We start from the raw sequence: 144,179 nt of genomic DNA, 5'->3' as shown, positions 1-144,179 counted from the left end.
TGGACGTTGGCTGTGGGGTGGGCCCTGGCTGGGACACTGTACGAGCAGGACACTGAGGAGGCAGAATTAGGTTTCCTGCTCTGTTCTCCAGGTTTTGTAGGTCTGAATAGCAGGCGACAGATGCTCTGCCGTGGTCCAACCATCTCCTTGCTTCCTTTCCTACTTGTCTGTGAGCTGCTCGAGCACAAGGGCCCTGTCCCTCTCTCAGGATCCCCTGCATATAGAACAGTGGTACCCAGATGGGCCATAAGTGTTTGGGGGCTTGCTGGTTGCTGACTAGGAGGGTGGTCCTAGAAGTACTTCTAAGGAAAACTTTCCACTTCACATTTCTTTTTTTTTTTTTGGCTGTGTTGGGTCGTCGTTGCTGCGTGCGGGCTTTCTCTAGTTGCGGTGAGCAGGGGCTACTCTTCGTTGTGGTGCGTGGGCTTCTCATTGTAGTGGCTTCTCTTGTTTTGGAGCACAGGCTCTAGGCATACGGGCTTCAATAGTAGCAGCACATGGGCTCAGTAGCTGCGGCATGCAGGCCCTAGAGTGCACGGGCTTCAGTAGTTGTGGCATGTGGGTTCAGTAGTTGCGGCATGCGGGCTCTAGGGTATGCGGGCTTCAGTAGTTGTGGTGCACGGGCTCAGTAGTTATGGCGCATGGGCTTAGTTGCTCCACGGCACACGGGATCTTGCCGGACCAGGGATCAAACCTGTGTCCCCTGCATTGGCAGGAGGATTCTTAACCACTGTGCCACCAGGGAAGTCCCACATTTCTTTTATTGTGTTAGAATACTCGTAAAATTTACCATCTTACCCATTTTAACATGTAAAGTTTAATGGTCTTAAATACATTCACATTGCTGTGCAGCCATCACTACCATTCCATCCCCATAAATCTTTTCGTCTTGCGGATCTGAAACTTTATGCCCATTAACCAACATCTGCCCATTCTCTGCTCGTCCCAACCCCTGGTAACCACCATACAATTTGTATCTTTATGATTTTGACTACTCTAGATATGTCACATAAGTGGAATCAAACAGTATTTGTCTTTTTGTGACTGGCTTAGTTCATTTAGCATAATGTCCTCAAGGTTCAACCACGTAGTCATATGTGTCAGAATTTCTTTCCTTTTTAAGGCTGAATAATATTCTATTATATGGGGAATTCTCTGGTGGTCCAGTGGTTAGGACTCTGCACTTGCACTGCTGGGGGCCCAGGTTCAATCCCTAGTTTGGGAACTAAGATCCCGCCAGCTGCGCAGCACAGCCAAAAAAAAAAATTCCTTTATATGCATATACTGCGTTTTGCCTGTCCTTTCATTTAGTGATGGACACTTGGGTGACTTCCATGTTTTAGCTATTGTGAGTAATGCTGCTGTGAACATGGGTGTAAAAATATCTCCTAAAAACCTGCTTTCAGTTCTTTTGGGTATATATGCAGTAGTGGGATTGCTAGATCATATGGTAATCCTACTTTTAATTTTTTGAGGCACTGCCACACGGTTTTCCACAGTGGCTGTAGCTTTTACATTCCCACCAGTAGTGCACAAGGTTTCCAATTTCTCCATGTCCTTTCTGACACTTGTTTTCTGTTTATTTGATAGTAGCCATCACAGTGGATGTAAGGTGATATCTCATTGTAGTTTTGATTTACATTTAATTCTGATTAGCGATGTTGAGCATATTTTCATGTGTTTCTTGGCCATTTGTGTATCATCTATGTAGAAATGTTTATTCAAGTCCTTTGTCCATTTTTGAATCAATTATTTTCTTGCTGTTGAGTTTAGGAGTTCTCCATATATTGTGGATATTAATTCCTTATCAGATATATGATTTACAAATACTTTCTCCCATTCTGTGGGTTGCCTTTTTACTCTGTGGATAGTGTCTTTTTCTCAATTTTTCTTGAAATTTTACTTCAAGAAATAAAATTATTTATTTCTTTTATTGAAATAAATACTTTTTATTGAAAATATAATTGACAGTTTTATTGAAATGTAATCGACATACAGTTTTATTGAAATATAATCGACATAGAGCACTATGTAAGTTTAAAGTGTACAGCACTGACTGTCACATCTTGTGAAATGATTACCATAATAAGTTTAATGTCCATCATCCATACAGATTTAAAGAAAAGGAAAAAATGGTTTTTCCTTGTGATGATCTACTCTTTTAAAAATTTCCACACATACTATAAAGCAGTGTTAACTGTAGTCATCAAGTTGTACATTACATCCCCAGTACTGATTTATCTTATAACTGGGAGTTTGTACCTCTTGACCACTTTCATCCAATTCCCCCATACCCAACCTCTGGTAACCACAAATCTGATCTTTTCTCTATGAGGTTTTTTTTTTTTTTAAAGATTCCACATATAAGTGAGATTATACAGTATTTGTTTTTCTCTGACTGACTTATTTCACTTAGCATAATGCCCTCAAGGTCCATCCATGTTGTTGCAGATCTCAAGATTTGCTTCCTTTTTTTTTTTTTTTTTTTTTGTGCAGTACGCGGGCCTCTCACTGTTGTGGCCTCTCCCGTTGCGGAGCACAGGCTCCGGACGCACAGGCTCAGCGGCCATGGCTCACGGGCCCAGCCGCTCCGCGGCATGTGGGATCTTCCCAGACCGGGGCACGAACCCGTGTCCCTTGCATCGGCAGGTGGACTCTCAACCACTGCACCACCAGGGAAGCCCAAGATTTCCTTCCTTTTTATGGCTGAATAATATTCCACTGTGTATATACCACTACTTCTTTATCCATTCATCTGTTGATGGACACTTAGGTTGTATACATGTCTTGGCTATTGTAAATAATGCTGCAGTGAACATGGGGGTGCAGATATCTCTGTGACATAGTATTTCATTTCCTTTGGATATATTCCCAGAAATAGTATAGCTGAATCATATAGTATTTCTATTTTTAATTTTTTGGGCAACCCCCATATTTTTTTCCATAATGGCTGTACCAATTTATCATGCCACCGGCAGTGCACAAGGGTTCCCTTTTCTCCATATCCTTGCCAGCATTTGTTGTCTTTTTGATGATAGCCATTCTACCAGGTATAAAGTGGTATCTTGTTGTTTTGATTTGCATTTCCCTGATGGTTAGTGATGTTGAGTACCTTTTCCTATACCTGTTGGCCATTTTTATATCTTCTCTGGAAAAATGTTAATTCATGTCCTTTGTCCATTTTTTAATTGGATTATAATGACCTTGAACAACACGGGTTTGAACTATAAATGTCCACTTACGCGTGGGTTTTTGTCAATGGTAAATACAGTGCTGCATAGTCTGTGGTTGGTTGAATCCTTGGATGTGGAAGTGAGGAGAAGGAGGGCCAACTATAAAGTTAAACTCGGATTTTTGACTGCTCGGAGAGTTGAGGCCCCTAACACCCATGTTGCTCAAGGGTCAACTGTATTTGTTTTATTTTGGTTTTGCTATTGAGTTGTGTGAGTTATTTGTATATTTCAGATTTAGTCCCTTATCAGATATATGAATTGCAGATATTTTTTTCCGATTCTGTAGTGTCATTTTATTTTGTTGATCATTTCTTTTGTTGTGCAGAAGCCTTTCAGTTTGTAGTTTCACTTGTTTGTTTTGATGTATTTCACTTGCTTTAGGTGTCACATCCAAACAATCATTGCCAAGACCTATGTCAAGGAGGTTTCTCCTATTTTCTTCTAAGAGTTTTATGGTTTTCAGTCTTACAATTTAAATCTTTTTTTTAAGTTTTAAATTCCTTTTCTTTTTTTAATTGAAGTATAGTTGATATACAATATTCTGTTAATTTCTGCTGTACAGCAAAGTGATTCAGTTACACATATATATACATTCCTTTTATTTTTTAAAATTAATTTTTAAAAATATTTAATTAATTATTATTTTAGCTGTATCAAGTCTTAGTTGCGGCACGCGGGATCTCTGTTGAGACATGTGGGATCTTTTTCATTGTGGTGCGTGGGCTCTTCATTGCACTGCTCGGGCTTCTTTCTAGTTGTAGCATGTGGGTTTTCTCTCTAGTTGTGACGTGTGGGCTTAGTTGCCCCACAGCATGTGGGATCTTAGTTCCCCAACCAGAGATCGAACCCTCGTCCCCTGCATTGGAAGGTGAATTCTTTACCACTGGACCACAGGGGAAGTCCCTACATTCTTTTTAATATTCTTTTCCATTATGATTTATCACAGGATATTAAATATAGTCCCCTGTGCAATACAGTAGGACCTTGTTGTTTATCCATTTTATGTATAATAGTTTGCATCTGCTAACCCCAAACTCCCACTCCATCCCTCCCTTACCCCCTTTCCCCTTGGCAAGTACAGGTCTGTTCTCTATGTCTGTGAGTCTGTTTCTGTTTCCTAGATAGGTTCATTTGTGTCATATTTTAGATTCCGCATATGAGTGATATTATATGGTATTTGTCTTTCTCTTTCTGACTTACTTCACTTAGTATGATAATCTCTAGTTACATTCATGTTGCTGCAAATGGCATTATTTCATTCTTCTTTTATGGCTGAGTAGTATTCCATTGTTCATAGGTACCTCATCTTCTTTATCCATCCCTCTGTCAATGGACATTTAGGTTATTTCCATGTCTTGGCTATCGTGAATAGTGCTGCTGTGAACATAGGGGTGTATGTATCTTTTTGAATTATAGTTTTGTCCAGATATATGCCCAGGAGTGGGATTGCTGGATCATATGGCAACTCTATTTTTATTTTTTTTTGAGGAACCTCCATCCTGTTCTCCATAATGGCTGCACCAACTTACATTCTCACCAACAGGGTACAAGGGTTCCCTTTTCTCCGCACCCTTTCCAGCATTTGTCATTTGGTCTTAAAATTTTAAGTCTCTAATCCACTTTGAGTTAATTTTTGTGAGTGGTATGAGATAGGGGTCTACTTTTATTCTTTTACGCGTGAATGTTCAATTTTCCCACCATTGTTGTATTGAAGAGACTGTCTTCTCCACTGAGTATTCTTGGCTCCCTTAATAAATCCTAGTTGACTGTGTATGAATGGGTTTATTTTCTAATAAATAGGCTCTCAATTCTATTCCATTGGTATATGTGGCTGTTTTTATGCCAGCACCAAACTGTTTTGATGACTATAGCTTTATAATATAGCTTGAAATCAGGAATGATGCCTCCTGCTTTGTTCTTCTTGGTCAGGATTGTTTTGGCTCTTTGGGGTCTTTTGGGTTCCATATAAAATTTAGAATTATTATTTCTACTTCTGTTAAAAAATGCCATTGGAATCTTGATAGAGATTGCACTGAACAGTTGGCTTGGGTAGTATGGATGTTTTAACAGTATTAATTCTTCCAATCCAGAGGCATGGCATGCCTTTCCATTTATTTGTGTCTTCTTTAGTTTCTTTTATCAACGTCTTATAGTTTTCAGCATAGAGATTTTTCATTTCCTTGCTTAAATTTATTCCCAAGTATTTATTGTTTTTGATGCTATTGTAAATGGGATTATTTTCTTGATTTCTTTTTCAGATAATTCGTTGTTAGGATACTGAAACACCACTGATTTTTATTTATTTATTTTTGGCTGTGTTGGGTCTTTGTTGCGGTGAGTGGGCTTTCTCTAGTTGCAGCGAGCAGGGGCTACTCTTCGCTGTGGTGTGCAGGCTTTGCACTGCGGTGGCTTCTCTTATTGTGGAACATGGGCTCTAGGAGTGCAGGCTTCAGTAGTTGTGGCACGTGGGTTCAGTAGTTGTGGTTCGCAGGCTCTAGAGCACAGTCTCAGTAGTTGTAGCACATAGGCTTAGCTGCTTTGAGGCATGTGGAATCTTCCCGGACCAGCTCGAACCCCTGTCCCCTGCACTGGCAGGTGGATTCTTAACCCCTGCACCACCAGCGAAGTCCCCACCACTGATTTCTTAATGTTAATCTTGTGTCCTGCAACTTTACTGACATTATTTCTTAGTTCTAACAGTTTTCTGGTGGAGTCTTCAGTGTTTTCTGTATATAAAATCATGTCATCTACAAATAGAGCCAATTTTATTTCTTCCTTTTCTTTTTTAAATAAATTGGGCATATTTTTTAAAATATTAAAAAAAAATTTTTACTTAATTTATTTTTGGCTGTGTTGGGTCTTCGCTGCTGTGCGTGGGCTTTCTCTAGTTGTGGTGAGCGGGGGCTACTCTTCATTGTGATGCACAGGCTTCTCATTGCGGTGGCTTCTCTTGTTGTGCAGCTCGCAGGCTCTAGAGTGCAGGCTCAGTAGTTGTGGCACACAGGCTTAGTTGTTCTGTGGCATGTGGGATCTTCCTGGAGCAGGGCTTGAACCCATGTCCCCTGCATTGACAGGCAGCTCCTTAACCACTGTGCCACGAGGGAAGCCCCCCCGCTTTTTTTGTTGGTCAGCACCTACCTTTATTTTGAACAGACACACGAGTCAGACGATACTCCCAACAATCAGGCCATTAGGGCTTGTAAGCGAAACAGGCAAAAATGGGGAACTAATAACCAGAACCAGCGTCTACCATTTTCCATGTGTTCACAAGTCTTTTTTTTTTTTTTGAGTTGGGCTTGAGTATGAATTTAGAGAAAGCTAGCAGAATATCAAATACTAACGTGAAGAGACCCTATATGCACACACTGGACCTGTCATGCCCAGCTCCCCTCACCCGCTACCTTTGACTGAACAAGACAGGAAGGAATTATTAAACTATTAGGTAGGATGAAGTTATCCAGTAGGAGGCACACCTCCAGCTCAGGTCTGAGACACCAGATCTCAGAGTAAAGGAACTTAGGTTAGGTGGTGTGTAAAAGGTAATAGAAGACTAAGGCTTGGAAAGAGGATAAACAAGGAGGCTTTAAAAAATCTCTTCTCCTGGATGACCTGTTTAAGACAGAAACAATACCCCTTCCAATTTGACCCATTTCTGACTGAAAGTCATGCCAAGGTTGAACCTTAAGGAAAACTAAGTTTAAACCTCTTACAGAATAGCTCACCCCCACCTAGGGGTGGGGACAAGAAAACAATTTTTAATGAATATTACAGAGGCATAACTTCAAACTTAAAAATGGCCTGAGACATCCCAGTGATATGCTGTAGAGAATCATGAGTCTAGGGTTAGTCACATGTATACTGTGGGTCACATGACTCATGAACATGCCAAGTAGGCCATGTTGCTTGGAAGTTTATCTAGTTTCTGGTCTGGTCCTGCCTTTAGTAATTCTGCAGTGGCACTTGGGCACACAGTAAGGCCTTTGGCACCATTTCCCTATAACCTAGCCCACACCCCTCTGCTCATCCTCAGGTGATTGGTCTGTTTGTGCCAGTACCCTTGGAAGGTGAGGGTTTGATGGGCCTCCTGCCAGTGTCTTGATCGTGTGTGTTGCTGCTGGTGTGTTTCAAATACTACTGAAAATATGGGTTCTGAGCATTTTCCTGGTACTGGGTCCAACAGGAAACTGCCCCATGGTCACGTCTCCACTGGACCTGGGTTTATTTTTCCTCATTTTTTCTTTCTTTTATCCTCAGACTTGTGGTAGGGGTTCCACAACAAGAAAAGAGGAAGTATGAGAGGGATGAGAAAGTAGGGGGTGTAGACAGATATAAGGAATAGTCGTTCGTGGAAAGTCTTAGGTCCTTGTCCTCTGAAACAACTGGCTTTGGAGAAATCCTCGAGTAGAAATGTGGAGAGGGTTAGAATCAGAGTTGTCATGGTGTGAACCGAGTAGATGATTGCAGGGGTGTGGATCCACCTGCAGCCATCTTTGAAGAAGGCATATGTTGCAATGGGAAAGAAGAGCAGCTGAAACACAAGCTCTCAAAACAGGAAGGATTTGAACCACACCGACGGGTTCTGTAGCAGGGGTCTTTGAACTCCTCAGTCTACCACAGCCGCAGGTTTCTCAGTTCCACGGGGATCTCAGAGATCACGCGGCAGCACTGCCTGCAGGTCCACGAGCAGGGTGAAGGGGATGTAGGAGAGGAATTAGAGACCCAGCAGCCACTCCAGGCCACGCCAGGCACCCAGAGGCCCCATCATCCATCAGTTGGGCAGAGCGGGAGCAGACTCTTTTTTTTTTTTATAGTTTCCAACCTCTTTCTTCCTTCCTTCCTTCCTTTCTTCCTATTCATTCATTCTGCTGTGCTGGGCCTTAGTTGCAGCACGCGGGATCTTTATTGCCGCACACAGGATCTTTAGTTGCACATGCAGGATCTTTTAGTTGCGGCATGTGGGATCTTTTAGTTGTGGCATGCGAAGTCTTAGTTGCGGCATGTGGGATCTAGTTCCCTGACCAGGGATCGAACCCAGGCCCCCGGCATTGAGAGTGTGGAGTTTTAGCCACTGGGCCACCAGGGAAGTCCCCCTTTTTGATTCTGATGCCTTTTACTTATTTTTCTTGCCTAATTGCTCTGGATGGGACTTTCAATACTGTGTTGAGTAGGAGTGCTGAGGGTGGGCACCATTGTCTTGTTTGACAATGAGTTTGGGAATGTTCCCAGTTCTTTGATTTTTTAGAAGAGTTTGAGAAGAATTGATGTTAATTTTTCTTTAAATGTTTGATAGAATTCACCGGTGAAGCCATCTGGTCCTGGGCCTTTCTTCATTGGGAGATTTTTGCTCACTGATTCAATCTCCTTGCTAGTAATTGATCTCCAATTTCTTCCTGATTCAGTCTTGGTAGCTTGTGTGTTTCTAGAAATTTATCCATTTATTCTAGGTTGTCCAGTCTGCTGGCATATAATAGTTCACTGTGGTCTCTTATTTCTATAGAATTGGTAGTAATCTCCCCACTTTAATTTCTGATTTTACTAACTTGAGTCTTCTCTCTTTTTTAGTCTATCTAGCTAAAGTTTTGCAAATTTCTTGATATTTTCAAAGAACGAACTTATCATAACATTGATTTTCTGTATTACTTTTCTATTCTCCATTTCATCCATATCTACTCATATCTTTATTATTTCCTTTCTTCTGCTACTTTTGGGTTTAGTTTGGTTTTTTTCTAGTTACTTAAATTATAAAGTTAGGTTGTTGATTTGAGATCTTTCTTGGCTTTTAGTGTAAGTGTTTATAGCTAAAAAATTTCCCCTTAGGGAATTCCCTTGTGGTCCAGTGGTTAGGACTCAGCGCTTTCACTGCTGAGGGCCTGGTTCAATCCCTGGCTGGGGAACTAAGATCCCACAAGCTGTGTGGCATGACCAAAAAAAAAAAATAATTCCCCTTAGTACCACTTTTGCTGTGTCTCGTAAGTTTTGGTATGCTGTGTTTTATTTTCATTTATCTTTAGTTTTTTTTTAAATATCGCTTGTGATTTATTTTTTGACTCCTGTTTTTTAAAGTATATTAATTTCCACAATTTTGTGTACTTTCCAGTTTTCTTTGTACTTGATTTCTAACTTCATCTTATTGTGGTCAGAGAAGATACTTTGTAAGACATTTATCTTTTCAAAATCTATTGAGACTTAATTTGTGGCCAAACATATGCTTTCTCTTGGAAAATGCCCCAGGTGTACTTGAGAAGTATGTATATCATGTTATTGTTGGGTTGTGTTCTGTATATGTCTGTTAGGTCTAGTCCTCTGTTTCCTTAATTATCTTCTGTCTGGTTGTTCTATCCATTCTTGCAAGTGGGGTATTGATGTCTCCAACTGTTATTGTAGAAATGTCTCTTTCTCCCTTCAATTCTGTCCATTTTTGCTTCCTATATTTTAATGGTTGGTCATTAGGTACTTAAACATTGTAATTGTTAAAGTTTCTTGCTGTACTGAAACTTTTATTAATATATAATGTCCTTCTTTGTTTTGTAAGCTTTTCTGATTTAAAGTCTATTATGTCTGATGTTAGTATATCCATTCCTGCCCTATTTTTGTTACAATTTGTATGGAATATTTTTTTTATTCTTTCATTTTCAACATGTTTGTGTTTTTGGATCTCAAGTGAGTTTCTTGTAGGCAGCATATACTTGGATCATGTGTATTCATCCATTCTGCCCATCTCTGTCTTTTGAATGGAGAGTTGAATCCACTTACATTTAAAGTAATTACTGGGCCTCCCTTGTGGCACAGTGGTTTAGAGTCCGCCTGCCAATGCAGGGGACAGGGGTTCGTGCCCCGGTCTGGTAAGATCCCACATGCCACGGAGCGGCTGGGCCCGTGAGTGATGGCCGCTGAGTCTGCACGTCTGGATCCTTTGCTCCGCAACAGGAGAGACCACAGCAGTGAGAGGCCCGTGTACCGCAATAAATAAATAAATAAAGCAATTACCAATAGGGAGAGACTTCTGTTATTGTGATATTTGTTTTTTTGTTTCCTATATGTCACATAGCTTTTTTGTCCTTCATTTGCTTCATGCCTGTCTTCTTTCGTGTTTAGTTGTTTTTTTTTTAGTGAAACGTTTAAATTTCTTCTTTGTATATTCTATAGCTATTTTTTCCAGTTACCATAGAGATTACATTTAACATAAAGTTATAGTATTCTAATTTGAATTTATAGCAGGTTCATAACATACAAAAACTGGTCCTTTACAGCTCCATGCCCAACCATTTCACTTGTTGATGTCATAAAATTGCATCTTCATACATTGTGTACCCAATGCATAAGTAATCATTCTTTTAAATGTATGTTTCCTAAATTATGTAGAAAACCAAGATTTGGAGTTACAAACCAAAGTTACAGTAATATACTTTTACATTAATAATTTTTTTCTCAGGTGTATTAGTCTCTTAAATCATGTAGAAAACAAAGTACAGTTACAAATCATTTTTATAATAATACTAGCTTTTATTATTACCCATGTATTTAGCATTATTGAAATATTCATTTCTCCATATGGCTTTGAGGTACTGTCTAGGGTCCTTTCATTTCACCTTGGAGGTCTCCCTTGAGCAGCTCTTAGTGGTCACAAATTTCCTCAGCTTTTGTATATCTAGGAATATCTTAATTTCTCCCTCACTTTTGAAAGACAGTTTTGCTGGATAGAGGACTTTTGGTTGACTTTTTAATTTGAGCACTTTGAATATACCGGCCTTCTGACTTCTTGCCTCCAGTTTTTTTTTTTCTATGAGTTTATTTGTTTTTTGAAGTATACTTGACCTACAACACTACAACACAGTGATTTGATATTTCTGTGAATTACAAAATGATAAGTCTGGTTACCATCTATCACCATACAAAGACATTACATTATTATTGACTATATTCCCCACACTGTACATTTCATCCCCATGACTCATTTATTTTGAAACTGGAAGTTTGTACCTCTTAATTTCTCTCGCCTATTTCACTCATCCCCCACCCTCTCCCCTCTGGCAAGCACCTTTTTGTTTCTGTATCTATGATTCTGTTTCTGTTGTATTATATTTGTTCATCTGTTTTGTTTTCTAGATTCCACATGTAAATGAAACCGTACAATATTTGCCTTTCTCTGTCTGACTTATTTCACTTGGCATAATATATCTAGGCCCATCCATGTTGTTGTAGATGGCAAGATTTCAGTCTTTTTTATGGCTGATAAAATATTCCATACACACACACAGACCCCACATCTTCTTTATCCAGTCATCCATTGATAGACACTTAGGTTGCTCCATATCTTGGCAGTTGTAAACAATGCTGCAATGAACATAGGGGTGCACATGTATCTTTTTGAATTATTGTTTTTATTTTCTTTGGAAAAATACCCAGAAGTGTAATTGCTGGATTGTATGTTAGTTCTACTTTTAATTTTTTGAGGAACCTCCATACTGTTTTCCATAGTGGCTGCACTAATTTACATTCCCGCCAACAGTGCACAAGCGTTCCCTTATCTCCACATCCTCCAGTTTGATTCTGATTATTTTGCATGTAGCTGTCCAGTTTCCCAGCACCATTTATTGAAGAAGCTCTCTTTTCCCCATTGTATATTCTTGATTCTTTTGTCATAGATTAATTGCCCTTGTAAGTGTGGGTTCATCTGGGCTCTCTATTCTGTTCCACTGATCTATGTTTTTGTGCCATTACCATACTGTTTTGATTACTGTAGTAGCTCTTTGTAGTATAGTTTAAAATCAGGGAGCATAATACCTCCAGCTCTGTTATTCTTTCTCAAGATTGTTTAGGCCACTCAGGATCTTTTGTGTTTCCATACAAATTTTAGAATTATTTATTATAGTTCTATGAAAATGCCATTGATATTTTGATAGGGATTGCATTGAATTTGTAGATTGCCTTAAGGAGTATCATCACTTTAACAATATTAATCCTTCCAGTCCATGAGCACAATATATCTTTTCCTTTAAAAAATTTTTTTAAACTTTTTATTTTATATTGGAGTATAGGTGATTAACAGGGTTGTGGTAGTTTCAGGTGTACAGCAAAGTGTTTCAGTTATACATGTATCTATTCTTTTTCAAATTCTTTTCCCATTTAAGTTGTTACATAATATTGAGCAGAGTTCCCTGTGCAATACAGTAGGTACTTGTTGGTTATCCATTTTAAATAAAGCAGTGTGTACATGTCAATCCCAAACTCCCTAACTCTCCCTTCTCCCCATTCTTCCCCCCAGTAACCATAAGCTCCTTCTCTAAGTTTGTGAGTCTGTTTCTGTTTTGTATCATTTCTTTTTAGATTCTGCATATAAGTGATATCATGTGGTATTTGTCTTTCTCTGTCTGACTTACTTCACTCAATATGACAGTCTCTAGGTCCATCATGTTGCTGCAAATGGCATTATTTCATTCTTTTAATGGCTGAGTAACATTCCATTTTATATATGTACCACATCTTCTTTATCCGTTCCTCTGTCAATGGACATTTAGGTTGCTTCCGTGTCTTGGCTATTGTAAACAGTGCTGCAGTGAACATTGGGGTGCATATATCCTTTTGTACCATGTTTTCCTCCAGATATATGCCTAGGAGTGGGATTGCAGGATCATATGGTAGCTCTGTTTTTAGTTTTTTAAGGAACCTCCATACTGTTCTCCATAGTGGCTGTACCAATTTACATTCCCACCAACAGTGTAGGAGGGCTCCCTTCTCTCCACACCCTCTCCAGCATTTATGGTTTATGTATTTTTTGATGATAGCTTTTTAAAAAAATTTATTTATATATGTATTTATTTATATATTTATTTTTGTCTGCGTTGGGTCTTTGTTGCTGCATGCGGGCTTTTCTCTAGTTGGGGCGAGTGGGGGCTACTCTTCGTTGCGGTGCACAGACTTCTCATTGCGGTGGCTTCTCTTGTTGCAGAGCACGGGCTCTAGGTGCGCGGGCTTCAGTAGTTGCAGGATGCAGGCTCAGTAGTTGTGGCTCATGGGCTCTAGAGTGCAGGCTCAGTAGTTGTGGTGCATGGGCCTAGTTTCTCCGTGGCATGTGGGATCTTCCCTTACCAGGGCTAATACCTGTGTCCCCTGCATTGGCAGGCAGATTCTTAACCACTGTACCACCAGGGAAGTCCTGATGATAGCCATTGTGACTGGTGTGAAGTGATATCTCATTGTAGTTTTGATTTGCATTTCTCTAATAATTAGTGATGTTGAACATCTTTTCACGTGTCTCTTGGCCATCTGTATGTCTTCTTTGAAGAAATGTCTATATAGGTCTTCTGTTCATTTTTTGATTGGGTTGTTTGTTTTGATGATATTAAGCCACACGTGCTGTTTGTAAATTTTGGAGACTAATCCCTTGTTGGTCACATCATTTGCAAATATTTTCTCCCATTCTCTTGGTTGCCTTTTCATTTTGTTTGTGGTTTCCTTTGCTGTGCAAAGCTAGGTCCTATTTGTTTATTTTTGTTTTTATTTCCATTACCCTGGGAGACAGATCGAAAAAGATATTGTTGCAATTTATGTCAGAGAGTGTTCTGCCTATGGTTTTCTCTAAGAGTTTTATAGTATCCAGTCTCACATTTAGGTTTTTAATCCACTTTGAGCTTATTTTTGTGTATGGTGTTAAAGAATGTTCTAATTTCATTTTTTTTTTTACATGTAGCTGTCCAGTTTTCCCAGCACCATTTATTGAAGAGACTGTCTTTCCACCATTGTATAGTATTGACTCCTTTGTTGTAGATTAATTGATCATAGGTGCATGGAGTTATTTCTGGGCTTTCTATCCTGTTCTGTTGATCTATATTTCTGTTTTTGTGTCAGTACCATACTGTTTTGATGACTATAGCTTTGTAGTGTAGTCTGAAGCTAGGGAGCCTGATTCCTCCAGCTTTGTTTTTTGTTCTCAAGATTGCTTTGGCTATTCAGGGTCTTTTGTGTCTCCATACAAATTTTAAGATGTTTTTGTTCTAATTCTGTGAAAAATGCCATTGGTAATTTGATAGGGATTGCATTGAATCTGTAGATTGCCATGGGGTAGTATAGTCATTTCCACAATATTGATTCTTCCAATCCAAGATCATGGTATATCTTTCCATCTGTTTGTGTTGTCTTCAATTTCTTTCACCAGCATCTTATACTTTTCAGAGTATAGGTCTTTTGTCTCCTTAGGTAGGTTTATTCCTTGGTATTTTATTATTTGTAATGCTATGGTAAATGGGATTGTTTCTTGAATTTCTCTTTCTGATCTTTTGTTGTTAGTGTATAGAAATGCAACAGATTTCTGCATATTAATTTTGTAACCTGCAACTTTACCAAGTTCATTGTTGAGCTCTAGTAGTTTTCTGGTAGTGTCTTTAGGATTTCCTATGTGTTGTATCATGTCATCTGCAAACAGTCAGTTTAACTTCTTCTTTTCCAATTTGAATTCCTTTTATTTCTTTTTCTTCTCTGATTGCCATAGCTAGGACTTCCAAAACTATGTTGAATAAAAGTGGCGAGAGTGGACATCCTTGTCTTGTTCCTGATCTTAGGAGAAATGCTTTCAGCTTTTCACCATTGAGTATGATGTTAGCTGTCGGTTTGTCGTATATGGACTTTATTATGTTGAGGTAGGTTCCCTCTTTGCCCACTTTCTGGAGAGTTTTTATCATAAATGAGTATTGAATTTTGTCAAAAGCTTTTTCTGCATCTATTGAGATGATCATATGGTTTTTATTCTTCAATTTGTTGATGTGGTGTATCACACTGATTGACTTGCGGATATTGGAAAATCCTTGCATCCCTGGGATAAATCCCATTTGATCATGGTGTATGATCCTTTAAATGTATTGTTGAATTTGGCTTGCTAATATATATGTATTTTTATAAATTTTATTTATTTATTTATTTTGGCTGCGTTGGGTCTTCGTTGCTGCGTGTGGGCTTTCTCTAGTTGTGAGCGGGAGCTACTGTTCATTGCAGTGTGCGGGCTTCTCATTGCAGTGGCTTCTCTTGTTGCAGAGCATGGGCTCTAGGCACATGGGCTTCAGTAGCTGTGGCACGTGGGCTCAGTAGTTGTGGCACACGGGCCCTAGAGCACAGGCTTAGTAGTTGTGGCACATGGGCTTAGTTGCTCCGCGGCATGTGGGATCTTCCTGGACCAACACTCGAACCCACGTCCCCTGCATTGGCAGGCGGATTCTTAACCACTGTGCCACCAGGGAAGCCCTGGTTTGCTAATATTTTATTGAGGATTATTGCATTTATGTTCATCAGGGATATTGGTCTGTAATTTTCTTTCCTTGTGGTGTTTTATCTGGTTTTGGCATCAGGGAAATGTTGGCCTCATAGAATGAGTTCAGAAGCATTCCTTTCTCTGCCACTTTTGCAATAGCTTAAGAAAGATAGGTATTTGTATGCTAACACATGTATATGGAATCTAAAAAAAAAATGTTCTTCAGAACTTAGGGCAGGACAGGAATAAAGACGCAGGCATAGACAATGGACTTGAGGACATGGGGAGGGGGAAGGGTAAGCTGGGATGAAGTGGGAGAGTGGAATGGACATATATACACTACCAAATGTAAAATAGATAGCTAGTGGGAAGCAGCCGCATAGCACAGGGAGATCAGCTCCGTGCTTTGTGTCCACCTAGAGGGGTGGGATAGGGAGGGTGGGAGGGAGATGCAAGAGAGAGGAGATATGGTGATGTAGGTATATGTATAGCTGATTCACTTTGTTATAAAGCAGAAACTAACACAACATTGTAAAGCAATTATACTCCAATAAAGATGTTAAAATATATATGTATAAATAAAACAAATAAATAAATAAAGGAAAGAAAGGTATTAATTCTTCTTCAGATGTTTGATAGACTTGACCTCTGAAGTTGTCTGGTCCTGGACTTTTGTTCGTTGGGAATTTTTTATTACTGATGCAGTTTTTTACTGGTAATTGATCTGTTCATACTTTGTATTTCTTTGTCATTCAGTCTTGGGAGATTGTACGTTTCTAGGAATTTATCCACTTCTATGTTGTCCATCTTACTGGTGTATATTGTTAGTAGTAATTGCTTATGATCCTTTGTATTTCTGTGGTGTCAGTTTTAACTTCTTTTTCATTGCTGATTTTATTTCTTTGGGCCTTCTTTCTTTTTTTCTGCATGAGTCTGGCTAAAAGTTTATCAATTTTGTTTATCTTTTCGAATAACCAGCTCTAAGTTTCATTGATCTTTTCTTTCTCTCTCTCTTTCTTTCCCTTTCTTTCTTTCTTTTTGTTTCTATTTCATTCATTTCTGCTCTGATCTTTATGGTTACTTTCCTTCTACTAACATTGGGATTTTTTTTGTTTTTCTTTTTCTAGTTCCTTTAGGTGTAAAAAAGTTAGGTTGTTTATTTGAGATTTTTCTTGTTTCCTGAACTGGGCTTGTATTGTTATAAACTTCCCTCTTAGCACTGCTTTTGCTGTATCCCATAGATTTTGGATCATTGTGTTTCCATCTTATGTTTTTTTTTTTTTGCGGTACGTGGGCCTCTCACTGTTGTGGCCTCTCCCATTGCGGAGCACAGGCTCCAGACCCACAGGCTCTGGATGCACAGGCTCAGCGGCCATGGCTCATGGGCCCAGCCGCTCCGCGGCATGTGGGATCCTCCTGGACCAGGGCACGAACCCGTGTCCCCTGAATCGGCAGGCGGACTCTCAACCACTGCGCCACCAGGGAAGCCCCTCCATCTTATGCTTGTGTTCAGATATATTTTGATTTTCTCTTTGATTATTCCAATGACCAATTGGTTGTTTAGTGGCATATTGTTTAGCCTCCACATGTTTGTGTTTTTTTGCAGTTTTTTCTTGTAGTTGACTCCTAGTCTCAGCATTGTGGTCAGAAAAGATGCTTGATATGATTCTAGTCTTTGTAAATGTATTGAGACTTGTTTTATTGGCCTAGCATGTGATCTATCCTGGAGAATGTTTCATGTGCACTTGAAAAGAATGTGTATTCTGCTGCTTTTGGATGGAATGTTCTATATATATATATATATATATACACACTCACACACACACACACATATATATATATACTTTACATATATGTAAATTTCATCTGATCTAATGTGTTAAGGCCAGTGTTTTCTTTTTTTTTGTTTTAACATCTTTATTGGAGTATGATTGCTTTACAGTGGTGTGTTAGTTTCTGCTTTATAACAAAGTGAATCAGTTATACATATACATATGTTCCCATATCTCTTCCCTCTTTTGTCTCCCTCCCTCCCACCCTTCCTATCCCACCCCTCCAGGTGGTCACAAAGCACCGAGCTGATCTCCCTATGCTATGGCGGCTGCTTCCCACTAGCTATCTGTTTTACGTTTGGTAGTGTATATATGTCCATGCCACTCTCTCACTTTGTCACAGCTTACCCTTCCCCCTCCCCATATCCTCAAGTCCATTCTCTAGTAGGTCTGTGTCTTTATTCCCACCTTGCCCCTAGGTTCTTCATGACCATTTTTTTTTTCTTAGATTCCATATATATGTGTTAGCATACGGTATTTGTTTTTCTCTTTCTGACTTACTTCACTCTGTATGACAGGCTCTAGGTCCATCCACCTCACTGCAAATAACTCAATTTCGTTTCTTTTTATGGCTGAGTAATATTCCATTGTATATATGAAGGCCAGTGTTTTCTATTGATTTTCTGTCTGGATGATCTGTCCTTTGATGTAAGTGGAGTGTTAGAGTCCCGTACTATTATTGTGTTACTGTCAATTTCTCTCTGTACATCTGTTGATATTTATGTATGTAGGTGCTCCTATGCTGGGTGCATATATATTTACAATTGTTATATCTTCTTGTTGGATTGATCTTTTTATCGTTATGTAATGTCCTTCTCTGTCTCCTGTTACAATCTTTGTTTTAAAGTCTATCTTGTCTGTTATAAGTATTGTTATTCCAGCTCTGTTTTCATTTCCATTTGCATGGAATACCTTTTTCCATCCTCTAACCTTCAGTCTGTGTGTCTTTAGACCTGAAGTAAGTCTCTTGTAGGCATCATATATATGGGTCTTGTTTTTTTTTTTTTTAATCTATTCACCCATTCTATATCTTTTGATTGGAGCATTTAGTCCATTTACATAAAGTAATTATTGATAGGCATGTATTTATTGCCATTTTATTAATTGTATTTGGGTTGTTTTTGTAGTTCCCTTTTGTTCTTTTCTTCTTCTTCTGCTCTCTTCCCTTGTAATTTGATGACTATCTTTAGTGTTCTGCTTAGATTCCTCTTTTTTGGGGGGTTTGTGTATCTATTATAGGTCAAACACATTCTAACAGCCCTGCATTTTTACTGTTCCCCCCACCTTAATGTTTTTGCTTTTGTTTTTGCGGTACACGGGCCTCTCACCATTGTGGCCCCTCCTGCTGCGGAGCACAGGCTCCAGACGCGCAGGCTCAGCGGCCATGGCTCACGGGCCCAGCCGCTCCGCGGCACGCGGGATCCTCCCAGACCGGGGCACGAACCTGCGTCCCCTGCATCGGCAGGCGGACTCTCAACCACTGCGCCACCAGGGAAGCCCCCCACCTTAATGTTTTTGACAGCATATTTTACATCTTTTAATTTTGTGTATCCCTTAACTACTTATTGTGGATATAAATGATTTTACTACTTTTGTCTTTTAAGTTTCCTACTAGCTTTATAAGTGTTTGATCTACTACCTTTACTATACATTTTCTTTTACCAATGAGATTTTTTTTTCCTCTTATAATTTTCATTTTTCTAGCTGTGGTCTTTTCTTTTCCGTTTAGAGAAGTCCCTTTAACATTTCTTGTAAAGCCACATTTGTGGTGGTGAACTCTTTTAGCTTTCATTTGTCTGTAAAACTCTTTATCTCTCCTTCAAATCTGAATGATAGCCTTGCTGGGTAGAGTATTCTTGGTTGTAGGTTTTTTTTTCTTTCATCACTTTGAATGTATTATGCCACTCCTGGCCTGCAAAGTTTCTGCTGAAAAGTCAGCTGACAGTTTTATGGGAGTTCCATTGTATGTAACTATTTGCTTTTCCCTTGCTTCTTTTAACATTCTCTCTTTATCTTTAATTTTTGCCATTTTAATTACAATATGTCTTGGTATGAACTTCTTGGGTTGATCTCATTTGGGACTCTCTCTGCTTCCTGAATCTGAATGTCTGTTTCTGTCCCCAAGTTAGGGAATTTTTTTCAGCTATTATTGCTTCAAATAAGTTTTCTGCCCCTTTCTCTTTTCTCCTTCTGGGACCCTTGTAATGCAAATGTTAGTATGCTTGATATTGTCCCAGAGGTCTCTTAAACTGTACTCATTTTTTAAATATTTATTTTATTTATTTTCCTTATTTTTTGGCTGCATTGGGTCTTAGTTGTGGCACACAGGATCTTTGTTGAGGCATGTGGGGTCTTTCGTTATGGCATGTGGTCTCTTTGTTGTGGTGCTCGGGCTTCTCTCTAGTTGCAGCTCATGGGCTTCTCTCTAGTTGTGGTGTGTGGGTTTTCTCTCTCTAGTTGTGCGTGGGTTCCAGGGCACATGGGCTCTGTAGTTGTGGCACGCAGGCTCTCTCATTGAGGCACACAAGCTCAATAGTTGTGGCATGTGGGCTTAGTTGCCCCGCAGCATGTGGGATCTTAGTTCCCCGACCAGGGATCGAACCCACATTGCCTGCATTGTAAGGAGGACCACCAGGGAAGTCCCTAAACTGTATTCATATTTTAAAACTTCTTTTTTCTTTTCAGCTTAGATTTCCACTACTGTTTTCCTGTTCACTGATCCATTCCTCTGTATCATGCAATCTACTCTTGATTCCTTCTAGTGTATTTTTTATTTGTTATTCTATTCTTCAACTCTTTGGTTCTTCTTTATATTTTCTAACTCCTTGTTGAACTTCTCACTCTGTTCATCCTTTCTTCTCCTAGGTTCACCGAGCACCTTTATGAGCATTACTTTGAACTCTTTATTGGGTAGATTGCTTATCTCCACTTTACTTAGTTGTACTTCTGGGGTTTTGTCTTGTTTCTTCATTTGAAATATATTCCTTTGTTGTCTCATTTTGCCTAATTCTCTGTGGTCATTTGTATGTATTAGGTAGGTTGGTTACAGTTCCCAATCTTGGAGAAGTGGCCATTTGTAGGAGATGTCCTTACGGGGGTCTGGTAGTACACTACCCTCTGGATGCAAACCTGTACGATCTAGGGCTGTCCTTTATATGTGCTCCATTGGCCCTTCTGTTGTGGTGAGGCTGACTACTGTGGCTGGGCTGGTAGGTGGGGCTGGTCCCTGGCCCGGTTGGCTGCCAGGCCCTGCCTTGTGCGAAGGCTGCTGGTGGGTGAGGCCAGGTCCTGCCTGGCTGGCTGTGGGCCCCAGGGCTGGAGCCTGTGCACTGGTGGGCCTCCAAATTATCTGATGATGATCTTGTTGACACTCCCTTGTATGTGACAACTTGCTTCCCTCTTGCTGCTTTCAAGATTCAATCTTTGTCTTTTTTTTTTTTTAATTTATTTTTGGCTGTGTTGGGTCTTTTGTTGCTGCACGTGGGCTTTCTCTAGTTTCAGCGAGCGGGGGCTACTCTTTGTTGCCTGCACAGGCTTCTCATTGTGGTGGCTTCTCTTGTTGCAGACCACAGCTCTAGGTGCATGGGCTTCAGTAGTTGTGGCACACGGGCTCAGTAGTTGTGGCGTGCGGACTCTAGAGCGCAGGCTCAGTAGTTGTGGCACACAGGCTTAGTTGCTCCATGGCATGTGGGATCTTCCTGGACCAGGGCTTGAACTCGTGTCCCCTGCATTGGCAGGCGGATTCTTAACCACTGAACCACCAGGGAAACCCCATCTTTGTCTTTTTGAAAGTATGATTATAGTGTGTCTTGGTTTGGGTCTCTTTGAATTAATCTTACTTGAAATTTGTTGAGCTTCTTGGATGTTTACATTTGTGTGTTTCACTAAACTTAGGAACTTTTCAGCCATTATGTCTTCTAATATTTTCTCTGCCCCTTTCTCTCCTTCTTCTGGAGTCTCATGATGTCCACTTGATGGTGTCCCACAGGTCCATTAGGCTCTGTTCACTTTTTTCAATCATTTTCTTTTTTGTTCTTCAGTCTCAATAATTTCACTGTCATATCCTAATGTTCATTAGTTTTTTCTTTTGCCTGCTCATATCTGCCTTTGAATATGCCTAGTGAATTTTTCATTGCAGTTATTGTGCTTTTCAGCTCCAGAGTTTTTTTGGTTTTTCTTTAGGTTTTTTAAATCTCTGATAGTTCCAGTTTGTTTACACATTGTTTATTTGACTTTCTTCATATCTACCTTTAGTTCTTTGAGTACCTTTAAGACAGTCGTTTAAAAATTTTGGTAGTATATCTGTCATGAGGTCTTTTTCAGGGAAAGATTCTACTGAATTATTTTTTCCTTTGAGTGGGCCATACTTTCCTGTTTCTTTGTATGTCTTGTGATATTTTTGTTGAACACTGGCATGTGAATCTAATAATGTGGTATTAACTCTGGAAATCAGATTCTCCCTCATCCCCAGGGTTTTCTGGGTTTTTAAAATTTGTTATTTTTCTTTTTTGATTGTTGCAGGCTGTCTCTGTGCTGAATATTGGTCTGAGGTGTAAAGTTAACATCTTCTCAGGTCTTTTCTGAGCCTTTCCCTGAACATATATTGTCACTTTCTAATTTTCCCCATATAGGCAGTTGTTTTTGAATGTCCTAGTCTTTAATGTCTGGCTCCTGAGAGAGGAAAATGCAAAAAGTGAAGGTGGGGGGAGGGTAAAAGGCCACTGGTCCTTTATATTCCCCTGGAAGTCACTTGAGCCAGAGATGGAGGGCCTTAAAATGATGGGGGAGCGGGGAAGATGAGACAGTGGCTTCCTGCCTCTTTGCACTTCAGTAATCAAGCAGCAATCCTACTCAGAGGACAGGTGCTGAATATTCAGGGGACAGGGTCCTTTTTGGCCACCCTAGCTCCCACAAGCTGTGCCAGAAAACTTGCAGAGCTGCCTGCCACGTGGCTGGTGGTGGTGGATGGGTAGCTGCTATTGTACTAGCCGAAATTGACTAAAATTGCCTACAATATACCATCCATGCCTGGAAGTTGCAAGGTTTCAACACACTCCAGAATTCCAAAATAGTTACATCAGACAGATTCTGCCAGTGTAATTGTTGTCTAGGTGGGAGAGATTCCTGGTGCTTCCTATTCTTCCATCTCCCCAGAGTCCTCCTCCACTTCACATATGATCTGTTGGGCTGATGAACTCTGAGTTAATAGTGGAAATAGATTTAAGATCAGTGTGGCCTGAAGACCACAGATCCATTTTGCAGTTATGTCCCCTGCCCCAAGTCAAGTTGTTGCTGGTTCCCAATACATCAAGGGCCAAAATCAGGTTGCCGGCATTGCTAGAAAAACCATGTGGTTCTGGCCTCCACATCTCAAGGCAAGTAACAGGAATGAAGGGCCACTGAAATAGAGATGTGAGGCTGCCTTATGAGAAAGGGAGGAAGCCAATTTATTGAGCATCTACTAAGTACTGGTTTGGGCATAGTGTACGAAATGCTGAGATGGTGATGAGTAAAGGAATGCATGAGTTCCTTGATCCCTCAGTGGGGGGTCATATGAGTTTATTGTTTCGGCTGGTGTCAACTTTAGGAAGACTTTGGTATCTGTAAAGGGCAAGGGTATATATGTGCGTTCACGTTTTTACACTGAAAAGATCAGAAGTTCTGTGTGGAAATGTGGTTGTAAGCAGACATCAAATCAGTTAGAGTAACTAGAATTAGCCATTGCCTCCCCCAATACTAGTCATTAGCTACTTATTCTGCCCACCTTATCTCCTCAGTCAGAAGCTTTTAAGGAGATAATTTCTTGCTGTAGGCAGTATGATTTGGCTTTAAAGTTATTTTATGAAAGCATATTATCCAAAGTAGACCCAGGCCAGGAATATATTTAATGCCTCAAGAGAGGCTGAGACACTTGGGGGTATTTATAATGTGTCAACTAAGCCAGGTTTGAAATACATCTCCCAGAATTCCTTCCTTGCATAGTTTTAGGTTGGTAAGGACCACATGATCTTTTGTGAGATCCCAAAGGTAGAAACAGTGTAGAAGCCACATTCTTCTTCTATCTGGAAATTCAGTGTAAAGAGGGTTTAAGTGTCTGGCACATAGTAAGAATTCAAATAGTAATGACCAGTAAGCCTGTGGCTGCAGGACAGCTTTTTCTATGCACTGTTCTTAGCAACTGGTACCTACCCTACCCTTGTCAATGCCCGGCAGATTACTGAAGATTTCATTAGTTGCCCTTGATTATGTTGAAAAGGTCTGGTCCCTCCAAACATGGGTACTGAAGTGTTTGCTGAAAACGAGCAGAGGAAAACCTTTTGCCTTTTCTTGCTCCAACCAGATTCCACGGTGGTGGGTGGTGAGGATCTAATATCTGGTTTGTTTTTTCTTTCCTCTAAACATTGAAATTCTTTAACTCAACCCACAGCATGCTTTAAAAAGCAAAACATCCCTACCCTTTACATACTGGTTAATTCCCTGCACTTACTCCAAAGTAGACTATGAGGCCTATGGCTCTGTTGCCATTTCAGTTCCACCAAATGCTTGGGGATTTTAAGGAGCTATCAACATCTTATGCCATATGCCAAAAGAATCATGCTTTAGACTAGAAAAAGACCTATTTTGAAATTATAGAAGGGCATCAGGTGACCTGGATAACCACTTCACCCTTCTGGGTCCTCCTCATATCCTTGATTCTCCAGGGTCCTCAGGGAATCCCTGCTATATGGACTATGTTCCAGTCATCCCATCTGTAGGTAGCAGTTAGCTCCAACAGGTGCTGTCAGAGGTCTTCTTGGGAGCTACATTCAGTGATGTCCCCTTTCTTGCAATGTATCATTAAGGTCACACATGTAGATTATGTATGTTGAGATGAATTATATAAATAGCAGGGTCAAAATTATTGTGCCTTGTCTGTATAGTTTCCCTATCTCCCAAAGAAATGTCAGACAAGTAGGAGAGAAAAATCTGAAAGGAAGCACTGAGTTCCTTTTATGTACACTTTTGTCAGTCGTTGCTATTCAAACACGTAAGTAGCCAGTTGATGGAAATATACAGCTAGTTTGGGGAACTGTTTTTGGATTTTGATGAATCAGCTCAAATTAATGCTCTTTGTCACTAATGTTGGTGACAGTCCCTTGGAATACATTCTGATGCACCATGCTAAAAGAGGAGTCGAAGTGATGCCTTAAAGGCCAAATAACTATGGAGAAAACTCTTCACTGATATTCCTCATGCTTTGGAGCAGGTGCAGGCTGCCTCGAATTACCCAGATCACAAATTTATAGTTAGGAAACTCTCTTCTTATCTTCAAGATCCCTAGCTAATCATTATTTGTTTAGAAAAAACGTGCAAATAAAGGGAATTATTCCATTACCACATAATTTAGCAGCAAAGGGGGAAGAGTATAATTCAAATCCCAAGATGAAGCAAGGAATTCAAAGGGAATAGAAGGTGGCTGGAGCCTGTGTTAACCTGCCTGTAGGCCTTGGTGGTGCTATTGGGGTCGTAGTGCCCCCAGCCGCACAGCCCCCGTCTTTTGCACTGTGAATCAGAATTAACAAGCTACTTAAGAGGAAATACATGCTTAACGCAGAACACTGCCTGACGTATGCTTACTTATATTTTACATATTTATTAAAGGGCACAATTAAACCTTTTCATTTCCCCAAATGAACCTACCTTATACTCAGTTAAAATGGCAGAATATCCACTGGTTAATGAAAAACAAAGTCTTCTTGTTTTTACAAAGATGCATAATCCCACTGCCTTTAGCCCAATGTTGATCAGTTGTGCATTAGAGCAAGGGGCAGGAGAATATTGTCTCTTGCCAAGTTTCTGAGGTCTCATTTCTTCAACTTGTCCCCCACCACAGTTTTTCAACCAAAACAACCTTTCTTGAAGACTATTTGAGCAAAACCAAGAATAATGAGAAATCACATCTGTTTTTCTTAATTTATTTAAGGAACACCATAAAAGTGCACCTGAATACTTTTTTTAAAAAACCAATTTGTTTTTAATTCACCGGATGCTGCCTCACCACTCCAAATGCAGTCTAAGAGATGGTTCAAAGACATCTGCTGACTTCTAGACAAATTGTTTAAAATTATTGAATTTGATACAAGAATATGTGAAGTTTCTTTCTCTTGAGTGGTGATGGGCACCTCATAATCATTTGCTCCAAACCGCTTGCCCAGCCTTCCCCTCTCTCTCCTCGCCTGTTCACATGACTCATAACAGACGAGACAGTGGGCTAAGATAATAATCTAATTTTTGGAACAGTTTTTTGCTTGTTACCTGCAAAAATCTAACTGGACTTTTTAGGATCTAATTTTAACCTTAGCCTCACTGGAGTCATGCTCCAGTCAACAGAGCTACAAATACTAAATAGTTAAGTGGATAAGCAAAATCAACTTTTGCTTTTATATTCCCTAGGTGAGATTTCTTTAAAAAAAGAAATAACTCATGAAAAAAAGACTAATGTGTAAATGAGAAATTAAAAGGATTTTAGTTATCGTTAAGGGAGAAACAATTCCATTTGTTCCATGGAGACAAAAACTGATATAAAAGGAAATGACTTTATTTTTAGGTTTTAACATGGGACCTAACCTAACAATAAGTGTTTTGTTAAAACCACTATAAAAATAAAAATCTAAAATACAATTGCCAGTGTTCTTTAGGATTTAAAAAAGTGAGATGTTCCAGGTTGAAGCGAATGTTTTCTTGGGTTGCCAAATGCATTCCCATGAGTGTTTCTTATTTCTTAGGCTGTGGGACCAGAAAGCCATGCTTAATCTCGCTTACCCGTAAGGACTAAAATTCAACTACATGTACATATTTAAGACTTGCCCTAATTCAATGCCCAAGTACTGGAGATTTTAGGCTAGATGTACCTGCATGGGAAGCTGTTTGTTTTCAACTCTTTTTCACAACTCACACCAGAACAAAGCAGCTATCAGTGCAGGAAAAGAAAGCTACTGTATGTCAAACCTGAAAGGAAAATGCTTAACGTAGAAGAGCGATGACTTTTTTCAACCCCACAGATTTTGTTTTTAAAAATTAAGCTACTTAGCAGTAAAAAGTCAAAAAAATTTTTTTAACATGATAGAGGAGAGTAAATAAACTTCCATAAATCAGTATACATGTGTTTATGAGACAGCAATTTTAAAAAGACAACGAAAAGGCTGCATGGATCCTAGACAGATATGTAAATAAACTCACTCACTCACTCCAGATATTATAAGAACAAGCCTGAAATTCTTGCTAGCAAGGGTTAGAATGGAAATAAGAAACTGAATGGTAGCAATGCGAGCAGGCAGTACTGGATTCAACATTCTTTCCTAAAAGGATAGAGGAGGGAAGAAAAAGCACAATTCTGATAGTTCTATTCACATTTCAGCATCTCAGAACTTCATCCAAAACAGGGAAAGCTAATCCAGAAATTCCCTCTGCTCATTAGCGTTGAGTATTTCAGGAATGACAGGGTTCCTCCTCTGGGGGGACAGGCTGGCGGGGCAGAAGCCTGCTCTCACAAGGAGGCTGCTTTACTAAGGAGGGGGTCTGGGAGGCAGCCAAGTCAGCAAGCGAGAGGCCTCTGAGATTCTGGCTTCCAGGTCGGTGATGCTGCTGGGGAATCTGAGGGGGGACCCGGCCCCTCTCCTTTGGGTTCTGTTGGTTAAAAATGCAACAGCATGCATTCACAGCACTTCAGTCATTTGAAAAACAAAACCTCCCCCAACTCTCCCCTGCCCAACTGTAGGAAAGAAGAAACTCATTAAGCATTTATTTCTGGGTTTCTGCAGTGCTATTAAAGTTCAGTCAAATGGAAAACCTAACAGCCAGCCCCCAATTGTTAGGATGATCTCAAGAGACCCTGAACTGGATACTGCAAGTTGACATAAACTGAAATGAGCTGGACTTAAGCTGTTGGCTCAATCTCTCCACACCAACAGTCACTGCTTTGTTCCACCTGGAGTGGTCCCATGCCACCCCCTCGATGAGAGCTCCGGGCAGCAGCAGGGTGGTGGTTTTTTGGGAAGCTACTGGTTTTGCCATTTGCTTCCAGAATCACATAGACTATAACAAACTTTACATTAAACACTGTTTAGTCCTGAGTTGGGTGAAAGCCCGTGGAGGAGGGGCCGAGTTCCTTAGGACTCTTCCCTCCTTGGCGTGGTGTCATACATGGCCTTCGGCTTTCTCCTCTTCCATCGACTGACTTGCCGTTTCTTTTTCATTGGTGACCCCTTCTAAAGTCTTCTTGCCCATTGCTTTACTGGCCTCTTCCTGAGGAAGAAGTAAATCAAGAGGATTAGAGGAAAAAAGAAATGAAATGTCCAATTACTTCCTGGCTCCTCCAGACTGTCAGGTCGAACACAAGAGGGCATTACCGTGACTTTATTTAGATTGTGCAGCTGTGTGTCATGGCTCTGCTGCCATAGTTAGAGTGAGGGCTTTCACTTTTCTTTTGTTAAAGTGACCAGCTTGCCACAGGGACAGCTGTTTAACAGTCAAGTCCACATGACAAGGGGGTTTGAGCGGACGGTCAGCGCAGGACCAGAATACAACTTTGCTGCAGGGGAGGCTGACTGCTCCTATCCCATTCGCTAGGTTGGCTCCTGAGCCTTAAAGTAAAGGGCATGACGGCGGGGCTTCCCCATCAGAGCCCATTTCCCAGGAAAATCGAAGTCTCAACAAGCAAGTGTTTTTTTTAAAAAAATAGTAAAAGCCTTAGTACATTTCTAGGGAATTAATTTCCCTCTTCTCTTGCATGCACATGCCAGGGCCTCACAACTATGTGCCTTTGGGGAACTGAATAGTGGAACAGCTCTACTCTATTTCTGGATGCAAACCAGCCTCAATCAGATCTGAAATCATGTTCCCTATTCTTGTGCCTCTTAGGTTGTCTTCCTGTGCTCGTGTCCTATGCTGAACCTTCTTAGAACAAAAGTCAAAGGGGCAAGGTCAGTCAGTTCATGATCTACCTGAAGGCAAGTGGGTTCTGCGCATACCTTTGCATCCTGCTCTGCAAACTTCTTGAACATGTTGGCGTATATCCTGCGGTCCCGCTCATTGTGCTCCTTAGCCTTTTTCTGGCACATGGAGATCTGCAGTCTTGCGGCCTTATTCTGGGGGTTTACTTCCAGCACTTTCTCAAAGTCGCCCTTGGCTGACTCAAACTCATTCATGAGCAGCTGGGCTTCACCCCTCCTGTACAAGCCCTTCTCATTGGCACTGTCCAGTCCAAGGGCCTAGGGACAGATGGTCTATGTTTTAGAAAGGATGCATGTACCTTGTGGGATTTGGAGAGAAAGGTCTCTGGACAAGGGAACTGGAAAAGGCATATTGAAAAGATCAGGCTCAAGGTAGTTATATACTACTGATCAAAATATCCAAATTAATTTCTATATTTAATGCAATTTCTATAAAGGTTCCCAGGGGACTTGGGAGGAGGACTTTCGAAAAGTTCATATAAAGTCCAGTGGAAGAAGTAAATGACTAAGAATGGCAGAGAAAATTCTGGAAAAACAAAAATAATGAGGGGACTTGACCCACCAGAGAAAAAGATATACTATTCAACTACTGAAACTATTAAAACAGTGGTAAGTACTCCACAGACAAAGAGGTCAGTGGAAGAGAACAAGGCATTCAGAAACAGACTCATGTGTATGTATACAAAAAGATTTAATAATCACAAAGATGGTAATGTAAATCGTGTAGGGAAAGGATTAACTTTGCAATAAATGGGGCCAAGACAGTCACTATCCATGTAGAAAATAAGTTAGATTCTTACCTCGTATCATAAACACACAAATAAATTCTAGACCAACTAGATGCAAAAGACCCCCTCATAAAATATAATACGGTTATTTATTATTTTTTTTTTAAGTAAACCTAGTTGGAGTAGGTTTTTTTTTTTTTTTTTTTTTTGGTGATACGCGGGCCTCTCACTGTTGTGGCCTCTCCCGTTGCGGAGCACAGGCTCCAGACGCGCAGGCTCAGCGGCCATGGCTCATGGGCCCAGCCGCTCCGCGGCATGTGGGATCTTCCCAGACTGGGGCACGAACCCGTGTCCCCTGCATCGGCAAGCGGACTCTCAACCACTGCACCACCAGGGAAGCCCTGGAGTACGTTTTTAAAGTACTGAACCGGGTTATTTTTATTATTGTAGGATGGGGAAGACTTTTCTAAAAAGACAGATTTTACTATGAAATATTAAAACTTTCTTTTAAGAAGAAGATACCATCATCAAAGACAAACAAGTGAGAACAAGGTCCCTACTGTCAGACAAAGGGTTAACAGTGATAATGTGAGGCTACCTCAATCAATAAAAAACAAATAATCTGGTGGAAAGATGTGAACAAGTAATTCACAGAAGAAACACAAATGGCTAACAAGTCATGAAAAGATGTGCAACTTCACTGGTATCCAAGAAATAAAAATAAGAATTTTTTGTTACCAATACTACTGAGAAAAGAAACCACTGATAATATTCAATAATATATGAAGTATTAAAATTTAAATATATTAAAATAACACCTTTTGACCCAGTATTTCCACTCCTAGGAATTTTATCCTAGAGAAATAATTCCACACATATGCAGAGAAACACTACATAATTTATAATATCAAAAACCTGGAAATCTACCAAAACGGATTGGTTAAATAAATTATGATAGATGCATACAATTGATACTACATAGACTTTAAAAAGAATGAAGAAGAGTTATATGATGAACTGATAGATGCAGAAAGATATCCTTGTTTTATACATCTATACATTCTCATTAAAAAATATACATGTTACTATGTATGGAAAAACAAAAGGAAGGTGTGTGGGAAATGAATGATTGTGGTCTTGGGAGAGGGTCAATGGGAATTTTATGAATGGACTCAGTTTCTTGTATGTTTCTGTAATGTCTGAATTTTGAATGACTTTATACTGCTTCTATAATAAAGAAACACAAAGTTTAAAAATGTAATTAATAATAACATTCTTTTCTCAGGCAAAAATTTAGTATAACATGATAGGGAACACGCCCACAAAACTCAAAATCTTAAATCTCAAAAATAATCTTACAAAGAAGGTATGAAATAGTTGCGTGTTATTCCTCTTTCCTTTGTCTATCTTTAAGATATAGCCAGTTACTAGCTTTTTCCCATAGTATAATATACACTGCTCACTCTGAGACCAAATACCTAACACAATAGCAACAGCTAGTGTAGAAAAGAACAGAATCGTACACATGATACTGTTACTGGTCTTTTAGTACTTAGGTGCTGCCTATTAACATGTTAACGATAGCGACGTAATAAGGGATGCTGATGCTTTGTGGGTCTTGCAAATTATTTATGTATATTCCTAGTCAGTGAATAAATATGATTATAATAAAAAGTGACTTGTATATATCCCTGCATGAGCAGCCACAGTCTGTTCTTAAAATCCTAAAAGGCTTCATTTAAATGTTCTTATTAAATTGTGTAATCTGGTACCAAATACCATCGACTTAAGGTCATGGATAAAAATTGCTTAATTTTATCAAAACTTTTACTCATAATGTATTATTATAAATAGTCTAGGCATTAGGAAAGTATGACTGTAGTAAAAAAAAAAAAATCTTTCTGAATTTCCCAATTCTTACTGAGAAACAAATAATCCCAAACAAAACAAAGCAAAATGAAAAATCCAAAGCTTGGCTGAGAGGAAGCAGAAGACGACTGAGTACGAGGATGGAGAAAAAAGATCCGGACTATCTAACATTCATCCCACACGAAGACACTTTACCTTGTCACAGCATTCCACGGCTTTGGTGTATTCTCTAAGCTTCAGGTAGCACATGGCCAGGTTCAGGAAGGCAGCGAGCAGAAATGATTCAGAAGCTTTCGATTCCTTTTCTGATAAGCCATATTCCATCTCTAACCAGGACACTATCTTCCCATACTGAATCACCGCCTGCATGTACTTGCCTCCCTAACAGAGAAAAGCCAGCAGTTACTTGCTGTACAGGCTCTGGAGCGGGTACAAAGGATGTGTAAGCTCAGCCCTCCCTGAGAAAAGCAAATCTGCAAAAGGAGACAACCACCTCGTACCAACCAAGGTATCTGATCATTTCCTTCTGTTCTCAGGAGGTGGCTCTGCAGGCAGCTTTCCCCCTTCCTTCTCAAGTTCCAGTGACCTCTGAGCTGGTGCAGGGCCCGGCACCGTAATGCTCTTGTCCAGCACTTACCATCTCACCCTTTTCAGAGGGAGCAGTTCTTTCAGCAGGTGGGCATCAAGGCTTTTGGGTTACATTCTTTGGTGCTAAAATTTACCAGACTTTCAAAGGGCTGGTGAGTAGCTGTAGACTATCTCACTAGTTTACCTGAAGGGAAGTTACTTTTCCCTTTTCTCCTCCTGACGATCAGCACTGCACAGCACACACTATATTTTGGCAAGTGCTAGTCCCAAACCCAGCAAATCTTATTTAAACCAGGGGTTGGCAAACGTTTCCTGTAAAGGGGCAGATAATATTTTAGGCTTTGCAGACCAAACAGTCTCTGTTGCAACTCTGTCCTTGGTAGTACAAAAGCAGCTACAGACAATATATAAATAAAGGGGCGTGGCTGCGTCCCAGTAGACCCTTACCTACAAAAACAGGCTGTGGTCTGCTAACCTCTGATCTATAGACAATGGGAATATACATAGTGGAAGAGCAGCCATCCAACATAAATAACTATAAAACATAAATCACACAGGTGTTAGTCACCTAACTACATAAGAAAGCTCTCTTAACCATATTTTTGCTCTCTTACCCGATTAGAATTCTAAAAATTGTGAATAAAAATTGTGTAATTAATTCACATGAATTATATCTGCTCTATACAAGAAATAATGGGCTGAAACAATGTGTTTACTGCCATTTTAGGATGAATGAGAGGAGTGATAGCTGGTAAGTACACAAATAAGATGGGGGTACAGGTGAGGGGTCTCCTCTGCAGGAGGTGACCATAAGCTCGAAAACATGACACATCCCGCCAGATGGCAGAATTGCAGCCAGATCTCTTAGGACATTCAATTCAATGTCTGACCAATGAACAGTGTTGAGATCATGTCACTAGAATTTACCACAGTCAAAGCAGGGCATACACATCAGTGTAGAGTTATGTCTCCCCATGCACTCCAAACGTCACCCAATGACTAAGAAGAGAAAAATCACAGACCAAGTCTACAAGAATGTTCCCGTTATAAAGGAGTTCAGGTGGCTGGCATAAAAATGAGCTGCATCTGTAGAAAGGAAGCCCCGATGTCGATTTTTGGTGATAAGGATGGGGTAGACCAGTTCCAAGGAGAGGGCCTGGGTCTGAAAGTACAGATCTTCCTCAGCTTACAATGGGGTTACCTCCCAACACACCCCGGGTGAGCTGAAATGCATTTACTACCCCTCACCTACTAAACAGTATAACTTAGCCTGGCCTACCTTAAGTGTGACCAGAACACTGGCATTAGCCTACAGTCGGGCAAAATCATCTAACACAAAGCCTGTTTTATAATAAAGTGTTGAATATCTCATGTAATTTACTGAATACTGTCCTGAAAGTGAGAAACAGAATGGTGGTGTGGGTCCGGAATGGCTGTGTCGGTTATTTGCCTCCGTGGCTGCAGGGCCGGGAGCTGTGCTCACTGCTGCTGATTATATCGCCAGCCCAGGAAAAGTCAAACCCCAAATTCAAAGTGTGGTTTCTACTGAATGTGTATTGCTTTCACACCACTGTAAGTCGGGGGTTGTCTGTACTTATAGTTTGTCTTAGCCTTAGGCCCACTACTCAAGATTAAAGTCCTCACCAGTTTCAGGGTTGGGCATTTTCTGTCATTGTCTTTTCTCTTGCTGGACTGTGAGCTCTTTGGGACAGGAAGCATGTCCTATCCCTTTTGGAATATCCAGGGTTTAACATAAGGAGGCCCTTAATGAAGGTGTGCTAAGTAAACATTAAGGTCAAAGGAATGTAACTATGGAATCAAAAGTTTTTCAATCATTGGGAGCAAAATGGAGGCGTAGGTGAAAATAAAAGGTGTCACTTCATTTAGATTAGGTAAGGACAGGCATTTTCCCTGTTATGCCTAGTTTCTTCTTCCTCTCTCTCCTCCTCCATCTTTAGTGTTCCAATTACCTTTCTGACTAATATATTGTCATAGAGAAAGAAGAGTCAGGGAGGACAAAGATCCAGACCCTATCACTTCAGTAGGTTCTGACTATCAGAATGGTAGAGGCTATGGTTTCTAAAAAAAAAAAAACAAACCCAAAGTATTAGACTTCATAATACATAAATGTTCCTTACCTTTATAGAGCACTCTAATTTTTTGATAGCCTTTTCTTATATAGTATATATAATTTTACTTATATCTCAACTTCTAATGAACAAAGACCTCTGTGTTGTTTCTGCTTCTGATGTACTAAAACAGGAGTTCTCAACTAGGGTGATTCTGCCCCCAGGGGACATCTGGCAATGTTTAGAGACGTTTTTTGTTGTCACAACTGGAGAATATGTGTGTACTACCGGCATCTAGTGGGTAGGGGCCAGGGATGCTGCTAAATGCACAGAACAGCCTCCTGCCAAACAGAATTTATACAGCCCCAAATGTCGACTGTGCTGAGGTTGAGAAATCTTGCTCTAAAAGAGTGAAGGAACAAGAAAGAGGGGCAGGTTTTTAGTTTTTTAAACCTAAAATCCTAGAGTCATAGACGACTTGTTTCTAAATCATAGCACTGGTTTCCTGGTTCAGTAATGGTGGTCAAAACATAGCAAAGCCTGGTTTGTCTGCAAAGGGTTCCATGGTTGAAGGACGATCCTTAACTAGCTTGCTTTAGAAATGCTTTTTTCCCCAAGGAGCACAAGGGGGCGCAAGAACCTCTTGGTTAGAAAGTGTCCTCGGCCTTACCACTCTGCCTCCAAGTCAGAAAAGAGAAACACGTGTGATAGTTAATGCTCTTGTCCCGCAGAATGCTGTCAGCTATGAGGGCAAAAATCATGTCTGTTTAACTGACTTGCACAATGCCTGGCATAACGTCACATTGTTAAATGTGCTTAATAATTATTTTCAGAGCCAAATGAAGAGAGTCCTCTCCTACCTTTCTTCTCTTTAGCGTTCAGAGGTTGATAGGAGTTTACACTCTAAACGCCAAAATCACTCCCATTTAAAGGCTTATTACAATTCTACCCTACTACGGGGAGAGACCTACCCACTTACGTGTAAACCAAACCGAGAGGTCAATGAAAATGGAGCTCCAATGTGCGGGTGGCATGCAATGTACCCCACCTCTGCTCTGGCCCACACACCCGGGCTCTGCGCTGTGCACAAGGCGCCAAGTCAAACACCCTGGAAACTCTATGGGCCGGGAAGGCAGCATGGCAGATTGAAACCTGCCCTGACATTTGAAAAGGGAATGTGTGTAGGAACGCACCTACCAACCATTTCTGAAGTCTTACAGGTAAAACTAGGATCACTGCTGGGATCTTTTACCTATAATGATGAAGGTGCCTCCAGGGAAGTTCTGAGTAGTACAAAATGTTCAGAGACATTCTGGGGGAAAGGTCTTAGGTCAGTGGTTTTGAACCTTTCATTAATTTTCCCCCAATAAACTAATGTTTTGAAAGATTTTGTCTATCAAATTGCATGTTAAAAATAATATGTTCCATATGTGTGACTGCTGATCCAGATTTTATCCAAAGATCAGTAATTTTAAGAGGGTTCATAGTATTATGAAATACACAAATCACCGTTGCAGTTATGATGCTAAGAAGCAACAAAGTTTAGTAACTGTACAGACAATTTAACACTGCTTTCTGTTGCTGATCGTAAATTCTGGCCATCTCTCTGTATATATTCAGGACACAGCTATATGACACGTGGCTTCACAACATTATTTAAGTCATCAGCAACCAATTGGAGCTTCTGAATAGCCAAGCTGTTTTATTACATCGAGTTAATTCTAGTCAAATGCCAAAAGTTGCAACCCCTCTACCAAATGTTAATATTCTTTTCAGAGGTTTTGGGAAATATAAAAAATACACTTAAAGACTTTTATGGGCTCCAAGTAGATAGGAAAACATAGTTCAGGACCTATGGTCTTAAGTAATTTTACAGAAAATTTTCTTTTTGTTCTAGTGTATTAGGTGTTTGGGTCTACAAATAACTCATCTGGAATCTACCTATTCATAGTTACAGAGGTATCCAATACCTCAATTAGAATTTAAAAAAATCAAAGTTGTTCTTGAGAGTTCAGAAACGCACCGAATTTTAGGGCTGGGAGGAAACTCAGGAGTCTTCTAATTTAACTCCCTCACTTTTCACATGAAAAATTAATCTCTTTGGACCTTAAATGACTTTAAATCATTTGGAGCCATAAAGCCCAGTTTTCCCAATTCAGAGGTCATTCTGCCATATCCTAATGCTTTCTGGTGATCCATACATTATTTTAATATATGTAATAGTTATAAATAAATAGAAATAATTATATATTATCTACACTCACAGTAAGAAATGTTTTAAATTATGACCTAGTACCCACTCACACACAACTGAACAAAGTTTTGTGAAACAGAGTGTATCCTTACTACATAAGGCACTTCCACTAAACTGATTTCATGACTCAATAATGGGGCTCCTCTCAAAGTTTAGAAAATAATAACCATACCTGTTGCCCTCTGGCTGCGTGATTCTATGTTGGTTATACAGTCTTACATAATTCTCTAGTTGTTTCATGTGGGTTAATATTGCCTCCCCTCCCTCCAGACAAGGCTGTCAATGCAAGGACACGTCTTACAGCAGGTTCTCCATGAAGACTTGTTGAAGTACACTGATGTATCATTGCTTTATAGACTGTTGAAAACATCACCTAATTGTTTTTTTTGCTCCTGGATCACAGCAGCAAGGAAAAAAAAGAAACCTTGACAAAACTCCCATTCTTTCTCTCATTCTCTTCTGCACTAAGCCCTTTCTGCTTGATGTGGAGAAGGTATAATATTTGGCAAGGGGAAGCAATGGATAGTACATTCTGATTAGAACTGAACAAAGCGCTGTTTCTTTTTTTTTTTTTTTACTGTATCTGGGGTTTAAAATCTAAGTGAGGAAACAACACATTCCTAGATTATAAGAAAGTGTTTTCAAGAATCAATAAATGACAAATATCATTCAGGAATTTCTGCTTTTTTCTCACAAAAGCAAGTGTGGCAGGGATCATCTTGGCCATTAGAAGAAATTTATACCCTCCTCCTGCCAGTTCATTTTGAAATCTGTGCATAATCTTTCCTTTTATCATGTACCTAAGTGACTTCCCCAAGACAGTGGAAAGGAAAATGATATGAAACTTAGCCCTTTGAATTCTACTACTTGCTAACAATTATTCTATTCATTCTTTGTTTCGTCCCACAAACACTTGTTGAGTGACCACTATGTACCAAGCAAGATACTTTAGGTCTTGAGTGATACACAGTGGGTGGGCAAGCCGGACCTGGTCTGACTTTGCGGAGGCTTACAATCTAGAGTAGAATGTGTACAAGAGGCTTTTGTATTCTTTTTGTCACATAATTCATTCTGTCTCACCATTTCTTGTACTGAAAATGACAGACTTGTAAAAATTTAGGCTTATTCTTATCCAGAAGGGTATAGAATTCAGAATAGGGAATATCAGCACAATTAATTGATACTTGAATAAATTCTTTGAGATGAAAAGGATTGTACAAAGACTCACATACCTTGAAGTACACAGTTCCCTTCTCTTTGACAATGGCAGCCTGCTCCAATTTTTCTTTGGTATCCATCTCCCAGGATTCTTTGGCCTGTTGTGTAAATGTGTGACAATGGTTAGATGAACAGAGAAGGAAGAAGCATCAGCTGATGTCCGTAAGAAGAAACAAAAGCTACTCCTAGAGGATACCCACACCCCAAAACACACTGGCTTTTAAAACTGTGTGCCCTTGCCAATGCACTGCTAGGCTAGAACTCACTTTCCATGAGGACAAAGCTGTAGCTTGATCCATGCTGCTCAAGAGGGAGGTGCAGGCAATAATACCGTAAGGAAGATGAACTGTTGAGCATCGTTAAAGAATGCGCCTTTAGAATTACGAGGTGAGGCCACACGATGGAAGCTGGGGCCCCTATCTCCCTCCTGCAAACTCTGCCGCTAAACTGCTATTATAATTTAGGCAAGTTTCTCTCAAGCCTCAGTTTTTCAACTCTAAGATGGTAACACTATTGTAGTCAAGTCACAGTTGTATATTCATACACACTTTAAAAATTCCAGGTCATGTAGTTTGTCTCTCCACTCTGAAACAACCAGACATACTAAAGCCTCCAAACTGTAGCAACTTGCAGATGCGTACTTGGGGAATTTCAAGGAAAACTTAAGTGGGAGGGTAGAGGTGATGCCAAGATGTAAACAAACGCTTTCATGATCACCTGCTAATTTATACTGTGTGTATCATTACTCCTCCCCCATTATAGATACGAATCCAGGGACAACTGCACTTTCATTATGAACAGCTGGATCATCAAGAGTCAACAGAACAATCTGCAGTCCTTTAGGGAAGATGACAATGGCTGTGTCAGTGCTATTTACTGCATAAGAATTATGAAGCTTAAGTGGGTAAATATGAAATTCTCTATTCAAAAGACAGTGGTATATATATCCCCTCCTTTTTAAAGTGAATAATGAGAGTTACTAGTCTTCCTGGCAACCCTATGTTGATTCTTAACAATTTAACTTTATTATTTAAAAATCTAATAACAAGCATTCTGCATTTTTTATATTAGGTTCAGTCTTTATTGATTATAAATCTATTCTTAGTATTACAAAACAGAAAATGAATTCATGTTGCCTCCATCACTGCCACACACTGTCACATGGTTTCAAATATAATCTCATAGCACTGTGGTCAGAAAAGATGCTCGATATGATTTCAATTTTCTTAAATTTACTGAGGCTTGCTTTGTGACCCAGCATGTGATCTATCCTGGAGAATGTTCCATGTGCACTTTTGAAAAGAATGTGTATTCTGCTGCTTTTGGATGGATTACTCTGTAAGTATCAATTAAGTCCATCTGGTCTACAGTGTCATTTAAGGCATGTGTTGCCTTACTGATTTTCTGTCTGGATGATCAGTCCACTGATCTAAGTGGGGTGTTAAAATCCCCCACTATTATTGTGTTACTGTCAATTTCTCCTTTTATGTCTGTTAACATCTGTCTTATATACTGAGGTGCTCCTATGCTGGATGCATATATATTTGCAATTCTTGTATCTTCTTCTTGGATTGATCACGTGGTTTCAAATACACCTAGCAGTGCAGCCTGGCCTATGCCCTTGCAGCCGTGACTGAGCACAGGCTCGCTGTGGCGTACTACAGTGAGGAGGCTCCTGAGTGTACAAGGTCCACTGGGCTGTGATGGGAAGGGGTGGGGGTTACTTTATTGCTAAAAATTATTTTCTCCCTCTTTAAAAATAAAAACCACTTTGTGCTATGAAGACAGCTTTGGAGGATCAGTACTGAGCTAGCAGGACTTCAGAAGACGTTACCTGACAACAAGCAATGGTTGTGACAAGAGCATACGTTTGTTTTGGGGAATGTGTTATGATTAGGAACATCACTGTTTGGGGAGGATCCCAAAGTTAGAGGCCTACAGGACAATGATTTCCTTTCTGAGTCTAATAACATAAAAACAGTCACGTTTCCAGTCCAAAGCTTGAAGTATGGAACATGGAGATAGCACTGTGGGGATGAAAAAGGTCTACAAGATGCAGTTCCTGAGGCTCTCGGGGAAGGGCTGGGCTCTGGTGGTGCAGAGGACGTAGCTGGATGGGACAGCGTACCTAGCTCAGGCACATGCTCTGCGTTTGTCCAAGGAAGCTGCTGCTGGGAGCCTCCAGAGGCGGGTTTGAGATGGAAATACACTCAAGGAGGCGTGCCATTTCTGGAACCTGAGGCAAACGCTCTCTTTTTTTCTACTTGGACAGGTACAAAAAGAAAAAGTCTAGGGTTAGCAGGTTTGTTCCTTGTGTTCCTTGCCACCGAGCCTGGTGGCCCATGAAGCCCCTGCATTTTGGATAATAACTTGGAGCCACAGTGAAGGCCTCTTCACGAGTCCTGTGAAGGCTATGATCCGTCCAGCCCTGGAAAACTGCACCCCACTCCCCCAAGGAGATGCTTGGCAAGAACATGAACCTTTTTGTCTTCAACCCAGGAAAAAAAGTACAAAAAGAACAAGTCTAGGAACAAATAAGGGAACAAGTCTTGGCTTCTACCCAAAAAAGTTAATAAAAAAAAAAAAAGGCTGACACATAGGAACAAAATAAGAACACTGAGCTCCTTGGTTGTGTATCAGCTGTGCTGTATCAGTTGTCCTGTGCTCTAGTAGCAGCGTCAGAGACAGGAGACAAACTTGGTCATGAAAAGCACAATATACAAACAAATACCATCTATCTATACCACCTGGTAATATAAGACACTAATTTACAAGAAGTGGATGGAGAAGAAATCTGTCATGATTTCAGAGAAGTTGGTATTTTCTCACCTTTTCGAAGCTCTTAAGTGTAACTTCATATATAAGCTCAGCATTAGGTTCAATGCCAAATTCAGGCTTCCCTGCCTCTCCAAAACCATATCTGAAATGGAGAGTAAAAAAATAAAACTTTAAAGAATTGGTGTATTTCCAGGCACCCCCTTCAGTATTTTGAGGCATAGAGCTATCATTTGCAAACTACACACATCAAAGGCCCTGAAGACAAACCAGATGTTGATCAGAAGATATAGTGCCAAGTATCACTGCTGTGGTTTTTTTAAGAAACCAGGCTACATTTAGTTTTCTTCTTCATATTCATATGTAATGCAACACCTGTACTCCTTGGGACAGCTTGCTTAATGTGATTTTAAATGTCACTGTCTCTTTTTCTGCTTGATTTTATCTCTAGTTCTTTCTATAAAACAGCCATTATTTGACTATAAGGGCTTTTCCTGAAGCTCTATCAGGACCCAGAGAAGACAGGCACTGTAATCATTACAGTGCTGATTTGGGAGAGGTATGTTTTAATAAGCTTTTAACTTTAAAGTGCTGTCCCCTTCCAAAAGTACCACTTCCATTCAGATAAATGGGGGGAAGGTGCACACATCAGGAAGGATATACGTCCTCATAGTATTTCTTCAAGACTTGCAGAAAGCATACTAGAAAACAAATGTATAATCAAAAAGAACAGCCCCAGCAAACTCTAATACATCATCAAGAGAAATACTCTGTACTGTATTCTCATAGCTCTCTGGCTATAACACTGTAAAACACTACACTTTTTAGCCAAAACTTACTGAATAAAATTACGGGGATATATAAATTTGTTTTTTGGGATCATTTAAAATTTTAACACATCCAAGGCATTTGAAGGAGCACACATCTACTAGAATGGAAATTCTGATGGAGCTTTGTCTGTCTGGTTCAGTGGTTTCCCAGCATGTAGAACAATGCCCAGCGTATTAGGAAAACGTTCACTGGAATATACTCTGCTCCATCTGTTTCAAGCAAACTACTCTTTAATATATGGAATGGCACTGCAAAAATCTTAGTAAACTCAAACTCTCAGGCTATGGTTTGAAACCAGGCCAAAACCAAGTTGATGTATTAATACCTTCAGTTTTCTCTGGGGCAAAAGGACTAGAGTAGGAACACTCACCTCTTGCTATTTGTACCACTTCTTTACTCCCTGCCTGAATTTTTCAGGAAGAAAATGCTTACTCATTTACCTCCCCTGTTACACAAGAAAATGGAAGCTGGAGGCAGAGAGAGGCATAGAGATGGAGTGAGAGCTGGTAGAAATGGGGTGTGGTAGTTTTAATATCAGGGCAAAGGGTATCTTCAGCAAAGAAATAAAAGAGGACATAATTACCAGTGGCCAACTGTAGGAAGTGGTGACTAGTTTTCTACTTTGAGCTCTTAGACCGATATATCTCCTATTTTGTTTCTGCCATCTGGTAAATAAAAGAACATTCCTTAACTGATGGGAATCAGGTAGGCAGGTGAGTCCTCACTGAGCATGTGTTTACTCACAGTATGTTCTATTTGGAGCCCTGTGCTAAACAGGTGCAAACCCAACAGATGCTCTTGCCTTAGACCAGTGGCTCTCAAAAGGGGTTAATCCCCCATCCCTATCAGGGACATCTAGCAATGTCTAGAGATTTGGGGTTTGTCGCAACTAGGAGGCTTCTGACTTCTAGTGGGTAGAGGTCGGGGACACTACCAAACATCTTACAGCGCACAGGACAGCTCCCCCAGCCAAGAAATACTTGGCCCCAAACGTCAATAGTGCCGGGGATCCGAACGGCTGCCTTACAACGCTTAAAAATAGGAGTTCCGTGGCTGGGGGGGCGAGAAGGGTGAGGGTTTGGGTCGAGGGCAGGCACCAAATTGTTCTGGTTATCATCAACGGGATTAAAGAAGACTAAGGAAGGATATGATTTCTACAGTCTTTCCTGGGTTCAAACGAAGAAACTCTGTGAAGACACATGTGGAAAACATAATCCTGGGGAGGCGTAAGCTCATACTGAACTGTTTTGGGAGCATTTAACCTGACTTCCTATTTTACAGAAAGTTGTCTGATTTATGCTGGATTAGGCTGGGCGAGGAAGGACCCAGGGCACACAAATTCATCTGACTGAAAGACAGAACGCCACAAGAGGAATTCTAGGCTTAACCAAAAGACAAGCTGGATTACAGTAAAAGAAGGAATCCAGTATCAATGTTCTTAAACTGACAGGTGCCTGCAGAGTGCAGAGATACAAATAATGACTGCTAATGACCATTAAGCCTTTATGTGCATACAAGAAGCACTTGCACCTTGTATGCAACTGCTCTTACCAACTGCTTCCTTTTCACAGATTAAGAAACTGAGGCTCAGAGAGAAGTGCTTCCTGAGAATCACACAAAGAGGCAGTGGTAGAGCCAGGATTTAAATTCAGACTGTGTGTCCCAGAAAGTTGTTTAGTTTTTGACCCACACTGCCGCATAACTGAGATACTCTGGCTCTTGGCAGCCTATGTTTTTGTTTGGGGTTGGTGCAGGACAGAAGATAAGGAAGAAAAAAGAAAAAAGCTAAAACTAGCCATACTTTACCTGGAACAAAAGAGCTTAATCAGTCACCATATTTAAAACAATATTAAAGACACTGTCCTGATGAGAAGAGAGAAAATGGCTTCTCTGGAAGTGTTTTATGAATTCCTTACTATGAAAACATCCTGCCAAGGAGTCTATCAGAATGAAAGGGAAGGTATATGCCCTGGGGTTTTTGGAGCATGAAATACAGATGACACTAAGAGTAACACAGAACACATATTTGCAACAGCCATATTTACAGCCACACTCAGATGCAATGTATCTATAAGTGGGACTCTGGTAAGACAAGCAAATTCACTGCACACGCTCACTGCATGCCCGGTGGGCAGGGATTCTCTATATACACGGATAATCTTACGCAGCACCCGCGTGGACAGTCTCCTGGTGTAGACTCTGCACTTTAAATGACTCCTCAACATACTAAGCAACATCTTGAAGAGAAAAGAACATGTTCCTTTCTAACTATGCTAAATTATTTCCATAAAACATATGAAAAAACTTTTATATCTAGTAAGTTATGAAAACTTGTTGACAACTTTTATGCCTGAAAAATCTACCATATGTTAAAACGGGGTTTCCCTTTCCTTATGGTCTGAGAGTAAAATGGAAGAGAGAGATAATCATCACAACAGCAATAACAGCTAACATACTAAGGGTTTGGCTGTGTCAGGCACTTTGCTACACTCTTTACATGCATTATCTCATTCAGTCCTCCACAACTTTGTATGGTAGATACCATTATCCCCATTTTACATAAAGGGAAAACTAAGGCTTAGGAGAGTCGAGTACACAGCTGGTAAGCTGCACGTTTGTTTTTTTTTTTAATCACTAATCATACAACAAGTTAAACTTGCAAGGAACTATTTGCATTAATAAATATAAGGATAATTCCTGTTTCCCTTTGCCATTAAACTTGAGACATCTGTTCCCACAACTGGCTTGTCAGCTAGGTTAAAATGTAATGAACCAATTCATATTATATGCTCACAATGTATAGAGAACTCATCTTCAAGGAACTTAGATCTGAAAACACATGGACATAAATACCACTCTGTTTATATGAGTTTAGAACTACTGTAACTTTGGAATGCTGGATTAAAAATAGTTAGATATTACTTGGATATGGAAGAGATAGCCTCTCTATGCACCACCTGAATTAAAAAGTTCCTTATAGAAACAGATTCACCTAAGTGAACTACAAATACATAGTAAATGTAAATAAAACACACTAAGGTGGGAATATACTAGTTGAAAAAGGAATAAGACCGAGAAAAAGAAGGTATTAAATAAATGGTGCCTCAGTGAAAGCTCTAAAGCGTTCGAGGTGTAGAGCATTTTGCAAGGATTTTCAAGTGGGTAGTGGCATGACTAAAACATCACTTAAGAAATACGATTATGGCTCAAGTGTTAGGGCAAAGGTAAATATGCCACTGGATTACGACCGAGGCTACACAAAGGCAAGCAACTGTACAAAAGGCGCACAATATTACCTATTGGTAAGTGCAGGTCATCAAGATTCTCAATAACTCAAAATCCTACTGACTGAAATCCAAGGATCCAGAGAGGGATGAGACATGAGATAAGCAGATGCACGTTCACACAAACAGAATCAAAACACCCTGGTTTCTCTCAAGGGTCCGTTTCTCAAGATAGAAGGGTTGGATTCATGGTATAATTTTAGATCTAAAAATAATACCAAACATGTTTTCACCAGAGAGACAGTTAGTGTCTGATAGTTCTAAGCTTGGTAGTGCTAATGGATATCCTTATGATGGGAAAAATTTAGGCAAAAATGAGTCATCTCCGCTGCCTTTAGATCCAGGAAGAACACTCTTTTCAGGGAGTCTGTATAAGAACAGGTGGCACAAATTCAAGTGGTAATAAATCATCCAAATGCTTCTTCAACTTCTAACCCCCACGTTTTACTGCCTCCTGCCTAACTTAGAGAAAAGGAGAGAAGGGGCAAGAGAATCACGTGAGAAGGGCCAACAGCTTCCTGTCTTGGCAATATGGCAGGCAAAACAAACAGAAAAGCAAAACTTGCCTGTCAGTCCTACCCTGAACACACATGAATCAAGTGAATAGGCTTACAAATGTCTGTAATATTATAAGGCCCATTAACTCACTCTGTGACTAACTGTAGCCTGATTTAATTAATTGTTTCCACTGTTGGCCTTAACTTCACTGAAAATAGCAAAAGGTTGATTGAAAAAGCAAGTGTATCCCTGTTCTTTAGATAACTTCACTGTGTACTGAACTGGTATGCTGCTTACCGTGGTCCAAGATACAAAATACATTGTTCCTCACGCTGCATTTTCTCCAGGGCTTTGTCAATTCCGATTGGAATGTCGTGGTCTTCTCCTTCGCCAACTATGAACCCCACATCTCTGCAATCAAACATCCTTCCACCACAGCGGCCTTCCAGGTGGACTGAGGGAGAGGAGAAGGACAGTCAACAGAGCTGCTCTTCGTGACTAATTCAGGAACCTGATAAATGAGTAGTTCCCCTTCCTCATTTCATCTAGAGACATACGTGGTATGTCTTGTTGAAGCTTAGTCTACCCAGTCTGGAAATTTAAGAGCAATCATATTTCTTTCTGTTTTAAGTTTAAACTTATAATTACTGATAACTACATCAGTAAGATAGCTTAGAGGATAATAAAGTGGAAACACAGGTTTAACTTAAACCTACTATATGACAGAGGTTTCCTCACCTATAACACAAAACAAGAAATACTAGATTATTTAATAGGTAATTATCAAAATGCCACAAACTTAATATCAAGTATACAAAGGCTTAAACATTTATAACTGCATCTTGGCTTCGGATGCTTGGGTTGAAAAACAACCGAATGGCTATTTCCCCAGTGATATTAAAGGGTTAACTGAATATAGAAGCTCTTTTTTTTTTTTCTTTAAGAGTTTTAATCTCATTCACAAATATGTCTGAATAAAAATGAAAAGGCCAAAGGCAACATCATCAATAACTAACATATCTGTAATCCCTTAGTGCAGTAAAAAATGTAAAATGTGAAGGAATCAATAGTCTCCTATAACTCGACAAATCAAATTACTCAACCCCCTCCTCTGAAATGTTAAGTGAAGAGGTCAATTTCTCAGGGCCTACTTCCTCATTGCACTCAAACTCAGCTCATTCCACTCAAACTCAGCTCATTCCCAGGGTAATTTCACATTAGATAAGGGGCTTTTATGTTCATATAAAATAGGAAAACACATACAGATATATATTTTTCTCTTGGTTAGTTAGACTTTTTCTTCTGGGATAAACAATTCTTTGAAACTTTCCAACTATGTTTAATATTACGGATATTCATTCCTTTCCATTTAGGTCTTTCATTCAATCAGAAAAATGGATGGCTTGTATGACAGCACAACAGTCGACAAGCAATGTAATAATTTGCCTTTCATAAGAAAATTTTTTATTCCTACTTCTGTAATATAATGGCCTTGATTCAAATGTAAGGAATTCCTAAAATGCTTCTTTTCTGAGACTGGTTGATCTATTTTAGATCAATAACTTGCTTTAGAGATAAAAATCACTTGTTCTGTTACATTCGTTCCAGGAGACAATTATTTTCCAAATACAAATTCAATTCCAACTTACTCTACTTTTGAACTACTTGATCTCAAAGGTCCTTTGAAGCTCTAAAATTCTACGATTCTATGGCCCAGTAATATAACTCTCAATGTAGACCAGAAACCAGCTTCAAAGCTAATTCCTGTAGTTAATCATTTCATCAGGTTACCTTTAGCCCAGGCCTAGGAAATGAGAGAAACCCTGAAGAGTAAACAGCAGTGGCATAGACACTAGGGGCAGAAAAGTCACATGGACATTTATGCTTTGAAGTTCTCTACCGTTTTCTAAGTCACTAGGATTAATACCATCCCGATTTGTTCCCGTTGCAGACATAGGGTGGAGTCGAAGACGCTTGGGCCAAACTAGAGAAGGCCTGACTCTCGAGTCAGACCTTCTGAACAGGGGCAAGAGCTAGACTGGCTCTCAGGGTGGAGCTGGCATACAGAAATTTTGTTCTATGTCCCATACTCATAAATGCACATGACTTTCTATTAACTCACTTTTGGAATGTTCTAGATAAAATACAGCTTAGCTTGCAGCACAGTGAAAGTTCTTTTGAATTGGAAATAGTTTCAAAATAAATTCAACTTTATTATTTTCAAATACATACACACTAGAGAGGTTCTGCAAGGAATCCTAGGCTTAAGATATTTTTTACTGGAGTAAAAGCTGGTGTCTCTAAAGAATTTGAGAGTTTGAAAATTTGTGTTCTTAAATATTTTTAAATCTGCCCAAGAAATTTAATTTGGACTAATGTGATGACACTTTTCATGAGAAAGGATTTGCTGAGCAAAGTGAGTTTCGGCCCACGTATTATAGAATATCTCAAGCATTGAGATTTATTATCCTAGTAGCTCACAACTTAGTTGACAGATCTTTTTGAGTGAGGTTTATTGTTAGAAGTGTTTTCCTCCCTGATGGAGAGTACATTTAGTGGGGGAGGAAACTATCAGTACATTCGTTGTGGTTTTTGGTTGATCAAGTTTGAATGTGTTTTCAAAACAGGAAATCCAGAGACTCTGTGAAGGATTCCTGCCTGTGTGTCAGTTTCCTAGGCTGGTTTTTCAGCTTGATGCATATACTTGATATTAAAATTATATAAATAATTTCAGAAGTTCTCTTTACATGTGATAACCCTTCATATTAGGGAAAGAAAAGACTGGCTACTAATAAACATGTTGGGAAAGATAAGTCAAGCAAGCAAGCAAAAAAAAAAGTTCAAGTCAAAGTATGATTAAGAAAGCAAAAAAAAAATGTTCACTGCAGCCGGTCTCTCTAAGAGAAACAATATATGGTAGAACCAATGTTTTTGGCCACCTAATAGGGAAACATTTGCAATAACTCTTATAAATACTTACTACCTTATATAGGGACCAATCTTTTTTTTCTATTAAATCTCTTTGAAGTTGAACCTGAATAAGCACTACCTACAGTACCATAGAATCTTAAATTGATAAACTGATACGCATGCGTGCGTGCACACACGTAGCAGTCTTTACGTGTATATATAAAACCTTTTAATACTGACATTATCTGGAATGTCAGAGCAAGAGGAGGTATCACAGCCTCAGGGAGTATAGTCCATTGATTCTTTACATCTACAAGTAGCAAACACTCTCGCTAGATTAACTGGTTTCTAAAATTGGAACACTGGTGTGACAAGTTCTATGACAGCTGACAAGAACTCCTCCCCACCTTGGAGCCGATTGCCGCAGCAGGAACCTCCATCATGGTGACAGATGCAGACATGCCTGGCTCCTATAGATCCAATTTTTTTTTTAATTGTCTCGATAATTGCTACCAAAGAAAACCATGGCAGCTCTGGCTGTGGAAGACCTGTGGTTGCTTTTGACCTTGTATCGCTTAGTGCAAAAACTCATTTAATAAATATTTAATAATAACCATCATGACTCACTGGGAGCTTGGCCTCTAGGGCTCAGGAGGTCTGTTGCTAATTCCAACCAGCATGATTTACGGGAAGTAAATGATCTATGACGTGCCCAAAGAGAATAAAAGTACATACAGGATGCTTCTACTTAGGGTTTTTTTGGGAAGAGAAAGAAATACACAAGTTAAAAAGGGACAACATTTTCTCTTGACTTAAAGTCTACGTAACTTAAAGGGGGGAGGTCCTCCAAACCCCACGAAGTCAAACCGAACCAAATTACCGAGCCTTGCTGCGCAATCCGAGTGTAACCACATCAAGTGAGCCCAGTCTGCTGCAAAACATCACTTAAACTGGAGCTCTGACTTATTGTTCTCTTACTGCCCTAGAGCAATTTTGTTTTGAAGAGCACAGAACACCCTGTTCTGAAAGTGGCTGGCACATGAACTCGATGTGCTGACAGCAATTTGTACTCCGATTAAAATAGGGGGGAAAAGGAAAGAGTGCACTGCAGTAAGGAAAAAAACTGGAATGCAAGAACCCGAAAACTGTATAGTTTGTACTTTAGGAAGCAAAACTGAGAAAGAGGCTCCATAACCCCCCCAAAAAAGTGCTGTAAACGCTCCAGCCTAAAGACCTTAGCTCTGGTAAGTGTCTGTTTTTCCCTTTTCTAATTATAGTAGTTGGTGTCTGATAGCTTTGCACTCATTCCCAGAACAATTACTGGGTCATGGGGATCTGAATGGGAATGTTGTAATGGCATTACGACTAGACAAGACTGGTCATTTAGCCAGAGAAAACCAGGTTGTGACAGGTTACTCCCATTCGGCAAGGGTTTTCTCTGCTGCCTAATTCATGCCAAGGGAGTTTCTCTCTGCCTGCATCTCCTGCCTAACAGAGCAAAGCATCCAAGAGACAGTGGGATCTTAATGACCCCCTGAAAAGGCAAATCCAGAGATGGATTTCTAAAATCAGGAGAGGCATATTAATCACTGATTAGAAGAGAAACTCTTCCCCTCAGTCATGGTGGTCAGATTTCCCCCAAACTGCCTCCTGTCCTCTGTACCATTTTGTACTATGATGAACAAATACCACTGGAATATTGCTCATGGCACTGAGGGGACAGATGCTGAGGGCAGGTGTGGAACCTGGCTACTTGAACAGAGTAACATTTATGCAAATGGTTATATGCCTTAGTCTAAACAGGAAGCATGCACACAGCAATAAATTCTATACCAATACAAATCCTCACCACACTCCTCTTTACACCAGACTGGATTCCAGTCCCATTCTGTCACTTAACAACTGTGGCTTTGGGCAAGGTCATTTCAATTATCTGAAGCTCAGTTTCTTCATCTATAGAACAGGGGAAATAATGTCAGCTAACTCCTAATTGTTGAGAGTATTAAATTAGGTATTGAACTAAAGCTTTTAGCCCAATATCTGGCATGCATTCATTTAATGTCAGGGTGGCTACTATGTGAAAATACTGTGTTATGTGTGGATAGACAGAGATGAACTCAATGAATGTTAGCTATGATTATTTTCCTGCAATTAGTGGTAAATTATACCAGATTAAACATGTTTTAGAACTTGGTATAAGAAACCACTTGATCGCTCCACAGAGAGAGCTGTCAAAGTATGAATAAAATTCAAAGTAGGCAAAGGCAGTATCTTATTTTGTACCTCACAGTGTGTACAACACACAGTTCAGGGCCAGAAAGTAAATATTTATTTAATGATTAATCTGAAAACAGGGCATTAAGGAAAATGGTAGTAATTTTCACTCATTTATAGGAATTTTCCCTTTTGAATATGTTAGTACTCCTATTTTTAATAAATGCCAAGAGCTATTTAAATTCTTTACTGATATGGAGTTTTGTTTTTTAATACTATTCCAAAATAAATGGTCCACTGGCTTAATTTCTTAATAACAAAAAGATTATTTTCTACTAAGATTTTACTCTACCCGAAGCCTTGAAGATACCTTTTTAGAAGGAGCTATATAAATCCAAAATATATGAAAGAATAAACACTATCCATTTTAGACCCAAGTACCATACTACATTATTTTGTGAAAATATATAATAAAATGGTTTCAAGAATCTGCTCTCTCTTACTGGACAAAATTTGCCAGGACATTCATAAATACTTCAAAAGCATGTGAAAAACAAACAAAACCCAAAAAACCCTCATAGCTCTATCAGATTTCAACATGGTCATACATGAAATCTTTCCTCTATTTTCAATTTTGGACCATTTTGGTTTTTGGTGTTTTATTTGTAAAGAACACATAGCTAGATTTTGTTGTCATCACTGTGTTAACCTTATAAGAATTTCTGCCTTTAATAGGTGACTTTATCTCATTCATATTTTTTGTAATCACTGACATGATTGATTTTATTCCTACAATCTTATTTTTGATTTCCTACATAATGTTTTATTGTTATTCTTCCTTTATTACTTTTACTAAATTGATCAACCTTTCCTCGTTCCTTTACTTCCCCACTCCATGCAGGGTCGCTTGGAAGTTCTACATCCTATTCTTACTAGTGCCTAACGTTAAATTTTAAACAAATCGTTCAACAGTACGTGTGTACATATATACACACATACACACATACATGTGTATATCTATACACACACACGTACATACACACATACACATGTTTATCGATGTGGACTAATCAGCATAGTATCTCCTTGAATAAGAAAACCTTCTTAGACCATTTGCTTCCCCTCTTCATTTCCCATTTGCACCCCATTTTGTTAATTACCGTAGCTCCATACTGTTAAACAATTATTATTTTAACATTATAGTTCTACCATTTCAGAGATCCAAATTCAGCTGTCATGTTATGGAAATTACTTTTATGCTCACTAATGTTTCTTATGCCTTGAGTCTTCACTTCTTGGCTTTGTTTTTTGTGATGTTTTAGAATATCCTATAGTATTTTTTTCAAAAAGAGCACAAGTCTGCATACTCCAAAGTTAATTTGTTCTCATAGTTAAGTGATAACTTGGCTGAGGAAAGAAATTTAGGTTTAAAATATTCAGTTACAGACAATGCTCAAAGCACTGCCTTTTAGTATTTAGTGTCACAAATAAGAAGTCTGATGTCATTCTGATTCTCATTCCTTTGCACATAGCTTATTTCTCCCTGGAAGAGTTCAAAATTTTCTTTTAAGTTATGGAATTAAGAAATTTCACCAGATATATATACAATGGAATATTACTCAGCCATAAAAAAAAGAATGAAATCTTGCCACTTGCAAAAACACAGATGGACTTAGAGGGTATTTATGCTAAGTGAAATAAGTCAGACAAAGACAAATACCCCATGATTTCACTTACATGTAAATCTAAAAAAACAAATGAACAAATAAAACAGAGTTAGATACAGAAACAAATGGGGATGAGAGAGGAGTAGAGGGATGAGTGAAATAGGTGAGGGAGATAAAGAGGTACAAATTTTGTTAGAAAATAAATGTCAGGGGATGTAATGTACAGCATAGGGAATATTGTCAGTAATACTGTAATAACTTTGTAAGGTGACAGATGGTAACTAGACTTATCATGGTGATCATTTTGTTAATGTATAAAAATACTGAATCATTATGTTGTATACCTGAAACTAATGATATTTTAAGTCTATTATACTTCAATAGGACGGAAGGGAGGGAGGAAGGAAAGGGAAATTTCACCAGGATGTATCTAGGTGAAAAAGCACTCCTTACTCCTGTGTGCCACCATTAACTGGCCCTTTCAATCTTAAGATTCTTCTATCTTGGGGCTTCCCTGGTGGTGTAGTGGTTAGGAATCTGCCTGCCAACGTGCAGGACACTGGTCTGGGAAGATCCCACGTGCCACGGAGCAACTAAGCCCATGCACCACAGCTACTGAACCTGTGCTCTACAGCCCGCCAGCCACAACTACTGAGCCTGCATGCCACAACTACTGAAGCCCATGTGCCTAGAGCCGTGCTCCGCAACAAGAGTAGCCACCCCAATCAGAAGCCCACGAACCAAAACGAAGAGTAGTCTCTGCTTGCCGCAACTAGAGAAAGCCCAGGCACAGCAACGAAGACCCAATGCAGCCAAAAAAAATGAAAACAAAAAAAACTGTGTGTGAGGTAAATTCTTAAGAAAAAATTCTTCTTTCTCTAGGAAACCTTCTTCCATTACACGTTTGGTTAGATACATATCATCTATCCTTGATTATCCCAGTCTTCTAATTTTTCTTTCACTTTTCATCTCTTTGGTGTTTTTTTTTTTTTTTCCCCTCTGTGTTCTGAGATATTCTTCACTATCTTTTGTATCACTAATTCAAGATTCTGGGACTGTCCCTTTTGCTTTTCAACCCTTCCTCAGAGTTCCAATTTTGATAATCATATTCTTAATTTCCAGATACTTTTTTTCTTTTTTTTTTTGCGGTATGCGGGCCTCTCACTGTTGTGGCCTCTCCCGTTGTGGAGCACAGGCTCCGGACGCGCAGGCTCAGCGGCCATGGCTCACGGGCCCAGCCGCTCCGCGGCACGTGGGATCTTCCCAGACCGGGGCACGAACCCGTGTCCCCTGCATCGGCAGGCGGACTCTCAACCACTGCGCCACCAGGGAAGCCTCCCAGATACTTTCTTATCTTTTCCTTTTTCAGAGAAGCTGATTTTTCTGACTCATGAATTTAATATCCTGTTAAATATCTCTGAAGATACTAATTAGTATTTTGAAAGTTCTCTTCTATTTCTTCTTAGTCCACCTCAGTGCTTCTATTTCATGGTATTTGCTGATGATTCTGTATTGTTTGGTCATGCTTTAAAAGGAAGGATTCAGAAAGATCAAGTGATTTTAGTTACCTGACACAGTTTTTCTAAGCCATTGGATATACTTCCATGGTAGGCCTTTTCGCAAGAGGAGTGGGCTGATCATGCAGATCTCTGGGTGAAGATCCCAAAGATATTTATTGAGCATTTACTACATGCTGAGCATCATGTGCACAGGAAGGCTGGGGACACCTTTTTCCACTGGTGATGTAGGAAAAAGTTTTACTTCTGCTTATTTACTGTTGTGCAGAGCTTTCACTTTTTTCCCCTTCAAATTTGTTTTAAAAGCTCAAAGATACTTATGTTCTCATTCTGTAGTCCAAGTCCTAACACACGGAGCCTTCTGAGGCAGATCCCTACTTTACTTTAGAAATTGGGCCTTACTGGTTTTAGCTTGGGAGCAAAAGTCACAGCCAGGCCCTAGAGTAGTAATTCTCGAGTAGTAATTCTCAATCCTTGGCTGCAAACTAGAATCACCAGGGGTGTTTTTTGTTTTTTAAATACTTGTGCCTGGAGTTCCATCCTTTGAGATTTGCTATTCTTATTTAACTGGTCTGGGCTGAGACCTGGGCATCAGAATTTTAAAAGCTCCCCAAGTAATTCTAAATTCAGCCAAAGTTGAGAACCACTACACTACAGGCTTACTAGCCCAGCTGTTCCATATTGTTTTATAACAACCCTGATGATGACCCCATAGCCTGCCTTGGCTCCCTTGCACCAGCTGACTAAGCTTGGAGTTCTTCCCAAGCTTGTTGAGACGAACAGTATGTACCTCTGCAGAGGTCTTCTCTACACCTGTTGTGGGTTGGGTTTCCTGAGTCTAGTTTCCATCAGTCCAATTTTATCTACTTTACGTATTCCAGAAATTCTCCATAATTTCTGATCCACTTCTTGTAGTCTTCCTATTTTCCACCACTAATACGGATTTCTTCCTCTTTTTTTGAAATCATTCTCCACCCCTCCCCTCCCCATCTCTCATTTCAGTGGGATTTGCAGAGGGAAAGGAGGTGAGAGGGAAGGGTACTCCAACAACTTGAATCCCTGCAGATCACTCTGTTGAAATTTTCACATATGAAAATACTCCCGATTGTCTGCATTCTTTGCATTGATGTGGCTGAAAGCACTGTGAGGCAAGAGAGTCACACACAGCTAGCATTTTGATGTGCCTACTCCAGGCATGGAAGTTAACTCAGAAGATGTGAGAGATGGGAGTTGGGGGAAGAGGAGCTGGTAGCTATTCAGAGCCTTATGTCAGATTGGCTTTTCTAAGAAAGCAAAGCTTAAAAGTAACAATGTAGCCACTAGAGGCAATGAAGCTAAAGTATGATGACTAAAGTATCAGTCATCATGATAATGTCAATTAGAGTACCTTAGAACACAGTGACTTTTTTTTAATGGAAAAAGGACAACACTGAATAAAAATTACAAGATGGTCATCTTAATTGACATAAAGCACACTGGAACAGAATCTAAAAATTGATTTGCAAGCATGAGGATCCTGACGGAGTAAAAATCACAATTTCTTTGAGAAAGAATAAATTCTGTCAAACTAATGTAAATTCTCTCTTCCCCAAAGAAATTATTAAAAGGAAGCAAAAGATCACAATTCAATAAAAGCCTTTTGATTCAGTCCACAACTTTGTTCTTCAGAAAGCAAACAAGCAAAAATCCTGGAGAAATACGATTTAGGTAACATTACTAAGAAGATATATAATTATTTTTAAGACTGTTACTGAAGACAAATTGATCAGGGGTTCTAGGTCAACCCTGGTAGAGACAAAATAATTTGCTGATGGACTGGCTGTAGAATATAAGAGAAAGAGAAGTTTATTTCCTTAAATCTATTTAAAGGACGCAAAATAAATGATATAAACATTTATTTAGAGAAATAAATTTATTTAGAGAAATAAATGTATTTATTTATAGAAAAAAGAAACTGTCTAACATGTATTAGGCACCTTTCTTCCCTTAACTGTCACAACAATCTGTGGGGGTAAAAGATTATTATTCCCATTTTACAGATGAGAAAACTGTATGCTCAAGGTGATTAAGTAACTTGTCTAAAGTCATAAAAATATCAAGTAGTGATTCCAAGATTCGAAATTCACATCTATCACTTCCAAAGCCTGTGTGCCCCCTCCCCCGGCTATTCACTGTACCTTTACACAGAAATGACAGAAACTTGGTCACTCTTGTGTATCTATAATGACATATCATAATGGATGATCACTGTCTATAGTTTTTCTTTCACTGTGGAACTGGCTTCAGTTCTAGGATTTCTACTTGGTTTTGAATCTAATAGTATATGGGTGATGGTACAAAAAAAAGGCAAACCAGTAAAGTGAAGACTGAGTAGACTTCAAAAGGAACAAGGTGATCTTGGCTTCTGACAGAGACCACTTTTGAGTCAACCTTCTGTCCTCCTCCCACACAGAGCTAACTGGTTTCAAAGAGGGAAAGCAGGACACCTTAACCTTGATAAGTGACAATACAATAAATTTTTATAAAATTGATTTGTTCCAGAAAACCAAAAAGGGCTTTTGGGAGAAAAAGTAAGAATAAACCATTTACTCTCAAATTTCCCAGGCAAGTACAATCTAACAAGATGAGAAACAAAAAAATTAGTCATTGCCCTTTCTTAATACATTTAGAAACAGAAAAAAAATTATATAAAGGATTATTCACATATATTAAAAATTCTATTCATAGTATATTATCCTTCATGCAAAAAGGGGACATAAAAATACATGTATCTGCTCACTTCTGCAAAAAAATACAATAATAAACCAGGAGCTAATGAGATTGGTTACCTATAGGAGGTAGGAAGGAACAGAGTGGAAATAATGAGGAAATGGGAACAGGTTAGTAGGGATGAGGGGGGGAATAACACTTCTGAGTATATCTTTTTGTATCATCTAGAATCATGATAATGTTTCATACACCAAAAAAACAAATAATTAAAACCTACCAGAGTGTGGGGGGAACCCCAATGGAAGGTAAACATAACAAATGAACTTAACTGTATTACAAATGAATAACATAACCATACTGAAGGGAATGAGGATGAAAGAACTAACCTAAGTTGGAAAACAGTGTTTTCAATGTATGCTATAGGCTAATGACAAAAGGAAGTACACTCAGATATTTCCTACTTAGGAAAAAATATTTTTTAAAATATTTATTTATTTAGGCTGTGCTGGGTCTTAGTTGCGGCATGCAGGATCTTTGTTGCAGCATGCAGGCTCTTAGTTGCAGCATGCGTGCAGGATCTAGTTCCCCGACCAGGGGTCGAACCCAGGCCCCCTGCACTGGGAGCATGGAGTCTCACCCATTGGGCCACCAGGGAAGTCCCAGGAAATTTGTTTTTCACAGGGGTATGGGTTAGCAATTCTGAAACTACTTTCTGTATATACCATGATTGAGCAAATAAATAAATATACTGTGAATAATGAGAGCCACGTTTCTCACTGTTGGAGAAAGCAATTTCAAAGAAGCAAAGAGAGGAGGCTAAAACAAAACTGTGGTGGACTGAAATTGAAAGTGTCAGTATGTACTCATAGCTTTTAATATATATATACAGACTAATACAGAAGTACACATAGAATGTGTATATATGCATGTCGAGATATATGTATTTTCTAGCTCTGTTAAGAGGTTCTAGAAGCAATAACATTCCATAGCATGAGTATACCTAGCACCCACAGCTTCATTTCTAAATACCATTCTCCAGTAAAAGGAATCAGCTCCTTGGAGGAATGGCTGATTCCAGACTGGGGGCAGGAAAATTACCAAATAAGCCCTAAGCATCTATTGGTGTCATAAGTAAGAAAGTGCTCAAGAAACAATGTTGAAAGGACCAAAGAGCCAAGTTGAAGGAGTTTCCAATGGCCAAATCTAGGACAATCTGAGCAACAAATTAAATAAGAATAGTAATGAATAATAACCTACAGAATAAAATGACATCCATGGGTCAATACTGATATAAATAAACAACTGAATAAACAGGGGAGAAGAGGCAGCTCTTCCTTACAGCAGAATTCTAATTAAATGTAGAAGAAACAGTGGACATAGAAAAATCACCATTAGGCAAATACCACAGTAATAACTGTTGCATACAAAAGTCATTCATGGATGCTAAAATTAGTGTGTGAAGGTGTGATGTAAAAGAGGTTATCAGAATAGTTTCCAAGTATTTCCTTCCCAATGAGATACTTAGTAACTAGAGAGAGAAAAATAGTAACTTTACAGTGGAGAAACATGGCAGACCCCACCTTAACCAAGTGGCCCAAGTTAACATCAACAGTAATGAGACATCAATGTCATGTACTTCCTGATAATGATGAACTGAGATGGGCACATCACTTATGTATTTTTCCAAATATGCATAGCCTAAATCTAATCAGGGGAAAACATCAAACCAACGCAAATTGAGGGATATTCTACAATAATTGGCCTTCAATTATTTAACTTTAACTTCAAAAGTGTTAAAAGTCATGAAAAACACAAAGACTGATCAGCTGTCACAGATTGGAGGAGACAAGGAGACATGACAACTAAATTACAATGTTGGATCCTGAATTTGATGGTGGACTTGAAAAAGGACATCAGCATGGCAACAGGTGAAATTCAAGTAAGATTTGTAGAATAGTTAATAGCACTGAATCAATGTTAATTTCCTGATTTTGATAAAAGTACTGTGGTCAAGTAAGATGTCAACATTAGGGGAAGCTGGGTGAAGCATATAAGGAAATTCTCTGTACTAGTTCTACAACTTTTCCAGAAGTCAAAAATTATTTCAAAATGAAAAGTTAAAAAAATGACTCCAATTGAAAATATTACCAAAGGCAAGATTTGATTTAATTTAGCCTACAGTGGTAGTTTTGTGGTATTGCCTGTAACTGGGAAGTTTTTCCTTTTAATTTAGTTGACAAAAACCTTCAATTTTAAAATATATGACTTGTTAAATCTGGGGAGTCACTGTATCACAGGGGGAAAAAACCCTCTACTTCTGTATATGTTTGAAATTTTTCATAATAAAAATTTAAAATGTTATAGACAAGATTTTTAAGTTCTTGTTAATATATTGAGGAGAATTTTCTATCATTCCTATAACTTTCATAAACATTTAGAATTCTATCAGGAATTTTTTGGGCTAGTAGGACCTTAGAAATTAAGGCGTCTACCCCTGCATCACTGGACAGGAAAGAAGCTGATGCCAGAAAGGCAACGTCTAGTTAGAGTGGGCCAAAGCCTGAACCCTATCTTCCGGCTCCTGGTCCAGGTATTTCTCCAACACTATACACCTGAGCTCTTCTTCATCTATTCTAAAACTTATCAAGAGTGATAACTATCTAAACACTTTAAATACAACAGAACAGTAATATTATTTATAACTGTTTCCAATTAAAAAAAAACACTAAATTTGAACTAATTTGCCAGACTCGTGGAAATGAAACATGCATTCAAAGTAGAATGTAAAATAATGTTGTGGTTCAACATGCAACATTAAAGATGAGAAAATCAACTATTCTAGTTTACATTTTAAAAATGAACTCTTTAGGCCTTTTATATTGATAATATCAATAGTTCACGCTGCCATCCTTATTTAGTAATTTGATTTTTTAAAAAATTCTTTTTATTTATTTTTATTTTTGGCTGTGTTGGGTCTTTGTTGCTGCATGCAGGCTTTCTCTAGTTGTGGTGAGCGGGGGCTACTCTTCATTGCGGTACGCAGGCTTCTCATTGTAGTGGCTTCTCTTGTTGCGGAGCACCAGCTCTACGTGCATGGGCTTCAGTAGTTGTGGCTCGCGGGTTCTAGAGCGCAGGCTCAGTAGTTGTGCCACACTGGCTTAGTTGCTCTGCAGCATGTGGGAACTTCCTGAACCAGGGTTGGAAACCGTGTCCCCTGCACTGGCAGGCAGATTCTTAACCACTGCGCCACCAGGGAAGCCCAATGATTTTACTTTTTAAGGGAAGTATTTCTTTCTTTCTTTTTAAAATTTAAAAAGTTTTTTTGGCTGCACCACGCGGCTTACAAAATCTTAGTTCCCCAACCAGGGACTGAACCCAGGCCATAGCAGTAAAAGTGCCGAGTCCTAACCGTTGGACCACCAGGGAATTCCCTTGACTTTTTTTTTTTTTATAACTTAAAAAAATTTTTTTTTAAATTTATTTGTTCTATTTATTCATCTTTGGCTGCATCGGATCCCCGCTGCTGCACACGGGTCCCCTCCAGCTGTGACAAGCGGGGGCCACTCCTCGCCGTGGCACACGGGCCCAGTTGCTCTCCCGGACCAGGGGTTGAACCCGCGTCCCCTGCATTGGCAGGTGGACCCCAACCACTGTGCCACCAGGGCAGTCCTCCCTTGATTTTTTTAAATGGAAGTATTTGTTTTCTCACTACTGTCTTTTTTGAAGTACTTCAACTCAGTAAATGCCATCTTGCAAACATTTATCCATGCAGAAAGCATTTACTGAACAACAAATGTGTGTAAGGCTCTGTAGGTGATGCTGGAAACAAAAAGATGAAGAAAGATTCTGGTCCTCCAGCACTCACTGTATACTAGGGAAATGGGCAGATGCTGATTAGAATATAAAGTAACAAGTAGTGTACACACAATGTGTGTACACCTCCCTCTGGGAGGGTGGACGGGTGCTCAGTTAACCCAGTCCTCAGTCAGCCCTGTCCTTATATTCAACTTATTAGCAAATGAAGAAAATGGAATAGCTTCAGGTCACTCAATAAATGACAAAGCAGAGCTTGAACCCAGGTCTCCTGACACAGAACAGAATAAACTATTCTCCTGTTTTGATCTAACTAAAATGATGAACTGTTTTTTATCTTAATGACAGCCAGTGAAATGGGTTTGATGCCCTGACGGGCATTACAATCTACTACTCTATTTGGTAACTCTGTAACCTTGGGTAATTTACATAACTTCTCTGAACTCACTTTTCTCACCTAGGGATAATTAATCATAGCTCAAAAGGTTATTGTGAGAAATAAATAAATAATATATAAGGCAACTAATATAACTGTTGGCACACCAAGGAGTCCACAGACTAAGAATTCATTGATGGATGGGCTTACCTTTTACTCATTGTTTTGAGTTTGAAGAGGCTGGTACAGTTCTTGGCACACACAGGTTGAATGAATATTTACTAAATGAAGTCACTTTTAAATAAATGCTGAATTTAAAACTATTAAGAGATATATATTCAATATATTTATTTTCATAAACAAATGTTTTAAAACAAAATCTCCATTTCATCCACATAATTGGAACCCAACTTTTAAGGACCAGTTCCCTCTTGCAGCAGTACTTACTTTCTACTGTCGCTCCTTCATTTGGGTTTGAATACCCTTCTCCTTTCCGTTTGATTCTTCGGATAATACCTCCATCTTCAAATAAATCCTCTCCTTTGAAATCAAGAAGCTCAATCTAGAAAGGAAAAAGGGATCTGACTGAGAACGGACCAAAAAAGCCAATTTAACATACTTAAAGGCAAGGGCAACCACTCTCCTTTCATTTTACAAAATAAAACTCTGTTTTATATTTACCTGTGCTTCTTAATTATTGGAAAAGTAGCGAAAAAAGAACACTGCACTTTTCAATACCTGGAAAGAAACTTCATGTAATGATAATGTCTAGGACTACATCCTGTGGGGCTGCAGTGCAAAGACAGACAGGAAATACTAGGAAAACTGCCTTGTGGGCAAAAAGCCAGAGTGACACAATGCTGGCCCAGACTATTTTGTCTGACTCTAGAGGCCACCACTTTTTCTCCCCAGATTCATGGAATGCCCTTCTTAAAATTAAGACTAAATCTTATGAATCAGGCCTACAACCAACTAAAGGTGTATTTTACCTAGTTACAATGTTTTAGGCATTTCCCCTCTTTAATTTTTTAATTAGGTATGGCCAAATATGTATAATTAAACACAATGAATACCATTTTATCACCATCTACTGCTTCTAATGAGGAAGTGAGGTCTGTGACATTTATAAACCTCTGTAATATGAAAATAGCTTTACAACTTGCTTTATAGCTTTAGGTATATTTCAACATGTATCTCCCACATTTCCATCCTGTCTTCTGATCAGGTTTGAGTATGTCATAACTCACACCACTGACCAGAACCTTTATTTCTAAGCCTGTTGTCTTTTGTTTATTTGGATATGACCGTTTTCTGCCAGAGACACGTTTCTAAGAAAGCACTGGCACACATCCCTTGGGTTTGTGGGAAACAATTCAAGAAGCCAAGCTCCAAAATAAATAAGTTGGATCTGATTCTCAATAGCAAGCTCAGCTCCTTGTTCCACTGCCTGTTGCTTTGGAGCCAGCACTATAGTAGAGCAGATGCTAACAAGGCAACATCACACACATACTTGCCTCAAAAAAGAGAGTTGCATTCGAGGGAATTTTGGGGAGACTGCCAGCCGAGCCATATGCATATTCTGGTTTGCACAGTAAATGACAGATCTCTCCTTTCTTCATGGTAGCCACCCCAATGTCCCATGCCTTGATAACTTGGCCTAGGAGAAAGGAAAAAGTGGTTGAAAGCTATAAGCCATATTTTAAAAGACTTAACTGTCACGAAACAAAAGTTCAAACAAATTTCCAATTCCTTACATACTATTCAGCTAGGAAGTAGGGGCTAAAAAAACCCTCAGTAAGACCTATACACTAAGAAATGAATTGTGATTTTTTTTTTGAGGGCTATCAGAGAAAATTCTCTGCTGAGAAGGATGAAAGTAGTATCAGTTTCTAAACCACTCCAAGACTAAGTCTTTGAAATGTGGCTGGGCTGCAGTTGTTGCTTAATTTATAATTTCAACCATAAGAATAAGTGCGTGTTTTCTAGGCAGAAATGGAACAAAAATAGTATAGAAAATGGAGTTTGTCCTAAGAAAGCTTATAATTTAGTTGGGCAGACAAAAACAACAAACAAGAAACCGGAAAAGTATAAATTGTATAAAAAGGCCCAAGAAACAGATTTCTTCTCAAAATTTAGAGTAAGAAAAAAAGTGGGTTTTGTTTTTCTAAAAAAAACAGAATGATATGTGTCCTTTTTTGCCAAATCACAAGAAGTGCAGAACTCAGAATTTTTTTTTTTCCTACTTCCAGGGAACAAAGCTTACTGCTCAGCTGTAGAACTATATTAACCCATATAATTGTAATTGTATCTTACAATAAGCAGTCCCAAATCCTTTGGGAAACAATAGAAAATGTACAAAATTTCAAGGGATAATATATACATTTGAGGTGCTATGTCAAAGACTTTAGTATTCAAAGTGAGATCAGGTAATAAGCAATGAACTCCAGAGAAGGTGAATTTTGAAGAGAGCTATTATCTTGAACTGAGAACTGATGTTAGGATTAGAGTAAGGATGATTAGAATAAGGGGAACCCTATACTAAGGTATGTAAGTAGATATGGACAAAGCATTTGGGACTTATGACTTCAGCTTAGTCTTAGGCGTTACAACTTTTCAAAATATCAGATACACTTATTTTAGTTAAAAGTGTATATAAGGTATACATGCCAATTATTAAAACACACATGAGAGAAAGATATAAGTGAAAGGTAAAAGGTCATCCATTCCCTCCTTAAAAGAAGCCACTGTTATGTTTTTTTTGTACCCATCCACTGTGTGCTGTCGCTTTTAAAAAAATTTAAAACACAAATGACAGCATACTATACATTCAGTTCTGAACTGTTTTCTCATTACATAGATATATATTTTAATTATACAGAAATATGTTATAAATATATAATGTTTAAAATTTATTCATTTATGTGTATATACATATCTTTATCCATCAGCAGATAGGATATGCGTTTTAGGGGTTAGACGTGCAGCCTGCTTTAACTTCAGACTGACTAAATTAGAATACCAGGTCGGCCCCATATTAGTTGTGTGACCTTGTGCAAGTTTCCTCATCTGCAAAATGTAGATAATAATGGTACCTGCCATATAGTTGTTACAAGGATTATTAGATAAAATATGTCAAGTGCCTGGCATATAATATGTATTTAACAAAGGACAGTTATCATCATCGTAAATACATACTGATCTACTTCATTCTCGGTGGCTTCATAATATTCCAGTCACTCTACTATTGAGATACATTGCCAACAGTACTCTAATAAGACTTTTTGTCCCTTATGTTTGCCTATTTTGTGCAAGTATATTTAGAAGGTAAATTCCTGGAAGTGCAAAGGTGATGTGCACTTTCCATTAGATAGATATTGCCCAACTGCCCTTCCAAAAGGGCTACATCAATTTATATGCCCACACACGGTTCCAATGTGAAAACGGTCTAGAATCATCAGAAGAAATGTAAAGTCTGCTGTTGACAGGCTGCTCTACTGTCACTGATGCTCTTCAAAGACTGCAATGGCTTTAGTGTGGGCCATTTAGAACAATTTTTTTTTTACTCTCAACTCCGATATTTTAAGACAAATACCTTACACCCTCTTTCAGGAAATCTTTATACTATGGGGTTACTACTGTACATTTTGTTCAAGGCATTCAGCCAATTACTGAGGAGCAAAGGTCTGTCTAGGTACTAAAAATACAAAGGTGGCTGTTCTCTTCTTCCTTCCAAGAAACATGCAATGTAGTATGGCTAGTGGAGCAGAAAGATACCTGCCCTGATTTTTTTAAGCATGGTGAACACTAACATAAGAGTACAAACAGGGGCTTTTGCCTTGGGGTGGGGTTGGAACAGTCAGCAAAAGCTTACTTCACAGATGATGCCTATGCTAGGCCCTAGAAGTTGGAAACGTCAGCCTGGCTATTAAATCCACAGGAGCCTCAAGCTGAATAAATCATGCCTATGCCTTTGGCTCTTCTTCTCATTCAGGAACATTAAAGCTTCTTTTAAACACTGAACTTTAGACACTGAAGGAAACACGCTGAGCAAAGAGCCAGACTGATATGAACACAGGTATATTTCTAAAATTGCCAATCTTGGGCCTTTTTTCTTAAAAAGCACTTCCCCCTGATTTAAAAAATAATACATACTCATTATAGAACACTTGGAAAGTATATAAAAGCACAGAGAATAAAAAACCTCTGAAATTTCAGCATCTGGGGTAAACTGTCAATTTCTTGGCTCGTTTTCTTCCAATTGTGTATGTATACTTTGTTTACATATTAAATTTTTTATATATACATTCTTAAAATTCTGATCATAGTTTATTTAGTTTTGTAGCCTACTCTGCATTTCACATTATATGAGCATTTTTCTTGTTAAAAGACAATACCTGAAAACATGACTTTTAATAACTATATGCTATTTCATCTTTTAAATATGCCATAATTTCATTACTCCCACTAATAAATATTTAAATTGCTTTTTTTTTTTTTACTCTTATTAAGTTGCAATGAACAACTCTGCACCTAAATCTTCACATGATTTTTTTTTTTGCATAATGAAAGCCTCTTACCTGACACATTAGGACTATGGTTGTAGGTTAATTTAAAATGTTGCTTTAAGTGAGGAATCATAAAAATGAACATATACAAACTTTTTTTAAACTTAAAACCTATCAAAGTATATTAATTCACTAATCCTGTGATAGAAGTCCAACGCCTTGTCTGCGTGTGACAAGTGATAAGAGTTCTATATCATCTTTACTATATAAATCACACTTATGGCATATCATTTGCAACTTACAACATGGATTTCTTTAAAGTGAAGTAAGAAGTAGAAGACACTTGTAAAAAGCAATCAGTATGTGGAATCCTGGTAAAAATGTGTTCTGAATGGCCTACTTATTTCACCTAGCGTTTACCCACCCCTAATGCAACTGCCATTTTTAAAAAGATATTTATTTATTTATTTATTTGACTGCCCTGGGTCTTAGTTGTGGCACGCACAGGATCTTTTAGTTGCGGCATGTGAACTCTTAGTTGCAGCATGTGAGATCTAGTTCCCTGACCAGGGATCAAACCCAGGCCACCTGCATCGGGAGCTTGGAGTCTTAGCCACTGGACCACCAGGGAAGTCCCTCAATAGCTATTTAAAAAAGGCTTTTAGCAATTCACTTTAATAAGTCTTTCCAAAGATGTTCAACTTAGTTTTCAAGGAAATAAGTCCCATTTCTTATTACACTAATTTCAGAGTTTTATATACTATCTAATGAACTTATATAATTACAAAAAGGACAATGGATATAAACAAGTTTAGACTGATTCTTAATAAGAGTCTGAGGAAGAAAAAAGCACACCCTAATGTCTGGAAACTGCCCGACACTTACAGCTAGGCCTTGGTGATTCTGAAGCTGGACTGGGGCACACAGCCAAGCCATGTTATTCTCCTGTTGGACATAACAATCTCACAAAATATCAACATCAGACAAGGTCACTCTGAGACCATGAAAAAGTGAGACAAAACAAGAACACTTCAAAATTTTGTCTGAGCATGGACAAAAAACAAGGTCCCTGTGCAACCTACAAAATACCAAACATCCCCCTCTCCTGGTGACATGAGTGACTTCTGCTTCTCTACAGGTGTAGCTTTAGTCTCACTCCAGTCAGCCCTCCTCCTAGATAAGATTTACTAAGATACCCAAAGAATCACCTGCATCCCAACAATATCCAATCCAGAGCAAATCCCTTCTTCCTTAAACTCTTCCCCAAATCACCTAATACAAGTCCAAATCCTATAAAAGACCTTCTGAACACTCTGAGACACCTCCAGTTTCCCATGGTGTGCAGTCTACCTCCCTACGAGTAATAAACCCAACTTGTTCACTATAGTTGTGTTCCTAGTGGTCTGTGGGTGGAGGGCATTGACAAGGCTCACTCAACTGACTGAAGCATAGTGCAGGGCCACAGTGAAGAATATGAAACTAGCGGTGTCACTCAGTGTATTTACAAGTAGAATGGAGAGCAGCAGTTAGTCTGGAGTTGGTTAAGCAAGCTTCTACCATATTTCCTTAGATTCAATTCCTAGAAGTAGAATTACTGGGTCAAAGCATAAACATTTTTAAGATTCTTGATCTTTGGGATCTTTTGATCTTTAGGGTCTTAACTGTAGGTATAATACACCAAGAATATATAAACGCAATTTATTCTTCCACTTGTTCTGGACTTCAATTTTACCGGCTCAAACACAATTTATCAATTTCAGTAGTCCTATTCCATTAGTAACAAAATCTGAAATAAGAATATATATTTACACAAATATATAATGTATCTATCTTTAAGTGTAAATGCTTTTTATATATACCTAACTATAGGGAAGTGAAATGTTAAAAATGTACAAAGCCCAGTATAAAAGCAATGCACTGTATTTTTCTTCTCTCTGAAGAATATTATATAATTTTTTCTGATTAAGAAAATCAAAATCAAATTTTATAGGCTCATTGTAGGTTCATCAACTGTAACAACTGCACCATCCTGGAGGGGGTGCTGATAAGAGGGGGAGGCTATGCACATGGCGGGGCAGGGGGTACACGGGGAATCTCTGTACCTTCCGCTCAATTTTTGCTGTGAACCTAAAACTGCTCTAAAAAAATAAAGTCTATTAAAATATCATGCAACACGTTTTAAAATATAACATTTTAAATTAATCACTGAATACTTTCACTTATAATAGACTATAGTGACCATCTTAGAACATTCTTTATTGATTAAAAATTTTTTAAATTGTGGTAAAATACATAAAAATGACCATTTCAACTGTTAAGTGCACAGTTGAGTATGTTCACACTGTTGTGCCACCAATGTCCAGAACTTTTCATCTTGCAACACTAAAAGTCTACTTATTAAGCTACTCCTCTTTTCCTCCTATCCCAAGCTCCGGCAAGAATTTTATTCTACTTTGTTTTTATGAATTTGATTACTCTAGATTTCTCTAGATGTAAGTGGAATCATGCAGTATTTGTCTATTTGTGACTGGTTTATTTCACTTAGTGTAATGTCCTCGAGGTTCATCAGTTTTGTCCCATGTGAATAATACTCCTTTATAGAAATATACCATTGTATGTACATAAGACATTTTGTTTATCCATTTGTCTATAGACAAACATTTGGGTGGCTTCCACCTTTCAGCTATAATGAATAATGCTACAAATATGGGTGTACACATATCTCATTAGGACCCTGGTATATACGGAGAAGTGGAATTGCTGGATCATGGGTTAACTCTATTTTTAATTGTTTGAGGAACTACCATTCTATTTTCCATAGTGGCTACACTATTTTACATTCCCACCAACAGTGCACGGGGGTTTCAATTTCTCCACAACTTGCTAACACTTGCAAATTTCTTTTTCTTTTTTTTTAAATAGTACCTGATGGTGTGAGGCGATATTGTTAAAAATTTTTTTTTTTTTTTTTTTTTTTTGGCTGTGCCACACGGCATGCAGGATCTTAGTTCCCTGACCAGGGATCAAACCCATGGCCCCTGCACTGGGAGTGCAGAGTCTTAACCACTGGACCACCAGGGAAGTCCCTCTCACTGTGGTTTTGATTTGTATTTCCCTAATGATTTAGTGATGTAGAGCATTGTTTCATATGCTTGTAGTCCTTTTGTATATCTTCTTTAGGGAAATGTCTATTTAAATCCATTGTCCATTTTATAATCAGGTTATTTGAGCTTTCTGGTTGTTGGATTATAGGAGTTCTTTATATATTCTGGATATTAACCCCTTGTCACATACATGATTTGCAAATATTTCCTCCCATTCTTTAGGCTGCCTTTTCACTCCATTATTGTATTCTTTGATGCACAGTTTTAAATTTTGATGTAGTCCAATTTATGTAGTTTTTACTTTTGCTGCCTTGCTGTTGGTGTCATATCCGAGAAATCATTGCCAAATCTAATGTCAAGAAACTTTGCCTCCAAGTTTTCTTCTAAGAAAATACAGTTTTAAGTCTTATATATCTTTGATCCATTTCGAGTTAATTTTTGTATGTGATGTAAAGTAAGGGTCTAACTTCATTCTTTTGCATGTGAATATCTAGTTTTCCCAGCATCGTTTGTTGAAAAGACTGTCCTTTCCTCAATAAACAGTCTTGGCATCCTTGATAAAATTATTGACTATCTAACCTTTAAATGCATGTTTGCATTTGAAACCACTGATAATATTGACATTGTCTTTCTTTTTATGCTAGACAAAGCAAAGTTTTTCCTGTGTATTTTTTTCCTCTTATAAATTTTTAGTCTTATTTTTAAATGTCTTATAAAAGGGCTCTGATAATCATCCCTATTCCCTACCAAAAGTATCTGATTATGAATTCAACAAACTCGTTTATATGTTAAGATTCTTTTAAAGTGTTCATATGTCTTATGTTACATTCTATTTTTGCCATTTCTCTATTTAATTACTAAGAAAACTGACCACCAGATGATCTCTCCCCACCCTCATGGCTTATCATTTCAAAAGCAGGGGGTGAAAATAATCTGTGCTGGGACAACCTTAATGATCAACTCTGCCAGGCTAAACTACTAGATACCTGAAGGCAGGGGTCATGTCTTGATTATTTTTTATTTCCCAAAGAACTTAAAACCACAATACTATACTCAATAAAGGAACACGGTCCATGCTGCAGTATCTAATTTTAATGGAGTTAGAAATGTGTTAGCTTCTCCCAGTCTGCTCTCACCCCTGCCTAGATTAGCTTCTCCTTAATATCCACTCGGCAATGAAACCGGAAGCATTCTTACTCTATCAGAAAGTACCAGGTAAAGCCAAAGAAAGTACTTTCTGAAAGTTTGCTGTCTTTCTGGCTCACATTTTTGGGGAGGGTTAGGAAAATTAAATATTTTGGCCTAAAAGCCTTCTTTCCGAATCCTGAGTGCTCCTAAACTGCAGGTTAAAAAAAAAAAGTTAACAGATGTTAAGAATATATTTATGGTGGAGCAAGAGTATCAATAGAAATTTAAAGGGAACACATGGTTAAACCACAACCCACAAGCAGCTGGCTGCATGGTTACCCATTACTAGTAAGTGTATTTTACTACTTGTAAAACGTTGTCAAGGCCTAAAATATGTGAAAAAAAATACACTTCAAATAAAAATTAAACTTTAAAAATAGGAATTAGGCCCACAATACCAAGCATGTAATAGCAATAATTTTGCTTTTGATAAACCTCATTAACTACATCATTCCTGTAAGAAAAATGTCTGGTGTACAGCAGGCACTCAGTAAATTCTGCTGGATCAGCACCTACTTTGTTTCTATACCTAGTGTTTAGGCTAGTTTTAAACCTTAAGATCTAACATAACTTGAAAGACATTGCCTGGCTTTGAATCCTGGCTCTGCCACTTTACCGTATTAACTTTGGGCTAATTACTTAATCTCCCTCTGTACCTTAGTTTCCTCATAGGTAAACAAAAAAACCAAAGCAAACCAAAACTAAAATGGTTATAGTAGGTACCTAAAACATTTTTTAAAAATTGGTAAAGTGGACTTCATCAAAATTAAAAACTTTTGTTCTTTGAAAGATCAATTAAGAAAATGAAAAGGCAAGCTAGAGACTGGGAGAACATACTTGCAAAATACACATCTGATTAAGTGCTTGTCTTGTTGAGTACAACTCAAAAAGATTGTTTTTTTTTTTAATGGGCAAAAGATTTGAACAGATACTTCACAAAAGAAAATATACAAATGTCCACTAAGCACAAGAAAAGATACCCTCAATGTGACCAGTTACCAAGGAAATGCAACTGAAAACCAAAATGAGATACCATTTCACACCCATTAAAATGGCTAAAGTTAAAAAGACTGATAGTACTAATGGTTGACAAGCATGTGTAAAACAAACTCTCAAACACTGCTGGTGAGAATGCAAAATGGCACAGCCACTTTGAAAAAACAGTATGGTATTAACTTATAAAGTTAAACATATGTTTTACCATATGATCAAGTCCACTCCCAGGTATTTACCCCAAAATAAATTTACCCAACATAGCCACACAAAGACAGGTATATGAATGCTCATTACATTATTCACAATAGCCCCCAAATGGAAACAACCCCAATGTCCAATTTTTTGAATGGGTGAACAAATTGTGGTGTTTCCATACTTGTAAAATGCTACTTGGCAATTCAACATGCGTCAGTCTCAAAATCGTTATGCTAAGTGAAAGAAGTCAAATGCCAAAGATGACATATGATTCCATTTATATGAACTTTTGGAAAAGGCAAAGCTATAGTAACAGAAGTCAGATTAGTGATTCCATGGCCCCGGGTCCATAAGAAAACTTTTTAGGGTGAGGAAGCTGTTCTATATTTTGACTGTGGTGGTGGTTACACAACTATTACCCGAATTCATCAAGCTATATACCCTTTAAAAGGGTTAAGTTTTATTATATGTAAATAGTACCTCAATAAAAAACTCAGTCTTATACACAGATGTTAATATGACTGTCACCTAAACTATACTAAATAAATTGTACAAAAAAATCTATAAAGTAATAATAGGATTGGTGTGAGGATTAAATGAGATAATGCATTAAGCCCTTTGCCTGGCACTGTAAGTACTTAAAAGTATTAGCCATTAGTCTTTCAACATATACTTTCTCCCTTTTACTCCAATATGCTAATGACTGCTAAATTAAAAGATGTTTTTACCAATAATCATGGGTCATCATGCATATAATAAGGTTAGATTAACGTTAAAGGCAGATCACCGATATTTACTTCATTATGGTTTAATCTCAATAGTAAGAGAGAAGTATACGTATGTGAAAAATCCAAAATGACTGGTTTGTTTCTCTTCTCAAATCTGGAGGAAGAATATAAGAGAGCGTATTTTTATCTTCATAATTCCCAACCATGTTAGTCATATACGAAGAGCACGAAAAACCACTTCACTGAAGTAGCCTTTTATCAGAAATCACCAGACCTTTATAGGGGTAGATGGGGAAGGGGTGAAGCTTTAGTGTCCTTGGATTTACTTATAAGAACAGAGGTAGATACAATTCTTTCAGCCCCCAAACCCATCCCTTCACAATTTTAGTGATAACATATTTGCTGCAGGCAGGGAAAGGGAAAGAACAGAACCCCTGTTGTGGAAGTATACTTGAAAATCCTGAGTCATTCTTATTTCAACTTCTTTTAAGATGGGTTATGGACACAGTTCTAGGAATTCAGAACATGTAACAAAGATTTAGTTAAGAAAGTCCAGTGAGGGAAACCATCATCATTCTAATATCTGTAACATATTCTGTAGTGGTGATAACCAATTGTCTTAGATTGATCCAGTTGTTGTTTTTCCAGACTTCCTGGGGCTAAAAAAGATGGTTAAGCATTCAAAAGGTCTGTATGCAGGCATAGTAAATAGGTGTGAGGACCCAAACTGCTGTAACACAGCTCTTGCCACTCTATTGTAAAGCCAGCCAATAATCTCAGTACTGTAACAACAACAGTAACAAAAGATTTGAGTGCTTACTATGTATTAGGTTGAGTGCTAAGCAACAGTGTATACTATCTTATTTAATCCTCAACATATAATTGTATATACTATTATTATCATCACTTTATATATGAGGGAAGTGAAGCACAAAGTTTCAAAGATGGTACGAAAAGAACAACAGACACACATACAAACAATGTGTAGGTATACCTCAAATTTACACTTATGGTATGTGTATTTTTAATGCAATTTTTATAGATAAGTTCTTATGATTATATTTTATTTTATTATTATTATTTTTTTTTGCAGTACGCAGGCCTCTCACTGCTGTGGCCTCTCCCGTTGCGGAGCACAGGCTCCGGACGCGCAGGCCCAGCGGCCATGGCTCATGGGCCCAGCCACTCCGCGGCATGTGGGATCCTCCTGGACCGGGGCACAAACCCATGTCCCCTGCATCGGCAGGCAGACTCTCAACCACTGCGCCACCAGGGAAGCCCTATGATTCTATTTTAAATACTGAAGTCACAATAGAACCCCAAAATCAGTGTGACTTTCCACTGAAATATTTCTATTTATTCCCTTGGGAGAGGTCCAATATAAGGGATCAAGAGAGTTCAATGTACAATATTTGTGCTACAGTTATTTATATTATTTTTCTTCATTATGTTATGAAGTAGCTACTGCCATAACATATAGGTATAAAACTATAAACTGCCTAACCAATGTTTGTTTTATAGGCAACTGAACACATTATGTTATAGAAGTTTTACCAGAGGGATACTGCTCTAGTCTCATATTTCTAATTATCATCTTAAGGGGGCCTCTAAAGGTTCTGTAATTGTGTTGGGTTTAGTCCTTTACAGTTTTTGTTCCTGTACTCTTTGCAGAATATACAAGAATGGAATCTTAGACTCAGGATTAATCTCAAAGCTCTTCTACAGATGCTTCCTTTTTGTAAGAGCAGGGAAGGTTAGGTGGCTTACTCATGTTAACATACCACAGGAAAGAACAAAGACAGGAACCCTGGCTTCCCAACACCCAGCTGGATGCTCTCCCCATGAGACAACACTATCTCTAGATAGGTGTGCCATAGGTACCAAGTCAACTGGAAGTTGCCTCTTTTCTCTCTGCTCAAAATTCTAGGAAAGATGAAAGACACATTCACCATTGCATGTTTTACGGAGAAAATCTGGGTAGAGAAGCAATTCTTAAGTCTACTTGCAAAGATAACTGCTGAGAGGAGACCTATTATCTTAAACCTACCAAATTCTTCAAGACAGAAATTCAAAGGCAGGGGGCAGTGGGAACAAAGAGGTCTGATGAGGCCATTTACTCTGAGGTCATCTAAATTAAATTATGATGCCACAGCCATGCCGGTGGCCCTGGAAATTCACATCCTTACATCAACAAAAATGAAAAGAAGTTGAAGTTAACCGTCATCCTTATCTGCTATGGTAAGAAAAAAAAATCTGTATTTGATTTTGATTGCTATCTTATTGAACACAAGATTAATCTCACATGCGCCATTAACTCCCTGAGGACCCAAAGGAGAAGGGAGCAGTGGCACAGCCAGCACTAGAGTTTGGAGGGAGTACAGCTGTACAGGAAGCAGAAGTCACCATGACATACAAATGCCTGTGGGTACCAGGGAAGGCAGAGAGGCAGAAAGAGTTTAACTCCTTAGCTACTTGCTGCTTCCTTTCCCACATCCTTGCTTAGCGAGCAACTCAACTAAGGTGTAGAGTCAGAAAAAGAAAGGAATTATTCAACACTGAGCCATGGTGGTGAATGAGGGGGATCGCCCCTTTTCTCCTACACTTGATCTGGGAACAAACTAGAAGTCTGCTATATCTGTGGCAGATAAGAATAAAAAGACTCTGTAATTCAGCCACTAACTTCCAACAAGCCACATGGTAGCTACTCAATTTGATGTATATGGGCTATTATTCTTCTTCCAAGATTAAAAAAAATAAGAATACTAAATTAACTGAAGACATTTAAAAGCATTTGTAAAGAAATTAGTAAAAAATCACATTTAAGATTTTAAAACAGTGGTTCTCAACTTTTTTTCCTCAGGACCCCTTTATACCTTAAAAATTGAAGACCCTAAGTCCTTTTGTTTGTATGCTGTATCTACTGATATTTACCATATTTTAAATTTTTTTTAATAGTTATTTACCAGTTCATTTAAAATAACAATAACCTCATATGTTAACATAAATTATTTTTATGGAAAATAACTATATTTCCCAAAAGAAAAAAATTAGTGAGAAGAGTGACATTGTTTCATCACTTTACAAATGTAAAATGTGTCTGACTTAATAAAAGACAACCAGATTCTCATACCTACTTTTGGATTCATCTGTTGCAATTTTTGGCTGAAGTATATGGAAAAAATCCAAACCCGCACATATAGATAATTAGAAAAGATAGGAGTTTTTAAATAGCCTTTTCAGATAATGATGAATATATAATCTGATACTACATCAAAACTGGACAAGTGGTAGTTTCATAGATTAGTTGCAATGTGGAATCTGAAACCGTTATCAATGAACTTTTCATATTATGTTACGTTAAAATCCATTGGTCTAGCTTACACACCAAATGGACCTTTTACTTATGCATAATTTTATAACGTCTTGCACTGGTCATTGGGAAAATATTGTTCACTGAGTCACACAATCTTCCAAATGTTAACACATTTCATTTCATGATATTTTAAAAATCACATTCATTAATACTCATTGATCTCAACAGAAGTTTTTTAAGTTTTGGGAAGCTGTCGAGCTCTGAGTAGCAGATACAAAATTTCCGAAACTGTAATTTTCACTTGAAAACTCAATGGCAACAAATACTATCAGTTGTTGTCCTTGAAGTGACAGGCTCACTTCATTCATTTGCGAGAAAATATCTGCCAAATAGGGAAAAATCAAGTCTGAATAATCATAGCTTGCCCTTTCAAATAAAAATGGTGCTTCGGGCTTCCCTGGTGGCGCAGTGGTTGAGAGTCTGCCTGCCGATGCAGAGGACACGGGTTCATGTCCTGGTCCGGGAAGATCCCACATGCCGCGGAGCGGCTAGACCCGTGAGCCATGGCCGCTGAGCCTGCGTGTCCAGAGCCTGTTCTCCGCAATGGGAGAGGCCACAACAGTGAGAGGCCCGCGTACCGCAAAAAAAAAAAAAAAAAAAGCTGCTTCATGGAAAAAATGCAGCTAGTTCAGCTCTCAACTAAAACAAGTACACAAGTGCTTTCCCTTGAGATAGCCACTGTAGTTGGGGATGCAGAAGTGCTTTATGTGTGCTTTCCCATCTGTCACAAAATATCAAAACAATGTGAAACTCAAGGATTAGGATTTAATAAAATTAATATGTTTTACACCTTATCAAGGACATTCTTAAGTGATACTGGCCTTCTTTTATTTTTCTTATTTAAACAGTGAGTGAGGGCATACTAATGGTATAGTTTGGTGCCACTGCCTAGATTTGTGCTAAGGCTCCAGCAAATATTCACCATTGCAGCTTGGTACCATCGGTGCAAATGTCAACACAGTAAAATAAATAAATAAATAACATCTTAGTATTATTATGAAAATAATTTTGACACTATGGACCCCCTAAAAGTATCTCAGGGACCCCACAGGGATCCACGGACCGTACTTTGAGAACTACTGCTCCAAAATATCTTTATTTTTGGCAAGGATAGGATCCATGAGAACTACTGCTCCAAAATATCTTTACTTTTGGCAAGGATAGGATCCACTAGCTCCCATATAATATAAATAGCAATAAATCTAAGCAAAACACAACTCAAAAAAAAAATACCCTCTTACCTTTGCCAAGACTAAAGACAAATGGTTCATTTCGATCATGACTGGAATCAAACTTCTTTCCATTTGACAATTTTCCTTTGTAATGGACATAAACTTTGTCTCCAATCATCGGGGTTTCCTCACTATTCCCCACTCTTTTGACAATCTAGAAAAGACAAACGTCAAGAAAAATGAGGTTAAACATTTTATTTCTAATCAGAGAATAAAGAGGTCACACAGTCCCCTCCACATCACTCAGGCACATTTGCAAACAACTGTCTGTCCTTTCTAAAGGCTTCCCTCCCAGTTCTCTCAATGATCCTCACTGTTACAAAATTATCCTGTCCTACTCTAAATCTTTAATGCTATATTTAATTGTATTGTTAATCACACTATTCTCTCAAAATAATTAATCAATAGATCTTATTTCATTGGTTTAATGCCCCATCTTATGACACTGAAATCTTTCAAAACACAGAGTTAGTCCATGTACAAACTGAATTAGACCAAAAAGATTAGTGGACTTTCAAAAACATTCAAAAAGAAGTCTGAAGCAAAGTTTCAAAGGTGAGATTTTTATTTCTCTCCTTTGCTAAAAACATTATCTTTTGACTAGATTCCACTAGTCTGGTTTAATTTCAAAAAGCCCAATTTCCTGATATAAAGGTTATACTTCCTACTATTTGAAGAATATTCAAAGTGTAAAAAAAACAGTACCACTGCACAGTTTGATATGATACTGAATAACTTGTGTTCTAGTAAAGGAAATGCCAAAAAGCTCCAAGTTGAAAAACATTTAACTATCATAAAATCCAGTATATTTATTTTGTTCTTGGCAGAGCAAGCCACTAATGCAGTTGGTCAGTTCTGGGAAAAGAAAATCAAATCCAGGCATGTGGTGTATAATTTATTCTGTCAATCACTTATGCCAAATTAATCATTTTTATTAGATAACAGAGGATGGTAGCTAATGTCCAATAAACATCATTTTTGGGGAAGGGTCTGAATTTTTATCTGAAGAATTCAATTATTTGCTCCTAAATTCTTTTTTGAGATGCATCCTCCTTGCCCCACCCTCATATCACCACATAAACACTTAGAACTTAGATTCTACAACTTTCTTAGCTCAAAAGCGTAGACATTCTAAAGGAAAAAAAATGATTACTGCAACTTCATCAGAAAAAGTGTTTGGGGGCTCCCCTGGTGGCACAGTGGTTGAGAGTCCGCCTGCTGATGCAGGGGACACGGGTTCGTGCCCCGGTCCGGGAAGATCCCACATGCCGCAGAGCAGCTAGGCCCGTGAGCCCTGGCCACTGAGCCTGCGCGTCCAGAGCCTGTGCTCCGTAACGGGAGAGGCCACAACAATGAGAGGCCCGCGCACCGCAAAAAAAAAAAAAAATCTAAAAGAAATCACACGATATTCTAGAAGCGCTCGTGTTCATGAACTGCATGCAGTATTTAGGAGCCTGAGCCTCCCCTGGAGGGAATCTGCATTTCTAGGACTATAACCAAGTAACTGGGCATATGGGATGAATGGCTACCACGGAGTCAGAGCTGTTCACATCAGCAAGTGATACTCTGGTATCACTTCCGGTTTCCCCAACAAGACGAGTTTAGTGCCTAAATCTGGAGCTGTCTTAAGGATACAATCTAGTCTCAATTCAGTTTAAAAATGTAAGCTCCTTTTAAAAAATATATACAGTAACAGTTAATAAGAGAGATTATTACAATCATGGCACTGTGCTAAATGCTTTATGTAATCTCAATAATTCTATGAGGTACGCAGTATTATTACTCTAATTTTACAAATGAGGAAACTTCATCACAGATAGGTTACTAAATTGCTCTAGGTCATAGAGTTAAAAGACCTATTTAATCTTAACCAAAAGCCATGGTGAAACATGAGGCTTTAGACAGTGATAAACCACCATAAGATTTAAAGGGTTTATAATCTCTAAATGTTTCTTACAAGCCTAAAAATCTTATTAGATTTACTCCCTAGAACAAAGCAGGGCCTCAGGCAAGTTGGGGGCCATGTCGTCTGTACCAGTGCTCTGAAAAGATGAAAGAGAAGAACTTAAACAGAGGTAGGGAGATGCTGCAGACAGCCCACAGAATTTCCACTGTCTTGAGAGGCATTATGGAGTATGGGATGAGTAATTCACAGAGCTACAAGGTTGAAAAGCCCTCTGAATGAAGATATCATAATATACATCTTATGCTATAGATAGCATAAAGCCCTTATTCTACAGGTTCAAGTCTTCAAATTTTGGCTTGACATACAGCAAGCTAATAGTAAAACATGTATATTCGGAAGAAATTCGGCGCAGAAAAAAGCTTTCACATAAGCAAGATTAGCCAAAACAAACTAAAAAAATTCTCATTTGCTACTGATAACACAAGGAGATATTAAAACTCAGCTTAGTGGTAATATTTAGAATGTTTAAGATAATCTTTTCAGCAAAAAAAAAAATTAATTATACAAAACTTGAACGCATAACAACAGTGTAGGAGAAAAAAGAACTTAGTATGACTAAAACCATTTAACCTCTCTTTATTATACGAATAACACACACATATCTTCCATACATAAATGGAAGAATCAAAAAGAACTCTGTCTCACAAAACCACTGTGAGATTAAAAAAAATGTAAAAATGATTAATTACAGAATGAAAAAAGTGTTTTTAAGGAGGAAAGCTAATTCAAAAGTGAGATATATTCTCTGATGAAACCTCAAAAAAATACCTTCACTGCACACAGGAATTCTATTTGTATGTAAAAAACCAATCCTTTTGAACTCTGCAAGTTAGCTTTTCTTTTTCTTTTAAAAAAGTCTTTTGAATTGTCATTAGCTAGCTTTAATATACTTAAATATTATATTAAAATAATCACCCATTTATACACTCTGAGAATAGAGAGACACAGCCTTTTGGAGTCAGACGTAACTTGGACCTAAACCCCAGATCTGCATTTACTAAGATATATGATTTGGGGCAAGTTAATTTACCTAGCTGGCCCTCAGTTTTACCATCTATAATCTGGGATTAAAAATAAACCTCCAGTTATGAAGACAAAATGGGAATTTAACTGCAGTGTCTGGTACTTAGTAAGCCTCAATAAACATTATCCATCTCCACCTCCAACCAAAAAAACAAAAAAAGATTTTTATGAACAATCTTTCCAGATAGCAAATTTCCCTAAATGTCATTCATCCTTGTGGCCTCACCTTTAATACTCCTCTATCTTTTTTGGAGGTAATATCCTCTCCCTGTTCAGCAACAGCTGCTGCGGGGCTTTCTCCATTGTTCTTGGCAGCTTCATCAGTAGTCATTGTCTTTTATAAGTAGACAACCTGCTGAGAAGAAACATATTTTAGCTAGGAAAAGTATCACTTCTTTATGCATCTTAAATGCCCCTAGGAACTGAGCTTTAGCTGACCCAAGATTTACTAAGGGCCAATAAGGTTAAACACTGAAAAGGAAAATAAAAACATTTGCTATGAGCATGTATTGATGTCATGAGGCATGTAAATGAAATATCATCCAACTCTTCAATTTCCCACCCAGCTCTGATCCCAAATTAGAGAGCAGAACAAGTCAGGTTTGATAGTGATTATATTCCTTAGCATGATTACACACTGAGAAGTAGTCCTTTCAGAACGTTGAAAACGTCCTTTTCCTACAGCCATATTCTTGACAGAGAATTAAGAGCTTATCAGGTGATCTGATAAAAGAAATGACAATATATCACAGTGAAAAACAGGACAGGCTTTCAAAATGACAGACCCTAGTCTGAGTCCTAGCTCCAGCAATATCTGTTTGACATTTGCAAACTTAAAGTCACTGAGCCTCAGTTTCACATCTGTAAAATGGATGGAGTTTTTGTTCATAGGGTTACTGTGAGGCATTAATGAGATAACAAATGTTAAGAGATTAGCACAAAGTCATAACTTAAAAACGTAAACATTTATCATGATTATTACTGGGTCTTTTATAGAGCCACATTTTTCATTTCCTGCTCAAAAGTTCCTTTGGAATGAGGTTCTTCCCTACCATGGCATTCCAGGCCCTCCACAACATGATCCTTACCTATCTTTCAGGTCTAGCTTCCACTATTTTCTTTCATGCAGCTCATGCTCTAGCCAAACCAGACCAATTCTTCTCCCATAACAAGTCCCGTGCTTTCCCATCTCCATGCTCTTGGTCACTCTTTTTTAAAATCCCCACTCTTGGGCTTCCCTGGTGGCACAGTGGATAAGAATCCGCCTGCCAATGCAGGGGACATATGTTCAAGTCCTGGTCCGGGAAGATCCCACATGCCGCAGAGCAACTATGCCCGTGCGCCACAACTACTGAGCCTGTGCTCTAGAGCCTGCGAGCCACAACTACTGAAGCCCGCGCGCCTAGAGCCCGTGCTCCGCAACAAGAGAAGCCACCGCAGTGAGAAGCTCGTGCACCTCAATGAAGAGTAGCCCCAGTCGGCGCAACTAGAGAAAGCCTGCATGCAGCAACGAAGACCCAACACAGCCAAAAATAAATAAAAATTAAAAAAATTAAAGAAAAATAAAATCCCCATTTTTCCCACTCAAATGCTACCTCCATCTTACCAAACTTGACCTTCTATTTTATAGTTGTCTGCCCTTTTCTGTACTTCCTTAGCCCTCCCCTTGATTTGTTGTCTATAATACATTCGGTAAGACAACACACTTGTTGTATTTAAAAGATCCTTGAGAGCAGGGCCATGCTTTGTCCATATTTAGATTCCTTAGAATGCCTCTACCTTTTAGACTGGAATGACAGGAAGGTCAAGGAATCTGGAGCTCCTTACAAGCTGTTTAATGTGCTTACTTTAACTTCTCTAAGCTTTTTTCCCTACCTGTGTAATTAGAATAAAAATAATATCTACTTTCACAGAGTGATCTTCTGGATTAAATGGTATAATGTATATGTTAAAAGTATACTATTCCAATGTTAACTCTTTTTATTATCATCAGTCACCTAAATGACAGACACCATGCAAGGCAAATACCAACAGGCTAATCAACAAGACAAAACAAAACACACCTTGCTGTGCTACCATGATGAATTCCATACTGCTCTCCTGGTTGAGCAGGGGAAGACAAGAATTAATCACTTCTACAGCTATTCAGTATTGGGCTAATAATGGACATAAGGCTCCCTAAGTCACCTGTGGGACCCTCTTGCCTACACAGTTAAAAAGTGCTATTTTACACTTGTGAAAAATGTCTTACTGATACAACTGATAATTAGACAACTAAATATAGTTGATATAGTGTTTTAAATCATTTCCAACTGACCTAAATTTACTTCAGTGTCAACAAAGACACAAATCAAATTTTGCTGTGACCCCAAATCTTCAAAGAGAACACCAAAAACCAGGGGCTTAGCCCTTTGCTTTATTTTCTAGTACACTTTATGCCAAACACAAAAGATCCAAATGCTTGGCTCAGGATAAGGGAAAGGCCAGAACAAAGCGTTATCAAACAAATAACAACAAAAATTAAGTACCTACTTGTTGTGTGATGCTGGGCAAGATAATTAGGGAAATTAGATGAACAGGGTTTGTTCCCAAATTCTAGTAACCTACCACTTATAAAACACTCTCTGATGCATAGAAATTTGCAGGAGCCACCTCAAAAACAGAGGGAAAAGATCTTTTAAACACTCTGGAGGTGTTGGACCGTATCCCTGGAAAAATACATACACACAGAAAAAATTTCCTGGTGCTTTACAGGTACATAGACATCCATCAGTAAACCCCTGGGGAAACCCTGGAGTAAATCAATAAACAAATTAAAACCACCAAATGAAAGGTTATTAGGGAACAGGACAGCTACACAGTCTCAAAACATGAACATACAGATTACTTATTATTAAAAAAGGAAAAAGGGCTTTCCAGGGGAGTGATCTGACAAACCTCCCCCTTCACACAAGTGATCTGCATTATGACCAAACTCTGCATCTTCTATATTAACACAAACCAGTATCAGTGTGCCTCCTGATGTGATGTAATGGGAAGCATACATGTGGTATTCCTACCAGAAACATTTAACCTGAAACTAATCAAGAAGAAAAGACAAAATTAGGTTGTGGAACATTCTACAACTGGCCTAGACTCCTCAAAATGTTAATGTTATGAAAGACAAAAAAAAGTTAAAAAAAAAAGAAAAGGGGCCTGTTCTGGTTTAAAAAAGACTAGAGACACAGCCACCAAATGCAGTGTGTGATCCTTGGCTGGATCCTGGATTAGGGGGAATAAAAATTTATAAAAGCACATTTTTGTGAGAATTAGGAAAATTTGGAAAAACAGACCATATATTACCTTATTATTACTGTATAATGTTAGCCTTCTGGAGTGTGATATAGCATTGTAGTTTTATACAGAATAATATCCTCATTCTTAGGAGACACATGCTGAAGTATTTAGGGGTGAGGTGCCATGATGTCTGCCACTTACTTTCAAATCATTTGAGAGAGAGCATGTGTGAGCACAAATATCACCAAAAGCTAAAAACAGAGCATTCAGAAAGCATGACTACAACACATCCAAAGGCAATGCCTTTCTTTTGAATGTTTGTCATTTGTAGATCAGCTAAACTTTTAAATGAAAATACTGTCAATCAAAAAGCATTTTCTTTTGTTCTAACCTTCCCCTTTGGAAACAATGGCTTGCTAAAATTTAAATAAATAGGGAACTTGTATAGGTTGATTTGCAAGCTTTATAAATCTCATTTGATAAAGGAATTTGCTCTTCATTTTCGGTTCTAACACTTGAAGGGATACAAATAATCTTTGTAATCTCAACGATTCTGACTAGTATGGAGTCCATGTGAAAAGAGGTAGCACGAATTAAATTAATTAAAACACAAAGATAAAAACAACACTAAAACTTTGTTGAACTTTCAAAGGCAGATAAATCTGGAAGAATAAAGAGATAAACTGAACATTCCAAGTACTTCCCCTTAATTCCAGTTATACCATTTGGGGTATAGATTTTTGTAAGCAAACAAAACAAATAAAGAAAAACTTCTTCCTTGATCTAATGTTACATGAAAAAAGGCTGTAAGAACAGATAATTCCTAAAAACCTGTAAGACACACTAAGAAAATTTCACTTTTTTCATAAGAGAGCCTTTTCTTCGTTCCCCTACCCTAGGTTTATTCTGGATTTAAAATCACTCTGTAGCTATGGATATTAATCTATGATAAAGCTCACTGTCCTGAACTGTCCAAAGGGGGAAATTGCTGCCCAGAGCCTCAGAGAGGGAACACACAGTTCGTTCTGTTATGGACATGCCAGATAAGCATGCACTCTCCAAAGTGCTGGTCAGCAAACACCTGAGACGTCACAGAAAAATGAGACTAAGCTTAAAATTTCATCAACAGTGTACTGAAAACTTCAGTTAACATAACTAAATTGTCATATTCCCCCAAATGAGAAATCATTTTAAAGGTTTATCCACTAATTAACCATGTATATTACCTACTGTTGTAGTTGTTCTCTTTGTTAAAATATAGATATCTTGTATCACAGATTATCCTACTGTCTAACAGAAGAGTTTTCAGAAAGAAGACAAGAAAGAATATAGGAACTGGCTACTTTGTTAGAAACACAGAAAATTACAAAATTACAGCAGCACTCTTTCTAAGTACCATAGATGTCTGGGCCATAAAGGCTTTCAGTCTCCTAAAACTAAAACACAAAAGAAAGAGAAAACACAAGGAAAGGCTTGTAACTGAATGCAGTATAAGTGCATCCTAATTTTGAAAATATTCATGTAAGGACTAACTGGAAAGCCCTCATTTACTTTCAACCCCAGGCCTCTATCAAACATTCAAGTCCAGTAACACAGGAGTGTCAGGAGTAGTTATCTATTTGTAGGCAAGACACACACAAAAGAGAGATATACATGCATGCAGAGGAAACGAGATCAAATATAAAGACAGACTATATGTCTATATGAAACTGCACACTGTATTTATTCACCTACTTTCCCCCAGTTAATTTGCTTCCTCCATACCGGGGTGCGGAATGGGGAGACGATGAACAACGCTCTTATATATGCTCATACATTTACGTTTTCTCCTTTAAAAAAGAAACCTGCAAGAAGATATACAAAGAGCCAATAAGCATGTGAAAAGATGTTAAACATCCTTATTCATAAGGGAAATGCAAGTCAAAATCACAATGAGATACCACTTCACACTCATGAGGATGGCTATTATCAAAAAAGGAAAAATGACAAGTGTTGGTGAAGATGTAGAGAAATCAGAACCCTCATGCACTGCTGGCAGTAATGTGAAATGGTGCAGCCTCTGTGAAAAGGTTTGGTGGTTCCTCAAAATATTAAACAGAATCACCATATGATCCAGCTATTCCACTCCTAGGTATGTACCCCAAAGAAGCAAAAACAGAGACTCAAACAGATACAGTAGTAGTAGTCACAAAAGCCAAAAGGTGGAAAAACTCCAAGTGTCCATAAACAAAATATGGTATGTGTGCAATATGTATTATGTTATTATTAAAATGAATATTATTCCATAAAAAGGAATGAAATTCTGATACATGCTTAACATGGATGAACTGGAAAACATTATGTTAAGTGAAATAAGCAAGACACAAAAGGACAAATATTGTATGATTCTACTTATATGAGGTACTTAGAATAGGCAAATTTATAGAGACAGGGACTTCCCTGGTGGCACAGTGGATAAGACTCCACACTCCCAATGCAGGGGGCCCGGGTTCGATCCCTGGTCAGGGAACTAGATCTCACATGCATGCCACCACTAAGAGTTTGCATGCCACAACTAAGGAGCCCGCCTGCCGCAACTAACACCCTGCACAACCAGTCAACCAACCAAATAAATAAATAAATATTTAAAAAAAAATTATAGACACAGAAAGTAGAATAGAGATTACCAGGGGCTGAGGGGAGCAGAGAATAGAGTGGTTGTTTAATGGATATAGAGTGTCTTTTGGGGAAGATGAAAAAGTTCTGGAGAAGAGTGGTGATAACTGCACAACAATGTGAATGTACTTAATGCCACTGCACTGTACATTTAACCATGGTTCTCTCTTTAGCTCTCCTACCTTCTCCTTAATTGAGGATACCTTCTGTATTTCCAATGCAATCCCAAAGTGCTGAGTCGAGCTTCCAGAAGTGATTATTGTATCAGTTCTTCAGGGACCAAAGACTCTGGGATGTCCAATCATGAAGACTGGAGAGGAAAGAGAATCCTAAATGGAGCTACCCCTTGATTGCTACAAATTATTTCCTCCTTTATTGTCTCCCTCAGATACATACGATGCTTTGGTAAACTCACTTTCCTTCTCAGTAATTAGTGAAGAAAAGCAAAGTTCATGGACCAAATTTACCGTTACTCCTGTCACTAACCCTGTTTACTTGGATGAATTACTGTTCTTAAATAAGTAGGAGGCAAAGAGTTATATTAGCATTAAAACAAAACAAAAAAAGGTCTAGAAAATATTAGACCATCCAAATGCCAAGGGCTGAAAGACTAAGGGATCAACTTCCCCCACGATGGCAATGGAGTGACAGAAAAATCTGCAAAGCTCTGAGCTTGAAAACAAGAAAAGGTGTATCACTGAACTAGAACACAGATGAGATCAGCCAGAAGGAGAGAACAAAGAAGAGCAAACTGCCTTCTGAACACCGACTGTAAGAACAGCTCTTCCAAAGGGAACCTGGTCAGCATCACAAAGAGCAGAGAAATTAAGTAGAGCCCCACCTGGGGGACAGAGCAGACGCTGTGTTCAGATCAGTTAGGCCAGGTAGGTTTCCCTCCCTCCCGAATGCACAAGGTGGCTCCCATTTTTTTCTATGAACATGTAAGAATTTTCTTTACTCCTGGGGTTCGGATGTATCACCAGAATATACGTGTTATTAATCTTCTTTCCTTCATTCCTGCAGGGGCCTTAACATCCTGGTCCTTAAATGCTGAAGACAAGTCTTTGAGGATCTCAGGAAAGTTCCTACTAATATTTCTTTTCCTTCACTGTCTGTCCTCTGCTTCTAGAAGTCTTATTAGACAGACTTTGGGCATCTTGGTTCTATCCTTCAGGTCTCCTAAACATGTTTCTGGGATAAATATTAGAATTACCTGAGGGAGACGCAAGAGGGAGGGGATATGGGGATATACGTATGCATATAGCTGATTCACTTTGTTATACAGCAGAAACACAACATTGTAAAGCAATTATACTCTAATAAAGATGTTTAAAAAACAAAACAATAAAGTACAGCAAAGAACCAAGAAAAAAAAAAAAGAATTACCTGAGAAGCTTTAAAAAGCCACTGATGCCTGGACCCACTCCCAGAGAGTCTGGATTTAACTGGTCTGTGGTCAGGACATCAGTGTTTTTAAAAAGCATCTCAGATGATTCTAATATACACACAGGGTCCAGAAACCACCTCAATTCCATCTTTGCCTTTTTGCTCTATATTCTAAGAGATCTTCTTTGATGGAATTTCTAGATCACCATTTGGTTGTCAGCTATGCCCACTATGTCATTTAATTTGTTCAAAGGATTTTTAAAATTATTTATTTCTATATACTCTCTTATTATCTGATTGCTCATTTTTTCTTAGCATGTCTTTACTTTATGGATGCAATTACCTTTCAAATATTTCTGAAGATTCTACTTACAATAAAATGGGACATCTCCTATGAATAAGTGTTTGGCTAAAAAGTTTTTAAGGAAAATAAAATGCTGATTTTACGTATCCCCTAGCATCTCCCAAAGGCACTGGCCAGTGGTAAAGGTTGAGAAGTTAAGAAATGGAAAGGAGAGAAACGTAGCATACTGTGAATGTAAAGTATAAGGGGAATGTATAAGATGCAAAATGTGAGAATTTTGAGATTTTACTAGGCTTACAAAGGGAAACAGTAAAATGCTTTGGTGGAAAGGGGAGTGGAGAGCAAAGGTTTAAGAACAAGAAAGAACTTGACAAGCTTAAATACACAGGGAAAGAGTCACAGGGAAACAAAAAAAGTAATGATTCAAGAGTAGGAAGAACAAAGGCATAGATTTGTTCATCAATTAAACATTTATAGATTGCTTTTTTTTTTGAATTTTATTTTACTTTTTTATACAGCAGGTTCTTATTAGTTATCCGTTTTATACATATTAGTGTATACATGTCAATCCCAATCTCCCAATTCACCCCACCACCACCGCCCCCCCGCCACTTAAGTTACAGCTAAATTAATGTGGCTAAATAAAAGTATTCTAAAGCTTTTCCTCAAGAGGAATGTTTAAATAAAAATTATCAAATTCATACTATAAAAATATTATGCTGTCTTTGAAAAGGATGAGGTAAATCTAAAGAGAATCACTGAGCTAAGAGTCTAAACACCAAAAACATCAAAACAACTAAACTGAGAAAGGATTTTGTAGATGTCCATCCACTAAAAAAGAATACCATTGTAATAAATGAAATGTATTGTTACAATGCATAGTGCCCAGTGATGATTTGGTTCTCCCGGCTGTAAACAAAACCAACATCACTTGAGGATGTTACAAAGGGATAATACATGTGGTACAGACAATGTGGTATATCATAATTGCTTGCAGGAACCAACCACGTTTCCCAGTTATTTATAGATTTTGGTGTGTAGAATCATTTTTTAGAGCACTGGCTTACAATTATGCAAATATTACATATTACATGCCAAAATGTCTTTTTCATCACTGTTCTTCCTTAGAGTTAAGACAACTAAACTTTGGAAATATTAATACGGAACAGGCGAGATCTTATCTATTCCAGATAAGCAAGCTTCTAATAATGACATGAAAGTTGGAACAACATCCAACATGGACTATTAAGCGAATGGCAAGCTGCAGAACAATTTGTAGTATGATCCTATTTTTAGGAAGAAAATGGTGTATATTTACTTATATATACAAGAAAAATATATTTAACCACAGTTAAAACAATGTTACCTCTGGAGAATGAGATTTAGGAGTTTCAGAAGGAATTTTCACTTATAAAATTTTTTATCATTTAAATAGTTTAACACTAAGTATATATTACTTCCATGATTTTTTAAAAAAACTTAGGACAAAAAGACGAAAACACTTCACAGCTGCACTCATCAGGACTTATTCTTTCTGTTCAATTTAACTCAAACATTTTGGAGTGCCTCCTATGCAGAGGAAGCAAAATCTGGTTGAGCAGAGTTCATGCTTGTGAGACATCCAGAAGGCAGTCAGAGACAAGGCCTGCGCTCAGGAGAGAACTCTGGGGGACAGTACACATTGGGGCGTGACCAGATTCTACATGGAATTAAGATAAAAGTACACTTCCAGGGCTTCACTGGTGGCGCAGTGGTTGAGAGTCCGCTTGCCGATGCAGGGGACACGGGTTCGTGCCCCGGTCTGGGAAGATCCCACATGCCACGGAGCAGCTGGGCCCATGGGCCATGGCCGCTGAGCCTGCGTGTCCGGAGACTGCGCGTCCGGAGCCTGTGCTCCTGCGGAGGAGAGGCCACAACAGTGAGAGGCCCGCGTACCGCAAAAAAACAAAAAAAAAACAACAAAGAAACAAACAACAAAAAAAGTACACTTCCAGTTACTGCTAAGAAAGTACAACAGTGGTTCTCAAACTTTTAACGTCCCAGCCCCACTTCTGATTACTAGGTCTTGTGGCAGTACAGATGAAATAATTTCCATCTCCCTGGAACTTACATTCTGGGAAGGGTAAACACAGTAGGAGTGAGCCTCCATTCATGTTTTAATAGAAAAATTAAATTTCTACCTGTGCTACAGTGGTAGATTATTAACTTGAGTTGATTCATTAGGGTCAAACAGTTTGATTCCAAGTCGGCTGGTGATTTCTAAGAACAGGCCAGCAAGGTAACATATGGCAAAGGTCTGTAAACATGGTATAGGCAGAGAATGTGTCCTATTTTTTTTTTTTAAAGAAGATGTTGTGGGTAGGAGTTTACTAATTAATTTATTTATTTTTGCCGTGTTGGATCTTCATTTCTGTGCGAGGGCTTTCTCTAGTTGTGGCAAGCAGGGGCCACTCTTCATCACGGTGCGCAGGCCTCTCACTGTCGTGGCCTCTCTTGTTGCGGAGCACAGGCTCCAGACGCACAGGCTCAGTAGTTGTGGCTCACGGGCCCAGTTGCTCCGCGGCATGTGGGATCCTCCCAGACCAGGGCTCGAACCCGTGTCCCCTGCATTGGCAGGCAGATTCTCAACCACTGCACCACCACGGAAACCCATGTCCTATTCATTTTTGAACCCCCAACACCTAGTGTAAATGGATGGCATATAAGAGGCAGTTGATAAACGCAAATGAATTGTGATTTTCAAAAGCAACTGATATAAAGACGGTAAAATAGCAGACACTACAAGGAATTAGCACTGAAATATCATTACCAGTTGACTGTATTTCTTCTCTAATCTACTCTGAAAAATCTAATCTGGAGAATTACACCGTACCTAAGTGCTCAACTATGAAAGTAAAAATAATATTCTGTTCTAATCAGGGGTGGTAATCAAGAAAGCCCTAGCATAATTAATACATCCCTGAAGTGCACTGTAAGTGTATGTCTATGCATACATACACATAACAGGTTTATCTTATTAATTATATCAGTTTGACTTAAACATGGGCAGTCAAAAACAGAGCACCACACCTAGCTGTCAATCTCTGAGTATACACTAAATAGCAACTGGAGGAAGAGATGGCTCAGAAAGCTGGACTGCAGAAGGAAGAAACCTAGGATAAAATTTTTGTATAGTACTGCATTCCTCTTATAGTTTCATTAAAGCACTATAACATAAATTAAGCAGGTTTAAAACATGGCTTCACTCTGTTTCCCAAGGTCCATTATATGTCCAGGAGTAAAACTGCACAAGAATAAACTGCATTTTGTGTCTGTGATCAAATCCTTAAATACAGAAGGAAAAAACCCTTGGCCACCTTAAATCCCTCCACAAAAGTATGGAAGGAGGACAGGGACTGAGGAGAGAGAAGGGAAAGAGTGCTGCTCTCAAGTTTGACGACCAGAGCCTCTGCCTTGGCACTGGGTTTTGAGAATAAGGGGATGTTCCATAACAGGAGAGACTCCTGTTTGGGGAGAAGTCTGGGGGGAAACTGAATCTATAAGGCTGTAACACATCCTAGGCAGGAAGAAATAAGGAAAATTTATTTTTGATGTGACCCTGCCATCTCCCAAACCCCTCCATTCTGAGTTGGTACCTCCTCTGCATGCAGATCTAGTTATTGAACAGTGAAGTTTGTTAATATGACTTATTCCTTCTCCTCAGGGTCAGGGTTAGGGTTAGGACCTTCCAAAGTGACAAATTAATCTCATAAATTAATCCTGTCAACTAGATAAAGATTTGTCTACCTGCCTAAGTAAACACCCTTTTTGGAATGACTCATATATTCCATATTTCCAGAACAAATTTCTCATTAAAGGGTATATATGAGAGAGGATTGAACCATGCCTAAATTTAAACTCAAATCCACTGGTAACTAGCTCTGGAATCTTTGGCCCTCACTCAGTTTCTCCATCTGTAAATTTCAGGGGGGTTAAGGTTTATTCCAACTCCAATATTTAGAATTACTTTTTAATGAATAAGTACATATTTTACTTTATAGGACAATGAAGTTTGATATGTGGAAGGGAAAACAATTCCCAAGGAATGGAAAAAGCTATTCTGGTATCACAGAGTTCACTTTCTACTGCAACCCTGTGGCAAAACATTATTCTGAGGTTTATTCCCTTAGATATTTTCTACAGCTGCCACAACAACTGTCACCAGCATAATGGCTTAAACAATACGCACTTATTATGTTACAGCTCTGGAGGGCAGAAGTCAGAAATGGGTCTCACTGGGCTAAAATCAAGGTGTTAGCAGGGCTGCATTCCTTCTGGAGGCTCTAGGAGAGAATTTCCTTTTTTCCAGACTCTAGAGGCTGTCCACGTTCCTAGGCTCATGGCCCCCCTTCCTCCATTTTCAAAGCCAGCAATATTGTATCTCTCTCATCATTCTTCTATTAGTCACATCTCCCTCTGGCCACAGCTGGGAGAGTTTCCCTGCTTTCTTAAATTTCTTAAGAATCCATGTGATTATGTTGGGCTCATCTGGATAATCCAGGATAATTTCCCCACCTCAAAGTCTTTAACCTTGATCATATCTGCAAAGTCCCTTCTACTCTGTAAGGTATCATATTAACAAATTTCAGGGATTAGGATGTGGGCGTCTTTGAGGGGTCCATTATTCAATACTATCTACCATAGATACCTAGTCATCCAAACAATATCATAAGAATTTCTCCCAAGCCTAGAATTCTGTTGACTTCCTCCATTTTATACTTAGGGCTCTTTCAACATTCTTTCCCCTCTCTCCCTTTATTTATCATCCAGTTGGATTACAGTGTTCTAATATGACAATACAATTAAATCTAACATTTGATCATTATTATTCTAAAAAATTCTTCAGAATTTCAGAAAGCCCAAATTGGAACATTTATTCAGTTTCTCGATTTTGTAATAAGTTAAAATTATAAGTAAACTTGATATATACAATGCAGGTTTTCCCACCTCATCAAACTTAATCACTGACAAATTATTTTTAAAATTATTCTGAGTCTATTATGTGCTTCTGAAATTTAAACAGCTTGCTATAAATGTTGAAGAACACACAAGTACATTTTTTAAACAGATTTGGTGACAATACAATAAACTTCATATATTTAAAGTATACAAGTTGTAAGTTTGTATGTTTTGACATATGTATATATTATCCATAAAGCCATCACTACAATCAAGAAAATGAATATATTTGTCACCCACAAAAGTTTCCTTGTGTCTCTTTAAAATTCATTCCTCTCTGGCTCACGTCAGAGCAATCTCTGATTTGCTTTCTGAAGAGTCTGTATTTTATAGAATTTCATATAAATGGAATAATGTCTTTTTTCCCTGACTTCTTTCTCCTACTGTAATAGAGAATAAAATACATTGTTGCATGTATCAATAGTTCATTCCTTTTTATTGCTGAGTAGTATTCCATTGTACAGAGACAGTGCTAAATGTTTGCCTGTTGATGCACATTTGGGTGATTTGCCTTTTAATGCACATTTGGATTGTTTTCCATTTTTGTCTATTACAAATAAAGCTGCTATGAATATTTGGGTACAAATCTTCATGTAGTCATATGCATTCATTTCTCTTAGATAAATGCCTGGGAGTGGAATGGCTAAATCATAGAGTAGGTGTACATTTTAGGTCTTTAAGAAAGTAGAAAACTGTTTTCCAAAGTGGATGTACCATTTTGTGTTCCCACCAGAAGTGTGTAAGAGTTTCAGTTGTTCCACATCCTCATTAACACTTGGTACTATAAGCCTTTTTAACTGAAGACATTCTAACATGTATGTAGTGGTATCTGTGATTTTAATCTGCATTTTCCTAATGACTAGTGGTGTTCATCATCTTTTCATGGGCTGATTTGCCATCCATGTATCTTTGGTGAGCTGTTCAAATCTTTTGCCTATTTTTGACTGAGTTTTCTTATTATTAAGTTTTGAGAGCTCCTTATATAATGTGAATACAAGCTTTTAATCAGATAATGTGATTTGCGAATATTTTCTCCCAGTCTGTGACTTGTCCTTTTATTCTCTTAAAGGTGGCTTTCAAAAAGATGTTCTTAATTGATACAGTCCAATTTATCTTTTTTCCTTTATAAATCATGCTTTTGGTGTTGTACCTTAAAAATCTTTACCAAACCCAAAGGCAAACATATTTTCTTCTAAAAATTTTATTGATTTGGGCTTTACATTTAGGTCTATGATCAATTTTGAATTAACTTTTATATATGATATACGGTGTGGATTTAGTTTTTTGTATATGAATCTCAAATTGTTCCTCACCATTTGTTGAAAAGACTAAAATTTTTTCCATTTAATTGACTTGGCACCATACTCAAATTAATTGATATTTTCCATTCTATGGGTCTGTTTGCTTATCTTTTTTTTAATTTATTTTTTTGCGGTACACGGGCCCCTCACTGTTGTGGCCTCTCCCGTTGTGGAGCACAGGCTCCGGACACGCAGGCTCAGCGGCCATGGCTCACGGGCCTAGCCGCTCCGCGGCATGTGGGATCTTCCCAGAACGGGGCATGAACCCATGTGCCCTGCATCGGCAGGCGGACTCTCAACCACTGCGCCACCAGGGAAGCCCCCAACCTTTTATTTTTAATCTATTTGTATCTTACTACGTATCAGAGGTTTCTTGTAGGCAACATGCAGTTGAGTCTTGCTTTTTTACCAAATCTATTAAGCTCTGCCGTTTAACTGGATTGTTTAGATGGTTTATAGCTAATATAAGTATTGATACAGTTTGGTGTAAACCTAACATTTTGCTATTTGTTTTCTATTTGTCATCTGTTCTTTGTTCCATTTTTCCTCTTTTTTTTTTAAGATTTCTAGATTTATAGTTTTTATCAAATTTGGAAATTTTTGACCATTATTTCTTCAAAAAAATTTTCTGCACCCCCTCCTCTCCTTGAGACTACAATTATGCCTATATTAGGCCACCTAAAGTTGTCTCACAGCTCACTGATGCTCTATTCATTTTTTCCTAGTCTTATTTCCTTTCTGAGTGTTATTCTGGATAGTTTGTATTGCTATGGCTTTAAGTTTACTAATCTTTTCTCTTGCACTAATTTGTTGTAAATCCCATGTAGTTTATTTTTCATCTTGCACATTGTAGTTTTGATCTCTAGATGTTCAATTTACGTCTCAAATGTATTTTATATCTGCATTTAACATTCTCAATCTTCCCTCTACTTTCTTGAATATATGGCATATAGCCAAAACTGTTTTAATGTTTTTGTCCACTAATTCTATCACTTGTGTCATTTCTGGGTCAGTTTCTATTTTTTAATTTTCCTCCTCATGGATTGCTTCATTACAAGTCTGATGCTTTTGACTGGAGGCCAAATGTAAATTTTACCTTGGTGAGAGCTAGATATTTTTTTCCTCCAGTTTTATTGAGATATAATTGACATATAGCACTGTATAAGTTGAAGGTATACAGCATAATGGTTTGACTTACATATATCATGAAATAATTTATCACAATAGGTTTAGTGAACACCCATCATCTCATATAGATACAAAATTAAAGAAATAGAAAATTCCTTGTGATGAGAACTCTCAGGATTTACTCTCTTAACAAGTTTCCTATATAAAATACAGTAGTGTTAATTATATTCATCATGTTGTACATTACATCCCTAGTACTCATTTATCCTATAACTGGGAGTTTATACCTTTTGACTGCCTGCATCCAATTCCCCTCCTCCTGCCCCTGCCTCTGGTAACCACAAAGCTGGTCTCTTTTTCTATGAGTTTGTTTTTGAAGTACAATTGACCTAAAACACTATGTTAGTTCCTGTTACACAACACAGTGATTCGGTATTTCTATATGTTTCAAAATGATCATCACAATAAGTCTAATGATCACCACAATAAGTCTAGTTACAATAGGTCACCATACAAAGATATTACAGTTATTGACTATGTTCCCCACACTGTACATTTCATACTCTTGACTCATTTTTTTCTGCAACCAGAAGTCTGTACCTCTTAATTTCTCTCACCTATTTCTTTCTTCCCCCTATTCCCCTCCTCTCTGGCAACTCCCCATTTGTTCTCCGTATCTATAACACTGTCTCTGTTTTGTTATGTTTGTTCATTTGTTTTGTTTTCAGATTCCACATGTAAGTGAAATCATGTAGTATTTATCTCTCTCTGATTTATTTCCCACAGAAAATATACCCTCTACATCCATGTTGTCCAAATGGTATAAAGATCACATCTTCTTTAACCTTTCATCTACTGATGGGTAACTAGGTTGCTTCCATATCTTGGCTATTGTAAATAATGCTGCAATGAACATATGGGTACACGTAACTTTTCTAATTAGTATTTTCTTTTCTTTGGAAAAATACACAGGAGTGGAATTGCTGGATCATATAGTAGTTCTATTTTTAATTTTCTGAAGAATCTCCATACAGTTTTCCATAGTGGCTGTACCAATCTATATTCCCACCAACAGTGCACAAGGGTTCCCTTTTCTCCACATCCTCACCAACACTTGTTATTTGATAATACAGTGCTAGATATTTTTGCATAACTATACACATTGAGCTTTGTTCTGGGATGCAGTTAAATTACTTGGAAACAGTTTGATCCTTTTGAGACCTATTTTTAAGCTTTGTTAGAAAGGATCACAGCAGTCTATAGTTTAGGTCTACATTTGCACCACTGCTGGGGCAATACCCTCTGAGTACTCTATCCAATGTTCTGTGACTTATGAGGTTTTTTCCTATGGCTGGTGGGAACACAAACTATTTTTAACCCTGAAAAAGAATCAGGGATTATCCCCTCTACTCCTTTTGGGTGGTTCCTGGCTTCAGGTAGCTTCCATACAACATAAGTACTAATTGTTACTCATATGAAGACTTAAGGGAGACTCTCTGCAGACCTTTGGAGTTTCCTCCTTGTGCAGCTCTCTCTTCTCCAAACTACAGTCTCCTTGGCCTCCAGCTCTGTCTCCTCAACTAGGGAGACTGATGGGCTCCGTCTGGGATTCCCCTCCTTATGCTGCAGCCTAGAAACTCTCTCCAGGCAGTAAGCTAGGATAATTGTAGGGTTCATTGTTTGTTTCTGCTTTCTTGGGAATCATTGTCCTGTGCTGCCAGTTGGTCAGTATTTGAAACTTTATATAGTATTTCTGGGGTTTTTGTTTGTTTGTTTGTTAGTTATGTGATTACAGCCAAGAGAGTAAATCCAATCTCTGTTATTCCAACTTGGCCAGAAGCACAAGCCCACAAGTATATTTTTAAGCCAGAAAAAGGGAGACACAGTAAAAAGACACAAGTACTATGAATGGAATTTCAAGTGGCAAGAAAATATCTTAGAAAATAAACATTATCTAGAACTAATTTTGACAGTCTGAAATTTGAAGGATATAGTTTTTCCACGACAATACAAAAGTCAAAGCCTGTAACTGACAGTAAATATCTCTCTCCTAAAATGGCAGGTACTTGATCTTAAGACGGCAATCAAAACTATGATTTTGTGCATATTTCTGGAAATTTGGATAATTGTGGTATCTCATTTTTTCTTTAATCTATGTAAGAAAATGATAAGTTTAAGCCTTATAAGAATAAAAACATTATGATTTTACATTTCTAAATGCCATTAATAAATATACCACAATTTTTAAAAATCTGAGTTAAAAACTGTTTTCCCCTTCCTTTGATTAATTCAACTAAAAAAATACATTGTTAATCATCTTAATACTTCAAAGTCACAATGCTACAAAAAAGTTGGCTTGTGGTTGACACTGGTATTAGTCTTTAGCAGGTCTATAAAACTTGCTTTTGTTTTGGAACAAACCTCAAATGGACACCTATTATATGGAAAAAAATAATAATAAACTGAGATTTTAATACTGCTTCAACTGGAAAGAAAGCCCCCAAACTTTAGAACATGCAAACTCTGTAGCGGTACTTACAAACAACATAGGAAGAGCAGGCTGTCACCAAGTTACAGGGCTTGTTTCTCTGTGTGTCTATTTAAACTTTTAACTAGCCTAGCACCACCTGCAGATCTCTGCCCTCAGCATATGATTTCATAAGAAAACAACATATACAGATGCAAAGAAATTGACAGAACACAACAAGGGAAGAGAAGGCCATAAAGAGCTCTACTTGGATGACTCCCCCCGCCCCAAATCACCTTCCATCAAAGTGACTTCTGTGGCTCAGACTGCATTATCTGGCTCCTTGCCCCTATGCTACTCAATCACAATTCTTTCCATTTCTCAATGGCAATTATACAGACTAGCCAGATTCCAAAAATTTCACCTAAGTGTTCTGAGGAAAGTCTTAGTTAGCGTGTGAGGCAGGGCTTTTAATGGAGAGTGAGAAGGCAAAAAAGAAACTGAAGGAAACCGGCGACAGAAAGGAGCATTCATGGAGCTGAGTGTTAAATCTGAGACTGGCTCATTCTAACCATAACGTTATGCCCCAGCTCTTCACTTTCATACATTCTTCCTGGAAAGTTAGGTAACTCTGGTTTGTAGCTACAGAGCTAAGAGTTGTCTCTTGAGTTAAAAAAAAAAAGTATTCTATTGGCCAAAACTTAAACTTTTAAAATTATAAATATTATATAGTTATATATTACAGAAAGTTTGAGAAATAAAGAAAGGAGAAAAGAATTCACCATAATCCCAACATTACAATTCAGGAGGCCTTTTTTAAAAAACAGACTTTATTTTTAAGAGCAGTTATAGGTTCACAGCAAACAGAATAAAATAGCCAAAACAACCCTGAAAAGAACAAAGTTGGGAGGACTCACGTCATGGTTCTAAAACTTACTACAAAGTGACAGTAATCAAGACAGTGTGGTACTAGGATGAGGACAGACACATAGATCAATGGAATAGAATTGAGAGCTGATAAATAAACTCTTACACTTATGGACAATTGATATTTGAAAAAGGTGCCAAGACAATTCAATGGGAGAAAGAACAGACTTTTCAACAAATGGTGCTGGATCTCCATATGCAAAGGATTACAAAGTTGGACACCCTACCTCACACAATATACAAAAAGGAACTCAAAATGGACCAAAGACCTCAGAGTAAGAGCGAAAACTATCAAACTCTTAGAAGAAGACACAGGGGTAAATCTTCACTGACCTTGGATTAGGCAATGTCTTCTTACGTGAAACTGAAAGCAATAAAAAAAAATTTGATAAATTAGACTTCAAGAAAATTAAAAACTTTTGTGCTACAAAGGACACCATCAAGAAAGTGAAAACACAACACAATAGGATGGGAGAAAAATTTTGCAAATCATGTATCTGATAATGAGACTGTATCTAGAATATACTAAGAACTCTTTTAACTCAATAACAGAAAATAACTCAGTTAAAAAAGGGGCAAAGGATTCAAACAGACATTTCTCCAAATAAGATTTACAAATGGCCAATAAGCACATGAAAAGATGCTCAACATCATTAGTCATCAGGGAAATACAAATCAAAACCACAATGCAGTACTACTCCATATCCACTAGGATGGCTATTAGCAAAGAGATAATAACAAGTATTGACAAAGACGTGGAGAAGGTGAAACCCTCATGCATTGCTAGTGGAAAGGTAAAATGATGCCGCTGCTTTGGAAAACAGTCTGGCAGTTCCTCTAAAAGTTAAAGTTATCATTTGATCAACAATTCCAAGAAAAATGAAAACATGTCCACACAAAAACTTGTACATGAATATTTGTAACAGCATTATTCATAATAGCTAAGGAGTAGAAACAACCCAAATGTTCATTAGTTAATGACGGATAAACAAAATGTGGTATATCCATACAGTGGAATATTATTTAGCAATGAAAAGCAATGAAGTACTGATAACATGCTACAACATGGATGAACCAAGAAATATTATGCTAAATGAAAGCCAGACACAAAATGCCATATTTTGTACAATTCCATTTATATGAAATGTCCAGAATAGGCAAATCTATAGTGACAGAAAATAGACTGGTGATATTCTAGGGTAAGGGGGAAATAGGGAGTGACTGATAATGGGTATGAGATTTCTTTGGGGGTGATAAAGTGTTCTGAAGTAGAATAATGGTAATAGTTGTATAACTCTGTGAATATACTGGAAACCACTGACTTGTACACTTTAAAAGGGGTGAATATTATGCTATGTGAATTTTATTTCAATAAATCTATTCTATTATCCAGCTTTCTATTATTCTATTAAATGGATGGACCATAATTAATGATATACATTGCTTCCAACTTATCTATTCTACATAACACTGCTGTGAACAGTTTTGTGCCTAGGCTTTTACCATATCATATAATTAAGGGTATGAATTCTGTTAGTAGGAATCGTGACTTACAACATAGCAGCTGTATGATCTCGGGCAAGTCAGTTAATTTCTTTGTGCCTCAATTTCCCCATATATGACATGAGGTTAACAGTATTCACACCTCTTGGAATTCTGAGAATTAAATTAAGTAACGCATGTAAAGGGCTCTGCGTGGTGCCTGCCACATAGTAAACTATCAACATTAGTGGTAGAGGTAGCTAATAATTGTTATTCTAGTTTGTGCTATTTTCTGAAGATGACTTCCAGAAGTGATATCACCACCTCAAAAAACATGGACATTTATATGCCTGAATACATTCTGCCAAACTACATTTCAAAAGGGGTGCACTAGTTTTTGGCACTAGTAGTAAATATATGAGAGAACCAGAGTAATCATGCCATCATCAACATTATGTTATAATAAATTTGTTTTGTTAATTTAATAGGCATCTCACTTTAACTGTTCATTTTTGCTGCTTTTGGTCCTTAGCAGCTTGAAACCCAAGTTTTCTAATTATCATATGAATCCTGCATACCTGGAGCATCTACTGAATGTGAAATCTGTACAAGACCCTATACTGGGGGCTACAATGGAAACTGAAAATGAGTAAGGCCAAGGATTTTGTGTGAGGTAAGGGAAAGAAACATTTTTATTCAAAGTAACTATGATTAAGTATAACCGAGCTATGAAGTATTTACGAGGGTAGGGAAAAGATAGCAGTTTATAAAGGTTTATAAAGTAGAGAAAAGACGGCAGTGTTTGAGCTCGTTCTTGAAGGGTGGGCATAATTTCAACCGGCAAGGGTGTGGCAAGAGTAAAATCAAGGCTGGTAAAAGAACACAGCACATTCCAAGACTACGCAGCTTGAGTACAAAGTGGCTAGGGGAGGGAATGGTGACAGAACAAGGTACAGGGTGCTCTGGGAACACAAAGAGGACCCTCTAAAACAGAGCCAATGACCATGGGAGCTGAGGAGGACAGTTTCTCCCAGGGCAAACAGCATGCAGAAAAACACAAAGACACAAATCATCGTGACCCATGCAGGGAACTGCACGTAATCCAATTTAGCTGAAGTGAAGTGTACATGTGGGAAGGAGGCCGATGATGCTAAATAAATAGGCAGAGGCCTGACTGTGAAGGACCCTGTGTGCCAGAATAAGGCATTTGAACTTTATTCCAAAGGAAATAGAGAACTGAAGCATTTTAAAGAAAAGAAGTGACAATCAAACTGACTTCAAAAAAATTTTTCTCTGGCAATCCTCCAAGAGCTTCCCATCTCACACAGAATAAAATCCAGTCCTTCTTATGCTTAAAACCCTACATGCCGGTCAGTGGCTATCTCTGAAATTATTTCCTATTGCTACTCCTCTCACTCACTCTGCTTTTGTGACACTGGCCTTCTTGCTGTACCCTTCAATATACCCCTACTCAGGGCTTCTGCACTTGCTGTCCCCTCTGCCTGGAACTCTTGCCCCAAACAGCTGCACAGTTTGCTCCCTCACTTCCGTCAGGTCTCCGTTCAAACACTTTCTTATCAGAAAGGCCCTCCCTATTACCCAATATAAAAGAGCAAGAAACAATGGCAATCAATCCTACCATTCTTTTCCCTCCACTTACCACCTGGCACATGTATTTATCTGTAAGTTTCCCATCTCTCTTTACTAGAATATAAGTTCCAGGATGGATCCTCTCAATTACCCTGATATAGGAACTGTTATTAGCATTTCCAGATGGTGAAATTCAGGTGCATAATATTGCTACTGCACAGTGGAACAAGGCAGAATGACTCCTGAGCCTGCACTCGAACCATTTCACACACTGACTCAAGTGAAGTTGCAGGTTCCTGGCTTTGATTCTAGATTATTTCCAGTGACTAGGCTCCATCCAGACAAGCACCAAGAGAGTGTACTCTAAATTCACGCTATGTTCTTCTAAAAAGGTATGCATTCTTATCATTTGTTATTAAGCCAAGTTTCAATCGCCAGGAAACATTTTTTTTTTTTTTTTTTTTTTTGTGATACGCGGGCCTCTCACTGTTGTGGCCTCTCCCGCTGCGGAGCACAGGCTCCGGACGTGCAGGCTCAGCGGCCATGGCTCACGGGCCCAGCCACTCCAGAGCATGTGGGACCTTCCCGGACCAGGGCACGAACCCGTGTCCCCTACATAGGCAGGCGGACTCTCAACCACTGCGTCACCAGGGAAGCCCACCAGGAAACATTTTTAAAATGAGCAGTTAAAATGCACGAGGTATCTGGACTTTTATCTATTCAACTATAAGCTGTACTTTTTCTTGCTTTAGGTCCACAGATATTAAAACAAGATGAAAAGATTTTATGAAACCAGAAGGAACATAGCACATGACACCAAAACTACTTTTCCAAGAGCTTTTTTCAAGTATAATAGTCAACTTCAGGAATAAAACTAACTCCATCTTTAAAATATTCACACCAAAATTTTCTGAGGTATTACACAAAAGAAAGGACATGGTGGCTACCTCGAAAACATCCAGTAAACACAGTATCATATGTAGAGAAAAAGAATGAAGGTGAGATCCCAGTAACATTGCTCCTGATTCTTTTCCTACTCCTCAGATTACCTACTTCTTCCTTCCTTGATTATTCTTTCATCCCATCTCCTATTATTGCAAGTATCTCTTTTCAAAATGCAGTTTTCAGTCAACAGCTTTTCCCCTGTCAACCACTTCATACCAGAACTCATCCACTCTTAATTTCAAATATGGCCTCTATTAAGATAACCTCCAGATCTAGTTATAATTTCTCCCTCTTCCCTTCTCCTGTTTTTAATCTCTCCCAAATTGCCTGGCTATAGATACTCAATACTTCAGGACCCTTTTATATCCCTATTTTTTAAAGAAAATCCACTTTTTCAAAGTTGGCTCCTTCTCCATTTACTTTATCATCTGTATTGTCTGGCTATTCTCCTATAACTTTAATTTTTCTCCATTTAATCAACAGGACCTGCCAACTGTTCATTGTGTTTCCTACTATCTTACTTTCCAATTCCATAGCTATCACCACATTCTGGGTTTTCTTCCTTTCCTTCCTGAGTCACCACAGCCCTCCAGCTGACCTGCCTACCTCCAGCCTACTCCCTTCTATTCATTCTGTACATACTGCCAGTAAACCTCTCTCACACGGTACACACCCCAGTTCAAGGACTTAAAAGAGTTCCCCAGCATAATAAAACTAAACTTCTGAAATCAGCACTCAGGTCCTTCCACCCCTCCAGACTGTCACTCATGAACGTTTAGCTTAAACATACTAAGGAGACAAAACCCTAGAAAACCAACAACTTGATCTTCCACATCTGGATCAGTGCAATGCACACTACAGGTCTGTAGAGTACAGTCCACCATCTTTCACTTGACTTCAACTACTTATGTCAGGCAGTGGGAATATATGACTTAATCCATCATCTTCTGACAACTCAAATTACCATGAGGATTCATCTTCAAAAGCTGAACGCTTCTAATCCACAAAATGGAAGTATGTAGTTATCAAAAAATAACACCTCATATCCTTAAATGAGAGTGCAAAGTAGTATACTATCTTTAAAGGTGAATTTTCCAACATCTATAAAAAGTGTAAGTGCAAATATCCTTTAGCCCAGCAATAGCACTTCCGGGAAATTACCTATAGATATTCTCACAGAAGAAAACAAATTATATGTGGAAGGAATATTAAACACTGTTGTAATGGTTAAAAAAAAAGGGAGGGAACAACTGAAATTTCCTTAATTGACTATTATTATATATCTCCACAATGGAATATTATGCAGCAATTAAAAATAAAGAAGCAGGACTTCCCTGGTGGCACAGTGGTTAAGAATACACCTACCAATGCAGGGGACACGGGTTTCAGCCCTGGTCCGGGAAGATCCCACATGCTGCGGAGCAACTAAGCCCATGTGCCACAACTACTGAGCCTGCGCTCCGGAGCCTGCGAGCCACAACTACTGAAGCCTGCGCACCTAGAGCTCATGCTCCGTAACAAGAGAAGCCACTGCAACGAGAAGCCCACGCACCGCAACAAAGAGTAACCCCCACTCACCGCAACTAGAGAAAGCATGCACGCAGCAACAAAGACCCAATGCAGCCAAAAATAAATAAATAAAAATTTTAAAAATAAAAAAATAAAGAAGCAGTTATATATGAATTGATAGGGAAAGATGTTTAAGAATGGCATGAAGAGGGGAAAAAGCAGGTTATACAACAGTGTAAATTACTATTCTATTTGTATGAAAAAATGCATACACATTTGTAAATGGAAGAAAATATCTAGAAAAAATATACCAACCATTAATAGTAGCAAATTCTGGCGAATGGGATTCAGGGGAAGAAACAAGGGATTTTTACTTTTTGTACTGTGTGTGTGTGCATGTACATACACACATATGTATCTTTTAAAACAATCGATTTATTCAATTTTCATTTTTAAAAAAGGGCAGAGCACAGCAAAGACTCTTAACTTTGGATGAATATAATTGATCTTGATTATCCATAGTGCAGGAAATATGAGCTACTCAAAGTGCTTAATGAGAAACTCATCCATTCATTCAGCAACTATTTATGGAACACTTACTATATGCCAGGCATTGTGCCTGATGATACTGCCATAACCGTGAACAAGACAGACCTAGTCTTTGCTCCATTTTTCCTGTTTCTCCTGTAAGAACCACTCTGATTTCCAGGTCTGTGTTCTCATTATGCCTATTATGCCTACGGTTTCCCATAAAATAGAAACAATTAATAGAATAATTATATCAAACAAAAACAAAGGCTTTAAATATTATTAACTCCTATTTCCTTCATAATTAATTTAAAAAGTTAACAGAAACACAATTTGTGAAAGAACAATCGAACAAGCACCATTTCAAATAAACAAAATTTAGAAAGTAATTTAGATGTTAAATAAAATTTAAGGGAAATTAGCTAAGAAAATTCAAAAGAAAAAACATTATAGGAAATTTTTATTTTCTTCATTGATTTATATTTACTTACTAAATTCTTCTACAATAACCATGTACTATACAATAAGAAGGAAGTAAAAGTTGTTCTTGAAAAGAACCCTCTGTTGCAACAACAGATCAGCTACTGCCTAAAGTCCAAGCCCCTAACCCATTATACCAGGCCGTTTATGGTCTGGCCTTGTCGAGACCCCTTGTTTTGTCAGCCCAGAGCCCATTCCACCCTCTGCTGCAAACAGCATTCTGGGACTTTCCACTGGGGAATCACTGCTCCTCACCTCCTGGGGTGGGCCCAATCCCCAGTCTTTGCCAGTCAGAGCTTTTTATCCCCTTGGCCACCCCAACAGTTCAGAGGTGAACACATGACCCTAACAGATCCAAATCCAAATCAATCCTGAAAAGGGGCTAATTTTAATGAGGCTATTCAAATGATTATAAGTGCTGACATATAATACAGCTAAGTTTCCTAAAAGAACTTTGTAATAAATAGAATTCTCATTTAATGTGGTCCCTGAGTATTCTGTGTGACTATAACTTCAAATCACAAAACTGGCAGTGAAAACAGTCATAACTGATCGCTTTTGCTGAAACAGAACAGCAACAAAAATACAATATTAGAAAATTCCCATTTCTAAAAAGCTATTAAAACTTGATGCTGTCTCAAAGAATGTTGAAACCATATAAATCACATCCTGTTAAAATAGTTAAGTACAGAAACAGTAAGAAAATACAGGTTACGCAGCATGTATGTTAATCACTTATCCTCTGACAGAAATCTTTTAAACAACTTCAAAAATAAAGCTCCTACAGGTAGTATTTCATGAGGCACCTAAAATGCCACAATCCTAAAACAAACAAGCAAAACCCCAAACCCAAGCATTTGAAATATATTTAATTTTTAAAATAATTTTTATCGGGACTTCCCTGGTGGTCCAGTGGGTAGGACTCCACGCTCGCAATGCAGGGGGGCCCAGGTTCGATCCCTGGTCGGAGAACTAGATCCCACGTGCCACGACTAAGACCCGGAGCAGCCAAAATAAATATAAATAAATAAATTTTAAAAATCACCTTTATTAAAAAAAATAATAATTTTTATCAGTTAACCATTTTCCTTTCAACACTAAGAAAACTATAGAGTATATTAATAAATTACAGGGGAACAAACTTCAATGCAATATGAGAAAATAAAACTTAACCATTAGAATTTCCTAAGAGTGAAATGGACTGTCTTGTAAAACAGGGACCTCTCCTTCCCTGGAACTAAAACTAAAACCAAAGCTCTGTAATTCTCTGAAAATAAGATATCCTTGAAGAATTCAACTGCTGTGCCAGCTGTTTTATTTCTTGAGAGTATAGCTGAACACATATTATAATCCATTGCATTTTTTCTAGCATTGCACAATTTTCCTGGCACACAATGTGCATACTGTATTTATTATCATATTTAAGCATCTGACAGCATTGTTATAAGAATCCATATTATTCTCTAACTAAATGCACACATAAATTTTTCAGTCTTCAAACAGCCATGGATTTCAGTAGTTAAGTATCATATATATTTTTTCCACAAAGTCTAAATACAATACATTTCCTGAACTTTTAGCTTTCAGTTTCCTGTTCGTCAATGGTTACAATTCTAGAGGCAATACATAAACACACCCTAGCCATGGTATTTCCACTCCTGACAACAGTGGATGTGAACTTAATATGACCAAATACAACTACAGTGCATATAAATGGTATATCACAGCTAACACAGCAATAGCAGGAATTAAGCTATAAAATGGAAATATAAATTATATTCCTTATTAAGAATTCACATAACCTCCTTTTATAACTTAGAACTCAGAAAAAGTTTCTCTCCCATGAAAAACTGATAAGCTTTCTTTATCAGACAATAACTGTGAAACCCATCCTGTTTCCTTTTTTCTCCTGCTTGCCAGGAAGCTCAGAGCTAAATTTAATGTTCAAATACAGAAAATATTTTGCCTCAGATTATTGCTGTAAAGATTTCTTTCCACTCCCTCATCCTGCTCATTATTTCTCAAGTGATTTATGCTTAATTTCTGACTTTGTTTTTAATGTTTCTTGCCTTTTTCGTTTTAATTACAAGCTATCAAATCTTTTCAATGAATAGAGAGTATACAGAAACAATATAAAAGATATCTTTACATCACTGAATAATCTGTTAATCCAATTTATATAAAATGGGGCTTCCCTGGTGGCGCAGTGGTTGAGAGTCCACCTACCAATGCAGGGGACATGGGTTCGTGCCCCGGTCCGCGAGGATCCCACATGCCGTGAAGCGGCTGGGCCCGTGAGCCATGGCCGCTGAGCCTGCGCGTCCGGAGCCTGTGCTCCGCAACGGGAGAGGCCGCAACAGTGAGAGGCCCGCGTACCGCAGGAAAAAAAAAAAAAAAAAAAAACCAATTTATATAAAATGTAGGTCCTAAAATGTATAGTTATTTTCCCCTTTCAAAGTTAATTGTTTCACATAATTCATGATTCACTTTTAGAAGTCACTGGCAAGTCTTCCAAATAAAAGACTCATAAAATGACACAAGGATCAAAACAAATTACTAAATGAGGGACACTAGATTAGGAGGATTAGTAATTTTTAAATGTTTTTAATTTACTAACAAAATTGGTCTGGCAAAGCTAGATTGTCATAAAAAATTAACTCACATAAAGTGTACTGAAATCTTATTTACTGTTATCAGCATTTTAGATGCAAAATAGACAACAGGTATAAAAATATTTAAATAGCCTAGGAATCTTAAGAAAAGAGGGAAACTCGGTCACACTTGTTTAGAAACTACAGACACACACACATATTAAAATATTCAGTATATGGTAATACCAAAAAGTTTGTTAAGTGGAGATAAAATGAGATATTAAGAAAATGAACAAAAACAACACGAAGATGAAAAGAAACTACAACCCAAACTGACAAATCCAGCCGAAAACTAAACAAAAATATACCATGAATTAAACAGAAAACCTAAGCATAGTCATATTAAACATGGAAAAGAGAAATGAGCACATTTTGTAACAAAGACTACGGTCTACAAGAATGCATAATATTAAAGCTCTTCACTTTTAGAAGCCATAAATTTAAAAAAAGAAAATGATAATAAATGGAAGAAGACAGCCAAATAATTTATATAAGAGTTACAAAAACCAATTGTTCCTTTCTCTCTCAACATATGAGAATTGCAAGACATACCCAAATAAGTTAAATTACAAAAAACTTAATATTCTAAGGATGAAGTTAACAGCAAAATGTATTACTATATAAATTACTATATAACTTATATAGTATTATTATATACTATATACAGCATAGTATTAATATATACTATATTTATGCTATATATATAACATATATAATACAGTATTATATATAGTATATATAACATATAGTTATATAGAGTAGAATTTATAGTACTATTACTATATAAATTTACAAGGAAAGGCTATAGTAACCACTCATAAAATATAGCTTAACAGACTTCTTTCAAACAACAATAAAACAGTTCAACATAAAAAAGATTTAAAAACAGAAACAAATTCCTATATATTATCTGAAGGGGCTGAGAGAAACACACACACACACACACACACACACACACACACACACAGCCCTCAAAAAAGAAATCTAAAATTTAATTTTGAAGCATTTCTCTTCCCCCCTAATAGCACAAATAGAAGTTAAAATTTGTTATAAAGAGTAATCATGTAAATACAAAACAAGTCACAGATCATAAGAGAAAAAAAAAATCCCTTCTCCCTTCAGAAAAATGAAGACAGGAAAAAGAAACCAAACCATGGGAAATACAACTAAGTGATCTGATACAAAGCACTGAGGACATGGAAAAAATTCTTTTGTATATATATTTGTGTATTATACAATTCAACTTCACAGTGTTTGAAAATGATAAAGAAAAATTAGTATTTCAGTAAAAATGAATCCAGTTACAAGTCTTTTTTTTTTTTTTTTTTTTAAGGAATATGGCAGGATGAGCAGAGAGGTCTAGGGTATTTTTATGTAACCCATGCCATTTTTTCTTTCTTTAATCATGGGAAAGAATATAGAACCTGAAAAGATTACTAGCTGTGAAATAATTTTATGACAAAATTATGCTTAAAGTGACTAAAACGTATTTGTACGTCACACAAATTTTCAAAATGCAAGGACAGCATCTTGTCAAATTTAAAACAAGACATTTCAAGGGAAGAGAAGTAGTGTGACAGTGATTTGGAGATGAGGAACTGACATTAATGAGAAAAAATTACGTGCTCTGTAAAAAGGGAAGGGAGTATTTATTGAGCAACTAGAGTATCCAAACACTAAGCTTAGGGCTTTATAAAAGACATTCTATCACATTGCATTTAGGTAGGAAAACAATATAGAAGAAAACAATGCTTAAATAAGTTTCTCACCATTATGTGTGGCATATGGTAAAATGTAAGAGACGAAAGAAGATGTAAACTTAGAGACTACTGTACTAGTAGAAGTACACAGCTGGGGGCTGTGAGGTGAAAGTACAATAGTTCCCAACTTTTCATGCTAATCTTACTGGACTATCAATCACTCTGTAAAAGAATCTGTGTTCCACCATGACAGAAACAGAAGTCCACTTTTTTTTGAGAATGATATTTATGTTTACAACACTATTATATTTATAATTTCCAACTCTAAAAATAAAAGAAAGGAACCCTTTTGTTCCTAAAGAAGATTTTGGAGCCTTGGTTTTATTTTTTAATTTTATTTTTTTTAATAAATTTATTTTATTTATTTTTGGCTGCCTTGGGTCTTCGTTGCTGCGTGCGGGTTTCCTTTAGTTGCAGTGAGCAGGGGCTACTCTTCCTTGCAGTGCGCAGGCTTCTCATTGCGGTGGCTTCTCTTGTTGCAGAACACGGGCTGTAGGTGCACAGGCTTCAGTAATTGTGGCTCACAGCTCTAGAGCGCAGGCTCATTAGTTGTGGCGCACAGGCTTAGCTGCTCCGTGGCATGTGGGATCTTCCCAAACCAGGGATCGAACCCATGTCCCCTGCATTGGCAGGCAGATTTTTAACTACTGCACCACCAGGGAAGCCCTGGAGCCTTGGTTTTAAATATTACTTTAAGAATAGTAATGCCTGTCCAAGAAGTGTGATCATGGGCTTCTCATTAAGAATAGAGTGAATCATTACCACATTATTCCTGGCAGTAAAATTATTTCTTACCTTGGTGTTTGATAGCTGTTAGTAGAAAGATTATTGGTAATACTACTGTAATTCCCACCCAGATGGTTAAGAGTCATACTAGGACGACAGTAAAAAAGCAGCCCTAGTTTAGCTCTGAAAGGTACAGGCCACTAATTAATTAGCTGTGGATCCTGACTTTACTTCCTCTGGACCTCAACGTCCTCATCTGTACAATAAGACTGCTGGACTAGAGCATACTTCCCTACCTTCCTCCCCCTTTTTCCCTCTCCCTGGCCCTTTCTACTTCATGACTTCGGTGATTTAGGATCTAGACTGGGATTTTTGAGGACAGAGAGGTAAATAGCAGAAACCCACTAAACTCTGGAGAAAAGGAATAAGAATTATGTAAACAACTAGAATATGGAGAGAAAAAGAGAAAGCCCAAAATACATGTTTACAAAAACAAATGGACAAATTAAAGAGGCATAATGGTTCAGAATAGAGGATCATGAGCTTCATTGTCAAAATTAGTATGATAGTAGTTTCAGTTATATGACATCAGGAAAGATAGTGAGAAGTGCTAGAGATACAGACTTAGAAATGCTATTTGTAACACACAAGAATGTTTTACAAATAACCCAAGAAATCTTCCCAAGTTCCCCCAGTACATATGGAAAAGATGCCATACTCCCTGGCTTAATCATTCATAATTCTGCCCTAACATAATCACTCACTATTTTCCAACAGGTTATTCCCTCCAGTCCATTTGGCTTCATCATTTCAGACAAACCTATGAAATCTCCCCTTCACTGTCACTCAGTGTTCTGTCAAATGCTTTCTCCCTTCTCCAATTTATAATAACAATTTATCATGCTCTAACCAAGTTTGAGGCACCATTCTAAGCACTTGACATGTATAAACTCATTTAATTCTCTCAACAATCCTAGGAAGAAGGTCAAGTAACTTGCTAAAGATTACACAGTAGCAGAGTCAGGATTCCAACACAGGCAAACTGGCTCCAAGGAGCCTGTCCTCCTAACTTGCTAACTAGTCCTACAAGGCTTAGGTGGAGCTCTGTCACCTTCCTGAAGTTCTCACCTGCTTAGCAATTATTCCTGCCTCTTGAGACCTTAAGTAAACCACTCCTTTGTCACTTACCACAAGACCTAGGTTGTTATTTATCTTTTGTGCACATGTTCTATCTTTTCTAAGGACAGGATCTTGTCTTATTTATTCTGTAACAACGCTACTTAGAACCTAACAGAACTTATTATCTGGAATACAAAAGTGCTTATTAATGAAACTATAATAGCATTTAATATTTATTGAAGACATATGCCAGGTTCTGGGCTAAGTACTTTATATGTATTGTCTCATTTATTCCTCACAACCCTTAGGTAGGTATTAATACTGCCTGCACCTCCTATTATTATAGATGAGGAAACTGAGCTTAGAGAGAAGCTACATATCTTGTCCCATATCACAAAGTGGTGGTGACAGTCTTACTTAAGGGTCTAACCAGAATCTTAATCTCCAGCCAACCACAAAACACCCTGAAGAAAGAAGCAGTCCTAACAACAACTCAGTTCAACTTTCACTTACTCTGCAGCACTATGCTGAACACCAAGGATTCAGAATTAGAGGCACAGCTGCTGCCCTGATGAAACTCACAGTGCACTAAGACTTCAGGACCAAACTTTGATATCACAGGCAGAGCCACCATCATCAAAACTTAAGGAAGATTTTAACTTATATTTTAAATCAAAATATCTAAATAATCCTTGGAAACTCTTCCATCCCCTTCCTTCTCCCTTCAGGCTTCCCCCACTCCCTCTACCCTAGGACTAATCTCTCTAGTTTCTGTATTATCGAGTAGAAGGATCCCACTAATCCTGACAACTATTAGGATGTCTAAATTTAATTTATCAGTAGCTCAGACTCAAGGGTCTATTTGGCGAATTCCATGTCCATAATGAAATATGGGCAATGGACAGCTAGAAAAAACCAGTAGCAAGGAGAAGCAGCAAAAAGAGGGAGATGAAAGTCACACTGTATAGCAAAGAAAAAGCAAGAAAAGCAGGAAAGTGGACACAAATAGAAGGTGAAAGTGAGTCCAGAATAAATCCAGTAGAGAGATGTAGATAAATGAAAACACTAAAATCTAATTCATTTTGCAAATGCTGACTCCTTTAATTATTTATTTTCCTAACTTCTAATGGAAACAGAAAAATACGTAGGTGAAACAATTACTGAAAAAATCATTAACCAGGAACAGTATATAAATCAGGAGTTTTTCCCCTGAAAAACCACTCATTTTAGAATTTCAGAGCTGCAAAAAGACCTTAAAACACTATCTAATCCAACCCATTCATTTTACAATTAATATAAGGCTCAGTAAGGTTAAGTAACTTTAACTTTCCCAAGATCATGTAGCATCACTCCTGAATCTCATCCCTGTCTATGCCTACTATACTAGGCTTCCTAGAAACGGTGTAATTTTCTCTTCCATTTTCCACTCGTAATAACTATTAAATTAATTTCTGCATAAGCATCTCAGAATCCCCATATTATTCCTACTTCTCATAGAAGAAAATAATCAGGTATTCTGGATTATCTAAAACAATATCAAATTTTATTCTCTTATCCCCAAAGTCAGTAATCTTAAATTGGGTCTTGATTTCTACAAGGAAGAAATTCAAACATTTCCCAGAAGAGCAGAAAGAAGAAAGAGCTCCATAAGCTGACCAAAAGCAAGCCAAGCTGATAAGCTACAATCCATCTGTAAAGGACTCAGGCCCAAGACCACTGGAGGGTGGACGACTGCTAGCGGGAAGTAGAATGGATATCACTTATTTTCCCATTTCTATTTCATATCTTCCCAACTAACCTCAGGTTCCTATCTTTCTGACAACCGTCAATTCTAGGAGCCTGTAAAAAGAAGGGAAAGTAACGAGGTAAGAGTATCGTGTCACTTTCAGCACAATGGCTTTTTGGTAAGAACTATCTTGGTCAGGAAATATGCCACAAGGAATAGAAGGATTTTTGGGTAAACCCACAGATCTTTATTTTTACCATAAAAACACAAGAAGTCCTGAAAGTTTGTTATATACACTCAGTATTTCCCCCACTGCAAAGCACCTGCAGATATTCTGTTGGAAGGAACTCATTCTGGGCTATTTCTGTGGTCCAAGAAAGTCTGCTGCCTATATCCCTTGATAAACTGTGGGCCCTGCTGGCCATCGTTCACGAGGTTATTAGAGCTGAGTGATTTGGAAATCGTCTCTATCACCTTGGTTTAAATATAATGATTTCCTAGCCCTTAAAAATTATGTGTTTGCTTATAAGACTGACTGAAGCCTTCTCTGAAAGGGAAGAAAATGCCCTATTTTACTTTAGGAACATATCTTAATTTTGATATGTATGAAGTTCATTACAGATTAGGGATAACTTCCTGCTAACATGTTACCCAAATTAGGACAACTGGAGTGGAAACGAAAAAGGACGAAAAGATAAAAAGACATTTAAAAACAAAGTGATTTAGTGGCTCACTGAGCTTAAGAAGCAAAGGAAGAGTAAAAAATGACCAGTAAGAATAATGGTGTCACAAACAGCTAAAGCGGAAAGTCAGGAAGAGAAGCGTTTTGACTGGGGGTGGAGAGAGGGGGTGTTGGTGTGCAGTTGCTACAGAGATGGTATTTAAACATATTTAGTTTCAAGACATAAGTGAAAATTTGGGCCTCAGTTTTGCAAGGCCTGGAGTTTAGACATAAGATATACATTTGGAGCCTAAAAAAGCACAGCAATGACTGAGTTTTTAGAGAAAGAGAAAGTAACAGCAAAACATTTAGACAACAGCATTCCTCAGACACTACACTTTGAAGATAATCTAACTTACCAGATGAACAGTACTACCTTATTCTATAGATTAGAATATTTGGACTAATTTATTATAAATAAAAGGCTAAAAAATTAATCTTTCTTTTCCAGGCTATGAATTGACAGAAAGGAACTTAGAATAAAAATAGTTTCATAATTACTGATTGTCCAAAGTTAAGTCTCTGAGTTAAAACACACTGCTTTTCAGATTTCTCTATTTACAACGAAACTTTTGAAAAAAATTGAGAGAAAAATCTGGTACGCTAATACCACTACTATTTTACAATATTTGTGAGAATGTATCAATTTTTAAAAGCACACTAACCAAAATGTTGATAATTAATAAATCTGAAGAATGGGTATATGGAGGTTCATTATTATTCTCTCCAGTTCTGGATATGTTTAAAACTTTTATAATAAAAAAGTCTAAAAAAAAAGGCTACCTACAGATATTTTTAAAGTTCTATCTGCAGTTAGGGTTTGACAACTCAAAACAAAATTCTGAAAACTTTTCAAATAATGTTTTATTCATGCTCAATAGACCAATGAAATTTACTGTGTATGAAAGGGAGATAAGGCCCTGTCATTTCAAAGGAAAATGAATATGTTCATTAAATGGAGAAAGTCCTCCTTTTATCCATGTTGGATGAGTTGGACATTTGTCATTTTTCTCTTCAAAGAACTTATATTTGTTAAAGAAAAATATATAGACCATATAAATGTATGGTTTTTGTTAGTAAAGGCAACATAAATGTTCATCCCCAGTTATCAATGATTAATTTGCTGAAACTGCTGGCTAGTCATTCTGTTACTTCAAATCATATTCCACTCTAGTAAATAACCAAATAAACAAATTTCTTATGTGGATGCAAAAAACTGATTAAAAAATGAATATCCATAAATAATGCCCAATCCTAAATTGTGAAGAACACATATTTAAGATTATATAAAATAGTAAGTCGAGAAAAAAAGCTGAACGTTTTAAACAACTGACATAGTTTTAGGGCTGCTGTAGAGTGATTTGCTTTAAATTAAACCTATTTAAATTACAGTTTAAACTAACAGTGAGCATCAAATTCACCACCTTAGATTTACCACTTAACCTACGATCAAGATTAGTTTATATGGTTTACAAGCACCAACCCTTCCCCCTACTATAAATACCACCCACAAATGACAACCAGCTTTGTTTGCCTCTTCTTTGTCTGGTGAGTTCCAGGACAGTAAAGACTGCACGTTTGTGCAAAACCTAGCACACTGAAGGTGTGCAACTCTCTTAACAGGAATTATCAATTCCCAGGAAGCTATCGCTAGGTATCAGTCTCATTCCCTAGGTGACTTACACAGGATAACAAAATAAAGCACAGTTTCCTGGCTGGCAGTTTGCCTTGAATTATTTTCAGGATCTTCTCTCTTCTAACAGAAATATGTTGCCATGAAACTTCAAAGAGAAGCAGCATAGATACATATATGTAGAGACAAAAGACTGTCAGTAATTCTCTTCTCCTACATCATTATTAAAGCACTGCTTAATTTCAAATTGAGGTATTTCACTTTTTTCAGATAACAGGGTCATTCTCCTCATCTTCAACAAATTTTTATAGTTTTTTTCCCTTATGAAAGTAAAAGTTACATACCATAAAATGCACGGATCTTAAGTATTCAGCTGGGTAAATGTGAACAAATGTATACACCAACAGTTGGTGAATCTGGAAGTTCCTCGTACTGGTCTTGCAGCTGTTCTGTAAGTTAAAAATTACATGAAAATGAAAACTTACCCCAAAGGTGTACACTTGAATTCCATAGCTTGATTCCCAAATCAAGTTATAGAATATTTCCACTACCCTAAAAAGTTCCTTTTTGCCCCTTTCCAGTCATCCACAGCCCTTACCCAGAAACCATTGTTCTGATTTCTATCACCATACCTAAATTTGGCCTGTTCCTGTCTTTTTTATAAATGGCATCTTATAGTACATACTTGTGTTTGGCTTCTCTCGCTCTGAATAATATTTCTGAGATTCATCTATGTCACTGTATGAATCATTAGTTCATTACTATTGTGAAAAAGCTGCTATGAACATTTTTATCAGTCTTTCTGTGTACATGTACTTTATTCCTCTTGGTGTAGCAAGATTTCATTTTTAAAAAACAGGTTTCACATATAAATAAGCCTGTGAAGAAGTCACACAGTATAGATAGATGGATTGATTTATATATATACATATAGCAAACATACAGTTACATATATAATGCAAATATATATAGCATAGATACTTTATCTACCTGTGTGTATATATTTATGTGTGTGTGTATATATATGTGTGTGTGTCTCTACAAATGGATTCTGAGAGGTCCACCTAGGACCAACAAAGATATTTTAAAAGACCTTATAGGGCTTCCCTGGTGGCACAGTGGTTAAGAATCCGCCTGCCAATGCCAGGGACATGGGTTCGAGCCCTGGTCCGGGAAGATCCCACATGCCACGGAGCAACTAAGCCCGTGCGCCACAACTACTGAGCCTATGCTTAAGAGCCTGCGAGCCACAACTACTGAAACCCGCGGTGCCTAGAGCCTGTGCTCTGCAACAAGGGAAGCCACAGCAATGAGAAGCCCTTGGCGTGCCGCAATGAAGAGTAGCCCCGGCTCGCCGCAACTAAAGAAAGCCCGCGCACAGCAACAAAGACCCAGCTCAGACAAAAATAAATAAATAAATTCATTTTTCAAAAAAAAGACCTTATAAAGTTCATAGTGCAAGTAAATTTAAGATAGGAAAGATGACATTTCAATTTTTCTTAATAAGTATTATGTTTTAACCTAAGACTAATTCAAAAGAAATTTCTTTCCATGTAAATTATCGTTTTGCTTCAATGAAATGCCCTTCTTCTCATAACAAATCCCTTTCTCAAACTAGAATTTCAAAACATTAAATATTACCATCCACCATGTAATAATTTTTTATGCTAGGGGCCAAATCCAAAATCTGTCAATATTCTATTTTACTGTCTTGCTTTTTTAAAAAGTTAAAAACATGGAAATAATTCCATTGGCTAATGTTTAACATGGGTAAAGACCATTTCATCCTCATTCAGAACACTGTATATTCTGAAAAAGGCTAGGATGTTTTCTGTTCCAAAAAGTATCTTACTACAGCATTAAGTCTGTGATAGAGACATTCTAACCTTCAAATTCTGTGTGTAATTTTCGGCAGACAGTAGAGGAGGATCTTTAATTTCCAGAGATAGAACACTGAGAAACATACACACAAATCTGATTTTTGATGAGATCAATTTGAAATTCCCAGCCCTGTTTTTGATAATCAGATGATCATTTTCAGGGGACTAGGAATGGCTCCTTATTTAACATCATACATAAATTGCCAAGACTGAGGCTGAACACTACAAACGGTTCCAGAAATTTACCATCATCTGCCTCAGGAAGGGTTTGCAACTACAAAAGGGAAAAAAAAACCTCTTCTAGCCTTTGATTTTTCTCCATCTTTTATTCTTCCTTCCAAACAATGAACAATTTCAAGACCATACAATTCAAATGTACCATATATATTTTTTTTAAAAAAATAAATTTATTTATTTTTGGCTGCGTTGGGTCTTTGTTGCTGGGCGTGGGCTCTCTCTAGCTGCGGTGTGCGGGCTTCTCACTGCGGTGGCTTCTCTTGTTGCGAAGCACGGGCTCTAGATGTGTGGGCTTCAGTAGTTGTGGCTCGTGGGCTCTAGAGTGCAGCTCAGTAGTTGTGGCGCACAGGCATAGTTGCTCCCCAGCATGTGGGATATTCCCGGACCAGGGCTCGAACCCGTGTGCCCTGCATTGGCAGGCAGATTCTTAACCACTGCACCACCAAGGTAAGTCCCGTGGCTACTGCTTTTAAATCAATAGTTACGTGATTTACGTACCAATGTCCACCTAATCTCTGGTGAGTGTAGATTTAATTTTCCTTACACTTTTGGGGACATAATGTCAGAAGTTAAAAATGCGCTGTAAAAAAATTCAGAATGTAAAACAAAATCTAATTACTAATCAGCTAGGTTAGAAAGTTCACACAGTCTCAGAATTATAAAATGTATAAAATATTTAATTGTTCAGCATAAAATAATTACAGAATTTAGTGTGCCAAAATATATACAATATAGATTCTTTGTTAGGAATTGTGGAAAATTATATTAAAGGCCTACAGAAAATATTCTTAATGACAGATACAGCATGCATACTACTGTTAAATAAAGCAGTATTAATGTCTAACAGTATCATGTGATCTACCCTCAAATTTAGCTGGTTTAATATGTGTCCCTGTTCTTTTGTAGCTTTATTCATTCAAAAATATTTGCCCACCCCCAAACTAAAAAGGAGCCACACCTGAGGGTCAGTGACTTAAAAACACTCCCAACATTTATTGTGTAGATGCAAGAATTCAACTTATGCTTAATTTTGAAGCTGTAATGTGGTTGATAATTTTATGATATGGTCTACCGCAAGTTAAAGTGGACAACAATCAGTAATTAAAATATGTAAAAACTGAATTTGAAAATAGTCTTTTAATTAAAGGGCACTTCCATAAAGTTCCCCAAATTTGCTTTACGTAAATAAAACTAAGGAATATAGCTTTAATTTATGATATGTGGTATATTTAAGCATCATTATAGGATAATGACTATAAAATTTCTAATTACACATAGTAGTTAAACTAATATATTCCTATACACTTTAAAGGACAATTATATACATCACCCATAACCCCAGTCTCATAAGATTCCTTAGAACTACTTATACATAATAAAACCCACTCTGCACAAGTCACTGTTCAAACAATCTACCTTCACTAAACATCAAAAAGCCAACTCAGCTTTCAACAGTAATAACTTCTTCTACAGCTAGAGAAAGAGGATGCTCTTCCTTCTCTAGACTGGTTCTAAGGTAAGAAGCCTTTAGGAAACAAAACAACCTAAAATATGTATCCTTTTCCAATCCAAGGATAAACGGAAAATTGAAGATTTCACTAGTTGCCTAATCCAATATTTTAAAATGTTCATGTTGAACTGGTTAAAATCATGTTTTAAAAAAGAAATTCACCCAAAATTCCCATCACTAAAAAAATTGAAGATTCAGAAACACACTTGTTTTGTTAAATATTGTAAAGACAAAGACCTCACAGCATATAAGCCTGTTGTTTTAGAGAAATAAAACATTTTATAAAGTCCATCTTTGATTTTTTTTAAATCCCAAGTAGTCACAACTAGACTATTGGTTAAAGAGCTCACCTGTAAAAGGTGTTACTAATTAGCTACGTAAGTAACTAAAATTACTATTCAATGAAACACTAATAAAGTACCATAATTAAAATAACTGTCCTTAAGAAGTTAAACTTACATCTCTTAAGTACAAATCATACCCAGCATAGATATAAAAAAGACACATTAGAAGAAAATAACTGAGTAATCTAAATCAACTGCTCCTCACAAATCAATGTTATTAATAACCTTCATAATATATTTTAAAGTAATTATACATTATTTAAAAACTTTTTTTTCTATAGATGCCCTAAATTGGTCAGGGCCATAACTGTATTGTTAAGTGAGGTCAGATGGGAGAGAGAGAAACAGAAAATAAGTGAAACGTATAACAAATAAAAATTTCCCACAAGAATAAGAAGTTTTTCAACTCTATCCTTGGGGAAAAAAAAACAACTCTTATGCGGGGCGGGGGGTGTGGTGCGGGAGAATTCCCACAGACTACTCAAAATACTGAACCAAAATATGCCTTAACTTTTCCCTTGTCTAAAATCTAACAAAACGGTAAGACAACGAAAATAAACACTCCTGTGAGCCCTCAGAGAGGCAAAGAAAGCTCCCATTCAACGCTAAGCCTTATTCCACTCCTGTAAAGTAAATCCAAAACCACGAGCTCAAACTGCTTCATGAAGAATTTACTGAATGGCGGCCAAACGTTGTACACGCTACCCTGAACCACAGTGAAGGATATCTAGAGTTCTGCATTCTCCATTTACAACCTGTACCTTACTATGCATGCTTTCGCCACCACTGCAGAAACCGATTTTTACAAAGATGCTCCTCCCGGCAAGTCAATGGAAAGAAGGCAATCTACACGCTGACAACACCCGCCCCCCACCTTTTTTTTCCCCCAATCAATACTAGTTTTGACTACTATACTGCGGTCAGCACACCTTTTTAGAAATCATTAAGGGAGAAGGCGTTATAACGTCCCAGAGTGAACTGAATACTGAGCTCTGAAACAACTTTTCACTGGCTTTCACCTGGCACTAGGATTATCACCTGTTAGAACGCCGCCGCACCCGCACCCGCACCCTCTACGAGCGGCCGAGAGCGGGGATGCTGTTCCCAGTCACTGGTCCCTGGGCGGCAGGTGAAAACGGTGAACGCGCATCCACACCCACCGCCCGGGGAGCGCAAACCGAAAGCCAGGACGGCGGCGACGGGACGCTCCGTTATCCTCACTCTCGGCTGGCCCGCCTGGTGAGCGCGGCTCCATCGCGCCCGCGGCGTCCCGGTGCACGGCTCACCCGGGCTCCACTTCTCCCGCCGCCCGGGCCCCGGAAAGCGAAGTTTCTCTCCCGCCCGCGGCAGCTGCTGTTCACGCGCCTCCCGGCTCTCCGCCGGTCCCGCCGTCTGCTCCGGGCTGCCGCGGTCACGGGCGCCGGGCCTCGGGCGAGTCGGGGGCCGCGGATGGGAGCCGTGACCTGTCACCCCGGGAGGGAAACAAAAGCCGGGTGAGGACCAGCGGGCGCGACCGGCCTCGCCTCCGAGAGAGAAAGCGCGGCGGGGGGCGGGGAGCCGCTCCAGGAGTCGCCGGCTCCGCGCCTCCAGGAGGGAGCCCCTGCCCCGCGGCCCGGCGGGACGTAGAGGAGCCCCGCAGCGGAGCTAGGGGCCTCCAGCGCGCCCGTCTGGGGGCTCCCCAGGCCCCCCTGGCCCCGACGCGCCGCTCCCGGGCTGGGGAACCGCGTGAGGGGGCGAGGAGGCGGCGCAGCGGCGGCCGGACCGCGAAGCAGGGAATTCGGCTCCCTGGGCTTAGCGACCACACTCCCCATCCCTGCGGCCATGCAGCCAGTACCTGTCGCCGCGGTTGTTCGTCTGCCCTGTCTCTCTCCGCCTAGCCCGCGAGCCGCTGCCCCTCAGCCCGCCCAGCAAGCCACCCGCGCGCCGGACGCCGCCGCCCGAGACTGGCAGCGCCCGCGAACCGGCCCGAATCCCCCGGGCAGCGCCCGGCGCCGTCCCACCCCCGCCGGCCGCAGGACCCGCCTCCCATAGGGCCCCGGGGCTGTCAGTCCGCCCCCAAAAGGCGCGCGGGCTGTCGCTCCGCCTGTCCGGATTGGCGGCCGCGCGCCGTCCATGCAAATAAGGTCCCGCCCCCGACCATTTGCACCTCCGCCTTGGTGTAACCTCCGCCTCTCCCCGCCAGCCCACGTGTCTGGCCCTTGCCCTTTGTGGGGGCTGGAGGGAAGGGATGGAGGAAACTGACCGACACCCCCTCCCACCATCCCTTATCTCCGGGAAAACTAATGCCTAAAGAAGCTAGTTGACTAAGCATACGGATCTCTCTCTCTGAAAGCTCTGCCCTCCTGTCTGCCCACTAGACCTGCCCTGAGGATGGAGAGTGACAGACCAGGCTTGTTTGTGTGAGGTTAGCCCCAGGAAACAATACCAGGAACTCAAAGTTGTCCATTTGGAACTGGGGAAAATCCCACCTGGAGAACCATAGCACATAGCACTTCCCTCTGGACACTCAGGGACTGTGAAGACTACGCTTTCCTGTGGCTTTCTACCTTTCAAACATGAGATCCCAGGTGACTGAGAGAGCAAAGGGCCTTAAAAGATGTCTGTGTTCTCTGCCACCTGCGAAAGGGTAGACCTGCTGAGCAACTCAGCTTCAGGAGGTGCTCAGTCCCCTCCAATGAAATGGCCACCCAGAGATTCAGATGAGGGGACTGAGCTAGCCATCTGGGCCTTAGGGAGTAGCTAGCTCAATCTCATTTTTGAGAAAACAGAAACCTGAAGTCCCATAGCTATGGAGCTTATTAATTACCTATGGAAACCTAACATCTCCTAGCTCCACAACTGCTGTCTAAGCTATATCACCTGCGTCATTTAGGTATTGATGACGAGCTTCTACAAATCACCATCCCTGCCTTCAAGAGGTGCTGCCTGCAGAAATAACCACTAGAGCTGACACTGAAACCTCGTCAAGGGCAAAGGCCCTGTCTCAGTGCCTAGAAGCTTCCCTTTTTACCAGATGCCAGGGAGAGTCACTGAAACAATTTATTTGTGCATTAATTCAGTAAGACAATGGTGAGTAAAACTACTCTGCATACTAACACCAGTTGATTAAGCATCTACCATGCTTTTTAACAGCAAGTATTAAGCACTGTGCTGTGTGCAGGGTATACAGAGGTGAGAGGACACTGTCCCAATCCTTAAGGGCTTCAGCCTAAAAGACAGTGACATCCACATTGCATATCAGTGCTCCTTATGTTTCAGAGACTGTGACAGATGTCTGCATAGGGAGTGGCTATGCATAGGCCAGTGGATGACTCCAAGGAGAGGGGAATTTGCTCTTCCTGGGAGAGTCAGGAAAGGCCTGGAAGAGGTGACTCTAAGCTGAGTCTTAAAAGATAAGTATTAAAAGATGGTGTTTTTGCCAGACTGACAGATGTGGAAGAGGAAGGAAAGGAACTCCCCTGGGCGGGGGTGGGGGGGGGGTGCGGAGGAGGGAATAGCAGGAGCAAAAGAATGCAGACCTGGAAAAGCCTAGTAACTGAGGGAACAGCAAGGAACAGTGTGGGCAAATCTGCAGGGCTGTGTGGCCATGTCACATGGTCTGGGACCAGGCTCTTCCAGGAGGAAGACAGAAAGACCCGGGAGGCTGCCAGGCTGTGTTGTAACACACCGCAGCAAAAAACAACAGGCCCTGTAGATACAGCTGCAGACTTTTTTTTTTTTTTTCTAGGCCAGAGTCTGTGGGGAACGGTCAGTTCCACAGTTCCGATGGCAGCCTGGCTGGCCACACCCACTCTCTCAGAAAACCACTCCGGTCACTGCACTTGCCTGCCTCAGCATTTGGAAACATGCATGCTTGCAATTTCCCTAAGCACTGCTGCCCTTCAGAACGCAAAGATAACGTGGGCTATGGCTGCAGACACCTGGGTGTGAGATGAGCAACCCTTTCCTCGTGCGCACAGGAGTCCTCTGCAAGGCCTGTCACCACAGCTGGCTTCATGGGAGTGTAACCTGTGCTCGGATTAATGCTCTGCTGTTACTGTCCTGAAATTCTTAATGTTTTAACAAGGGGCCCACATTTTTATTTTGTGATGGGACCAGCAAATTATTTGCCCATCCTACCTGTCACTGTTAATGCCCCTAGGAATGCTTGTGATACTACTCAAACCATATCTCATTTAAAATACTTAGCATGGGGAATTCCCTGGTGGTCCAGTGGTTAGGACTCTGCACTTTCACTGCCCAGGGCACGGGCTCAATCCCTGGTCAGGGAACTAAGATCCCAGAAGCTGCACGGCACAACCAACAAAATGAAAAATAAAATAACTTGGTTTGTTCATATGCATTGTATCACCTGATTCTCACAGTGACAACGTGGAGTGGGCCTATATTACCGGTCCCATCTATCAGTTGAGAAAACTGAAGTTTGGCAACCTCTCCAGGTGGCACAGCTAGGAGGTGGCAGAGTTCATATTTGAACTAAGCCCACCCAAGCACTATTCCATCCACTTCAGAGCTACCTCCATGTCAGTTTCAGAATCCTTTCAAACGTAGATTTGTACATGAAGGATTTTAAGAGTCAGAACACCTGATGGAATGGATATCTGTCATTTCATGGCTATCACCTTTTAAATAGTTTTTCATCAATTTTGAAAAACTCTCAGCCATTGTATGTTCAAATACTCTTTCTGTACATTTTCCTCTTTCCTTCTGGGACCCCAGTTGAAATATATATTAGACCTTCTCACTACATCCCTTTCTTCTGTATTTTCTATCTTTTGTCCTTCCATGCTTTGTTCTAAAAATTTCTTCTCTTTCAGTTCACTAATTCTCTCTTCGGCTTTTAAAAAAAATTCTCCTCTTAAACCCATACACTGAGCTCTTAAATTTGGTTATTCTATTTTTTTTAGTTCTAGAGTTTCTATCTGGTTCTTTTTCAGATCTGCTATGTCACTTCTTATATCCCTTAGTGCCCTACTTAATTTTCAAGCTCGGCTTTTCTCTCCTTAAACATAGTAAGTATAGTTGTTTTAGGGTCTGTGTCCCTGGTGGGGGGAGGAGCAGAATCTGGAGTCCCGGGGGGGTCCACTTCCATTGTCAGTTTTTCCTACTGGTTCTTCCTCATGTTGTTTTATCTCCTCATGTACCTGGTTATGTTTTGGACATTGTATTTGAAAAATCATTTGAGACGTTGATGATAGTATCTTCCTCCAGAAAGGATTTCCATTTGTTTCTGCAGGCATCCTGGCATACTAGCAAGCTAGGATCACCTTAACCCAATTTCAGGGGCTTCTGATTTTCTGAACCTCTCTGATAACTTGAAGCTAGACTAGAGTCTGTGGGAGGGTTTGTTCATTTATGGTTTCCCCTTACTCAGTGCTACAGTTCTTTGAGGTCCCAGTTGAAGATGGGGAGTTTTTTTTTCAGTTATATATTGTTTCATAGCAAACTGTCCCCAAATTTAGCAGTTTAAAACAGATGTCAGTAGATTTTTTCTTAAAGGGCCAGATGGTAAATATTTTAGGCTTGCAGGCCATATGGTCTCTATCATAACTACTCAACTCTGTCATTATAGTACAAAACAGACATAGACAACACATCAATGAATGGCCTGGCTATTTAACAATAAGATTTTATTTGTAAAGATAAGCAGCCACCCTCAACCTGATAAAGGACATCTACAAAAAACCACAACTAATATCGTGCCTAATGGTGAGAGACTAGATACTTTTCCCAGAAAACAAAACAAGGAACAAGACAAGGATGTCCACTCTTGCCACCTCTATTTAATATTGTACTGGAGGTCCTAGCCAGGGCAATTAGTTAAGAAATAGAAATTAAAAGGCGTCCATGGTGGAGCCACTATGGAAAACAGTATGGAGGTTCCTCAAAAAACTAAAACTAGAACTACTGTATGATCCAGCAGTTCCACTCCTGGGTATACATCTGAAGAAAATGAAAACACTAATTCAAAAAGATACATGCACCCAATGATCATAGCAGCATTGTTTACAATAGCCAACATATGGAAACAACCTGTGTCCATCGACAGCTGAATGGAAAAAGAAAATGTGGTTGGTAGATAGATAGATACACACAATGGGATATTACTCAGCCATAAAAAAAGAATGAAATTCTGCCATTTGTAACAAATGTGGATGGACCGAGAGAGCATCATGCTTAGTGAAATGTCAGATGGAAAAAGACAAATACTCTGTTATCATTTATATGTGGAATCTAAAAAATAAAACAAGCAAATGTATACAACAAAACAGAAACAGACTTACAGATGTAGAGAACAAACTAGTGGTTACCCCAGCGGAGAGGGAAGGGGAGAGGGGCAAGATAGGGGTATGAGATTAAGATGCAAACCACTACATATAAAATAGATAAGCAAGGGCCTCCTTGGTGGTCCAGTGGTCAAGACTCTGTGCTTCCACTGCAGGGGACATGGGTTCCATTCCCTGGTTGGGGAACTAAGATCCTGCATGCCGTACAGTGCGGCCAAAAAAAAAAAAAAAGATAAGCAACAAGGATATATTGTACAGCACAGGGAAACATAGCTATTATTTTGCAATAATTTCAAATGGAGTAAAATCTATAACAATATTGAATCACTATGTTGTATGTCTAAAACTAATATAATACTGTAAATCAACTATACTTCAATAAAAGACACATCCATACACACACAAAGGCATCTAGATTGGACAGGAAAAGGTAAAACTATCTCTATTCACAGATTACATGATCTTGTGTATAGAATATCCTAAGGAATCCACCAAAAACCTGTTAGAACTAATAAATGAATTCAGCATGGCTGCAGGATACAAGATCAATTATAAATAGCAATTGTGTTTCTATACACTTTCAATGGACAATCCAAAAATAAAATTAAGGAAAAAATGCCATTTATAATAGCATCAAAAAGAATAAAATACTTAGGAACAAATTTAACAAAAGAGGTGCCAAACTTATACTCTGAAAACTATAAAACATTGTTGTAAGTAGTTAAGGACTTAACTAATTGGAAAAACATCCTATGCATCAAAAGTCTTAACATTGTTATGATGGCAATACTCCCCAAATTGATCTACAAATTCAGTGCAATCCCATCAGAGTCCCAGTTGACTTCTTTATAGAAATTGGCAAGCTGATTCTAAAATTCATATGGAATTGCAAGGGACTCAGAATAGCCAAAACAATATTTAAAAAGAAAAACAATGTAGGAAGATTTACATTTCCTGATTTCAAAATTTACTACAAACAACAGTAATCAACACCTGGTATTAGAACGGGGTAGACATATCCTTGACAATGAAATATACAAGATCAATGAAATAGAATTGAGAGTCCAGAAGTAAACCCATACATTTGTGGTCAACTGATTTTCCACAAGGGCACTAGTGTTGGTAAGTATGTGGAGAAATTGAAACCCCTGGGCATTGCTGGTGGGAATGTAAAATAGCGTGGCACTTCCTAAAATGTTAAACAAAGAATCACCATATGACCCAGCAATTCCACTCCTAAGTATATACCCAAAAGAATTGAAAACAAAGACTCAAACAGACACTTGTACACCAATGTATATATCAGCATCAATTCATAATAGCCACAAGGTGAAAACAACCCAAATGCCTATCAGCTGATGAATAGATAAACAAAATGTGGTATATCCATACAGTGGAACATTATTTGGCCATAAAAAAGAATGAAGTACTGATAGATGCTACAATGTGGATGAACCTTGAAAACATTATGCTAAGTAAAAGAAGCCAGTCACAAAAGACTGCATATTATATGATTCCATTCATTTGAAATGTCCAGAAAAGGGAAGACAGAAGACAGGAAGCAGGTTAGAGATTGCTTAGAACTGGGAGTGTAGGGGAAGGAAGGATAGGAAGATAATAGGTAAAGGGTACAGGGTTTCTTTTTGAGGTGATGAAAATGTTCTAAAGTTGACTGTGGTGAAGGTTGCACATTTCTGTGAATGCATTAAAACCACTGAGTTGCATAACTGGATTTCCAAACATGGCGGCTGGCTTCCTCCAAAGGGCAAATGTGGAAGCTGCCAAGCCTTCTTAAGGTTTAGGCCTGGAACTGACAGCATCATTTCCACCATGTTCTGTCGGTTAAAGCAGGTCATGGGCCAGTCCCGATTCAAGGGGAGGGAACTAATAATGATGTGAATACCACAGTGCATGGTTCACTGGGGCCCACTGAAGTAACAATCTATTACAATCTGCCCTCTGTCCCCTAATGATATACCTCCTCCCACAAGCAAAATACACTCACCACCTCTTAAGACCCCCAGATCTCACCCCATTACCAAGATTGAGCTTGAAGTCCATAATTTCATCATCTAAATCAGGTCCACGTGTGAATGAGGTTTCTCAAGGGATTCTTCTCTGAATCTGATGACTTTTGAATTAGAGAGACAAGTTATCTGCTCCCCACAGGTAATGGTGAGGCAGAGGAAGGAAAATCCCAATAAATATTCCTATTCAGAAAGGAGGAAATGGCAGGCACATGGCAGCTACAGGTCCATGGTAATTCTGAAATCTAGTTGGGCACGTGTCACCGATTCCTTGGTTAGGTCCCAGTTCTTAGGGTAGTAGGAGTTCTTACATGGCGGCTGGCTTCCCAAAGCCAAAATATGGAAGCTGCCCTCTTGAGGCTTGAACCAGACCCAGCACAACATCACTTGCACCACGTTCTATTGGGTAAAGCGGATCACAGGGCATGAAGACCAATAGTCACGGTTCATTGGGGGTCATCAAAGTAATAGCTTACCACAGAGGTAGTTTATCAGAGTTTACAACCTTGTTAGGCCCTGAACTCCAATTTTGTGCCTGTAGTCCTAAGAAGCTTTCAAAAGCACAGCTCAGGCTCTCTGATGACTCAGATTGGCAAATGCCCTTGGGTAAAAGCAGCCCCAAATGCTGGACTCACTTCTCCGTTAGGGTTGCCAGATTTAACAAATAAAAATATGGGGATGGGGCTTTCCTGGTGGCACAGTGGTTGAAAGTCTGCCTGCCGATGCAGGGGACGCGGGTTCGTGCCCCGGTCTGGGAGGATCCCACATGCCGTGGAGCGGCTGTGCCCGTGAGCCATGGCCGCTGAGCCTGCGCGTCCGCAGCCTGTGCTCCGCAACGGGAGAGGCCACAGCGGTGAGAGGCCCACATACCGCAAAAAAAAAAATACGGGGACATCAAGTTAAATTTGAATTTCAAATAAACAACAAATTATTTTTCAGTATCACTATGTCCCAAATATTGCATGGGCGTACTTATGCTAAAAAAATATTTTGCTGTTTATCTGAAATTCAGATTTAACTGGGAGCCCTATATTTTATCTGGCAACTCTAATCCCTCTGGATTCTTATCATTTCATGTATCTTGGTCCAGTAATTCCTCACTACCTTGTTAGATTTTTGATGCTTTTAAGATTTGAAAATATTTGTCTAATGTATATAGTTGTCTTTGATGAGAGGAATGATCCAAATTCTAAATGGCATTTCTACATTTGGGGAAATCCTCCTATCATGAATTTTGCCTCTCAACCTGGAAGTCAGAACTCAAATTCCCAGCCTCCCTTGCAGCTAGATCATAGCTCTACCAATCACACACCTAAGGGAGACTTCAATTTGGAAATGCAGGACAGGAGGTCTGGTGAGTGGCCCCTGCTTTCCAGTGGACAGGGGGCTATTAAAAAATTCCATTTTTTAAAATGAGGTAAATCTATGTATACTGTAGCAGAGATTGTTAGTCATCCCCCAATATCCATTCTCCTCTTTTTTTGTTTTTGTGGTATGCGGGCCTCTCACTGTTGTGGCCTCTCCCGTTGTGGAGCACAGGCTCCGGACACGCAGGCTCAGTGCCCATGGCTCACGGGCCCAGCTGCTCTGCGGCCTGTGGGATCCTCCCGGACTGGGGCACAAACCCGTGTCCCCTGCATCGGCAGGCGGACTCTTAACCACTGCGCCACTGGGGAAGACCTCTCCTCTGCTTTTTGAACTGGGTACATGGCTACCTGGAACAAAGAATATATTTCCCAGCCTCCTTTGCAGCTAGGTGTGTCCCTGTGTTCTGACTAGTGGGAGCTGAGCAAAAATGTCATAGGAAGTGTCCTTAATGGGAGGAAGGATGTCCCTCTCTTTTTTTCCCTCTTTCTACTGGCTAGATGCAGATGTAATGGCTGGAGCTCAGCCATATTGGCCCATGAGGTAGAAGCCCCATGTTGAGTATGGCATAGCAAAAGACAGAAGGAATCTGGGTCCCTGATAATTGTGTAGTCCTAGTATTGCCTGGCTACTTACCCCTGGATTTCATTAATGAGGGAGAAATCAATGTCTAATTTTGCAAGGCACTGATATTTTGAATTTTCCATCACTTGCAGCTGAACGTAATCTTAACCAATACACATATTGATGTGGAATGATTTCTAAGATAAATTGTTAAACAAAAAAAGTAAGTTGCAAAGCAATGTATACAGTATGATACTATTTTTGGAAAAAATTCAGATAGATATAGCTATGTTTGTATATGAGTAGCTTTTTCCAGAAGGATATACTGTTTGAATTTTTTTCCATGTTGAAATATTGTTTAATTAAGTTAATATTAACTTTAAAAAATCAAAATTTTAAGCCTAGTTAAAATTTTTAAATGATTTACATTTTAAAACCACAGTCATTTGGTGGAACTATGGTTGATTTTCCTCCTCTTTCTATTTTCCTGTATTTTTAGGTTTCTAAGCATATTTACATGCAAAATCAAATTGCTCCAGGCAATAAAAATAATTTATGCTTTAAATATTTTTCCTTTGTGTTTTTTTGTTTTGTTTTGTTTTGTTTTGGCCACGCCACGCAGCATGCGGGATCTTAGTTCCCCAACCAGGGAAGGAACCAGAGCCCCCTGCAGTGGAAGCGCTGAGTCCTAACCACTGGACTGCCAGGGAAGTCCCTAAATATTTTTGTTGTTGTTGATATGCATACCCTTTAGTTCCCAGGACCTCAAAGACCAATATATTGAACATCCACTTTGGACTGCAAATCCATTCAACAATATATATTGAACACCTACTATCTATCAGATTCTAGGTAAACAAAACAGACAAAATGCCGTTGGTCCTGGAGCTAATGTTCTTACGGGGCAGACAGTCAACAAGTAGACAAACATATAAGATTCTTTCAGATAGGACTCACTGCTACAAAGAAAACAAACAGAGTAATATGATCAAAAGTGTTGAGGACACCAACAGAGAGGGTGGTGAGGAAAGGCCTCTGAGGAGGTGACACTTGTTCTGAGAACTGAATCATGAGAAGGAACCAGTTATGGAAATTTTGAGAGGATGAGAATTCCAGGAAAGAAGCTCAGTACATGGGAGAAACAGAGAGATGGTCAGAGTGGCTAAGGAGGAGTGTGGGGCAGGGGCACTGGTCCCAGAAGAGTTGGAGAGGCGGGCATATGTGTGCTTCAGTGAGAGACCACTACACACCTAACCAGTACTGCTAAACTGAAAAAGACCAACAATACCAAGAGTGGCAAGGCTGTGGAAACAACTGGAACTCTCATCCTTTCCTGGTGGGAACATATAGCCACTTTGGAATACTGTTCGGCAGCCTCTTTGAAGTTAAACATACACTTGCCATATAACTCAGCAGTTCTGCTCCCAAGAGAAACAAAAACGTGTGTTCACAGAAAGAGTTGTACAGGAGTGTTCACAGCAACTTTTTCAGACTAGCCTCCAACTACGATCGATGATCATCTCCGTCCACAGGAGAAGGGATAACAAATAGTGGTACAGCCGTGTGATGGAATACAATACGGCAATCAAAGGGAAAAGACTACTGATCCATGCAAAAGCAGGGACAAATCTCAAAATCATTATGTTGAGCAAAAGAAGCCAGATGCAAAAGAGTGTGATTCCATGTATTTGAAATTCTAGGAAATACCAATCTAATGCAAAGTAACAGAAAGCAGATTAGGGGCTGCTCAGGCCAGGGGGAGACTGATTGCAAAGAGGAACAAGGAAACTCTTAGAGTGAAGGAGATGACCTAGGCTGTGATAGAGGTTACACAGGCAAACACATCTGTCAAAACTCATCAAACCGTACACTTAAATGGGTGTGTTGTATTGTTATGTAAATTATGCCTCAGTAAAGTTGATGGAAAACACACACAATGTGTGTGCTTGTTTACTAGTCTGGTACATTGTCTGCTTCTCTGTATACTTTCTAGGAAGTAGCTTGCAAATGATCATTTCTAACCTGCTCACTTGTTTTTCTCCCTCTACTCCTAACCCCAAAGGGAATTAAGCCTGTCACCCAGAATTTCTAACTTTTGGCTGACTCCCTCACCCAGCCCTCCACACAGAAATGTTTACCTGCATTTTACAGAGAACAGAGGTCCCGCGTGGTAAAGTCAGCAGGAGTGCTTTCCCCGGAGGCCTCCTTGGTGGACTTGGGGGAGCCCCTTAAAGCTCCCAAAGAGTCCCTTTCCTCTGCTGACTGGTACCTGAAATTCATGAGTCCAGTGGACATCCTTTTAGCTTTGGGCTTCAGTAACCTGGGAAGGCAGGTGGCACCAATCTTGCTGACTCAGTGAACGAAGAGAAACCCTTGCAGTTCAGTGTTCCATTCAACAATCAGGCCCTGCAGGGACTGGGGACACAGAGAGGAGTGACACCCAGGCCCTGCAGCTGGAGTACTCACAGTCTCTTTGAAGTGGTCTCCCTTCAGTAGACCTAAGACTCAGCCAGGAACTTGTTCAAAACACAGACTCCTAGGTTCCCAGGGGATTCTTATTTGGGGGGGGCGTGGTTAACTCCCAGGTGGTCCCCTGCAAACCATCTTTGAGACACAGTTGTTGGGATAGAAGGAATACTGAAACCACTTAGAATTAAGTATTGGTTGAAATTGTTCCAGAGTTGATGAATGAACCCCAAGCAGGATAAACACAAGGGAAATCTCACCAAGGCACATCATTATCAAACCGCTAAAAAAACAAAAAACAAAAAATGAACAGCGATAGAGAGAAACTCTTGACTTAGGGGATTTAAGAGAAAGCTTTTGCAGGATGGTGTTAGGAGAAAGCCCCAGGAGTGGGTAAGAAGAGCAGGATGGGGCTTCCCTGGTGGCACAGTGGTTGAGAGTCCGCCTACCGATGCAGGGGACACGGGTTCGTGCCCCGGTCTGGGAGGATCCCACATGCCGCAGAGCGGCTGGGTCCGTGAGCCATGGCCGCTGAGCCTGTGCGTCCGGAGCCTGTGTTCCGCAACGGGAGAGGCCACAACAGTGGCCTGCGTACGGCAAAAAAATAAAGAAAGAAAGAAAGAAGGGCAGGATGGTGGGAAGGTGAACCTGATAGTTCAAAGAGAATCGTCAAGACCCTCAGGGATTGCTCAGGAGCATCCCACTGACCTGGCCCCGGGAAAGGGTCCAGGCTCTGTTTTGTAAGCTCATCCCCTTGGCACCTGCCCCGACGCTGTGAGGAGCCAGATTTATAGCCCATCCCAGCCAGGTTCTCAGGATCTTTGGGCTGTCATTGCATAGCTGGATGCTGCTCTTACCCTGCTGTGCAAAGGACCAACAGGTATTTCCCAAGCCTGGCTCCCTGCAGGGCTGTGAGGTAGCCAAAACACACCACCCCCACCCCGGGAGACACTGAGTCACCAGTGCCTACTCTCTGGGGACTTAGCTCTGGTGTCTAGAACCTGGCTGACTCTCGAACTGAAATTGGCCACGTGCCCTGTGCACTCCCAGAAAGTATTTACTCAGGTTTCTTCCCAGCTTTGCTCTCCCGCCCAGGCTCTATGGGCACAAAGCAAAATTAATCTCATCCCAAGAAGCCAGTGTATCAGCACAGTAGGCATACGTGGGCAAGGGCAAAAAGAGGGGGGAACTGACTCGGGGCATTTGGTGGGTGAGGAGGTCAACAGGAACCATACCTGTGGGGAGAACCCTGGGACTGGAAAGAGGTGGCAGCAAAGGCCCAATCCTGTGGCCTAGAAGAGGGATAACCCAATGAGATTTTGCATCATTACGAAGACCTCTGGCTACAGTGACCATATTAGCTAATGTCTACTGGACACTTGTTAGAAGCTGGATGCTTCCAATGATCTAGATGATTGAAGTGCTTTAACTAATTTAATCTTCAACAACAACCTCAGGAAACTGTAGCACAGAGGAGTTGAATGACCCTCCAAGCTAGCAAGTGGCAGAGTCATGGCTTACCCTCTAAGCCACACCACCTTTCAGAAGTTGAGTGTAGGGGGACTGAAGCTGTTGGCTGGTTGGGTGGTGAACCAAGTATGTTAGATTGGAGAATCAGCAATCTCTCCTGCCCTGGGGATGCTCATCTGAGCTTTTCCCTAGGCTTAAATGCTCAATTTGCACATAGGATAGCAAAAAATTTAATTAAAAAACAAAAAAAATTTTTTTTAGCTGTGTGACACGTCTTGCAACACGCCTTGTGGCATCTTAGTTCCCTGACCAGGGATTGAACTTGGGACCCGGCAGTGAAAGCACCGAGTCCTAACCACTGGACCACCCGGGAATTCCCACAGAAAATTTTAAAATCAGCCACCTATTCAAAACTGTACAGACACCCAGGGTGGAAGTGAAGGTGATTTCACACCTGCCACTCCACCATGAGCTGTTACCTGCCTGGTCTCACCTTCCATCACATCCTGTCTCCCTCTCCTGTCTTCCTGCCCTACTCTTCCTACCACTAACCTAGAGTCCAAACGTTCTCTGGACTTCCCTGCCCTTCTCCCTTCTCTCCAATTATCAAAATCCTTCATGACTCAGCCCAAATCTCACCTCTTCTAGAAAGCCCTCACTGACATCCGTGGTTGGGATGACTGTGTCCCAGGCCTGTGCGATGAGATGGGATGCTCTTTCAGCATCAGGCACAATTCACCTTGCATTGGGTCACTTCTCAGTGGGTCTGTCTCCCTGGGGGCAGCAGGCCATGGTAATCAGGTCATTAGAGGGTCCTGAGGACATTTCTCTTCATCAGCTTGAAACAAACTTAGGCTTGGAGATCCATGTAAATTTTATATAAAAAGCAAGAAGATGAAAAAATGATGTATGGGATTTTACTCTCAAAATCCCTTTTCTTTAAAATTTTCTATGTTCATAAAAATCAAATAGCTTTAGCATGGCAGAATCTTATAAATGAGGAGGGGCCCTACTTCTTCATTCCATTCAATTTTAATGAGTCACTCATTCATTTATTCATCAGACATTAACTGACTCTGATTGCTCAAAAGCTATATAAATTAGCAGTAATGAGTGAGGCAGTATAGTGCAGGGATTAACTACATAGACTCTAGCTAACTGGCTGTGTGTAAATCCCACTCCACCACTTATTAGGCATATCATCTTAGGTAAATAAGTCATTTACATTCTCGGTGTATCAATTTCCCATCTATAAAATGGAGATGATAATGGTAGCACCTATCAAGGTTGTTATGAGGATTAAATGAGCTAATATATATATATATAAAATACATATAAAGTGACGAGTCAGAAGAGTGTCTGGTAGGGACTTCCCTGGTGGTGCAGTGGTTAAGAATCTGCCTGCCAATGCAGGGGACATGGGATCGAGCCCTGGTCCGGGAAGATCCCACGTGCCTCGGAGCAACCTTGACTACTGAAGCCCACGCGCCTAGAGCCTGTGCTCCGCAACGAGAGAAGCCACCGCGATGAGAAGCCCGCGCACCTCAAAGAAGAGTAGCCCCCGCTTGCCGCAACTAGACAAAGCCTGCGCACAGCAACGAAGACCCAACACAGCCAAAAATAAATAAATTAATTTAAAAAAAAAGAGTGCCTGGTATGTGGCTTTTAAGTCACTTTTGTCAGCACTCTTATAAAATTGTTTAAATAGAGACCAAGAAGGACCCCCTCAGTCTGGAAAGATGAGGAGGTCCTTGCTAGGTCAAGGAGGGATGGGCATTCCAGGCAACAGGAACAGCACATACGAAGGCTCAGAAGTGTCCACCAGCAAAGCCAGTTGGGGGAACTGGGAATTGGGGGCAGGCTGAGAGGTGCAGGGGTGCTGCGAGCTGTATACAGATGGATGGCTGTGCCATGTCAGGCACTTGGGACTTTATTCTAATGGTAATAGGGAGCCAGTGAAGGGCTCTAAGTGACAGAGCAGCTGTGTGTTTGACACAGATGGTTCCGGCAACAGTGTGGAGGATGGTATAAGCCTGGAGGTGGGACTCCCCCCACCCATTAGAAGTCCAGGAGGGAGGTGGTGAGAGATGCCCAGACAGTGAGCCCTGAAAGGAGAGAGTGGATGGAAGAGGTGGAACAAGAAAACCCACAGGATGGGGGGCAGATTGGATACGGTAAGAGAGGGAAGATCTGGAGCAGCCCCCAGGTGTTGCCCTGGGCCACCATGTGGCCTTAGTAAATCAAAATAGGAAATATAGCAGGAGGATCAGGCAGATGTTGTGTTTGTGGTGCTCTGGGGAGGGGTGGGCAGAGGTGATGGCTTCAGTGTGGAGCACATTGTGTTTAAGTTCCCCTCCCAGGGGTTGTTCTGCCTGTGTGGTGTTTCCTGGGCCCCCACCCAACACACATACACACACACACACACACACACACACACACACACACTCTCTCTCTCTCTCTCTCTCCCTCTCTCTGTCTCTCTCTAAGAAGACAGTTACTGTGTCTTACTCATTTCTGTATCCACCCCCCATCCTCCCCACCCACCCCAACACCACGCCAGGCACACACTCTGTGCTCCGTGACTGCAGCTAAATTGGGTTTAATGGAATCCAAGCTTGCTCCCTACCCAACCCTTCAGATTGGGTAACGATGTTACAGACACAACCATTCCACCTCCCATTCTCTGGATTACTGCTGTGCTGCCCTGGAGGAGTCCAAGAGAAGCTCCCCTTCCATTTGAGGGGGCAGCCTGCCTGGGACACTGCTGTCAGCCCCAGAGCTGCACACATCAACCTTGCGACTGGACCCTCTTCAAAGCCTTCCCCCCACCCCCCCACAGGAAAAGAACAAGGACCTGAGGCCCATGAATGGATGGAATGGAGTGAAGAGAGTGACAGTGAAAGCAAAACGACAATGACGGCTCCTTGGAGACATTGCTCCCAGGAGTGACAGAATCCTCCCCCCAACCCTGCCCTGGTCCCCCACGCAAGGTGAGGCCCTGGAGTGAGCCCACAGCTCTTGGGGCTTTCCCTGCTTCCCATAGGGCCATCAGTAAGGAAAATGAAGACAAAAGACCCTAGTTTGATACAAATCCAGAGACAGCCAGACCCCAACTATGGAGCACTCTCCTTATTCCAAGTGTGAGCTGGGGCCCCTCATCTGAGAGCTGAGGGTGGAGAGGAGAGTGTGTGTATATGTGTACCCTTGTGTGCAAACATGTATGCCTGTGTGCCCACGTGTGCATGCGTGTGAGAGTGTGTGCCCCCAAGGTGCACGTGGGCATGACTGTTGCCCATCATGCACCCATGCATATGCACTTGTGTCCGTGTGTATGTTGCCCATGTGTGTGTCTGTGTGTGCCCATGTGTATATGTGCGATGATTGCGTATGTGTGCGTAATGCCTGTCTGGGGGAGGGGCGGGGGGAGCAGTGGGGTATTTGTTTACAAAGTTGCTAGTCTGTTTGTGGGCAGGTAGGTAGGTGTGGGTGTGTTTATGGGAGTAGGAGCCGTATGTTTATCGTAAGGGAAGATTTCTGCCAAGGTGTTTGTGAATAAGGAGGGACAGGTGAGGCGGGGCAGCCATCCTTCTGCCTGAGACTCTGCCTGTCCTTCTACCCTTCCAGGGCTCACCTCCCAGGGCAACCACCTTTGCCAAAACGGCCCCAGTTTGATGCCCCAGTTTCAGCTGGCCTGCCCAGCAGAAAGGCGCAATCTCTTGCAGGCCCTGAGGAAGGATGAGCTCATTCTCTGCAAGTTGAAAGGGGCACACAGAAGTGTGGGATGGGAGCAAAAATTCATTTCAACTCCTCCAGTGTGGCTGACAAAACAAATACCTTTCCCACGGGAGGACCTGCCCCGGGATGGGAGGGGTACAAAGTGAGGGAGGCTCTGTCGGTTCTGGTGGTGGAGACCTAGGGGACACCCCTCAACAGATCCCCCAGACTGTGGGGGCCTCGGGGGGTAGCACTGGAATTAGATAGCAGATGACTGGGAGGCTGTCAGAGGAAGGAAATGGGAGGGAAAGGGGGCTTTCAGTAAGAGAAAAACCTGAGCAAAGGCCCTGAGGCAGGAAAATGCCCAGTACGCTTGAAAGAGTTAGAGCGAAGGGAACCTTAAAGCTCCTCCGGAAGCGGCCTCCTTCACGTACATGGGAGAAAACCTGGGAGGAAACTGAAGCCCAGAGAGAGGATGTTTTTCTGAGACCTAGCAGCAAAAGCGAGGGCTCCTGCCTTCCAGGTCAGGGCTCTTTCTGCTGCTGGGGTGTCAGACTGTTTGGTTTTGCCTCCTTTGCTTTCTTATCCCCAGCTAGGCAGGCTGCGTCAAGGTCCCCGTTCTCGGCCTCCCTCTGCCAGCAGCCAGCTGTGTGATACTGACCAAGTCACTTTACCTCTCTGAGCCCCTCATCTCCATTATGAAGGTAGTATAAGGCCTTGCCTCACCTGGGAATGCTACCTTTGACTCCCTAGGGAGCTAAAATTTCTCTTAGTCGTCCTATCCCCAGCACTAGCAGAAGCTACAACACAATGTAGGTGCTCAAGTAAGTGTTTTTATTTTTATTTATTAAAATACATGTTTTAAAAATTTTTTGGCCATGCCACATGGGACCTTAGTTCCCCGAACAGGTATAGAACCCGTGCCCCCTGCAATGGCAACACACAGGCTTAACCACTGGACCACCAGGGAAGTCCCTGAAGTAAGTGTTTTTAAATGAGAGAAATAAGGAATGATGAGCTCCTTGACTCTTCCTCTACCACCCTCCTTTGAGAGCCTCAGCCTCTCCCCCCCCCCCCCCCCCACCCCCCGAGGCGGGACATAGAGTGAAGGAGGCCCAGAATCAAAAAGACCTTGAAAGGGAAGGCAGGAAAGATAAATAACCTAACCGCACAGAGGCCCTGACTTCTCCCTGTCTCTGGGCAGATGCCCTTGAGAGCGCCCTTCCTGGCAGCCTTGGCCTTGCTGAAAACTGCTTTGGTGAGGGGGCTGGAGGAAGGGCCTAGATCTCTAGCAGAACATGGGGGCAACTGGACCCAGGAGGAGCCCTGGCAGGCCTCTCCTCACTCACTGCCACTCGGCTCATAGAAGTATCCCAAGCGTCCTGTCCCAGTCCTGAGGGGTTGGCTCTGGAACCTTCCGTTTCCCATTGCAATGATTCCTTAGCTTTTTCAAACTCCAATTACCCTCCTTTTTTGAGGCCCCCTTCTCACGTTAAATTTTTTATTGCCTATTTCATTCTTCATGATAGCAGCTGTATTTCTTTTAACCTTGTAACACACACACACACACACACACACACACACACACACACAGGAAACTAATCTATGGTGAGAGAAATCAGATCTTGGTTACCTCTGGGGTGGGGACTGACTGGGAGGGGGCACGAGGGAACTTAGGCACGCTGAAGATGTTCCAAGTCTCTATCTAGGTGATAGTTACATGTGTATACATATTTGTCAAAATTCATTGAGCTGTGCCGTTAAGATTTATGCAATTTACTGTATGTAGAGTATACCTCAGTAAAGTACTGCTAGCATAAGAGACACACATACAGAGAAATACATAGAACAGACATGATCAGTTTAATGAATTATAAAGCAAGTACCTGCATAAACACCACCCAGAATGCCTGGTGCCCCCATGCGGTCCACAGTGCTGGCTCCCCTTGGACCCCAACACCCACACACTGGGCATCACAGGCCCCAGGCACCTCCTGCTCCCCAGATTTACAAGGACTCGGAGACCAGGGATGAGGGCAGCACACTGGCTTTGGAACCTCACATTTCCCATCATTGTAACCCCAGGCTTGACTGCAACTCCTGTTCTGATGAGTTGAAGGAACAGAAAACACACGCGTTTCCCCTTTCTGAGACGGGGGTTTCCGTACCAGACTCCCCCGGCCAAGTCTTGGCTGGGGGGTGAGGGGTGTCCCCAGCGAAAGTCCAGGAGAAATGTGCCTTCCCTGCATCCCTGCTAAAAATAACCTCAAGCAGCACTGCTGCCCCTGAGCAGCAGGAAGGACGGAATCGTGTTTTGCTTTAAACCTCGAAGCAGCTCAGCAGTTGGGGGCGAGGGAGGGGTGGGAGAGAGAGACTAGGGATCTGAGAGCCCTGGCAGCACTCTCCCCACCCCCACCCTCAGCTGCAACTGGTCCTCTCAGGGGTGCCTGGGAGGAGTGTTGGTCGGGGGGAGGGATGACAGCGCTTCCCAGCAGAGCAGAAAGCCCGGGAACGTTGGGGATGGGTGGGGAGGGGTCTCTGTCCTGCTAACTGGAGCGTGCAGGCTGGAGGGGCAGGAGTCACGTACTCCACGGGGTCCCCACCTCCTCTGAGAAGGACTCTGTCCCAGCAGCCCACGCCAGGCTCTCTCTGCCGCCCCTGCCCTCCTGCAGCGTGGCCGCCTGCCCCCGGGGGCTCGTGGCACACACAGGGCTGAGGATTGTCATTTCACGTTCCCGGCTCTGCCTGGCTTCCGCTCTGCCCAAAGAGATCGGGAGGTCCTCAAGGGCGGGTGCGGTCCAGCATGAGGAATTTCCCTGGAAACGGGAAGTACAAGATGTGTCAGTGTGGGATCCCAGCGCGAGGAGCTGAGGAGTGGCTGAGTAAAGGGAAGAGGCCCTCCTGGCCGCCCGCTCCTGCTCTCTCCTCCCACAGCTACCCTGCCCGGCTCCTGCATCAGAGGCGTCACGTGGTGGCAGGACCGTTCTGCAGTCGACCCCAGTTTTAAGAACTACCATGGGTTGAATGTGTGCCACGTTCCAGGCACTGTACTGACCTGACATGGATTACCTCATTTAATCCTCTCTGCAAACCTATGACATTGGAATTCTTACTCTCCCTATTTACAGATGGTGAAACTGAGGCTTAGGGTGATGAAATACTCATCCTAGGCGGCCGCTAGTAGACTATGACAGAGACAGGGCTTGAAGTCATGATTTGGGACACAGAGAACCTCCAGGATGAATCTCCAGAGAACAGTGAGACAGAATTTTGGAAACTGGACCTTCCTAAATAATTTAGGACACTGGTTGCTGTACGTGATACTCTGGTAGAAAAAAAGAGCTGTGGATTTAGGCCAAAATTTGTACTACCAGTTAGGATATTGGCCAAGGAACTTAACCATTCTGAGCCTCAGTTTCCACCTCTACAAAAGGGATACAATAATCCTTACGTAGAGTCGCTGGGGAGTAATGAATGTGAACCCAACATTTTTTTCTAAACCTGAAAAACACCAAGCTCCATCCTGCCTCAGGGCCTTTGCATGTGATTTTTCCTTGGCCTAGAACCCTAAGTCCCCAGATGTTCACATACTGGTTTGTTCTTGTCATCTAGGTCTCAGCTCATACATAACTGTCCTTAGAGCAGTCCACCCCATTACTTACGACTGCATCACTGTGTTTTATTTTCCTTTGCACTTAGCACCATCTGAAATTATCTTTTTGATTTATTTATTTTGTTTTGTTTGTTTGTTTATGGCCTATCCTCCCTCCGCAACTGCCAAGGAGGTAAAGTTTCTTGAGAGCTGGGACCTCCATGGGGTTCAATGACCAATTCCCAATGCTCAGAGCAGCACCTGGCAAACATCAGAGCTTGCTAAACATTTATGAATGAATGAATGATTATGCTTTAGAAACAGCATTACATTGAAGTGTCTAACTCTCCCTCTGGCCTTGCTGAGCCAAAGGACAGTAAATGTGGGTTAATGGGGACTCGAGAGAGTGTTTCAGTCCTGGCCCAGGCCCAGCCCTTGGGCTCCTAGGCTGTAGGGAGCCATAAGGCTGCTTGGGTTTCTGGCTGCTCCAGGACAAAGGTCAACTCTTTTGCTGGAACAGGAGGTTCTGTACCATCTGGGGCTGCCTGCCTCTGGCCACATCTGCCCAGGTTCCCCAACCTGCACTCCAGGTCCAGGCCAGACCAAACAACTCAAAGTGCCCGCCAGAGAACCCAGGGCTGCTTCATGCCTGTGTGCCTTTATACACACTGTTCCTTTTACCTGGCACGCCCTGCACCCTTGCTCTGCTTGGCTAGCTCCTCTCAGACTTGAAGACTGGCCTCCTCAGAGGAGCCCTCCCAGAGCCCTCTGGCCACACCAAGTCCCTGACTTCCCAGGGCATTATAGTGATCTGTTTTTGTGAGTCTTCCCAAGTAGCCGGGAGGTCTCTCTTTTTTCTTTAATTAAAAAAAATAATTTTTGTTTATTTTTTGGCCACGCTGCGTGGCTCTTGGGATGTTAGTTCCCCAACCAGGGGTCGAACCCAGGCCCTCGGCAGTGTAAGCCTGGAGTCCTAACCACTGGACCACCAGGGAATTCCCAGCCCAGAGACCTCTTGAGGACAATGACTAGCTTTTGTGCCCCCAAGTTGAAGCACAATGCCTGGTGCACACAGTAGGTACTTAATAGATGCTCCAGCACAGCTTTTGGACTTTGGATTCCCCAGGCATTAACACAGTTCCTGAGGCACACAGTAGGCACTCATGAAGAGCACACTGAACGCATGAACCAGAGCAATCTGACCTGTCTTCTAAAGTTGGAGGTGAGGTAAGGAGTGGGGGTGGGGGTAGGAGTGGAAGATGCTTCCTCGCAAACAAGATGGTGTCAGAGGGCAGAAGGCAGAGGGGACCTTAGGAAACGTCCCAGGAGAAGGGACATACAAAAAGCAAAGGTGAAAAGCAAACACAGATGGATGGAGGCATATAAACAGGGCTCTCAGTGAGCAAGGAGAGAAAAAGAGAGAAGGAAGGATAAAAGAGGAAGAAAGAACTGGGCTCAGAGGGGACAAAATGTGCCTGTGAGAGCCACAAAGGAAAGGAAGCCAGAGACTTGGCCAGGCCAACTAACTACAGGATGTCTGGTGCCCTTGCTTCAGCCCTGGGAGTAGATAAGGGTGGCATGGGCAGTGTGGTGCTGTGGTCACTTCCTAGGGTGATAGGGCTGGATGAAAGGTCACATGTCACCATGTTTGGGGACATCTTGGGAAACTCTTCCTCTCTTAGCTCAGGAGAGGCCCTATGTTATGAAACAAAGCACCCCAGATATCACAGTCACAAATTTAGTTTCTTGCCCTTGGGTGAGCAACTTAGCTTCTCTTGCCTCGGTTTGCCCATCGAGAAAGTGGGTACTGTTCTCCTTACTTTAGATCTCCTTACATTAAGATTGTACTGAGTTAGGACATATAAGTGAAATGTATACGCCCTGATATGGCCAGGGATTGACGTAATGGTGGTGATTTCTGCCAAAACCCTGCTGTGAATGGGTCCTAAGAGAGGCCATGCCACCGTGTCACTGGGTGCCACAGACAGTCCTGAGTTTAGAGACCCGGAACCCAGGTTCAGCCCCTGGTTTTTAGTTCCCAGTGCTGGAGCAGTACAGTGAGGCAAAGTTTACTCCCAGGTGAGGGGCTGAGTGGCAGCAGGCATGCCAGTCGGCCGAGAGGCGACTGAGGCCGTACACAGCCAGCAGGCCTGACCACCCACCGCCCTCACTGAGTGTCCTCTGGGGCCTCTGCATTTCAGCCTGTCAAATGGGCTGAAAATGGTTTTCTGGCTGTCATATTATACCTCAAGGCATGCATGGGCTCTAAGGAGGCAGAGTTCCTGGAAGCATTTGAAGAGAGGAGGGAATAAGACTCTGAGGCTTGAGAAATGGAAGGTTTGTGATTTAGGTACATGATCTAAGCCATCTAGCAGGACACTTCGAAGTGCTGGCTTTGTTGTCAGACAGACCTAAATGTGAATCCCAGCTCTGTCACTTCTCTGAGCCTCAGTTACCTTAACTGTCAAAGGGGGCTCACAGTAGCATCCACCTCCTAGAGTCACTGTGAAGAGTAAATGAGCTTGTGTATATCAAGCCCTGAGCCCAATGCTTGGTCCCTAGGAGGCAACTGATATGAGCTATTATTGTGAATAATAATATCACATGCTCCTGGGGGAGGAAAGCCAGATCACAAACGTATCGATCTCTGGATATCAAAGCCACTTTGAGGAGATTAAAGTGGTCACCACTCAAAAATCATTATATCACCAAGTGTCAAATTCCATTTTGCAGCTTCTGTTAGTAATGTGTGACTCCTGGGGTGGCGGGTGGTAGGATACCCCTCTCCCACCTCCCACCTCCTCCGTGTTCTCCGTGACCAGTGGGGGAGGATCAAGGATTAACAGGTCTGCCAAGCTTTTGGGGTGGGTGTGGGGGGCAACTTCAAAAGAGTCTTCAGCTCACTTCTCTAGCTGGGCTCAGGTATAACTGCTGAAGTGCTCGGGAAAACAGGGTGGCAAGGAGCCTCAGAGGCCCAGAGAATCTTCGGACCCAACTTGGAGTGTCCATGGCCTTGGAGGCTGTTTCGGGCTGGCTGATGGGAGAGAGAGAAGGGGACTGGGGGCTTCGACCTTCCCGAGTCCAACTTCTCTCCTCCAGGCCTCATTCTGCCCCCCACCCTCACCTCCCAGAAGAGTATAGATCCCAAGGTCTGACCCATGGTGGGTGCGGGAGCCCAGGTGGGAGGTAGGCAGATGAGAGCAGGGGTGACAGGCAGCAGGATGCCACGGCTGAAGAAGGAAGTATAAATATAAAGCAGCCAGTGTAGGACTGGACAGAGGCCATATGAAACACACGGTACATTCCGGCCCCAGCGTAACAAACTGTACCAGCCTTTTTCAGAGCTGGGAGCACTGAGGGGAGGGAAGACAGCAGAGGTTCCTTCGAGGTTGGCCCTGCCTCCTCCTCCCCCACTTCTCCCACAGCAGGGAAAGTCCCGATGTTCCTTTTGCAACCACAGGAAACCTACTATCCCTGCTCACACTCTGTACCCAGTGCTCCTCTCAGCAGCTCCAGACTGGGAGGGAGCAAGGGGGCGGGGAGGGGGAAGGGAGGTGTCGGGGAGGGGAGAGGCACAGCAGCCCAGGTCACATCAGGGAAGGTGGCAAGCATCACTTGGACACTGACTTAGAATCACAGGCTGTAAGTGCTGTAACGGAGGTACAGATGACAGGGAGGTGTAGGAAAGGAAGTGCCTTGCCCAAGGTCACACAGCCAGTTGTTCACCAGGGTGGGACCAGAGTGCATCCAGAGCTGGGCAGTGCTGGGCAGCTGTCTTGGGTGTAGTATGTAGGAGTGGCAGGCCAGGGAACAGGCAGTGCCCGGGGAGTGAGGGTGGGGTGCTGCCAGACCCAAGGCTGCCTCTACACTCTGATTGGCTCTGGGCAGGTCTGGCTTGGGTACTGTCCCCTCCACTCTTCCCAAACCTAGCCCCCTCCCTTAAATATTAGAGACAATGTATGTGAAGTGCCTGACATGGAGGCTGGTTTGTGGTGATGTCAACCAGACTGAGTCACCTCCACGCCTTTTCTCTCCTCCTCCACACACAGAGCTCAAGGCCTAGAACCTCCTGGGATCTTTCTCCCATATCACCACCTCCTTCCTATTGAGTCCCTATAGCTCTTAACACATTTGGTACTCACCACCTGCTGGCTTGGGTTATTATTTAACCTCACATGCCATGTGTTTGTCTCTTCAACTGGTCTGCAAACTGCCCAAGGGCAGGAAATCATTTCAATACACCCAACATTTATTGAACATCAACTCCAGTGCCAAGCTTGGCCTGTGGGGGATGAGCTCAAGCCATGGGGGGGAGGCCTCAAAGAAGCAGACTTTGTTTCTACCTCAAGGACTTTCTAATCTGGTTAAAAGAACAGTATTAGTAAACAGATCACTAGAATATGAGACAGGCCACATGCTGTGTCCTGAGAAAGGTACAGACTGAGTGTGCTGGGCTTTCAGAGGAGAGAGGAATCAGATTGGGCTGGCGCTGTTCCAAGCAGGCTTTATGAGCTAGAGCTTGAGAGATGGGTAGACATGGAGGACGGGCCCTCCTGGCATGGGAAGTGGCACAGGAAACTGTGGAGTTTGGAAGGAGGGAGAAGAAACGACTTTAGGAACTGTGTCATAAACTTCTTGATAACATCCTTAGCATGACCTAACAGAGCCTTCCCTATGGTAGGGGCTCAGTATGTAAGTCCTTTGTCCTCTCCTTGGTTCAGAGATGGTGGAACCTTCAGGACCAGCGTTCAGGGACGTCTTTCTGCAGAAGGATGGGCAAGGAGAAGACGTGGCCCTGAATAAATCCGGGTTTGGGCTGGACAAAGGGAGGGGTCAGGCTCGGGTTTGGGGTCGTCTTCCTCCACCCTGCCGCCCCCTCCCACTCGCTAGTGTCCAGGCTCTTCCTACCCCTGGCATCGTGCCAGGGGGTTCCCAAGCTATCCAAAAGAGCTGGGCTTCGTTTGCCAGCCCCTGGGGATCCCTGGAGTCTCCAGGCTTGTGTGAAGAAAGGATCAATCAGGGAAGGGTTCGGAGGAACAGGGAGGCTCCTCGGGGATATGGCTTGAATTGGCCCCCTCTAGCGGGCTTCCGTTGTCACGTGACTGCATCCCAGGTCTCCCAAGTCTGGGGCTGACGCACTCCCTGCTATCCTCCTCCAGACTCCTGGACTGAGCGCTGGTGGGGCTTGGGCGGCAGTCTGGGCGGCTCCTTCTCTTGCATGGAGCTACCAACCAACACCTGACCCCACCCCTTCCCGACTGTGCTGCCCCGGGCCCCCTACACGACTGGGGATCCAAGTCGGGGCTCAGGTGGGGGATGGAGTGGTCTGGTTGCGCCAAGGCCGGTGACCGGTCAGGGCCGCGCGTCCGAGGGGTTGCGCACCAGCCCCCGGCCGTCCCGGGTGCTCGCGCCTGGCCCGGCCCCAGCGCGCGCTCGCAGGGCTGCGGCGGCGGCGGGGAAGCTGCGCGCCGAGCGCAAGCCGCG

General features: G+C 40.0%; 1 protein-coding gene and 1 pseudogene across 12 annotated transcripts; both read right to left on the bottom strand.

The window, feature by feature from the left end:
* Window positions 1-7,365: 7,365 nt before the first annotated feature.
* On the bottom strand, window positions 7,366-7,998 carry LOC114907250 (annotated as a pseudogene).
* A 17,257-nt stretch (window positions 7,999-25,255) lies between these two features.
* On the bottom strand, window positions 25,256-119,168 carry FKBP5 (FKBP prolyl isomerase 5). Of its 12 annotated transcripts, none has more exons than XM_029242708.1 (13): window positions 119,045-119,168; window positions 113,584-113,688; window positions 96,703-96,733; window positions 78,154-78,282; window positions 74,948-75,092; window positions 61,132-61,274; window positions 60,065-60,179; window positions 44,709-44,865; window positions 39,853-39,943; window positions 37,038-37,121; window positions 31,090-31,275; window positions 28,316-28,555; window positions 25,256-27,590 (listed from the first exon to the last, which is right to left on the bottom strand). In XM_029242708.1, the coding sequence occupies exons 4-13, from the start codon at window positions 78,256-78,258 to the stop codon at window positions 27,483-27,485; spliced, it is 1,374 nt and encodes a 457-aa protein (XP_029098541.1). In that variant the 5' UTR covers window positions 78,259-78,282; window positions 96,703-96,733; window positions 113,584-113,688; window positions 119,045-119,168; the 3' UTR covers window positions 25,256-27,482. The 12 variants fall into 12 exon arrangements, with proteins under 12 accessions (XP_029098541.1, XP_029098542.1, XP_029098539.1 ...); XM_029242709.1 differs by having other exon boundaries at window positions 78,154-78,279; XM_029242706.1 differs by lacking the exon at window positions 96,703-96,733 and adding an exon at window positions 82,934-83,047.
* Between the last annotated feature and the right edge of the window lie 25,011 nt (window positions 119,169-144,179).

This window comes from Monodon monoceros, unplaced genomic scaffold, assembly GCF_005190385.1.
Source record: "Monodon monoceros isolate NGI ecotype Baffin Bay Population unplaced genomic scaffold, NGI_Narwhal_1 Super_Scaffold_3, whole genome shotgun sequence".
In the NCBI taxonomy this organism is placed as follows: domain Eukaryota; kingdom Metazoa; phylum Chordata; class Mammalia; order Artiodactyla; family Monodontidae; genus Monodon; species Monodon monoceros.
Note: the sequence above shows the minus strand (reverse complement) of the source record. Positions and strands in the feature narration are given on the sequence as shown.

What these genes read in the sequence shown, in the direction of transcription:
- FKBP5 (XM_029242708.1), bottom strand. Translation starts at nt 78,258, where the DNA reads ATGACTACTGATGAAGCTGCCAAGAACAATGGAGAAAGCCCCGCAGCA. An exon ending in AAGATAGAGGAGTATTAAAG is followed by an intron (nt 75,093 to 78,153) that starts GTGAGGCCACAA and finishes TGTCTTTTCTAG; the next exon opens with ATTGTCAAAAGAGTGGGGAA. An exon ending in ATGCAACTCTCTTTTTTGAG is followed by an intron (nt 60,180 to 61,131) that starts GCAAGTATGTGT and finishes TTTCCTTTCTAG; the next exon opens with ATTGAGCTTCTTGATTTCAA.